The sequence below is a fragment of the Desmodus rotundus genome, chromosome X (genome assembly GCF_022682495.2).
Source record: "Desmodus rotundus isolate HL8 chromosome X, HLdesRot8A.1, whole genome shotgun sequence".
Classification (NCBI taxonomy): Eukaryota; Metazoa; Chordata; class Mammalia; order Chiroptera; family Phyllostomidae; genus Desmodus; species Desmodus rotundus.
The window spans coordinates 30,373,119-30,483,907 of record NC_071400.1 but is presented as its reverse complement, the minus strand read 5'-3'; the positions used below and the strand labels follow the sequence as shown (position 1 = coordinate 30,483,907).

At 41.7% G+C, this 110,789-nt stretch overlaps 2 protein-coding genes and 1 long non-coding RNA gene across 5 annotated transcripts; 2 read left to right on the top strand and 1 right to left on the bottom strand.

Moving 5' to 3' along the window:
- Positions 1-25,384: 25,384 nt before the first annotated feature.
- LOC123480401 (uncharacterized) lies at positions 25,385-80,476 on the bottom strand. Of its 2 annotated transcripts, XR_006656406.3 has the most exons (4): positions 80,112-80,476; positions 43,195-43,327; positions 26,784-26,852; positions 25,385-25,881 (listed from the first exon to the last, which is right to left on the bottom strand). It is a non-coding gene; the product is annotated as an uncharacterized lncRNA (long non-coding RNA). The 2 variants fall into 2 exon arrangements; XR_006656405.3 differs by lacking the exon at positions 43,195-43,327.
- On the top strand, positions 54,551-98,448 carry SLC25A43 (solute carrier family 25 member 43). 2 transcript variants are annotated; one of them, XM_053917237.1, is made up of 5 exons: positions 54,551-54,984; positions 60,632-60,873; positions 64,363-64,535; positions 86,555-86,689; positions 98,098-98,448. In XM_053917237.1, the coding sequence occupies exons 1-5, from the start codon at positions 54,710-54,712 to the stop codon at positions 98,446-98,448; spliced, it is 1,176 nt and encodes a 391-aa protein (XP_053773212.1). In that variant the 5' UTR covers positions 54,551-54,709. The 2 variants fall into 2 exon arrangements, with proteins under 2 accessions (XP_053773212.1, XP_053773213.1); XM_053917238.2 differs by lacking the exon at positions 98,098-98,448 and adding an exon at positions 87,596-88,430 and having other exon boundaries at positions 54,554-54,984.
- Positions 98,429-101,123, top strand: SLC25A5 (solute carrier family 25 member 5). The gene is made up of 4 exons (XM_024566770.4): positions 98,429-98,625; positions 99,610-100,096; positions 100,324-100,464; positions 100,701-101,123. The coding sequence occupies exons 1-4, from the start codon at positions 98,515-98,517 to the stop codon at positions 100,856-100,858; spliced, it is 897 nt and encodes a 298-aa protein (XP_024422538.2). The 5' UTR covers positions 98,429-98,514; the 3' UTR covers positions 100,859-101,123.
- The last annotated feature ends 9,666 nt before the right edge of the window (positions 101,124-110,789 follow it).

Sequence of the window (110,789 nt, the reverse complement as noted above, 5' to 3'; positions counted from 1 at the left end):
TAAAATAATACCATAAGTAGTTAAATATTTACTATTCCTTTGATATCAGATTTCTTAAGGTAAAACATTAAATTCAAAAATTAATGAGGAAAACAGCTGTTACTGAATATTCAAGCTCCTGGAGGAACACATTAATGAATCATTTTTAAAGCAGGACAACTTCACACTTAATCTGTTCAAAGAATAGGAACACACTCATTTCTCAATTATCACTTTATAAAATGAATATAAATTTTGGATTAGTCTGCTCCTAAAATGGAAATGGCCTTTTAACATTATAATAATAAATGTTTGCTATAAGAAATTCAGGCATTAACCTAGTATGTAAAGACAAAAGATGGTACAAAGTTTCAGTTTTGCAAGATGAAATGTGTTCTGTGGATGAATGGTGGTCATAGTTGCATAGCAATGTGAATGTGCTTAGTGCCAATCAACTGTACACTTAAAAAGAGGGGGTGAGGGGAGGTGGGAAAGGGTGAGGTATAAATGATGATAGAAGGAGACTTGACTTGGGGTGGTGAACACACAATACAATATAAAGATGATGTATCATTGAATTGTACACCTGAAACCTATAAAATGTTATTAACCAATGTCACCCCAATAAATTCAATATATATTTTAAATTGTATACTTAATAATGGTTAAAATGGTAAATTCTATGCTATGTATATTTTGGCCACAATTTTAAAAATAAACAAATTTTAAAACAAAAAAAGGGGGGTAATTACTCTCTAATCCCACTGCTTAAGTTAACGTACAGAATTTGTACTTCATTCATTCATTCAACAGGTATTTATTGAATGACCACTATATGCCAAGCACATGTCTAGGTGCTGAGAATGCATTTGTGAGCAAAACAATGTCCTTCACCATGTGGAGCTTACTTCTAATGGGGGAGAAATAAAATAAACAAATGAACAGGGAAGCGTGTACAAGGGTAGGTGAAAGTAGGTTTACAGTTATAAGTATACAAAAGAGAGCTTATTATTGTATTATTATTTATTAATCAATGTGTTATTTATTTCTATTATTTCCATATGAACAACTACAGACCTACTTTTGCCTACCCCTGTATTATGTCAGATGATTAGACATCATATAGAAAAAGAAGGTAGAGAAGAGAGATTATGTGTAATGGGGAGGTTGTAAATTTATAAAAGGAAGGCCTCACTGACAAAGTGACATATGAGCAGAGACCAAGAAAAAATGATAGAGTGGGCCATGTAGGTACCCGAAAGAAGAGCGTTCCAGGCAGGAGGAATAGCCAAGGCCAAGGTCCCAAGGCAGAAGCAGGTTTGGCATGTGCAAGGAACAAAAAAGCCAGAGTGGCTGAAATGGAATAAACGGGGGAAGTGGAGGAGAAAAGGAGGTCAGAGTAGTATAGAAGAACACAGATGTAGGTTTCTGAAGGCCGTAGAAAGGACTTTGGATTTTAATCTGAGTGAAGATGGGAACCATTGGAGAGTTTTGGTTTTGAGCACAGGAGGGACCTGATGTGATTTCAGTTTAAAAGGATCGCTTTGGCTGCTGAGTTGAGATTAGACTGAAAGAGGGCAAGGCAGGAAGCAGGGAGAAAAATTAGGAGGCTGTCACAATAATCCAGGTGGGAAATGATGGTGGCTGAGACCAGGGTGGTGGCAGTGAAGATGGTGAGAAGTGCTCAGACTCTGTACATATGTGGAAGGTAAAGGCAACAGCATTTGCTGAAGGACTGGGTGTGAGCAGGAGTAGATCTAGGCTTTGTGTGGCCTGGAGGTTATACAATTTGTGGTGTTGTCTGTTAGAAAAAAGGATACAAAATTAAGTACAAAAGTGAATATTTAAAATGAGAAAAGAAATCCCAATATATTACAAATATTTAATTTATTTTTCAATTACAGTTTACATTAGATATTATTTTTATTTAATTTCTGGTGTACAGCATAATAGTTACACAGTCATATACTTTACAAAGCATAGTCCTGGCTGGTGTGGCTCAGTGGATTGAGCACAGGCTGTGAACCAAAGAGTTGTCGGTTCAATTCCCAGTCAAGGCACATGCCTGGGTTGCAGGCCGGGTCCCCAGTGGGGGCCATGAGAGAGGCAACCACACATTGATGTTTCTCTCCCTCTCTTTCTCCTTCCCTTCCCCCTCTCTAAAAATAAATAAAACATTTAAAAAAATAAAAATAACAAAGTGTTCCCCGTGATATTTCCTACCCATCTCGCACTGTACACAGTTATTAAACTATTACTGACTGTATTCCCTATGCCGTAGTTTACATCCCCATGACTATTCTGTACCTACCAATTTGTACTTATGTATCCCTTAACCTTTTTCACCCAGTCCCCCAATCTCTCCATTCTGGCAACCATCAGTCTGTTCTCTGTATCTACAAGTCTGTTTCTGTTTTGTTTGTTCATTTATATTGTTCATTAGATTCCACATATGAGTGAGATCATATGGTATTTGTCTTTCTCTGACTGGCTTATTTCACTTAGCATAATACTCTCCAGTTCCATTCAAACTGTGGCAAAAGGTAAGATTTCCTTCTTTTTTATAGCTGAGTAGCATTCCATTCTGCAAACTGTAACACAGTTTTTAAAATATTTATCTTTTTACAAAGAGGGGAAGGGAGGGAGAAAGAGAAGGACAGAAACATTGAGGTGTAAGAGAATCATCAATTGGTTGCCTCTTGCACACACCCAGCTGGGGACCTGGCCCGCAACCCACACAAGTGCTCTGACTGGGAATCAAACCAGTGACATTTCAGTTCACAGGCTGGCACCCAATCCACTAAGCCACACCAGTCAGGATGTAACAGTTTTTATTTACTCATATACTGATGCGTACTTGGGCTACTTCCAAATCTTGGCTATTGCAAATAGCGCTGCAATAAACACAGGAGTGCTTTTTTTTTTTTTTTTAGATCAGTGTTTTGCATTTCTTCGGATATATTCCTAGAAGTAGAATCTCTGGGACATAAGGTAATTCTATGTTTAATTTTTTGAGGAAACTCCATCCTTTTTTTCCACAGTGCTGCATCAATCTGTGTTCCCACCGACAATGCACAAGGGTTTCTTTTTCTACATATCATTGCCAACATTTGTTGTTTGTTGATTTATTGATGATAACCATTCTGACAGGTGTGAGGTGATATCTCATTTTGGTTTTAATTTACATTTTTCTGATGATTAGTGACATCGAGAATGTTTCCATATGTCTATAGGCCATCTGTGTGTCCTCTTTAGAAAAGTATCTGTCTGGGTCCTTTGCTCAGTTATTAAAATTGGAATGTTTGGGTTTTTTGGTGTCGAGTTGTTTGAGTTCATTGTAAATTTTGGATATTAACCCCTTATCACGTGTATTATTGGTGAATATGTTCTCCCATTCAATGAGTTGTCATTTCATTTTGCTGATGGTTTCTTTTGCTGTGTAAACACTTTTTGGTTTGATGTGGTGCCATTTGTTTATTTATTTATTTATTTATTTATTGTTTCCCTTGCCTGAGGAGATATCTAAGAAAAAATATTGCTAAGAGAAATGTCAGAGATTTTACTGCCTACGTTTTCTTCTATAATTTTTATGGTTTCAAGTCTTAAATTAAGTCTTTAATCCATTTTGAATTTATTCTTGTATATGTTGTAAGAAGGTGGTCTAGTTTCATTTTTTGCACATATCTGTCCAACTTTCCCAACACCATTTATTGAATAGACTATCTTTGTCCCATTCTATGTTCTTGCTTAATTTGTCAAATGTTAATTGATCCATTAATTATAATTAGGCATGGGTTTATTTCTGGGCTCTCTATTCTGTTTCATTGACCTGTCTCTGTTTTTATGTCAGTACCATACTGTTTTGATTACTATGCTTTGTATAGTTTGGTATCAGGTGGTGTGACACCATCAACCTTGTTCCTCTTTCTCAAGACTGCTATAGCTATTTGGGGTTTGTTGTGGTTCCGTATATATTTTTTTGGATTATTTGTTCTAGTTCTATGAAATATGTCATTGGAATCTTGATAGGAATTGTGTTGAATCTATAGATTGCTTTGCATAGTATGGACATTTTAACAATGTTAATTCTTCTTATCCATTTATATGCTTCCACTTGTTTGTATCTTCTTCAATTTCTTTCTACAGTATCTTATAATTTTCCAATTACAGGTTTTTCACCTCCTTGGTTAAATTTATTCCTAGGTATTTTGTTGCTTTTGATGCAGTTGTAAATGGGATTGTTTTCTTAGTTTCCCTTTCTCATAGTTCATTATTGGGATATAATAATGCAACTGATTTCTGGATATTTGTATCCTGCTAATTTACTGAATTCCTTTATTGATTCTAGTAGTTTTTTTGGTGGCATGTTTAGAGTTCTCTATATACAGTGTCATCTCCAAATAATGACAGTTTTACTTCTTCCTTTACAATTTGGATGCTTTTTATTTCTTGTTCTTGTCTGATGGCTGTGGCTAGGACTTCCAGTACTTTGTTGAATAAGAGAGGTGAAAGTGGACATCCTTGTCTTGTTCCTGATGTTAAGGGAAATGTTTTTAGTTTTCCCCCATCAAGTCATATATGAGTTTGTCGTATATGGCCTTTATTATGTTGAAATATGTTCCCTCTATTCTCACTTTGCTGAGAGTTTTTATCATAAATGGGTGCTGGATTTTGTCAAAGCTTTTTCTGCCTCTATTGATATAATCATATGATTTTATCTTTCATTTTGCTTATGTGGTGGATCACATTTATTAATTTGTGGATATTGTACAAATCTTACATCCCCAGAATAAACCCCACTTGATAATGTTGTGTATTTTTTATGTAGTACTGTATTTGGTTTGCTAATTTTTTTTTGAGGATTTTAACACCTATATTCATCAAGGATATTGGCCTATAATTTTCTTAGTGTCTTTATCTGGTTTTGGAATTAGGATAATGCTGGCATTGTAAAATACGCAAGGGAGTCTTCCCTCCTCTTGAATTTTTTTGAACAGTTTGAGAATGAAAGGTACTGGTTCTTCTCAGAATGTTTGCTAAAATGCGTCTGTGAAGCCATTTGTTCCAGGATTTTTGCTTGTTGAAATTTTTTTTTGATGATTGCTTCAATTTCATTAGTTATAATTGGTCTGTTCAAATTTTCTGTTTCTTCTTGATTCTGTTTTTGGAGATTGTATGTTTACAGGGATTTCTCCATTTTGTCTAGATTGTCCAAGTTATTGGCATGTAGTTCTTTGTAATATTTTCTTAAAATACTTTATATTTTTGTGGTGTCAGTTGTTACTTCTCTTTCATTTCTGATTTTATTTATTTGGGTTCTCTCTCTCTCTTTTTAAAACATATTTTATTGATTATGCTATTACAGTTGTCCCAGTTTTTCCCCTTTGGCCTCCCTCCATGTGGTACCCCCCTTTGTTCCAACAATTTCCCCTCCCCCTTAGTTCATGTCTATGGATCGTGCATATAAGTTCTTTGGCTTCTCCATTTCCTATACTATTCTCAGCCTTCCCCTGTCTATTTTGTACCTACAAATTATGTTTCTTAATCCTTGCACCTTTTCTCCCATTCTTCCCCTTCCCCCTCCCAGCTGATAACACTCTGAATGATCTCCATAGCTATGATTCTGTTCTGTTTTGGTTGTTTGCTTCATTTGTTTTTTTTAGATTCAGTTGTTGATAGTTATGAGTTTGTTGCCATTTTAATGTTCATAGTTTTGATCTTCTTTTTCTTAAATAAGTCCCTTTAACATTTCATGTAATAATGGCTTGGTGATGATGAACTCCTTTAGCTTTACCTTGTCTGGGAAACACTTTATCTGCCCTTCTATTCTAAATGATAGCTTTGCTGGATATGGTAATCTAGGTTGTAGGTCCTTGCCTTTCATGACTTTGAATACTTCTTGCCAGTCCCTTCTTGACTGCAAAGTTTCTTTTGAGAAATTAGCTGATAGTCTTATGGGAACTCCTTTGTAGGTAACTGTATTTTCTCTTGCTGCTTTGAAGATTCTCTCTTTATTTTTTTACCTTTGGCATTTTAATTATGATGTGTCTTGGTGTAGCCCTCTTTGAGTCCAACTAGATTGGAACTCTCTGTGCTTCCTGGACTTGTGTGTCTAGTTCCTTCACCAAATTAAGGAAGTTTTCTTTAATTATTTTTCAAATAAGTTTTCAATTTCTTGCTCTTCCTCTTCTCCTTCTGCCACCCTTATGATTCCGATGTTGGCACATTTGGAGATGTCCCAGAGAGTCCTTACACTGTCCTCATTTTTTTAAATTGTTTTTCTTCTTGTTGTTCTGGTTGAATGCTTATTTCTTCCTTATGTTCCAAATCATTGATTTGAATCCTGGCTTGCTCCCCTCCACTGATGGTTTCCTGTGGATTTTTTTTCATTTCACTTAGTGTAACCTTTATTTCTTCCTTTATCTTGTTGTTGTACTCAATGAGTTCTTTGAGCATCTTGACCACCAGTATTTTGAACTCTACCTCTGATAGGTTGGTTATCTCTGTTTTGTTTAGTTCTTTTTCTAGGGTTTTGTTCTGTTCTTTCATTTGGGCCATATTTCTTTGTTTCCTCAATTTGGCAGTCCCCCTGTGTTTGTTTCTGTATATTAGGTAGAGCTGCTTAGACTCTCTGTCTTAGTAGCATGTCCTATTGTAGAAAAGGCACCTGTAAATTGTGTGGAGTGGATATTTAGGTAATCATCAGGGAAGGGCAACCTACTTCACCACTTTGTGGCTCTGTGTGGGGGGGAGGGCTTGGTAGGGGACAATGCTGCTGCCTGGATTCAGGAGGTTTTCCCAGCACTTGCCCCATTTCTAGTCACTTCACCCACTCCCCATATGCAAGTGGCTCCCTTCCAGCTGTTGCCTTGGTGGTGAATCCCAGGGTGGGTGTGTTTGTGTATGTTTTAAGATAATTCTGGCCCTTTCAGTGAAGTTTTCTGATAATCTGGCAGTTTCTTCAGCTGCCCCAAACCCCATTGGTTTCGAAAGCCGAAACCTGTGGGGATTTATTTTCCCAGTGCTGAAACCCTGGGCTGTGTGGTCTGGCCTGGGTCTGGGATCATTCACTCTTAACATATCCCTTCTGATTTTTATCCACCATACATGAATGAGGGATCATCCTCTGTGGCTGCTGCATCTTTGCGCCACACCACGTGTCTGCTGCAGCTCTGATCCTCGTACCTGTCTGGATGAATGTGGTTTCTTTAAATCCTTGATTGTCGGACTTCCATACAGCTCAATTTTCTGACAGTTCTGGGTTTTATTTGCTTTGAGGTCTAGTTGTAATTCTTTCTACAGTTACACGAAGAGGTGAATCATGTCTACCTAGGCCTCCATCTTGACAGGAAGTCCTTTCTGGTTTTTCTTTTATGAGTCTGATTAAAGGTTTACCAATCTTGTTTATGTTTTCAATGAACCAACTGTCAGTTTGATTGATAATTTGTATTTTTAGACGCTATATTACAAATTTATAAAAGTTGAGAAATACTACAAATATCAGTAAATCTAGAAAAATAACTTAATATTAACTTTCTAACACCCTGGTAAAACCTTTTATATGGTTTGTTGTGTATTATTTATGCACCTTCCCTTATGATGATTTTACAATATTTTCTGTAAAAGAATGGAAAGATAACTCACTCCTCTCATATAGTTAATCAAAATTTGTTTTGTTATTGATGTTTTTATTTCATTTTTATCATCGATAGAGTTTTTTAAATTGCCATTGTGATATTAAGTCAGGTTTTCACAGACTAATCCTTATTTCAATTTATATATTTTGCTACCTTCCTATCATATTTAAATTCTTGTCCATCAGCAATTCCAATAAGCAAACATGAAATTGATCTGAAAATAAGGCATTTATATGAGTAATTCAGATGTATTTAAAAAGTGATACTGTATGTATTGTTATGTAATTGTACAATCAAATCACTCTTATTATCCCATACACTGAGTTACTGATTAATGTATTTGGGCTTTTTGTAACTGCAACATTTGTTTGTTCAGGCTAGTTCACTATGTCTGTGTCACTTTTATGTGCCGTTTCATCTGAAACTGTCAGACTTCATCAGAACAAGATGAGTCAGTTACACTAAAACATGATCCAATATGCTAAGATATATAAAACATGGAAATTCATACCTAGACAAAATCACAATTTGTAGTACTGCTGAAGGTTTGTGCTCCACAAACATAGGATTTCTGATAAATTGTATTTCACAAGATTCTCATAAAAACAAGCTGTGGTCACTATAAAAAAATATGAAGTTTTCTCAAAAAAATTAAAAATAGAACTACCATATGATCCAGGAATTCTAGTTCTGGGAATATATCCAAAATAACTGAAATGAGAATCTTGAAGGATTTCTGCACTCCCACATTCATTGTAGCACTACTCACAATAGCCAAGTTATGGAAACAACGTAAATGTCCACTGACAAGTGAATGGATAAGCAAAATGTGGTATATACATATTATGGAAAAGAAAGAAACCCTTTTACATGCTACAGTATGGATGAACCTTGAGGACATTGTGGTAAGTAAAACAAGGCAGTCTCTAAAAGACTGATATTGCATGATTCCACATATATGACTATCTAAAGTAGACTCAGAAGCAAAGCATAGAATGATGGTTGGCAAGAGGTGAGGGTAGGTAGATAATGGGAAGTTACTATTCAATGAGTTTAAAGTTTCAGTTATGCAAATTGAATAACTTCTAGGGATCTGCTGTACAACATAGTTCCTATAGTCAACAGTAATGTACTGTATACTTAAAAATTTGTTAAGAGAGTAGCCCTGACTGAAACTTTCTTTCTCCCTCTCCCCCTCCAAAAATAAATAAATAAAATCTTTAAAAAATTTTTTGTTATGAATGTAGATCTTATGTTAAGTGTTCTTAACACAGTAAAATATGGATGGTGCATTTACAGTTGTCTATGTTGCATTATTGAGTATTTTAGTAACAGAAGAATATTTCCATTCTGACTAGGCAGTACTGAATCTTCCATATATAGTTTTTACATGTCTAGTGAATGGGAGAACTTTCCACAGGTTAGTTCCTGGCTCGGTACATTCTAAACCTTGTTTCTCTTCAATTTCACATATTTCCAATACTGGATACTGTAGGATGCATTAGTTCCAAGATATGATCTTTGGACTTACACCATTAGTCATCATAGTGTGAGGAAAAGTGTTCCTGGAAGCCATTTTATACCAGGATAATTAACAATGACATAGAAGTGACTGAAAGCCATGTAAATATATCTGATCACACCCAAAATAAATATAAATGAACTTGAACTTTCTCCCAAATGTCCACAGCCACCCAAAGCCTACTGCACCACAAGGGGAAAACTGACAGAGGGAAAGCTAGAGTGGAAAGAGAGCTATCTTAACTGATTGTAATTAAGATATTTTACTTCTGCAAATTTTACAAAAGCATATAACCATGTTGATTCCACTGTTAGGGCTTTGTAAGAAGCTTCTGCAAATGAGGGGTTCTGATGCTTAAGCTTCCTTAGCTTCATAGTAAATTTGATATTGGGCATGGAGTATAAAAGAAAGAGAGGAGTCAAGGGTGATACTCAGGTTTTTGGCCTGAGCAACTGAGTAAGTGAAGTTGCCATTTACTGAGATATAGAAGATTAAGAGAAGAGAATGTTTCAGGGTAAAAAATCAGAAGTTCAGTTTGGGACAGAAAAGGTTTAAGATGTCTACTAGACAGCTAAGAGAAGATGTCTGGTAGGCAGTTGGTTGTATGAGTCTGGAATTCACCAGGAAACGGTTGGCTGAAGAAGTAAATTAAGGAGAAAGTGGCACATGGAGTGTATTTGAAGTCATGAATTTGGATATGGAGTGAGGACAGAGAGAGAAAAGTGGTGGACCAGGATGAAGCCCTGAAAACTCTACTGTTGAGTAAGTTGGGGAAAGGAAGAGGGATAAATAAAGGAGCCAATGGGGCCAAAAGAAACCAGGAGAGTGTAGGAGCCTGGAAGCCATGTGAAAAAATTGTTTCAAAGAGGAAAAAGTGATCAACTATTTCAAGTAATAAGAATTGCACATGAGACCTGAGATTGAACTTTAGCATCACTGAGAACAATGGTAATGGAGAATTTGCCAAGAGTTGGTTGGAGTCAGAGAGCATGAAAGGGGTAGGATTAGAGACAGTAATCACACTTTGTGTTCTGGGACCTGCATTTCTCTGTAAAAGCTCTTGGAATTGTTCCCTTTTGGCACATATAGATCTACTTCATTATTTTTAAAAGTTATTTATTGTAAAGATTACTATAATTTTTTTTTCAGATCTTAACCTCTGTGAGGCTGTTTTATTTCTTTTTTTAAAATTTTTATTGTTATTCATAGATGTTTCTTGCTCATGTTGATGTTTCTCTTTCTCTCTTCCCCTTTCTCTCTCTCTAAAATCAATAAACATTTTTAAAAGGAACTTGATAAATATATTATGGAGGGATGGGGAGAAAAGGCATACAACTATAATATATTTATCAAGTTCCTTTTAAAATGTTTATTGATTTGAGAGAGAGAGAAAGAGAAACATCAACATGAGCAAGAAACATCTATTGGTTGCCTCCCATACATGCTCCAACTGGGGATCAAACCCTCAACCTACGTATGTGCCCTGACCAAGAATTGAGCCCCCAGCCTTTTGGTGCACAGGACAATGCTCAAACCAATTGAGCCACATTGGCCAGGGCTATATCTCATACAATTCCATTTTGATGAACATTTAGGCTGTTAATCTTGGCAATTATAAATAATGTTGTAATGAATATCTCTAAAGATATATTTTTGTGCACATGCAAAATATTCATTCCTCTAAGATAAATTTCTGAATTCTGAAATTGCTAAATAAAGAGTATGCACATTTTCAGTTTTGACACATATTGCCAAGTTCCCTTCAACTGACGTTCTCGACAGTAATATATATGATAACTGCCCTTTCCCCACATCTTGTTAAGCACTGGACACTAACAATTTTATTTATTTATTTTTAGAGAGAAGGAAAGGGAGGGAGAAGGAGAGGGAGAGAAATATTGACATGTGAGAGATACATGGATAGGTTGCCTCTTGCACACCTTCAACTGGGGACCTGGCTTGCAACCCAGGCATGTGTCCTGACTGGAAATCGAACCTGCGACCCTTTGGTTTGCAGGCCAGCACTCAATCCACTGAGCCACACCAGATTATCATGGTAATCTTTGTCACCATGATAAAATTTAAAAATAGCAATATTATTTTAATTTGCATGTCTCTGATCACCAGTAAAGCACAACAGCTTTTCATGTTTATTTCCATTTGTATTCCCTCTTTTGTATTACAACTGAGGACTTCGCCAATTTTCCTATTTGAGCATGTGTCTTCTTTTTATTTTAATCAATTTGTTAGAAACCTGTCATATATGTTACAAATATATTTTCCCCAAATGCTGTTTTACTTGCAACATAATTTATGGTGTTTTCAAAGCATTTGGTTGTTTTATTTAATGTGGTCTAAGCATTCATTGTTTTCTTTTAATGGCTTCTGCTTTCAACGTCACATCTGATTGTTTTTTAACAAGCGCCACAGAAATAGATTTTAAGATTATTAACCCAAAGCTTAGATAGAACACGTTCTCTTTTCATAGCTAATCAGACATCTGCAATGGGGACAAAATTGCGCCTCCTCACCTCCAACTTTAATCAAGACGTTTCTCTTTATATTATTGGCAAAGACTGCCTCACTGTGACGTCCATGTATTCAGTAAGTGCTTCTGTGTATTTACCTCACAATGCCCAGGGGCTAATGGGACCATGTGCCTTCTCTAACAAACAAGACAACAAACACGGGTAAGACAGCCCATTATGGGCTTTTTAAGCCCTTTTAAAAAATATAACATTTCTAGCATACAAATTACATAAAATGGTAGCAATGCATTTTTCTAGCTTTGAAGACATTTCAGTTCATTCCATTATAAAGCAGACTTAAAGTAATTGCATTCCAAAATATTTTTTTAATCATGAGCTTTTTTTTAAAGCTCTTAGGGTAAATGTTTTTGCCTTGCATGGGTTAGAAACCACTACTGGTCCATTAAATAAAGTAGCTTCCATAGCATTTGAACATTGCAAATTGAACTTTCTTTAAACCTAAAAGCCGACACAAAAGAGTTTCAATGTGAACTGAATTGGTAATTTTCTTTATGATCAACAAATCAAGCCCTGGCTGGTGTGGCTCAGTGAATTGAGTGCCAGCCTGCAAACCAAAGGGTCACCCATTCCATTCCTAGTCAGGGCACATGCCCGGGTTGTGGGCTGGGTCCCCGGTGGGAGACACGTGAGAGGCAACCACACATAGATGTTTCTCTCTCTCTCTTTTTCCCTCCTTTCCTCTCTCTCTAAAAATAAATAAATAAAATCTTTTAAAAAATACAAATCAATTTCACAAATTGCTGTCAACTACCCACAGAATACAGTCTCAATCTTCTTTCCCACAATAGTCCAGGTGTTATAGAGGTGAATTTTGAATTTAGTGAGTGTCCACATTAAGGAAAACAAATAGAGCATCCAAGTTGCAAAAAACATTTGCAAAATCTTTCACATTACAAAATAAGATATCTTGTTAAGCTATCAGAATGTAGAAACAGACACTTTAAGCATTCCTGTTAGGGAAGCAAAATGAGGGGAAAAATATTCTATATTTATTTTTCCCTCATACTTGTTTGAGTTGGCCAATTATGAGATTATCCTATTCACAACAGAAATAAATAAAACCCACGCAATATCTAAAACTGAACAAGAAATGAGCAGGAGGACCTATATAAAGAAAAGTATAAAAAATCTCTTGTGCAACATAAAATGAGACATCAATAAGTGGAAATATATTTTATTCTTAAATAGGAAGACTCAACATTATAACATTGTTAGTTCTCCATAAACTAATCTATAAATCTAACACACACCCCAACAAAATTCTAAAGCAGGGTGTCAAACTCATTTTCACTGGGGGCCACATCAGCCTCACGGTTGCCTTCAAGGGGCCGAATGTAATTTAGGACTCTATAAATGTAACTACTCCTTAACAGTTAAGTGAGAGCTCGGCACTGCCACCAGGTAGAAACAAGGTGTTGGGCCGGATAAAACCAGGTGGAGGGCCGGATTTGGCCTTGTGTTTGCCACCTGTGCTCTAGAAAGAAATTCTCTGAAGAGAGTGATGAGGAACTTGACAAAATTATAATAAAATACATTAAAATCTGAGGAAAAGGGGTTACAAAGTATATTATAAAGCCACAGTAATTAAAGTTATGATATAGGAATTGACAGTTTAATAGATCAGAATGGAATATAGAAACAGGCTCAAATATATGGGACAACATAATCTTATATGATAAAGTTAGCCATTCATTCATTCATCTAATAAATATTTATTGAGCCATATTGATGTAGACATGCAACACTCAAAATTTCTGCCTTAAGTGGAGTTTAAATTCTCATAGAGGAAAGAAATAAACAATGAATAAAACATATAGTGCATCAGAGAATGATCAGCACTTTTTAGAAAACTCAGGCAGGAAAGAGAGATGGGGGTTGGAGGGATTACAGTTTTAAATACGGCAGGCATCTCTGAGGTGACATTTCAGCAAAGACCAGGAGGTGAAGGCATGACTCATGTAGATATCTGGGCAAATAATAGACCACATACAGCAGGGTTTCTCAACCTGGGCACTATCAACAGTTTGAGTCATATCATTCGTTTTTGTAGGGGAGGCTTTCACGTGCAGTTTTAGCAGATTGGTGAGAGTGAAAGAATGGCTGTCATGGGTGCAAGAGAGAATGGGAGGAAAGGAACTAGAGGCAGCAAGAACACACAATTGTTTTGAGGAATTTTGTTTTAGGGGGGAGAAGAGAAAGATAAAGTACAGTAACTAGAGGAGGAATTAAAGAGAAAGAAAGTAGAAATAACGTGGTTTTAAATAATTTTTTTGGATTTTATTTACTTATCTTTAGAGAGAGGGGAAGGGAGGGAGAAAGAAAGGGAGAGAAACATTGATCGGTTGCCCCTCACATTCCTCCAACTGGAGACCTGGCCTGCAACCCTAGAATGTACTCTGACCGGGAACCGAACCGGTGACCTTTCCGTTCACAAGCTGGCACCCTATCCACTGAGTCACACCAGCCACAGTGAAATAACATCTTTGTATGCAGATAGGAAAGATACAATGGGGAGAGTTGAAAGAAACTGATTGAGTGAGGTCCTTGACTGGGAGAATGGGGATGGAATCTAGTGCACACAGAGAGGGCCAGCAGGGAATAAAGACAGCTGCAGGTAAGAGGGTAGGTTGTGAAGGTGAGAGCTTGTAGAAGTTCTCTTTTGCTTGCTCTTATTTTCCCAGTGAAATAGGAAACAAGGTTAGCAGATGAGAGCGAAGACTGGAGAGGGAGTACAGAGGCTCAAGAAGAGACTAAAAAGTGTGTGTGCTGTCAGGTAAATTCTAGTAGGTCTAGAATTAGCATGAGCTGTTTTACTGAAGTTCCCGCGTGGCACTGACCTCTCTCATTAACACCTGAAACATACTGGTTAATGGTGGTGCTTTGTTACCATGGGTCTGTGGAGATGCAAGGCAGTTGGTACCAGCTGGTCAACATTATATATTGTAACAGTGAGATTGATGGTTTACACCTGGTCTCACTTGCCCCTTCATCCCAGAGCTCTACTGTTGAGGAATATGCTGATGTAACAGGCAAAATGTAAAAAAAAATGCAACCAAGACTGCATTTTAGACTCCCTGGTTCTGAGGCGTTCCTTACATATGTAAGTGGTTCCTCATCTGAGTGAGAAAGTACCCTGCCATGGCCCTTAGAGAGGAAGAAAATAGGACCCCTCGTTATATTGTAATAACCTGTACATTTGTAAGCACTGCCATTTTGGTCATGTGAGTGTCCTTTAGCAATTGAACCCTGTTCACCTGCCACTGTAAATGTGGTGTGAAAGAATCATCTAGGAGAGTGGAAAAGACTACTCACAGTGAGGAGGAGAAGAGACATTGCTCGAATATGGTGCCGGGACAAATGGTGTAGTAGATGTGTCTGCCAGGTCACAGTGATTCCTCCTGGAGAACTTCTACCCTCTCTATCTTCTCCATTTCCAACCCACGAGTTTTCAGGATTGAGTTCACGAGAGCCATGTTTATATGAAGTGATCCATGTGCCCTAGCCATAAGTGATCGGATAAGAGGTGAACCCCTGACCCAAATTGGACTAATCAGAGTCTCTTCCAGTCTGAAGGGCTGGCATCTTCAAGGGAGGAGACCTGAAACCTTAGTTGTTCAGCTTTGGTATGGCCGGCCAGCCTCCACTAATATGACCAAGTAGCAGAGAAAGCCAAGAGCAGCAGAGATGAGAAATGGAAAGAAACTACTCTGTATTCTAATCACCTTCCTTTTCCTTCCCAGATTTCAGCCCTTTAGGAAATTAAACTCCATCCCAGACCTAGGGTTTCAGGGAAATAGTTCATATTCTCATAACAAGTTTCCTTTCCTCCCATTAAGCTAGTTTGTGTTAGCTCCTTTTCTAGCAGCTAAAAATCCCTAACATATCAGTCATAGACAAATACTTGTATATAAAGCCAGATCCCTACCTCACCTCCTACACAAAAACACATTCCAGACAGAGTTAAGATTCCAATTTATAAATAAAACAATACCAGCAGTAAAATATAAGAGAATATTTTGGTAATTTTGGAATCCAGAAACCAAAAAGGATAAAGATTTAAACATTTGTCTATATACAGTTTAGCCAAAATGCATCACAAACAAAGCCAAAGGATACAAAATTGAGAAAAAAATATTTGTAACAAATATGAAAAACAAATGACTAACAGTAGTAGTGTACAGAGGACTAGTAGAAATCAATAAGAAAAAACTAAATAAAAGTAGACAAATTGGTAAAAGACACAAACATGTCACAGAAGACAGATTACAAATGGCCAACAAACATGAAAACATGCTCAACCTGACCCGTAATTCAGAAATGGATGGAAACTATAGATCAGCAAATATTAAAAGATTAATCACCCTAGTGTTCACAAGGTTTTGAAAAACATACACTCTGTTTTACAGTTGGTACAAAAAATTTTCAGAGGGTGCAATTTGGAAATGTCAATTGAAATTTTTAATGTGCAATACATTTTGACGTGAGCAATTCCCCTAAGAATTCATTCTACAAAAATATTCACAAAATGTGTGTAACACTACATTAAATGGATGTTTTTATGGTAAAATTTAGAGACACCCAAGTATCTACCAGAGGATATTGTATTTTTAAAAAATATGATATGTCTACAGTGTGCATTGTAATGTGCTACAGTAATTTTAAAAGATTGAGGCAGCATTGTATCACAGAAAATTACTAAGATAGTTTAAGTGGAAAAAGGAAGTTGCAGATCACGCAAAAGACATGATCTTATTTTGTTGTTTTTAAGAAGGGGCTGGAGACTGAAACACCATGACCTGATAACAGCGGTCGCCTAAGAGTAGTGGAAATGGGGGAGGATTGGAGTCAGAAGGCTTTTATAGGATATTTATTTCTTTATTTTAATTTTATTTTTCAATTACAGTTGACATTCAGAAAGCTTTTATTTTTTATAATTTTAAAGATTTTTATTTATTGATTGTTAGAGCATGAGAGGAAAGGAGAGAGAGAGAAATATCAATTTGTTGTCCCACTTCCTTATGCATTCCTTGGTTGGTTCTTGTATGTGCCCTGACCGGGGATCAAATTGGGACAACACTGTAAGCATTTGAGTTACCCAGCCAGAGCCTAATTTTTACTTTATACAGTTCTAAGTCGTTTAAAATTTCTAAACAGACATCTATTAATTTTGTAATAACCTTTAAATAAAATATTTTTAGGAACTTCAGAGAAAAGCAAAGAGAAAGACTTTTTTGAATAAGAAGACACAACATCAATATATTTCAATTTATTCTAAGTTAACTTATAAATTTAACATGATCCCAGTAAATTGCCTATTTTGGGGGCTTGGGAAGCTCATATAATGTCATATGGAAAAACAAGTAAGGAAGATTAACCAGAAAACTGCTGAAAAGGGAAAATAAGGGGGCAGGGGGGCCAGTCTTACTAAATAATAAAACATAAGCAATATATACAGGGTGGGGCAAAAGTAGGCTTACAGTTTTGAGTATGCAAAACAGAATTTATTCTTATATTTATTAATTATTGTATTATTTTCCATATAAACAACTGTAAACCTACTCTTGCCCTACCCTGCATATATAAATAGCAGGGGTCTTTATTGCAGCAATGTTTATATTAGAGACAAACTGTAGACCACTGAAATACCTACCTGTATAGGACTAGTTAAATGAAAGATGGTATGTCTATGTTATAGAGTACTAAGCAGTCATTAAAAATAACGAAGTAGATGTACTGACAGAAAAATATTTTTTCTTCTTTTTTAAAAATTTTTATTCAGTTACAATTGTCTGCATTTTCTCCCCATCCCTCCACCCCACCCCAGCCAGTCCCACCTCCCTCCCCCACCTCTACCCTCCCCCTTGATTTTGTCCTTGTGTCCCTTATAGTAGCTCCTATAGACCCATCTCACCTTTAACTGGAACATAATCAACCAAAGAAAAAAGCAAACAAAATATAACCAGAGACATTGAAATTAAGAACAATGTAACAATAGAAAAATATTTTTTAAAGATTTTATTTATTTTTAGAGATAGAGGAAGGTAGGAAGAAAGAGAGGGAGAGAAAGAAACATCGATGCAAGAGAGAAACATTGACTGGGAAGCTCTCATACGAACCCCAATCATGGACGGAACCCACAACCCAGGCATGTACTCTGTCTGGGAAATCCAACCAACAACCCTTCACTTTGCAGGATGATGCCCAACCAACTGAGCCACACCAGTCTGGGTTGACATGGAAAGATATTCATGACATATTGCTAATTCAGAAAAAAATAATTTGCAAAACAGTAAGTATGCTGTAATCCCACTTATGGAGCAAATGCATATGCACACAGGAACACACATATATTCCATGTGTATGTAATGCATGGAAAGTAGATGAGAATTATGCCCCCTGAACTGTGGCTACCTCTGAGGAAGGGACTGGGATTCAGGTGGTGATAAGAAGGGTAATAACTTTATTTCTGTATACTTCCAGAATGTTTGAATCTTTTATGATGAGAATGTATTCAATATTAGCTGTGTAATTTTTAAAAGTATCTTATGAGGCCCAAATGACAGAACACTTCAAAGTTGAAATAATTCAACTAAGCAGCGAACAGACAGCCAACCTATCAGATGCACAGTTCAAAACGCTGGTAATAAGGACGCTCACAGAATTGGTTAAATTTGGTCAAAAACCAGATGAAAAAATGAAGGCTATGCTAAGAGAGACAAAGGAAAATGTACAGGGAACCAATAGTGATGCGAAGGAAACTGGGACTCAAATCAATGGTGTGGACCAGAAGGAAGATAGAAACATCCCACCAGAAAAGAATGAAGAAACAATAATTCGGAAAAATGAGGAGAGGCTTAGACACCTCCAGGACATCTTGAAACGTTCCAACATCCGAATTATAGGGGTGCCAGAAGGAGAAGAGGAAGAACAAAAAATTGAAAACTTATTTGAACAAATAATGAAGGAGAACTTCCCCAGTCTGGCAAAGGAAATAGACTTCCAGGAAGTCCAAGAAGCTCAGAGAGTCCCAAAGAAGCTGGACCCAAGGAGGAACACACGAAGGCACATCATAATTACATTACCCAAGATTGCACAGAAGGAGAGAATCTTAGAAGCAGCAAGAGAAAAGGACACAGTTACCTAAAAAGGACTTCCCATAAAACTGTCAGCTGATTTCTCCAAAGAGACCTTACAGGCAAGAAGGGGATGGCAAGAAGTGTTCAAAGTCATGAAAGGCAAGGGCCTACATCCAAGATTGCTCTCCCCAGCAAAGCTATCATTTAGAATGGTAGAGCAGATAAGGTGCTTCTCAGATAAGGTCAAGTTAAAGGAGTTCATCATCACCAAGCCATTATTATAGGAAATGTTAAAGGGATTTATCTAAGAAAAAGAAGATCAAAAATATGAACAGTAAAATGACAGCAAACTTACAGTTATTAACAACCACACCTAAAACAAAACAAAAGCAAACTAAGCAAACAACTAGAACAGGAGCAGAACCACAGAAATGGAGATCACATGGAGGGTTATCAACAGGGGAGTGGGAAGGGGAGAGGGGGGGAAAGGTACAGAGAATAAGTAGCATAAATGATAGGTAGAAAATAGACAGGGGGAGGGTAAGAATAGTGTAGGAAATGTAGAAGCCAAAGAACTTATAAGTATGACCCATGGACATGAACTATAGGGGGGGATGTGAGAGGGAGGGGGTGGGCAGGATGGAGTGGAGTGAGGGGGGGAATTTGCGACAACTGTAATAGCATAATCAATAAATATATTAAAACCTTTAGCAATTTAAAAAAAAGTATCTTATGATTTTGCTGCAAGAGTAGCTACAACCTGCTTTTTTCTAAATGTTTGGACAAACTGGACCACAAGCACAATTTACAAATGAGTCTTCTGTGATTCATTCAATCACATGCTTACTTCTTCCTCCCTTCAACAAATATTTCTTAAGTTCCTGCTTTTGCTGGGTACTTGGTGCCCTTGGGGATTAACCAACAGTGCTTTGATCCAAGGGAGCTCACTGACCTGAGTGATTGCTAAAGCTACCTGCCAGACGAGGTGACCGAACCACAGGATCAGTGGATATGACTCCGATTGATTATGTATGCTTAACATCTACTAATAAAATAAGAAGTTAATGCCTATCACAGGAATGTCCAAAAGCGGAAGAGAAATGACAGAGGTAGAAAATTTAAATCCAATAATGCAAAAAGAAAAAAGCAAGCCATGTAGAAAAATCCAACATGTCTTCTGTAAAACTTTTGCCTTACAGCCTCTCTAGCTCTTGGAAGCAACTATGGAGTTGACTATGGAATATTTTCTCACTTGTACATTTTGGGCCACCAAAGTGGAAACCCATGCCTGTAACTCTGTATTTTCCTTCTGCGTCACCACAGACTCAGGGAGTAGACAGGGCAGGGTATTGCTAAGGCAGTTGGTAGGGACCTCAGAAACCATACTTTTGTAGCTACATATCTGAATCCTTCCTTTCCAGGGAAGACTGGGTTTTATGGGGCCAGAGTCAGAATGTGAGGCTTCTACCAGAGGCAACATAGGCTGCCCAAAACCTGAGGATCAGGTCAAGTCAAAGCCCTTAGGAGAAAGCTGAGGTCTCATCACCAGGATGACCTTGTGCAGGCCCAAATCCAGAGGCAAGATCCCAACTGAGCCAAGAATTTGGTGCTACATCTCCTTTTAGCCCTCCTGTCCCTGTCTCTCTGGGCTAACAAATCCCCTCTTCATGGCCCTCTTTCTGTCCTCCCACATCCTTTGGATTCAATTCATGATGTTGCCTTTCCTGTTAGAACCTTGACTCTTCTCCACACAGTGCCTGGCTTTCTGTCTCAGGCTGCCAAAAAGTGCCAAAAGTCCCTCGGACTCTGCTATCCAAAAGTCAAGCCTGTGGCCAGCACTCCTGCTCCATCTGCCCTAGGCCCTATGGTGAGGGGAGACCAGGACCCAGATCATGGGCATGAGAATCTAACTAGAGGCCCCCTAGCAAGGTCCTGTCTGAGCAGCACTCCATTTTCTGTTTTGGCAATACTTGCAACACTTGGCAGGCATATTTCTCAGTGTGAATTCCTAAATTGGTATTCTGGATTAGCAATCAGCCATTTGTAATTTAGGTCGGGGGGATTCTTACCCTAGACCTGAACATTCCTGTGGAAGCCAACCAAAGTTTCTGAATCCTCAAATTTCAGAAACAGCCCCTAGACCCTTTCAGAAACAAATGCTATGCCCCTGGGTTGCCCTGTCCATACAGACAGTTGGTTATTTTCTGTACTACCTCATGATGGAAATAGGCAGAATCCAAGAGATGATTCTGAAATGTAGGACCCTCTCTGGCAAGGTGGGCTTAAGAAGGACCTCCAGATGGGTCCTTGCACAAAGTATAAAGGGTGTACAAACAGATGGTGGTGAGAGAGGTCGCATGGAGGAAGATTAGCATAACAAAGTCATTAAGAATATGGGCTCTGCCTGTGTTAGCATCTTAGTCCAGCCACTAACAAGCTGTGAGTCTCTGCATTAGTTAATTAACCTCTCTGAAGCTCAGTTTCCTCATTTGTAAAATGGGGTCATAATAGCACTTACTGCTATTAAGAGAATTAAATGAGATAGTGCCACAGGAGAGTTAGCACAATGCCCAGCTCATAGGAAGGCATTCAGTAAATGTCACCTGTTTCAGAGGAGAAAGTAAGGATAACGAGGTCCCAACAGGGAGTAAAAGAGGAGTAAAAGAGAGGTGAAAAACAGTCTTTTCCTAGGGCCAACTTTAAGTATTTCAGGTGTTTACCCAGAAACATATTTGCATGCTTTCTACATTTCCCTGTCAATATGGATTTCCAGTCCCAACTTCATCTTTGTCTAGCTGTGTGACCTTGGGCAAATCTCCTAATCCTTCTATGCCTCAGTTTTTCCAAATGTAAAACTAGGTGGTTATTGTAGAAAAATGTTAAGGTCATTCCTAATCTAATATTCTGGTTCTATCTAATATTCTTATCTTTTTCTTTGGGAAAGTGTTATGGTTGAATTATGTCCCCCCAAAAGATACGCGGAAGTCCTAACTCTCAGTACTTGTGAATGTGACCTCATTTGGAAATAATTGCAGATGTAATCCAATTAAGATGAGCTCCTTAGGGTGGGCCATAGTCCAATACAACTGACATCCTTATAAGAAGAATAGATGACATACAGAAACACACAGGACAACATTTAGCTTCGGGAAAATAGGTCAACAGGCACATAAATGATTCATTTCATTTTCACACTCATAATCATGCTATTACAGACAACTGTCTTAAGCATCAAATAAAGTTCACATACAGAGCAATGGTATCCAGAATACATTTTGTTGTTATTGTTGTTGAAATGTCCTTGAGAGTGCCTTCATTGGCAGGCAGAAAGTTCATTAGGCTTTGTGTACTAGTTTATTCAGTCTGGCTTCTTATAGAGTGCTTTCCATATAGCGATCTCCTAGAGTGGCTTGTGGTTGGACAGTAACTGCTGCAACTGCAGGTGGTTGAGTTGTTTCATCAGGTGCCACACTAGCAGAGAATGAACCTTTTGGAGGTGCCCCTTGGGTAGCCCGTGAATGCATGAATGAATCATCTCTTTGAAGTTTTCTATTTTTGTCTCAAGCAGGGTAACCTTTGTCTCCAATAGTTTAAGTTGTTTGGACTGGCTGTCCATCTTCATTTCAATGGTTTAAATTAGGTTACCCACCTTGTTTTCAAGTCTTAGAAGCACAGGCATTTGAGTGCTTAGAGTTGCACTTTTATCATCCCTAGACTGATAATACAAGGAAAGTCATTTCCTCAGTCTTTTCCTCAATGATGGAGGTACTTCTCCATCATTGGCTCAGCAACACCAAGAAAAGATGTCTGATCCTCAGATTCAGACTTCTCCTCTGGAAACCCTCCAGGGTGTCCATAGTACTTGAACTTTGGAGATGGCCAGAATATGTGTGGCTGAGGCTGCTTTCGGGGTGGAGATTGTTTCTTCATGCTGGACTACGTGGGGAACGAGTATGTAGTTCAGTTTTTTAATCCTGTGATCAAAAATACTTTAAAAAATTATTAAACAACTTGATATACCTTTTAAACTATGTATACCATGAATTAACATTTCTACACTGAAATTTTCATGAACTAAAATAACCTTTAACAAACTCTTTGTTCTTATTTTTCTGACTTTTTTGGCATTTGATACCAATTTAAAGTATTATGAAACATTCCTAAGTATTTTATAGCAGCCTACAAATTTTGAGTTTCACCCTGGCTGGTGTAGCTCAATGGATTGAGCACCTCCCTGCAAATTGAAAGGTCCCTGGTTCAATTCTGGGACAGGGCACGTGCCTGGGTTTTGTGCAGGCCAGGACCCCAGTTGGAGGTGTGTGAGAGGCAACCAATCAATGTTTTTCTCCCTCTCTTTCTCTCTCCCCTCCCCTCTCTCTGAAAATAAATAAAATTAAAAATTTTTTTCAGTTTCTACTGTTTATTCAAAAAGAAACTTTCTAATAGACTTTATTGAACTTTGTATTAATACAGTAGTACATAAAATCACACTGTTTCTTGAATTAGGTTACTAAGAAAAAAAGTAGAGCTATCAATTGTTTTAAATAGTGTATTTAATCTTTTCATGCAATATAGTACCCACATTAGGGTGACTGGAAGGTGGTCTTAGTTCATATTCCTTTTTTCTGAAATAGTACTAACAGTGGCCAAAAGTTGCAACCTCAGAGAAACTATAAAGTTGAGAGTGCTTTCCCTTTTAACCAACTTCCATTAAAATGGTTTAATACATGCTCTTATTTACTTAGAAAGAAAAGAAGGAAGGGAAGGAAGGAGGGAGGGAGGGAGGAAGGAAGGGAGGAAGGAAGGGAGGGAGGGAGGAAAGGAAAGAAAAGAAAGACACAAGGAGAAGACAGCCATGTGGTGACAAAGGCAGAGATTGGAGCAATGCTTCTACAAGCCAAGGAGCACCAAGGATTGCCAGCAAAATGCAGAGGCTAGGAGAGAGAGAAGGAAGGACTCTTCCCTACAGGAAGGGGTATGGCCCTGCTGACACACTGATTTTAGACTTCTAGCCTCCACAACTGTGAAGGAATAAATTTCTGTTGTTTTAAGCCACCTGATTTGTGGTACTTCATTACAGTAGCCCTAGAAAACTAATCCAGAAAGTTTTCTCCAAAGCATGTCTACCTGGGCAAACCACTGTTTCCAAGTGTTCTGCCTGCTTTCATATCTTCATTTCTAATTAAAGAAAGCTTACACACAGCATTCTAAATTCGTGATTTAGTAATTTCATTAAATGATAAAAATTAATGCATGATATACCAGATATTCAAGAAATGTAAATTACTACATGATTGTTATAGCAACATTCACGCTAATTAACATGTCTTAAGAAAGGCCATGCATGTGTATCAATTAATTAGAATCGTACAATCAAAAGAATAAAATTGCTTCTTTGGGGATGTAAAATAAATAAATAACTACAATATTGCTATTAGATAGCTGGCAATGTCCCTTTGAACCTATTTGAGTGTTAGAAATTGATGTATAATTTAAATACTTTTATAGTTTAGATTTGATATTTAGAAGAAACTTAGACCATTAGAGAAAATTGTTTTATTTTTTACTGGTCAACAAAATTCACTGTTTATTATTATTAAAATATCAATTTTTTTTAATTTTTATTGTCATTCAATTACAGTTGTATGCCTTTTCTCCCCATCCCTCCACCCCGCCCCAGGTGAACCCACCTCCCTCCCCCACCTCTACCCTCCCCCTTGGTTTTGTCCATGTGTCCTTTATAGTAGTTTCTGTAATCCCTCTTCCCACTGTCCCCGCCCGCCCCCCCCCCCCCGCCCTGGCTATTGTTAGATTGTTCTTAACTTCAATGTCTCTGGTTATATTTTGTTTGCTTTTTTCTTTTGTTGATTATGTTCCAGTTAAAGGTGAGATCATATGGTATTTGTCCCTCACCACCTGGCTTATTTCACTTAGCATAATGCTCTCCAGTTTCATCCATGCTGTTGCAAAGGGTATAAGCTCCTTCTTTCTCTCTGCTGCGTAGAATTCCATTGTGTAAATATACCATAGTTTTTGGATCCACTCGTTTGCTGATGGGCACTTCGGTTGCTTCCAGTACTTGGCTATTGTAAATTGTGCTGCTATGAACATTGGGGTGCACAGGTTCTTTTGGATTGGTGTTTCAGGGTTCTTAGGGTATAATCCCAGCAGCGGAATTGCTGGGTCAAAGGGCAGTTCCATTTTTAGTTTTCTGAGGAAATTCCATATTGTTTTCCACAGTGGCCTCACCAGTCTGCATTCCCACCAACAGTGCACTAGGGTTCCCTTTTCTCCGCATCCTCTCCAACATTTGTTTGTGGATTTGTTTATGTTGGCCACTCTGACTGGTGTGAGATGGTACCTCATTGTGGTTTTAATTTGCATCTCTCTGATGTCTAGTGATGCTGAGCATCTTTTCATATGTCTCTGGGCCCTCTGTATGTCTTCCTTGGAGAAGTGTCTGTTCAAGTCCTTGGCCCATTTTTTAATTGGGTTGTTTGTCTTCCTGGAGTGGAGTCGTGTGAGTTCTTTATATATTTTGGAGATCAGGCCCTTGTCTGAGGTATCATTAGCAAATATGTTTTCCCATACTGTTGTTTCTCTTTGTAATTTGGTGCTGTTTTATTTAGCCATGCAGAAGCTTTTTATTTTGATGAGGTCCCATTTGTTTATTCTTTCCTTTATGTCCCTTGCTTTAGGGGATGTGTCTGTGAGGATGTTGCTGCGTGGAATGTCTGAGATTTTCCTGCCAATGTTTTCCTCAAGGACTTTTATGGTGTTACGACTTATATTTAAGTCTTTTATCCATCTTGAGTTTATTTTCGTGTATGGCGTAAGTTGGTGATCTAAAATATCAATTTTAAAATAAAATTATGTAGCACTATTTTCACAAGAAGATAAGAAAAAAAGATGTGCAAGTACCAAGACAAAATAAATTTTCACAGTGAATGAGCTTATTTCTATTGTGTTACAGTTAGAGAAAACTGTTTTAAAATGTATTGTATATTTAAAAAATACTATGATGTTTATCATGCTATGTGAAGAAAAGGAGCTGTGACTTATTTCGTATCTTGAAGCAAAGACTGTGTTAGAGACTCATATCCATATTCTTATCAGACCTGAAAAATTCACAAAAGTTCAGAGGGTTTGATTAGAAAATGCATTAATTCCTAGACAAGGGGTTGTCAGCTATAACCTACATGCCTAAATCCATCCCTCCACACTGGGCTATGACAGGCCACAAAGAAAATCAAAAGAAGAATAATATTTTGTGACACATGAAAATTCAAATTTCAGCATCCATAATAAAGTTCTATTGGAACACAGCATTCTTTGCTCATTCATTTACATATTGCTTTTGCCTACTTGTATTAGTTTCCTATTGTTGTATAACAAATTACCACAGACTTTGTGTTTTGTTTTTTGTTTTTGTTTATTTTTGGGTTTTTTTTATTGTTATTCAATTACAGTTGTATGCCTTTTCTCCCCATCCCTCCACCCCACCCCAGCTGAACCCACCTCCCTCCCCCCTCTCCACCCTCCCCCTTGGTTTTGTCCATGTGTCCTTTATAGTAGTTCCTGTAATCCCCTCTACCCACTGTCCCCGCCCCCACCCCCCCACCGCCGGCTTAGTGTTTTGTTTTAAGATTTTATTAAATTTTAGAGAGAGGGGAAGGGAAGGAGAAAGAGAGGGGGAGAAACATCAATATGTGCCCACCCCCTACACACTCCCCACTGGGGACACAGACTTAGTGTTTTTTTAAAAAAAACCACGAATTTGCCCTGGCTGGTGTGGCTCAGTGGATTGAGTGTCAGCCTGCAAACTGAAAGGTCGCTGTTCAATTCCCAGTCAGGGCATGTGCCTGGCTTGCGGGCCAAGTCCCCAGTTGGGGATGTGCAAGAGGCAACCGATTGATGTATCTCTTGCACATCAATGTCTCTCTTCCTGTCTTTCTCCCTCCCTTCCCCTCTCTCTAAAAATATATAAATAAAATCTTTAAAAAAATCAAAAATTTATTACCTCATAGTTTCTGTAGGGCAGAAGTCTGTGCAGGACTTAGCTGGGTTCTCTCTTCAGGGTCTCACCAGCCTGAAATGAAGGTGAAGTTAGCTTGTAATTTTCCTTTATGATAATAGCCTTGCCCAGTTTGACATTGAAGTTATACTAGCCTTGTAGAATGAGTAGGAAGGGATTTACTGCAATCATTATGTAGTACTGAGCTCATCTATTTCTTGAATGTTGGATGGAACTCACGTGTATAACCAGCTATCCAGGGGGTGCATAGTAAGTTGTATATCGGCTTCTTGGTTGGTTGGTTAGTAGATTTACCCACTGCTTCAATTTCATTAATAATCATAAGTCTGCTCAGTTTTCCCATTTCTTCTTGAGTAAATTTTGGCAAATTGTAGTTTTATATGAAATGATCTGTTTCATCAAAATTTTCATATTATTGGCATAAAGGTGTTTATAAAGTTCTCTTATTATGGTTTAAGTAACTTATCTACTGTATCAGTTACTTTAAACGTATTCTCATTCTTATTGTTTATTTGTGCCTTCACTCCTTTTATTCCAGAGTGTCGTCTGCTTTATCTTTTTCAAACAACCAGGTTTTCATTGCATTTTTTGTTATTTGGGAATGCATTTACAAGATGAACTTACAAAGGCTATGTCACACTTAATTCTCTATTTAATCAATAATGTTTATTAGAAAGAATATAACTATATGAGAAGAAATACAAGCTTTAACAATAGTTTTCTGTTAACATAGCACCCAGGTATATGAGATCAAGCTTATCCTGGCATACCTAGAGTGTCTATTTGTCATCTTTATATTCATATAAAAACTAGCATTTTATTTTGTTGCTCTTTTTGATTTGGTTTTGTATTCTATTTTGTTAATTTCTGCTCTTAGCTTTTTGAAACTCTTTCCTTCTACTTTCCTGTTGTTTTATTTCTAACAATTTCTTAAGTTACTTTTTAGCCTTTCACCTTTCCCAATATAAAAAGTTAGAGGTATATATTCTCCCTAAGTATTATCTTAGTTGTACCCTCACAAACTCTGGTATTCAGTATTTTCAGTCGCTCAGTTCTAAATATTTTCTAGTTTTCAGTACAATTTTTCTCTGACCTGTGTGATATGTGATTATAAACATCCAAGTATATGTGGCTTTAAAATTATCCTCTTGGACAATCTTCCATCTGCTTTAAGGCACCCACTGTAAATTTCCTGTATGTTGTTTGCACCACTAAGACTTTAACAAATACATGTGGATATTTGTTGGAGTTCACAAATTGTCCTTCTGTTTCACTTTCTCATACTCATGAAAAGGCCTGGAAACAGGTATATATTCAAAACACAGCTCAATGTACCTAAAGCCCCAGGATCTTTGGGGGAGTTTTCATAGGGGGCTGACAAGATGGCAGCAGAGTAGGAGGATATTTCTCACACCTCCTCCCAGGACCAATCTGGAAATAAAACTAAAGAGGCAAACAGCTACCCAAAATAACCAAACAAGACTGACTACCTGAAGAGGAGAAATTTAAACAAGCATGGGCAGAAAATACCTCAAGACTGATAGGAAGGGCAAGGACACAAAAGGGGTCGGTCCTGCACGGCTGTGGGAACTTCCCCCTGAGAAGAGTGAAGCCTGGACCCCAGAAGGAGCTCCTAAGCACAGAGTGCCAGAGCTGAGGTCAGCCACCCATGTAGCACCTAGTAGTGAAAGGCAAGGGTGTTTCTATTTGCTGAGGAGAGACGGAGTCCACTGGAGACAAAACCACTATTTTTTAAGGGGCCAAAGCACAGGTGTCTTTGTTCATAGCCAGGCAGCTCTGGCTCTGGTGAAAAGGGGACAGTGTGGACTGGAGCTGCCTGAGGAGAGACTGGAGTGGGAGGTTTGGGGAGAAACATGGGGATATGGCTACTGGGATCCCTATGCCAAGATATCCCTTGATACCATAGCAGTCATTTTTCTTTTTTTAAATATATTTTATTGATTATGCTATTACAGTTGTCCCATTTGTTTCTTGATTTTATTCCCCTCTTCCCTGTACCCGCCACCATCATTCCTTCACCATAATTAATGCCCATGGGTTGTATATATAAATTCTTTGGCTTCTCCATTTCCCATACTATTCTTACCCTCCCCCTGTCTATTTTGTACCTACCATTTATGCTTCTTATTCCCTGTACCTTTCCCCCATCCTCTCCCCTTCCACTCTCCACTGATAACCCTCCGTGTGATCTCCATTTCTATGATTCTGTTCCTGTTCCAGTTGTTTCCTCAGTTTGTTTTGTTTTTAAGTTCGGTTGTTGATAGTTGTGAGTTTGTCGTCATTTTACTGTTCATAGTTGTGATCTTCTTTTGCTTAGATAAGTCCTTTTAACATTTCATAGAATAAGGGCTTATCCTCCTTTAACTTGACCTTATCTGGGAAGCACTTTATCTTCCCTTCCATTCTAAATGATAGCTTTGCTGGATAGAGTCATCTTGGATGTAGCTCCTTGCCTTTCATGACTTGGAATACTTCTTTACAGCCCCTTCTTGCCTGCAAGGTTTCTTTCAAGAAATCTGCTGATAGTCACTTATGGGCACTCCTTTGTAGGTAACTGTGTCCTTTTCTCTTGCTGCTTTGAAGATTCTCTCCTTATCTTTCATCTTGGGTAAAGTAATTATGATGTGCCTTGGTGTATTCCTCCTTGAGTCCACTTTCTTTGGGATTCACTGAGCTTCCTGGAAATCTATTTCCTTTGCCAAATTGGGGAAGATCTCTTTCATTATTTTTTCAAATAAATTTTCAATTTCTTGCTCTTCCTCTTCTCCTTCTGGCACCCCTATGATTTGGATGTTGGAGCGTTTAAAGTTGTCCTAGAGGTTCCTCAGCCTCTCCTCATATTTTGAATTCTTGTTTCTTCATTCTGTTCTGGTTTAATGTTTCTTTCTTCCTTCTGCCCCAAATCTCTGATTGAGTCCCAGTTTCCTTCCCATCATTGTTGGTTCCCTGTACATTTTCCTTTCTTTCACTTTGCATAGCCTTCACTTCTTCCTCCATTTTGCAACCATATTCAACTATTTCTGTGAGCATCCTGATTACCAGTGTTTCGAACTGTGCATCTGATAGGTTGACTGTCTCTTCATTGCTTAGTTCTATTTTTAGAGCTTTGATCTGTTCTTTCATTTGGGCCATATTTTTTGTCTCAGTGCACGTGTTATGTTACAAGGGGTGGAACGTTAGGTATTCACCAGGGTGGGGCAACCCACTTGGCTGCATTGTGGCATTGTATGTGGGGGAGGGGTCCAAGAGGGAACAATGCTGCTTGCTTGGCTCTCTGCCTGCTTTCAGTCAGTTCCCCTGCTACCCACAAGCAAATTGGGCTATTCTGGTGCTGATTCCTGGGCGGGTGGGTTTGTGTACATTCTAGAATTCCATGGGTCTCTCCAATGAACTCTCTTGTGAGGCTTGGAGTTTCTCCCACTGCCACAATCCCCATAGGTTTTTACAACCAGAGGTTTTGAGGATTTATTTCCCTGCACTGGAACCCTAGGTTGCATGGTCTGTCTCGCTCCCCAGTGGCTCCCCCTGGTTTATCCACACACAAATGTGGGACTTCCCAGTCCACCAGCTGCCACCTTGCCATGCATCCTCTCCACCCCAGCTGCCCATCTCTGCCCCTCCTACCAGTCTGAGTGAATATTTCTTCTTTAACTCCTTGTTTGTCAGACTTCCATACAGTTCAATTTTCTGGCAGTTCTGGTTATTTTTTGTTTTTCAATTGGTTGTTATCCTTCTTTTGGTTGTCTGAGGAAGCAAAGTGTATCTGCCTATGCCCCCATCTTGGCCAGAAGTCCCATTTTTCTTAAACTGAGCAAGCCCCTCCCAGGGGAAAAACAATTACCCTACTCTGTAGAATATTTCTCAACCTACCCTCTGGGATCCTGCTTGCCCCACCCTGCATCTTTTTCTCTTTTTCTTTTTTTCCTCCTGCCCTGCATCTTAACCCCTGGTGAGGAGAAACATAGTCAGATTCAGTGGGTGTCAGAGACTGGCTTTAGGGCACAGTCATTCCATACACTTTCCAGAGAACCAGATGGGCACTTCCCCCCACATGAAGCTGTAGAAACAGACTCCTGATTTCTGGCAGACCCAAACTCTGGGCTGTGGAGGTCCCACCAACTTTTCTACTAGGGCCTCCCCCCTGCCAAGTTCAGGGAAATAATCAGGGACAGACTCAGATGTGTGCCTTGGGGGTGGGGGAACACACCCACCATCTTACTTGAAGTCTGAACACCACCTTCCCCTATGAAGATCCAGGGGTCTCATCCTTCCAATTCTTCCAGAAGCCCTCTCAGAAACAGTTGGGTCAGTGATAAGACTGACAACAGGGAGCAGGCAGAGGCATGTGGAGACAGAAACTGCAGTGCCTTGGGACATTTGTTGACCCATCCCTGAGCCTTGTGCTGATAAAGCCATCTTTGCATAGCAGCTTGGCCTACCCTGGGAGGAGCCAAGCTCAGAGGAGACAGCCACAAACTGGGGATCTCTTATAGCTTTGAACAGGCTGCCTAGGGCTAGGCGTGAATAGCACCTAACATTGGCTTACTCCAGCTTCAGAACATCAGAGCTGTATCCAAAGGGAAACCCTAGCAGACAGGCACTAAGTCTGTTATTTTTTTCTTTTTCATCACCTGTTTATTATTTTTATTTTTCTTCTAATTTTCCCTCTATTTTTTTATTTCATATATCTTATTTTCTTATTTTACTCTTTCTTTTTATACCCTATTTTTCCTTTTCTTTTCTTATTTGTTTTTTTCTTTCTTTCATTCTTTTTCTTCTCCTTCTCCTTCTCCTCCTTCTCCTTCTCCTTCTTCTTCTTTTTCTTCTTCTTCTTCTTCTTCTTTGCCGTTTTCTTCCTCCTATTCCATATGCTTGTTTCTGTTCCTTCTCTACTCTGCTCTCAAAATGATTTTTCTTTCCTTTGGTCTTCTCGTATTTTTTCTTTTACTATTTTATTTCTCTTTCCTCTTTTTAAAAAGATTTTATTCATTTATTTTTAGACAGAGGGAAAGGGAGGGAGAGAAATATCAATGTGTGGTTGCCTCTCATGCACCCCTAATGGGAACCTGGCCCACAACTCAGGTATGTGCCCTGACTGGGAATTGAACTGGCAACCCTTTGGTTTGCAGGCCAGTGCTCAGTCTACTGAGCCACACCAGCCAGGGCTTCTCTTTTTTTAGTCTTTGCCTTTTTGTCATTTATTTTGCTATTTTGGGGGGGAAGAAGGACTTTGTTTGTTTTTATTTTGTTTTATATGTTGTTTTGTTTCATTCTGTCAGCACCTGTACAACAGCATACAGATGTGGTTGGGGTTCAGCCCCTCAGTCAGCTGGACAGAGGAGATCCCAACGACAAATGGTCCAACAACAATCAAGACCCAAATATAGCAGGAGAGCAACATAGCCCACAGAAGAGACATTCCTAGAACATTGAGCTCAGGAGAACAAGGAGACTGCACCACTGGATCCCACAGGACTCCTACCACATAAGGCCACCCAACAAAGATAGGAAGTCAAAGCAGATCTATCTAATACATAGAAACAAATAAAAAGAGACAGCTAAAATAGAGAGACAAAGAAACAATGCCCAAACAAAAGGAGAAATCCCCAGAAAATGAGCTAAATGAAATTGAGGTAAGCGATTTATCAGACGTAGAGTTCAAAGTAATGGTTATAAGGATGCTCAAGGAACTTATAACTACATCAGCATGAAAAAGGACATAGAAACTATAAATAAGAACCAGTTGGAAATGAAGAATGCAGTATCTGAAATGAAGAATACACTAGAAGGAATTGAAAGTAGGCTTGATGAAGCAGAGGATCAAATCAGCAGTTTAGAAGACAACGTAGGAAAAAAAAAACACCCAATCAGAGCAACAAAAAGAAAAAAAAAAGACTTAAAAAGAATGAGGATAGTTTAAGGGAACTTTGGGACAACATGAAACATAACAATAGCCACAGCATAGACATACCGGAAGGAGAAGAGAGTGAGCAAGGAATGGAAAACCTGTTTGAAGAAATGATGACAGAAAACTTCCCTAACCTGGTGAAGGAAAAAGTCACACAAGTTCAGGAAGCACAGAGAATCACAGTCAAGACAAACCCAAAGACTCTATCTACCCTCAACCACTAAAAAAGAAAATCGTTAAATCCCTAAATTTAGAGGAAAAAAACCCAGAATATTCTCACAGAAATAGCAGAGAGAGAGCCCTCTGGCAAACAAACAACTTAAAACAAAGCAACATGGTAACCACAAAGGAACTCCAATCAAAGAATCTAAGCTAATGCTGAGGTTTTCCTACTTGCCAGGCACTGTTGACTCATGTAACTCCTACTAAGCCAAAGTAAAGGACACTTCGTCAGGTGCAAATCCAAGAAGCTCTTATTGCAACAGTCAGAACTGGGTGTGTGGGCTGGAGGCAGGACCAAATATATCATGAAGTTTCAAGAAACTGAAGGCAGTGTTGAATAAGGAACCAGAGTCAAGGCCTACTGGCAACATTTTGCTGGTGAAGCAAAGAAAGACTGCAAATTGTGAGCCACCCTTCTAGTGATCTTTGTTGGTTTGGCTGAATTAAAGATTAAAAGAATTATTCACCACCACCACCCCCTAAAAAAGACCCATACCAAGACACATCATAATTAAAATGGCAAAGTTTAAAGACAAAAAGAGAAATAAAAACCTTAAATGTAAATGATTAAATGTTCCAATCAAAAGACGTAGGGTAGCTGAATGGATAAGAAAACGACCCACACATGTGCTGTCAACAAGAGACTCACCTCAGAACAAAAGACCTACACAGCCTGAACATGAATGGATAGAAAAATTTTACATGCAAAAGGAGATGAAAAGAAAAAAGAAAAAAGCTGAGGTAGCAATACTTATATCTGACAAAATATTTGTGCTTGCAGTATTAGTGTTATATTTATTCCCTGGCTGGGTTTGTGGGGAGGTTGAGCAGAAGGGTATTTGTTTGTTTTTACTGGAATCTATTTAATATACTTTTACATTTTGTAAGGGTTAGTTTAATTAAAACAAGATCATATTATCCATGAATTCACTTAACTTGGCATAGTAAATGGGAAAAAAACCTTGAAATACACTATGAGTATAGCACTACCACCAAACCATCTGTGCTGTGGAACTCCCACTCTTCTTTCAGGATACCCTGTGTCCTATTTCTGACACCAACTGTCAGACATAAGACTAAGTGAGCATACTCATGATGTCAATCCATATGTTGACTATTAATATCTTACTTCTTGGTTTAAAATATGAAAAGATGTTCTAATTTTTATACTACCCCCAAAAGATTGATGTTATGGTTCAAATTACACCCCCCAAAAAAGATATGTTGCGAGGCAGAAAACTGTACTTGAACAACAATAAAAAAATAAGAATAACAACAACAAAAAGATATGTTGAAGTACTGAACTCCAGTACTTCAGAATATGACCTTATTTGGAAATAGGGCCTTTACAGAGGTAATCATGTTAAAATGAGGTCAATAGGGTGGGCCCTAATCCAATATAACTAATGTGCTTTAAAGAGAGGAAATTTGGACACAGGCAGAGACACAGAGAGAATATCCTATGAGGATGAAGGCAGAGATTGCAGCAATTCATTAACAAACCAAAGAACACCAAAGATTACTAGCAAACCATCAGAAGATAGGAAAGAAGTATGGAAAAGAGTTTCTCTCACAGCCCTCACTAGAAATCAACATTGCTTACACATTGATCTCAGACTTCCAGCCCCCAGAACTGTGAGAGAATAAATGTTTGTACTCAGTCTGTGGTACTTTGTTACTGCTTCTATGTTAGTGATATTAATTAGTATTAGTATTAATGTTACTAATGCACTTGGGAAGCATTAATCTTCTTTACCATGTTAATGGAACTTGATGTCTTTAAAGATACTTCTTGACTTCTCTAATTCACAATTTTTAATGATTTTATTCAATAGTAGAAGACAATAAATGGTTGGAAATATTTTAAACTAATTTCTTCATTCAACAAATATTCATTGAACTGATACATAACACTTACTGAAAATACGGCAGAGAATAAAACAGACAAGCTCCTCCACTCATGGAACTTGTGTGCCATTGGGGGAGACATACATGAAACAAATAAAGTAATATGTAGGGACAGAGATTTTAAGTGATGTTAAGAAAATACAGTGCATTATGGGAGTATAAGAGAGTGTTCATAGAAGTCCGCTCTGAAGAGGTCATCTTTCATTGTCTTTTTAGAATTTTTTTTTAGAATTTTTAATTTTTTTCAATTACAGTAACATACATTATATTAATTTCAGGTGTACAACATAGTGGTTAGACACTTACGTAACTTACAAAGTGATCACCCCAAATACCTCTAGTATGGAGAGATAATGTGTAAGCTGAGATTTGAAGGAGAAGGATCCCCATGTAAAAGCAAGGGGAAGATCATTTCGGGCACAGGGAATTGCATGTGGAAATACCTTAGTGTGTTTGAAGAACAGGGGGGATATCAGAACTTGCTAATGCACTGTATATTGTGGGTAATGACAGATAGGAAACAACCAAAGATGACTAACTTGGAGACTTGGTTCCCTGCCTGGTGTGGCTCAATGGATTGAGCGCCAGCCTGCGAACCAAAGGGTCACTGGTTTGATTCTCAGTCAGGGGACATGCCTGGGTTGCAGGCCAGTTCCCCAGTAGGGGGCACTCAAGAGGCAACTGCACATTGATGTTTCTCTCCCTCTCTTTCTCCCTCCCTTCCTCTCTGTCTAAAAATAAAAATAAACAATTTTTTTAAAAAGAAAACAAATTAAAAAAAGAAACTTGGTGAACAGTGGCAGCTATTTACTGAGGTGAAAAAGACTGTAGGAAGCACAGATTGGGTCAGGGTTGAAATCAAGAGTTCAGTTTTAGACATATTGAATTGAAAATCTAGTAAATCTTCAAGTGGAGGTGTCAAGTGGACAATTGAATATATAAATTTGGAGCTCAGGGGAAAGGTCTGAGTTGGAGATATAAATTTGGGAGTCATTAGTATAGGTGGTATTTAAAGCCATGGGACTGGAAGGGATTATCACAAGAGTGGGTATAACTAGAGAAAAGAAGAAGGCCAAAGACTGAGTCCTGGAGCATTCTGACATTTTGAGATTAGACTTTGTCAGATATGTACTGTAGTCTGAAACTCTCCTTTCCCAATTCTGCTGCCTAATCCCTTTCTGTTCACAAGTATGAGGTCTGCATCATGGTCTGAGGCATTTCCTACCTAATCCTACTTCCTCCCACTTTGTCTTTCCCAGGCAGTACTTCCAGAAAACCTCTTGCCCTCCTAACTCTGTCTTAGTGTCTGCTTCCCAGAGGCCCTCAGTTGGCACAATTGGACCTAGGACTGGTCTGAGAAAGCAGAGGTAAGGTGGGATTTTAGGACTGGATTGCATACTACCTGAAATGAAACGAGGACTTCATCCTAGGTGGTATGTGGGCCATTGATGGTCCCTGGTAAAAGATGGTGGCCCAAGTGCTAAAATTTTCACTGGTAGTGAGTTGGGAGAATGTTCTGGTGAAAGATAATGCTCTTGCAAGTGCAGTGAAAAATAAATGTGGATAACATTGCTTCCAAGGAGAGTGGAATTGACTGGTCGTTAAGTTTCACTGACACCCTGTTGAAGGATTTTTTTTTAAACTGCTGAGGACAATTAACAATAGAAAACTAAGTGTAAATGCCAGAGTGTCTCTTTGGTAGCTCATGAAGAGGTCCTTATCTCCTTCAATGAGTGAGCAGAAAAACCTAAAGACCAAACTAAGAACTTAATAATCAGAGTCACCAAGCTTCAATGATGACTGAATGCTTATCCAAGACAGGTCTGTTATGCCAAGGTTAAGGCTGTAGTTGGGAAAACTGAGGATCATGTTGTGAGGCATGGGAACATCTAATTGGATGCCCCTAGAGATTTTTGGCTCCCCAGACTAAATCCACAGAGCCTGTAGAATTAACCCACCCTCTCTATTAAGGGCTACCATTCATGCTACCCCTTAAAAGAAGACAGTATAATGGTCACTCCCCTATAAGGCAACAAGACCTGCTTCCTCCTATTTTCCTGGCTATCAGGCCAGTAACTAAGGTTAAGTCAGGGTATAATCCAGCCAGAGATATGCTGGGCTTGTTAAGAAAGAAAAGGGTCTATATACCAAAGAAGATGTAACACCTAGCCAACATATATTGGAAGAAGTCAGAGAGAGATCCCATGGAGAGGACTTCAAGGGTATTTGATCAATTAGGCCAGAACATAAGCCTGGATAAGGGAGAGTTTATTGACTTGGGGCATTCTCTTGAGATGCAGGACTTAACACCTTGGCAAGGACCCTAGAGGTAGGTGCAAACCTGCTATTATGGTGGCTCCTAAAAGCCTGGAGAAAGTGATGACCTACACTGGATGAGGTTTAAATGCCCAAATTGCCACAGCAAATGGTAAAGGAAGGAATTAAAAGGCTTGGGGAAGTGTACATGCTGGAGCAGATATGTTACCTGATGCCACAAGACCCACCAGAGAATTATGTTGCATGGGAGGGCTCAGGAGACATACTACCCACCAAAGCCAAGAGGAATACACTGGTGAGAGGGATGCCAGCATCACCAATAAGTTCTGTGGTAGCTCTGCTCTGCAAGGCAGGGGAGATGGTAGGAGGGACAATCACAAAGTTGGGCTCATTAATAGAGGCTAACATAATAAGGACCAGGTGGCTGTGTTTAACTGCCCTAAGCGAGGCCACAATAACCACAGTGACTGGCAAATTCACAGGACCAACCAAGGGGACTTGACCATCAGGGAGTCAAGAGGATTAATAAACTATGGTGTCCCTAGGGGTAAATAAATAGACAGCCAATAAGGATGTTGTTTAATTATATAGTTTTTTAAAGCAGCAACAGAAAAGAGACCAAGGATTAATACCCCAATAAAAAGCCATGATCCTCTACCCAGTTCCTGGACCTGAATCAGTTTTCAGGCCTACAACCCATTGATTGAAGAGGTGGCTAGGTCCCCAGGAGGAAGAACCCTGTATCACCATGGCAATTACATACCTAAATGATATGTCCCAGTCCTTCTCTGAAGGGACCTATGGCCATTCACTTGGGTGACTGTATACTGGGGAAAGAGGAGACATTTAGAGGACTACTAGAGATTGATACCCAGAGACCCAAAGTGTTTAGCAAGGGGTTCGGGTAATAAATAGGGAGTTAGAACACAAATTTGGATAAGAGATATTTTCTAGATACAGAAGTCTCTCTTGGGATCCAGGATTTAACACCCTGGCAAGGACCCTGGAAGATGGTGCAAAGACATTGTTAAAATGGACCCTAGAAGCATAGAAAACATGTTGGCTGACACCTAGTTGGGTAGAAATGCCTGAATTGCCATGACAGACAGTGAGTGGAAGGCTCAGAGTGGAGCCTGCTGAGTGACTGTGGTATGTGAGGTCAGAAGATCCACTGGAGAAATATATTGTACAGAACAGCTCAGGAAATACACTGTTCACCAAGATCATGAGAAGTGTGCTGATGATAAAGCACCAGTATTATTAAGAAGTTCATACAGCACTGCTTTGTAGGCCAGAGCAGATAGTAGGAGGGGCAATCACACAGCTGGGCTCATAACTAGCAATGGGAATGACAGGGTGTCTTCCATCCTGGAAGGACCAGCAATGCATCCTCATAGAAATGATATTTATTCTGGGTGTGGTTTTGTCTTTACTGCACACAGAACCTCAGCCAGTACCACTCTCCAGGATTTTAAGGAATGCCTGATCTGCACTATAGCATCTGGCCAGGGGACTTATTTAAAAGCAAAGAAAATGTGGGAGTGTGATCATGACAATAGGATCCTCTGACCATGTCACATTCCACACCATTTAGAAGTAGCTGGCCTGAAAAAGTGGTGGAATAGCCTGCTGAAGGTACAGCTGAAGCACAAGCTCAGAAGCAATACTCTGCAGGGATGTGGTACCATCCTCCAGGATAAACTGTGAATGCTAAATCAGAGACCTGTCTATGGCACCATTTCCCCAAGAGGACAAATACATGGGTACAGGAACCAAGTGGTAGAAGCAGAAATAACCCCAAATATCATCATTCCAAATACCTACTAGTAGAAACACATTGTGCTTTTGATGATGGAAGGAGACTTAACTTGGGGTGGTGAATACACAATATAATGTATAGATGATGTATTATAGAATTATACACCTGAGAGCTATATAATTTTATTTACCAATGTCACCCCAATAAATAAATTTTTTTAAAAAGATATAAGGTTAAGAGACAAAAAGAGAGAATAAAGAGGAGTATTACATAATGATAAAGGGGCCAATTCTCAAGAAGACATAACGATCCTAAATATATATACACCCAACAACATAGCATCAAAATAAGTAAGGCAAAACTCAAAGCTTCAAGGAGAAATAAATACACCCACTATTATAACTGGAGACTTCAACACTCTTATGTAAGTAATAAATAAAACAGGCAGAAAATCAGTATGAATGGAGAAAGGATAGTGGAGAAAGGAAAAGATGGCTCTGAGAACAACTGCAGCAAGGTGGGCTGTAATTTTTCCCTCTAACCTCCTCTTCCATGTTTCTCCTTAGTAAGAAAGGCCCACAGGAACTTTGAACAGGTTTGGAGAAGTGAATCCATGCAGCACAAAGGGTGGACTGTGGCAGGCATGGAAGTGTACGTGGCTTAGACCTCCCTTTGAGAAAGACTTTGCCATCTATCTGTGAGGAGCATAATTAGCTGATAGCCTCCAGCTGCAGCACCTTCTAAGATCAGCCAGTGTTCTTGACAAGGCCATACCTTCCCTCGGAAGACTCCAGCCAATGGCTGAGCATGGTGGCAGTACTAGGGCCTGGTCATTTCTGCCTAATGTGAGACTCTTCTAACAGGCAGTCTTTCCTCCAGAACTCCCCATTGGGTTGATCAAGACTTTATCACACCTGACTCACAGTCTAAAGCCATTCTGCCCAATTCTTCTTCCTCCTCACCATCCTTTCACATGTGTCAGATTTGTATTATGGTCTAGGAGATTTCTCTGCCCAGTTTTGCTCCCTGCCATTTTATCTTTCACAGCCATTATTTCCAATCAACATCTTGCATTCCTAATTCCATATTAACATCTGCTACCTGGAGGAACCAAATCGGTACAATTAGCCACTCACCACAGCAGTCCACCTTGGAGAAATTTTACAGAAGACAATCAAGCATTTCAAGAGTCTCTTCATTATGATCAAAATGTTTTCAGCAACTTCACCAGTTGAATTCACAACTAGGTAATTCAGATAATGAAAACCATTTAATACCCCAAACTCACAATTTCCATGAAGTCACATGTGCTGCAGCTATAGTTTCTGTAAATATTGCATTCGGTTTCCCTTGCATGCTACAACACTGATGAAGCTTGTTGTAAAATCATAAATGTGGGTTGTTTCAAGCCAAGCCTAGTCATTCTTATGATCATTCAGAATGAAGGTTTTTCCAGAAAGATGCAAATTTTTCTTGAAAGTCAAATAGTCAAGTGATGACTTTTCCTTATGAAAGTCGGTGAGAAGATGATGGCATAGGCAGACATGGCTTGCCTCCTTGCGCAACCACATAAAAATTACAACTAAAATATAGAACAACCATCACTCAGAACCATCAGAAATTGAGGCGAATGGAACTCTGACAACTATGGAATTAAGGAAACCTCATCCATCCAGACTGGTAGGAGAAGCACAGATGTGGAACGGGCTGGTCCCATACCCACATTTGCGGATAAAAATTCAGGAGGGATATCTCAGGAGCGAGGAGTCCCAACACCACACCATTCTCCCAACCCAGGGTTCCAGTGCCAGGAAGATAAGTCCCCACAACTTTTGGCTGCAAAAGTCAGTGGGGATTGAGTTGGAAGAAGAAACTTCTGGAGCCCCAAGCAGTTCCTCTTAAAGAACTCACACACAGACTTAGACTCACTCCCTCTGAGCTCCAGCACTGGGGTAGCAGCTTGAAAGGCACCAGTGGCATACAGGGAGGAAGGGAAGTGTCTGACATCAAGGCAAGCAGAAGCCATTGTCCCTTTTCTAAACTCTCCCCCCACAGAGCCAGCAACCAGGTGCCATATCTGAGACTCCATCAACCTGGCTAACACTGTTTGACTCACCTTGGAGATCCCCAGAGACTCCACCCCACACAATCTATGGGCCCACCCAAGCTGCTTTTCCATATGAATGTCTGGCCTTGGATGCTGCACAACTTCCCAAATCCTCTCAAACAAGCAACAACTGGCCTCAGTGAGCCCCAGGCCAGGCACTAACAGCAGCCAGACTAGATTCACAGACTGACTTTGCTTGGAAATCTCCAAGCCCAACACAAACAGCAGCCATCTCAGATTGCTTTATAGCGCAGGCAGGGTTGCCTCAGGCAAAACACAGGTGGGGGCTGACCATGGCCTGCAGCACCTGGGAAACCCCAAAGCCTGTGCACCCAATGGACAGCTATAGACCATGTTGGAGCACCACCACCCTGCCCCTGCACAGTTAATCCTCCACAGAGGGTGGGGGTTGGTGGTCAGTGGTCATAGGCAGTCCTTGTAGCTGACTGGCCTGGGTAAATTCCTCCCATTGACTTGCCAACAGCAACCAAGGCTCAACTACAAGAAAATGGTGTACTCAGCCCACACACAGGTTATACCTGGAGTACCCAGTTTGGGTGATAGGGGAGACTGTGCTACTGGACCCTACAGGACACCTACTACATTAGGCCACACTACTAAGACATGAAGTCAAAGCAGCTCTAGCTAATACATACAAACAAACACAGGGAGGCAGCCAAAATGAGGAGACAAAGAAACATGACACAAAAGAAAAAAAAAACAAAAAACAAAAACAGATCGAAACTCCAGAAAAGGAGCTAAACAAAATGGAGATAAGCAATCTATCAGATGCAGAGTTCAAAACAATGGTTATAAGGATGCTCAAGGAACTTAGTGAGGACCTCAACAGCTTAAAAAAAAAATCCAGTCAGAAATGAAGGATACACTAGTGGAAATAAAGAACAATTTATAGGGAAACAACAGTAGAGTGGATGAAGCTGAGAATCAAATCAATGGTTTAGAATATAAGGAAGCAAAAAACAACCATGCAGAACAAGAAGAAGAAAAAAGAATCCAAAAAATGAGGGCAGTGTAAGCAGCCTCTGGGACAACTTCAAGCGTTCTGACATTCACATTATAGGGGTGCCAGAAGAACAGAAAGAGCAAGAAATTGGAAATCTATTTGAAAAAATAATGAAAGAAAACTTCCCCAATTTGGTAAAAGAAATAGACATGCTAGTCCAGGCAGCACAGAGAGTTCCAAACAAGAGACAAGCAAAAAGACCCACTCCAAGACACATCACATTAAAATGCCAAAGGTTAAAGATAAAGGGAGAGTGTTCAAAGCAGCAAGAGAAAAAAAGTTAGTTACCTACTTGGGAGTTCCCATAAGACTGTCAGCTGATTTCTCAAAAGAAACTTTGCAGGCTAGTAGGGATTGGCAAGAAATATTCAAAGTCATGAAAAGCAGGGACCTACAGCCAAGACTTCTGTACCCAGCAAAGCTATCATTTAGAATCGAAGGACAGATAAAGAGCTTCTCAGACAAGAATAGACTAGAGGAGTCCATCATCACCATACCATTATTATATGAAATGTTCAAGGGACTTATTAAAGAAAAAGAAGATCAAAACTATGAACAATGACAAAAATACATATCTATCAATAATTGAATCTAAAAAACAAACTAAACAAACAAGAAGAACTGAGACAGAATCATGGATATGGAGAGCGTTTTGATAGTTGCCAGATGGGAGGGGGTGTAGGGGAATGGGTGAAGAGGTGAGAGGATTAAGAAGTACAAATCGGTAGTTACAAAACAGCCATGGGGATGTAAAGTACAGTGTAGGAAATGGAGTAGTCAAATTATTTATATACGTGACCCATGGACATGAAGAATGGTGCAGGGATTGCCTGAGGGAATGGGAGGTGCTTGGTGGAGGGGGGCAAAGGGGGAAACATCAGGACAACTGTAATAGCATAATCAATAAAATATAATTTTTAAAATGTCAATGACTATCTTGGACAAAAGTAGTTATTTATAGTCATTGCCCACCTCTTCATAAAGCTGAAAAAATTCCTTAACATAACTGACAAGTATTAAATGCTTCTCTTAAATCTTCATGTTCAGGTGGAGAGGGCTTTCCTATGGACAACAGTGGGTGGCAGTGTTAGTTCGGGTAGATTAGACTCTGCTCTGATATCAAATAAACCCTGAAATTTAACTGGCTTAAGACAAAGGGTTATTTCTCACTCATGCAAAGTCCCATGAGATGGTTCCTGTCTGAACAACTCTCGTAGATAGGTTTGCTCTAAGTGGTGAACTCAGGGGTCCAGGTTCCTCGCATCGTGCTCTGCCATTTCAGAGTCCAGCAGAGAGATTCAGCCTGAAAAATTATGAGGGCAATTGTATGGGTTAGGCCTGGAAGTGACAGTTATCAATTTTACCGATGTTTCATTGGCCAGAACAAAACCACATGGCCTCACTTGGCTAAAAGGAAAGCTGAAAAATATAGAGGAGAACACAGATACTGGTGTACAGTCTCTGCCATAATAGACTCTACTTTTGGTCTAACAGCTTAAATACGTGAAACAAGCTCTCAAGTTGGATTTATCATAGCTTTAACAACTTTCCTACTTTACCTTTGTATATCACCTTCAGTCTAAATTATTCTCATGAAATCATCGATACACTTAAAGTCTTTCCCTATCTCAGTTAATTGCATCACCACCCAATCATTTACTCAAGTCCAAAATTTGGAAGTTATCCTACCTTCCTCTACATGGAAATTAGAAAAAAGAAAGAGTCAAAGAGCCCAATGCAGGGGTGACTCCAGAGCAGCTTCCATGAATATTATTACAGTCCAATAAGAAGGTACATTCCTACAATGAAAATGGGTTGATACCAATACCTGTAAAGAGTGTCCTAATATATTTCTCTAACTTCTCATTGTAGTATGTATTTCTCATAGGCAATTAAGATTTACCTAAAGGGAATGTGCGTACTCAGGTCTGCCTAGCTGTCACAATTGATAAACAGACATTCTAATTCATATATCAGTATATTATAAGTTAGATCATTCATTCATATATTCAACAAATGTTTATTGAGTGCATATCAGCCTACTATATGCCATGACACTGTTCTACATGCCTGAAATATGTAAGTATAAAAAACAGGCAAAACCCATGCCCTCAAGCTTATATTCTAGTAGGCTAAAGAAAGACAGTTTTTTGAAAGGAAAATATACAGGGTAGAGTTTCATAAGAGTCTCCCCAGAATGTGCCATGCTGGTAAGCAGATTATTTTAAGCTGAAGGCAATTAAAACTCAACAAACTAAAGAAGAGGTTTTTTGTTTGTTTTTTTTTTTTAATTTTCCCCTTTACCTGCCTAAAGAAATTCAGATAGAAAAACCTGCTTTAGGAAGGAAATCCTAGCATATCTACCTTAGCAAATATGGACTAAGTGTGGCAGACAGGGAGGGTCCAGACAAGTCTGTTTTTAAGACTCCCCTCTGTGTCCCATTGTTTGAGGGTGCCCAGGCAAAGATTTACTTACCACATGTTTTCTCTTTTGCATCTACCTGTGAATTGCCTACTTTCCCTTTGAAGTCCCAGACCCCTACTTCTCACTCTTCAGGACAGAATATACCTCATCTTGCCTCACTGTCTTTGTAACTTTCATGCTCATGTGAGTTCCTGGTGCACATGTATTAAAACTTTATTTTTTCCCATTAATCTGTTGTATGTTATTTTAATCATTTAACCAGCCTGAAGAACTAAGAGGGGAAGAGGAAAGTTTCTCCATCTCCCACCAATAGTATGTCAGACAGTGATAAGTTATATAAAGAAAAAGAAAGCAGGGGAAGGGACAATGGTGGAAGCAGAAAGACCTGTTGGGAGAAAATTCCAACCATGTAAGTGAGAAGTGAGAAGATTTAAAGAGAAAAATGAATGTCAGGCATGACTACAAGATTTTGGCCTGAGTTACCAAAAGAACCAAGTTTCCATTTACTGAGACAGGGAGGACGAGGGGAGGGGCAGATTTGGTGGGAAAGACCAGGGGTTTGGTTTGAGACACATTAGGCTTGAGACATCCATTAGCTGTCCAAGAGGAGCTATTAAGTAGGCGTCTAGGTATGAAAATCTAGAAGTCTAGGGCAGAATTCCAAGCTGGAGATACATATTTAAAAGTCATCAGGACACAGATGGTATTTCAAGACATGAGACTAGATGAAATCACCATGGAAATTAGTTTAAATAGAGAAGAGGCTCAAGGACTGAGCCTGGAGTACTCCAATATTTAGAGGTTGTGAAGATGCGGAAGAAGTAGCTAAAGAAACTGAGAAGGACTGACCAAGAGTCAGTCTCCTGAACCAGCTCATTGCAGGGTCCACTGATAAAGCTGAATTTCTGGGTCTACAAAGCTAAGAAATAAATAGCAAGGACCCCCATCAAGGTACTGCTGTCTTGTGAAGTCTGGCTAAGTAGTCAGTTTGCCTTCTTTTTGACATCTTTTAAATGCAACAAACCTCATGCAGTTTATATGCAAAATAGCAACTGAGACAGGCAGTAAGCCAGGACAAGTGGAATAAGAAAACTGAGACAGATGGCTAAACAAACTGGCCAAGGAATTTACAGCCAGATAGAGGTCACCTCCGCAGAGATAGAATCTAGGCCTCAGTTGTCTTTCAGCTGCAGGCCCAGAAAAGCAGCAAAAACAGGTGGGTGACGCCAGAACCCATTGCAAAGATTGATGACCTTCTGCCACTGCATGGACCAATCAGTGGAGGCCACGACCCTGAAAGGGCACACCTGGAGAACTGATGGATATTCTGCTGAAACCCTCCCCTAAGATTCCTGCCTTCAAGACAGAGATAAAAGCCTCAAGACAAGGGAACAGCTGGCGCCATTCCCTCCCCCCACTTCTTCCCTCTCTTCTTCCCCCACAGGCATGCATCTCCTAAACTCTAAGGGCCCCCAAGGGGAACAGCAGGCAGGGGTAGCTCATCCTGGGCTAACCCCTTGAAGCTGTCTCCAAGACCCCCTTATCTCTGACTTCCCAGGGAGCTAAGGCAGCCCAGCCTAGGCTCTCCTGTTGCTTCTTCTATGCTGAGCCCTTCCTTGTTTCACTGTCCCCAGCTTTAGTAAACATACCCCATAGTCACCTGGCTTGTGTTGTGAAATCTTTTGTGCAGTCAAAAACCCACACACTGCCGGCTGGCCCTAGGCAGTTCCAATCAGGGCCAGGCCTCTGTCCAGTAACAGCAACGACATGGCCATATTGTGGTAGATATGGTGAGTCTCTGGTTGGGGATGTCAAACACCAGAACTGTAGGTGCCACTTTTGTTGAAGGAGCTCAGCCCTATATCCTCAAACAGACCCTCAGGCCCAGTTTTGGAGAACACCCAGAACGCACACTGAACAAATTCCCAGGGCCCCAATAGCTCAGGGCTCCATGGCTCATTGTAGCTAGCTGCTGCTTGCTACCTTCACTGTTGCTGTCAACACCAGATGACCTAGAAGTAAAGGAATACTTTACACTAGAACACCTGGACCTTACTAGCAGGTTAGGGTCAGGATGAGTGTTAAGTTAGGGTTAGAGCTGGGTTAAGGTTAGAATTCCCAGTCCCTAATGGGCTAAGTTCTAATAGCCTCAAACATCTCCTCACGATGTTCCCTCCATATCCTGCTGTAACATCTTGGCTGTCTGCTGGCCCCTCTAAAGTTCAGGTTGTTTTTCCTCTCATTTCCCTGCAGCTAAATAGCTTAGAGTGCAAAAAGGTGGAACTGGAGGTCTCCTTGCTCCCCAAGGCCATTTTCTGACCTTTGCTCCTTCTCACTTTTGAGAAACCTCTGGCTCCTTCTCGGCTCATACCATCACATTATTTCACCCTCTGCCCATACTGGTGGTAGTCCTCTGGTCAATGACCCTCCTGGTCATTGCCCTCCATGAAGGCTTTAGTTCTTGACTCACTGTCTGTCCTCTTTGTCTCAACTTCTCCCATCATTCTCAGTGATTTCAACATTCACCTGACCAACCACCCAGTACCCCTGGCCTCTTGTTCCTTCCATCAGCATGTTGCCAATGATCACTGCCATTTTACAAAGCATTTCACAACCCAGAGCACCACCATGGGGCCTTGTATCTTGAAGGTCCCTGTACATCAGTGCATTTATATGGCATTCTCAAAAGGCAAAACTATAGGGACAGAGAACAGATCAGTGGTTGCCAAAGGCTGGGGGTAGGGGAGATCTTGATTACAAAAAGGCAGCACATGAAAATTCTGGGGGCTGATGGAGCAGTTTTGTATCCTGACTATGGTGGTAATAGTCACACAGATCTAGTGTTAAAACTCTTAGAACTCTATGCCAAAGATTACAAGGTAATTTTACCATACACAGATTGCAAAAAGCATACAAGTGAAGTGATTAAAATGTGAAGAGGTTAGTCCTAGGTCTTCAGCTAGGTATCAGAAATTTATCAGTCCTCACCTGGATCATCTCTTAGTGTTATAAAAATATCAAAGGCAAAGAAGCTAAAAGTATGTGAGTATCATGAAAAACCATCAGAATTTGTATGACCATAGCCTGGTAATAGGAGCAAATTAAATTCCATTAAGTGGTATATGTATCCCCAGCATACTTCCTGATATAGAGTAAATATGCAATAAATATTTTTGGAATGAATAAGTCAGTGAGTGAGTGAGTGAATGAATGAAAAGACACATTTTGATATGAAATCTTCTTGCTTTGAACATCAAAAAACTTTTGAAGCAGAGTAGAAGGACATTCAAGCATTGCCTAAAGTTAAATACAGTGTGCCAAGGATAAAAATGTAAAAGCCATGGAAACCACGTTTTGTAGTGTTGTATTTAACCGCAAAGGCTAGAGCCGTTGAAGGCATTGTTGACACACGTGCCAAGACTGCCACTAAAGGCATGGTCAAAATGATAATTGGGGACAAAGCAAATCTTCTGTTAAAAGTCACAGTTCACATCAGAATTACAGATGTGGCTGTAAACTTAAAATGGCAAATATTCAATTTATGACAAGGTTGATTTTATTCAGTGTGCATTGATGAATCCACCAGTCTTTTGAATTAGTTAATCTTTTGCTATTTATCATATATGAGCTAAATAAAATAATTTCATGAAGACATTATGCTCTACTAATCTTTTCTAACTTGTAGAACTGAAAAGAGATTTCCTTCCTTCCTTTCTTTCTTCCATCCTTCCTGCATTCACCTAACTAATGACTGCTGAGCACTAACTAGGTGCCAGCCAGTATTCAAGGCACAGGGGACACAGCTGTGAACAAGAGACAAGATTCCTTCCCTTATGAATCTTACACCCAGGTACGTGGAAAGAGACAATAAACCAAGAAAAGAAAGATAACAGGGATAAATGCTATACAGAGAATTGAAATGGGGTGATGTGGTAGGATGATGGAGGCTCCGTACATTGGGTGGTCAGGTCAGCCCTCTGAGAGAAGATAATTCAAGCTGACCTCTGAATTACAAGAAAGAACAAGCTCTGCAAACATCTGAGGAAAGAACTTTCCAAGCAGAGGGAGTGGTTAGAACACTGGTTCTTTAATGAATGGCACTTGCCTCCTAAGCGGCAATTTGGAAATGGGAGGGAGGGCAGTGCTAAAATGATGGGGCACTGTACTGGCATTTAATAGGCCAGGGATGCTGCACATTTTTAATGCACAAGACTGTTTTTTATGCTTCATAGCTTTCAAAGATCCCACCAGACATCTGCGTAGATGGAAAGGCTGTTTATGATTATCAGAGCTGAGAACTTAACTCTGCTTTACTCCTAAAGACAAAACACGTTTGCACAAACCATGGCTTAACTGTAGATGTTTAGCCTGGTGTCTCTGGAATATTTCACTTCTTTCCTGTTTTGTTAATGATATATAGCTTTGTAAATCTATCTTTGCTGTTTTGATTAATTTTATGAATAAAAATTGGAAATAGTTATTAATTCCAGTAAAACTATTTTTCACAGTGTTTATGTACATAGAATTCTCCAGAAATGCAAGTACCATGTAAATAGAAATCAGAATTTATTTTATTCCATTCAGAACTTCACCAAGAGTTGGTCAGCATTTCAAAACTAACACCTCCCCGATGGCAAGACCATGTCACAGAAAACACTGCACCTAATGGTAATGCTTCACAGAAAATCGGTGATAGTGGAGAGACTTTTTTTAAAGATTTTACTTATTTATTTTTAGAGAGAGGGGAAAGGATGGAGAAAGAGAGGGAGGGAAACATTGATTTGCGTGAGATAGATCGATTGGTTGCCTCTTTCAAGCCCCCAACTGGTGACCTGGCCTGCAACCCAGGCATGTGCCCTGACTGGGAATCGAACCAGTGACCCTTTGGTTTGCAGGCCAGCGCTCAATCCACTGAGCCACACCAGCTTTTTAATTGGAGAGATTTTTTTAATTGACAATACATACTCATGGTAAAAAGAAAAGAGGGAAGAAAGCAAACTACAAAAGGGCGCATAGTCAAAAGTCAATCTTCCTTCCACCTCTGTTCCCAAGTCTCCCAGTTTCCTTCCCTGGAGATAACCTGATTATCAGCCTTTTCAATATTCTCCCAGAGGGATTATCTCATTTTTTGTTTAAAAGAAAGGCAGGTATCTTAGCCAGTTTGCTCAGTTGGAGTGTCATCCCATACACGGAAAAAGGTTGTGCTTTCAATTCCCAGTCATACAGGGTTGTGGGTTCAATCCCTGGCATGGGCACATACAGGAGACAAGCAGTTAATATTTCTCTCTTCTCTCTCTCTCTCTCTCAATCTCTCTCTCTCTCATCAGTGAAAATATCCTTGGGTGAGGATTAAAAATAAATAAATAGCCCTGACTAGTCAGTCTGGTTCAGTTGGCTAGGCAGCCTTCTGGAAAGCAAATGGGCACTGGTTTGATTCCCGGGTAGGGCACATTACCTGGGTTGCAGATTCTTTCCCTGGCTGAGGTGTGTGCAAGAAGCAATGGATCGATGTTTCTCTCACACATCAATGTTTTTCTCCCTCTCTTTCTCCCTCCCTTCCCCTCTCTCTAAAAAATAAATTTAAAAAGTAAATAAATAAACAAACAAATAAATAAATGGCAATCAGAGAGGGAGGGAAGGAGGGAGAAAAGGGGGAACATACATATAAGTAAATATTTATTTGTCTGAACATTTTTTAAAAATGTGAGGAAGGACGTACACATACACACCAAACTCTTAACGTTGGTTACTTCAGAGTATGTGCAGGGGAACACCTTCAAAGATTGACTTCTATTTAAGATTGTGAATAAAATGTGGGTTCTATGGAAAGTAATCTCGTAGAATTATATGATCATAAATTCCTGACTGGGCAGGTCGTGGTAGGTAGTCACACTTCTTCAGTAAAAAGCTTGTCGGCCTTAAGCAAGCCCTGCCCATTCTTTCTGTGCAACTATGTCGCACACCTTTGAAATGCCTCTTTTCAGACGCCTCCTTCTAAGATGTGGCCACCCTCAAGAGAACAAATAAGCTTAACTATCCTGTAACCCGATCTCTACCTTGCTTTCCCCCATGTAATTTTTCTGTTTGGTTTTTAGTCTCAAATGCATAAAAGAAACTGGAAACTGTTATCCTCTGGAGTATTTGAGATTTTCCTCTGTGGCATATGTCCTCAGTTTGGTTCAAATTAACTCTTATATACAGGTTTGAACACTTCTTACATGGACATTTATTTAAGGGAGTGGGGCAAAATTCCAAAGGAGCCCACTCAGGACCATCCCTTGGACCTAGGCCCAGTGCTAGGTGCCAGCAGGGGCCCAGTGTGCTCCATCTGTTCCCCACTTCACATCAGGTGAACCTGAGTGAGTTTTTTCTTGGAATCCTGATCTTACCTATTTAGGTAGTGGTTTCCGACTTTGAGCAGTTCCTATGTGAATGTTTTTAATCAGCTTGTTTAAACTGGCTCAAAAAAATTAAAATCAAGATGGGAAATCGTGCCACTGAGGCCAACAAACTCCACAACAGTCGGGCTCTCTTTAGTACTCTGACATGTTTTATGTACAATACCTACAGGCCCTAAACTTGTGAGTGTCTACAGAAATGGGGACGCTTAACTAAAACTGATATCAGCTGATGATGGCCGAGACAGAGCTGTTTTGAGACCTCAAAATTATTTGTTCTGTTGTGCTCAGTTGGAAAAAGCAGGCTCTAAAATTGAGCAGAATAAATGGGAGGCTTCCCTTGACTGGAAAATAGAAGCCTCTAAAAGGAGCATAGATAAACTTTCTTCTTTTCAACAAGTTAATATGAAAATTTTAATGACTGTCTTTGAACTCTCAAATAAAATCTCTTCTCTTCCAGAAGTTAGTAAGAAACTTTTAGAAACTGTCTTCTGAACAAAAGAAGGCCCCTGAAACTGCTGAAGGCCAATACCCCACCTCCCTGCTTCTCCAACTGCCCACTACTTTCTGAGCTCCCTTTTCTGAACTTGCCCTCCTTTCTCCTCTTCCTCACCTCTCATCTCCACCACCACCCTCTACTGACTTAGGGGAAACTACGAATAGAAAGCCAAACCAGGAAAGGCTAGAAGAACCAGAAATTCTGGCAGCTGCCTTTTTAGAAAAACCAGTCCCAGGACAAGGGGAATCAGCAATAATTTACTCCCCTTGGACTAAAGCCGAATTAAGGAACCTAATTAAAAATTTTCCTGGTTTTCTCCAAGACCTTGATAGATTGGCAAAAGAATTTCATCTGTTAGAATATATGATCCTGGTTATTCTGACCTTTTCCAACTAATACACCTATTGGTTTCTGAGAGCAAAGAAGCAGAATGGCTAGGTAAGGTCTGCTAGAAAACTCCTTTAGAGGATTTATTTTAACAAAGAGAAATGGACCTAGAAAATGCAAGGAATTAGCCCGCCAGCTTCACCAAGCCATCCCTGGAAAATAGATTAGACAAAATCCCAGCAATGAAGACAAAAACCTGATGAAACCATACTTGCTTTCTTTGACCCTTTTGAAAAATCTTTGAAACAATATTCAGGATTTTCTCTAGACACTTTTAAGAATCATTAAAATGATTATAATGCTGCATTTAGCATTTCTGGAAGGAGTTGATGAGGAGTAATTCTGATTAAATAACATGAAATAAACTGGGGAACCACACATGCTGATAAACTAGTGACTCTGGTCAATCAACTATTTAAATCTATTCAAAACGAAGAAATGGAGAAAGCTACTTGAAGCATTTATCTCACTCTGCTGAGATCTTGCTTCCAGGTAGTATCCTCTGTTTGGCTCAAATAAGTGTTACAATTTTTTTCTACAGGTTTGGATGTTTCTTATGTCAACACCTCAATCGTTGAAAGCAGAGCAACACTTCTATAATTAGAGAAATTTCTCTCAATCTAAACCCTGAAATACTTTTTAGAAATTCCTTTATGACGTGTCATTGAATAGAGAACATAACCACAGAAGCCTAAAAGCAATTGTGTGCCTGAGATGTCTTATACTAACAGACTGCTGACTGCCCCTTTCCTTTTTATTTTTATATAGATTGGTTCTGCCCTGGTCTCTGCCCTGGTCTATACCATAAAAACCACAGCTTAGAGCATCTACCACTACCCCTCACACCACCAAGGATGAATACCACCCCCATACTCACATATGTGGCTTTAAAAAATTGGCATTTGGATATGTGATATATAAGGAAGACATTGGGCAAATGACCAATTCTAATTCTACTGGATGTCACACTCTTGGTGATGCTAAGTTTACACAAGTGTACCATGTTCTACCAAGCCAACATCACAAGATACCAATTTATGTAAAACACATTTGCAATCACATTTATTTGCTGTGTACTCCTATGAAACATGACGTATGTTTTAATTGATATATAAACACATTTTTAGAAATATATTCATACTCTGTTACCAAATCACCAACGAACCAACATTAAAATCTGTATTTATTTTTTCTCAAAAGGATAAAAACATAAAGAGACAGAGAAATTCAGAATTCTTTTTTTTGGATTCTATTTATTTATTTTTAGAGAGAGTAGAAGGGAGGCAGAAAGAGATGGAAAGAAACATCCATGCAAGAGAGGAACACTGATCAGTTGCCTCTTGCACACACCCCAACCACGGGATCAAACCTGCAACCCAGGCATGTGTCCTGACTGGGAATCAAACCAGAGACACTTCACCTTGTGGGATAACGCCCAACCAACTGAGCCACACAGGTCAGGCCAGAAATTCTTTTTTATCAAAATCCGTCTTGGATTCTTGCCAACTTACTCTTAGCCCCTCTTGGCCACTACTGTCCTTTTAGCTAAGAGGTCCATTAAAAATATCCTGACCCGAGTTACACTCTACAGTCAGGTAGACGTGTAGTGTAGCTGATAGTGGGTGTTGGCATAAAACTGACCTAAATTTTACTCCTGACTGCGTGGTAGTAGTAGCTGTGTGACCTGGAGCAAGTGAATCTTACCTCTATCAGTCATTATACATTTAATCTTTGTAACACCCCTAGAGGAAGAAACTATAGATGAAGCAACTGAGGCACTGGGAGGTTGAGTGACTTCCCCAAGGGCACACTGCTGATAAATAGCAGAGCCAAGACTGTAATGCAGGTTCCAGAGTCCAGGCTCTAACCATCACATCTACAGCCTCTCTAAATGAGGGCATACCTACTAAGGGCTGTTATGAGGACTAAATGAGATGATGTATATAAAGCCCAATACCTGTACTTGACAAGTGTCTGATAGGTAGCGGCTGTGTGTGTTATAGATTTTTCCTTTTGCACTGAGAAATCTGCAAGGGTTTGTCTTGGGGTAGAGAAAAAGAGGTTGGATGAAAGAGAACAGAAGCCAGGGGAGAAAACAGGTGAGGTGGAATGTGGAAGGGAAATAGTGGGGTTGTGGGGGAGAAAGAAACTTTCCACTATCTTTTAAGGTTGTTTTGGCTAGTTTAATAATCAAATCGACATAGACCAATTAACAAGAGAAAATAAATTTAATTACATACATATGTATGGGAAGTTCACATACACGAAAGAGACCCCCCCCCACATGAGAGGGTCAGAGACAGAAAGGGAAAATGAGGTGTGTATGACATTCTGAGCTAAGGATGAGGTAAGGCTCCTTGGGGCTTCAGAGGGGAGGAAGGTCATTCCAGGGACATTAAGAAGAGCAGGTAATTCAGTGATTAGATGTTTGCCCTGCCGTATAGATACGTCAAAAAAGTCATTTCTGATTAACTCAGTGTCCGCAAGGGCCCTAATTTAAATTCTTTAAGAGAGAGAGAAAAGTTTCTCATGAGCCTGCAGGATCAGGTTCAGCCTTTAGCTTAAAATAATCTGCACACCACAGAGGAACATTTTAGGGTGACTGGTTTTGAACCCTTACAGGGTAAACAACACGACAGGCAGGGGTGAATACTTAGGAAACAAGAAGTCTAGCTGCCTGGGCCTGGAGAGAGCACAGTGACTCTTTTTTCAACAGCAAACAGAAACTTGCCAGCTGCAGAGCAGACGGCAAATCCGGGAGGCCTTGGGCTGTGGCGGCCTCCTCCGCTCCACCCACCGCACCCCACCCCACCCCACCTAAGGCCGCCGGGGCGGGATAGGCTTCCCGGGTTGGCCGCACGTCCGTCCCCGGGCGGGAGGGCTGCGTCTGCCCCCTCTGCCGAGGGCCCGGGAGCCCCAAGCCCGAGACACTTCGTGTTCGGGTGTCCCGGGCCGGGGCTTGTCCGGCGGGGCGCGATGGCGACGTGGCGGCGTGACGGCCGGCTGACCGGCAGCCAGCGGCTGCTGTGCGCGGGGCTGGCGGGGGCTCTCAGCTTGAGTCTCACCGCACCGCTGGAGCTCGTGACCGTGCTAGCCCAGGTCGGCGTGGTGCGAGGCCGGCACCGGGGGCCATGGGCCACAGGGCTCGCCGTGTGGCGGGCCGAGGGGCCCCGGGCCCTGTGGAAGGGGAATACGGTGGCCTGCCTGCGCCTCTTCCCTTACAGCGCCTTGCAGCTCACTGCCTACCGCAAGTAAGGGCCGGGCCGTGCGGGCGGGTGGGCCGGGAGCCGGGACCGTCGGAGTTCCCGGGGTCATTTTCCTGATCGCGTGGGAGACCCTCGGGGCAGTTTGGCCCCGTCAGGAAACATCTACAGCCCCCAAAGCGCAGCCTCCAAATTTGTCACGTGCTCTTGGGATTTCTTCCCGGCCAGGTGCAGTTTTGTGGGGGTGAGGGGGTGGCACCTGCCAAAAGGGGATTTGGGGGATGGAGTGAAGAGCCCTCCAGAAAGATGGCCCCTAACCATTCCCACCGTCCATCAACTTGGAAACTACCTTGACTAGCATAGGAGAGGCAGACCCATTTGAAGTGTGTGTATGCAACTGTGCCTGTGTGACCAAAGCCCCCAGAAAAGTGTTTGGTAGGGCCACAGGACTCCCTCCATTGCCACAAAACAGGCTACAGGTTTCTACACACACGGACACACACACACCCGTAAATGAAGCTTGCCTTTAGGGTCCAACACCTCCCCATGCTGTACTGCTCACTCCAAACTCACTGCCCACCGGCTTTGGGCTTACTTCAACAGCTGCTTCTTAGGACTGGATAATGCCAGATGAGTTTTCAAGCTTCCTCAAAGCTCACAGATATTTGCATTTTAGCTGGAAACAAAGCCTAAAACAATGATGGAATTTCAAGAAGAGGAGATGTTTCTATGCTTGGAAGGATGGTCCCTGTGTTCCTCAGTGGGGATCACAGTACAAACTCTAAAGACTGGCCTTGGCTCTGAATTACATCAACAGCCCATAGCCTTGACCACATTGTTCAGCCTTGAAGGCTAACAGTCAAAGAATTTTGCCTTTGACTCTGGGAGGCCAAAGCTAGAAGGCTCACCTGGCAGCGGACAAGCAAGATGAAATCAACCTTATCACGAAGTCCTGCAGGCCAGGACTCATTCCACTTACTGCCTGGGAATAGTTTACCTTGCCTTCCTCTCAGAAGGGAAGATACTGAGATCACCAGGGATTTGTCAAGGCTCTCTTTCCTCCCCAGCACCCCCTTGCCCTCAGCAACTTCTGGCCTGAAGTCTGTAGACAGCTCTCTGAATTTTAATGACTCAACTTCTCCCCACTTCACTCTCTTCTCCAAGCCAGTATGGAAATCTTCCTTTGGAATGCATACCAGAGGAGGAAGACAACTTCAAAGGCTGGTTTAAGTATTGTGGCTTTTCTGGTAACCACCTACTATATACATTATTAGATTTTTAAAACACCTTTATTGAGATATAATTGACATAAAAATTGTATATATTTAAGGTGTACAACTGGATATTTTGATATACATTGTGAAATAATTATCTCAAGCTAATTAATGTATCTACCACCTCCATATACTCATTTTATGTGTGTGTACATCCTTGAATTTTTAAAACTCCTTCCTCCTACCCTGTAAGGTCCATAGGGTAGGAAATATGTCCATTTTACAGATGCAGAATGGGACAGACTGGCCATACCACTCATCAATGACAGAGCTGAGGGCTACTACCTGGCTTTCTGATATCAAATCTCATACTCTATTGCATCATCCTTCCTTTCTCTCTGCCTTTATTTGATTTTAATGTACTGAGTCTTCAATAAGTACCCACTGTATGCATGATGCTGTGGATGAGGTAAGGATGAAAGGCACATGGTCCCTGTGCCCCGAGCTTACAAAGTAATAGAAGAATAAGACCAGTGTGTCGATAGTGTGTGATTTCCATGGTTAAAGTGCTATAGAAATAAACATTTCTGATGAGGGATGAGGAGGAAGAGAAGTGAAGACTTCTCAAAGGAAAAAAAAAAACATCTGAGTTTGGCCTTAGGAGAATGAGTAGGAGTTTGCTGGACAAAGATGGAGAGGAAGATATTGCAGGTAACGTCAAGCGCAGGGGTGGATGGCATGCAGCATGACTGGAGCATCAGGCGTGTCTACAGCTGTAATGGGAAATACAGCCAGAAAAACAGGTTGGGATGTTGGAAGGCGGGGTTAAGGAGTTTGGACTTGACTCGGTATGCAAGGGTAGCTGTGGGAGATTTTTGGTGGGGGGCAGTGCTGTGATTAAAGCAATTCAACAGTAATAATTGTCACCTGGAAGCAGGGTAGGATGACTACAGAGGAAGAAGACTGGGGGGCAGATGGCAGGACCAGTTAGGAACCTATTGCACTAGTCTATGTGACAGCTGAAATAGACTGGTGACAATGGGAGTGAAGATTTGATGCATGGGAGAGGAAGAAGAGATAGTTACTCAGGCCAGGTTTGCTAATTTTTTTCCTGCAAGATTATTTTTTGTCTGGAAACTAAAAGGAATTATTTCAGTGAATGGCTAGGCATAGATAGAAAGCAAAGCAGTTATTAATCATGTATGTATGATTCCATACTTCCATAAGTATGGAAGGTGCTATCCTTCCATACGTATAGATGATACCTTTGGTCCATTCGTATACTGATTCACCTCTACTCTTTCCTGACCATCAATTTGCAAAATCATTGCCTGGGGGTAATGGTACAGCTTATAATCATGGATTTCAGCAAAGAATAAACATCTGAATGTTCAGACAACGGAATGCAGTGTTTAAATAACTTGTCTACAAACACAATTAATGACAGACCTGGAGCTTGAAACCAGATCTTCTAGCTCCACAGTCCAGGACTGTGCTCACCATTGTGATACTGAAATGTGTGCTTACTTGGGTTAACAATCAAAAGAGTACGCTTGGGAGAGTCTATTCAGAGCTAGGTACTTGTAATAAATAATACCTAACACAATGCATGGTTTTCAAATATATCAAATAGCCCTCACCGAGCTTTACGCCACAGCTGCTTGTCTAGCTGTATAAGCATTGGTTTGGGTCCTTGCAGCTCTGAAATTGTTCATAAGCAACACCAGCTCCTTATTGTGTAACTACTTCATGAGCTTGTGTTTGGCTGCTAACTTGTATTAGGTTGAAGTGTTGGCAGTTTTAACTACATATATCCAGGGTGTGTGCAATATTTGTGTGGTTGAAGAGAATGGGTCCCTGCTGTTCACAAGCTTATCCAGTCTCACTGGAAAAAAAACTACTGCGCATGTGTGTGGGGGTGGGAGGAAGAGCAGAAAGGGGAACACTGGTGCCCTGGCCAATCAAACAAGAACTTAAGATGTGGGGACCAGGGTGAGATCAATGGCCTATTAGGGTTGCCTGCCTTGACTCTGTGATTCTAAGGGGAATGATAAGTGGTCATTGTCTCTGTATCAGATGGTCAGTGTCTAAGAAGGGACTTCCTTTGGTTCTTTTTAAATTTTGTGTATTTGATAGGAAGACCTGACTTTGTAAGGCAATCAGATACAAGACAGTTCCTCTTCCTAGCTCATCAAGTCAACCAAAAGCGTATTTCCTCTCCCATTGCCCTGACCAGTCATTTCTTTAGCAGGACTGTTGAACTCTTTTTCTGATCTATGCTGAGTTTTAGCACAGTGTCTGGCACACTGTAGACATTCAATAAATGGATAATGAATTAATTAATGCCCCAGAAGTGGCCGTGTGGGATAGGGAATAAGGGTGAGGCAATGAGAATGAATGGTGTTTCCTTTGGCATTTCAAACTCCATGTTTTTCTAGATTGTTCTGCCTCACTGTGGACCATTCCTCCAGTCAAGCATTTTCATTTCCTCAATCTTCCCTTCCTCTTCTAAGGTCCTCCCCACCAACTTGACTGGCCGGAGGAGAGAGGAAGGAGAAACAAGGAGGTATGCAGGCAGTGAGACTGAGGCCAATGGCCCATTGGTGGTAGCCAGATTTAGCTTCCTGGATCTTTAAAAGGTAGATGGTTAACTTACACCACTGTTTCAGTCGGTGCAGTTAAGGTACATTAACAAAATGAAGTCAAGATTTTCCTACAGCTTGAAGGAGATGCTTTTTTTTTTTTTTTTAACAAGAAATCATTGAGTTTACTTGAGAGCAAGGAGACATCCTAGAACCCCTTAAATAACTGCACCTGCACCCCCACTCATCTTATTTAGGGCCCTGGTTTGCTGCCAAACGGAAGGAGCAGGAAAGACCCCTCTTCACTGGAGGTTTGAAAGTCAAAGCACTAGGGATATTCTCCGTTTTTAAAAGATACAATACTTTTATTTTGGCCTAGTTCTGTTCACCTTCCTTGTATTCAAACCCTTGCTATCCCTCTCCCTCTCTGCCTCCTCACTCTCTGGCACAAAATTTTTATTTCCTGGTTGCCAAGTCATTTTTGATCTTAGCCTCATCAGCAAGATGGAGTAAAATTCCTTTGCTTCCTGGTCCTGACCAGGGAATGTATGTCATGTATAAGTCCCCTTATAACAATTTCTGCCCAGGTAGGCCCTCACGCATGGGGATGTGCTGCTCCCCAAAAGAAGGATTGTAACAGAAAAACTTTCTGTTTGCAATTGGAAAAGTCCACCCAAAGCCATTTTTGACTACATTGTAAAAATGCAAAGAAACACAAAAAATAATATAGTAAACACCCACCATCCAGAATTGACAGCAAGATAATTAGTATAAAAGATACTTCAATATCTTTTTAATACAAGAAATGAAATATCAGATCAAACTGCAGTCCACTTCATTCTCTTTCCCAGTCTACCTCCTCTTCCACCTTCCAGGAGGTCTATTTTATACTTTTTTAAATACGTATCTGTAACTATCCATGAGTAATATAAGGTATGATTTTGTGGGTGTGTTTCTTAATTTAAATAGATCAATGTCATAGAGTATATGTCACTCTGCAACTTGCTTTTTTCACTCAACTTTATGATTCATTTGTGTTAATACATAGTTCTAAGCTCATTCATTTAAACTACATAGTGTCCATTGTATGGCTATACTGTCATTTATCCATTTCCGTGCCAATGGTCATTTAAGTGGTTTGACTTTTTCACACTTACAGATGCTGTTTGTGTCTTCATATGTACATGTGCAAGAATTTCTCTAGGTTATGCATCTAGAAAGGGGATTGCTGAGGTAAAAGTACGCATGCTTTCAATTTTACTAGATACTACAAAATGGCCATACCAATGTGCACTTCTACAAGCAGTGGGTGAGAGATCCTGTTTCCAGTCATCCTCACCATCACTTAATATTATCCAACTTTTTAATCCTCGTCAATCTGCTAGGTGAGAAATGGTGTCTTGTGATGGGTTTTATTTGTCATTTCCCTGACAACTAGTGGGGTAGCACATCTTCTAATTGACACAATATATTTTTAAAACTCAATTTCTGGGGATGCTCGAAGTCATCATTTCAAGCAATTTCATTTCTTTTAAGTTTCAACAGAAGCAAAGGAGTACACTACACTTTAGTATTTACCAAGTACTTCTGTGAATTTACACCACACAGGCAAGCCAGAGTTGACAGTTACGTGGATAAAAGAGGGAAATACTTAAAGTGAAGTGGGAAGGACATAAGAGTAGCTATAAATAAGAGGGCTGGGCATCTCTTCCTTATAGCTAACTAGAATTACACAAATATAGTGGAGTTGATGTGTTATTCATTAATCCTAATTCATTAGTATGGTAGTTCTGATTTTGTAAATCGTTTGCAAATGCTGGAAGATGTTTCAAGTAGTGTAGGGCACTCTTGCACAATCCATAGCTGACTCCCTTGGGCTTTCCCCCTGTTTTCTCCCAGGTTTGTTGTACTCTTCATGGATGACCTGGGCCATATTTCCCAGTGGAGTGCCATCGTGGCTGGAAGTCTTGCTGGCATGGTTTCCACCATTGTGACGTATCCTACAGACCTCATCAAAACGCGCTTGATTGTGCAGAATATGCTGGAACCATCTTATAGGGGGATCCTCCATGCTTTTTCTACTGTTTACCGACAGGAAGGATTCCTGGCTCTTTATCGAGGGGTTTCCCTTACAGTTTTAGGTAAGAGGAATTTTCACCTTGTTCAAGGAAAGGCTGCATTCTTTGACATATATGAATGTACTGTGTACCTTTATAGCCAGTTAAATCCATTTTAGTGAGGTCAAGGTCATATGGATTTAGTCCATATACAGCCACTTAGCTTCATTCTATTCCATAGCTATACAGCCCACTCCTAACTTTGGCTTGTCACATCCCAGAGAGGGGTGGAGGATAGAGTGTAGAGGTGGCTATACCCAAACTGATCGGAAGACAATACCATACACTCCTCATCCGACTGTGGGACGGAGTCTCAGTATGCATACGTGCGTGTATGAGCACAACCAAGGTAGCAGTTGTAGCTTCTGTGGACCTTGGAGCCTGTGCCAAGGCTATACACACACAGGTCACCCGGGACCTCCAATGGCCAATCCAGTAGACTTTTGCCCTTTATCTGACCTTTGTTGCAAGATATGATGACATTGATCACCCCTTCTTCTGGAAGCTTGGCTTCTAGGACCCCACTGCCTCCTGGGTAGCTTTCCCATCTCTCTGGCAGCTCTTTCTTATCTAACTCATCTGGCTCATCTGACACTGCCAGCCCCCACATATTGCCGTTCCCCCAGCTCCTTCCTTAACTCTTCTCTCACTCTCCATCCCCTCCCTAGGTGGCCTCATCTAAGCTGTGGCTTAAACAAGAATCATTGTACTCTAATGAACTCCATAATAATTTCTTTGTTTTAAAGATTTTATTTATTTTTAGAGAGAGGAAAATGAAGGAAGAAAGAGAGGGACAGAAACAGTGATGTGAGAGAGGAACACTCATCAGTTGCCTCTCCTATGCGTTGCCTCTCATACATGTCCCGGCTGGGGACAGAACCCGCAGCCCAGGCATATGCCCTGACTGGAAATCAAATCAGTGACATTTTTTCTTTGTGGAACAATGCCCAGCCAACCTAAGCCATGCCAGTCAGGGCCCAATATCATTTCTATAGTAACATTTATAGGCACTTACTATGTGCCAGACAGTGTGCTAAATGCTTTCTGTACAAGTTTTCATTTAAGCCTTATTTTACAGATGAGGGAATAGATGCTTACGGAAGCTAAGTGACTTCCCCATGGCCACATGGATAGAAAGTGGAAGAATCTAGCAATATAACACCAGAACCCTCTTTCTTAACCACTGACTGCTACCAATTCCCGGTGGCAGTACGAATACCTACTATTGGACACCCTCACCTGATGCTCCCTTGGCTCATAAAACTCAAGATTAAACCCGATGTCCTCATTAATCTCACACCTGCTCTCCTCTTGTGCTCCCAAATGAATGAGACACCTTTCTTTCACCCCCTGGCCCAAGCCAGAAGAAACCTAGGCTCACTTCAACTCTTCCTCTCATTCCACTCTCACTTTAGTCAGCAACTGCTTTCAAGTTGACCTCTTTGAACTCACCAGTCTATCCCCCTTCTCCATCTCCTCTGCCCTAGGTCATGCTCGCATCACCATTTTCCCCATAGACTTTTACAAGAGGCTCCTCCTACCTGTTCCCAGTCTTGGGTCTCTCCTGCCCCTGTCTGCCGTGTGCACTGCAGCCAGGGTGTGGTGATCTCTCTAAACACAAGATGATTGTTTCACCACCCTCACGCCACTGCCCTGCTCAAAAACCTTCACCGCCTCTTGAGCTACAGGGAAAAGCCCCAATTCTTTATAGCCTACCAGACCCTTCAGAATAGCCTGTCCTACCTCCTCTCCTGTCACACCTCCACCTGCACTGATGCTCCAGCCATACAGAAATATTTGCATTTCCTGGAAATACTACTTACTCCCTTTGTTCATGCTGTTCCCTCTGCCTGGACTGCCTGTCCACTCTATGTTTGATGAACTCCTACTCATTCCTCAAGACTCAGTTGAGAAGTTCTCTCTTCCTATGAAGTCCTTCCTAATTCTCCCTCTGGCAAAATTAACCCCTCTGATCCTAGCGTACCTAAAGCACTTTGTATAGCGCCCCCCACCCCACCCTTATGGCACCTATCAGGGGCCTCACCACACTAGCCGGTGAGCTTTTTTTGTATTCCTTCACCTGGCCTAGGTCTCAGCACATAGCATAAGCTGCACGAATGTTTTCTGAATGAAGGTAAATGGTTCATCATTTTTAATGTGTTTATTAAATATAAATACTATATTATTTTAAGGACAAGCAAACCCTCTGTGTTATCCCCTCTTTTAAATCCCTTTTTGAGGGAGACAGTCCCTCTGTAAGATTAGGATGATTCCCAAAGTTTCTGGAAGTTTGTGAAAGTGCTCCTTGCTCACCATATTTTCCTAGAAAGCTGAGGATGCCATACAGTGCACGGTGCCCACTGGACCCTGATATGGCCACATCATTTCCAAAAACAAGGTCCAGTGACCTCCCTTACCACTACAGTCTCACTCTCCAGTTTTCACAGAATGTTTCCTTCTCAGCTACAGACCAGTCCCTCTTTGTCTCCAGAAGCTGATTAAGTGCAGCCCACTTTTTCTTATGAGATTGATTTTCTTCCAACATTTTATTTTTTTACAATTTCAAACACCCAGAAAAGTTTAATGAAATAGGAAACACCCAGCCCTGGCTGGTGTGGCTCAGTGGATTGAGCGCCAGCCTGCGGACCCAAGGTCACCAGTTCGCTTCCCAATTGGGGCATAGGCCTGGATTGCAGACCGGGTCCCTGGCTGGGGGTGTGTGAGAAGCAACCAATTGATGTATCTCTTACATATTGATGTTTCTCTCCCTCTCTTTCTGTCTAAAATAAATTTTAAAAAAATTGGAAACACACATATAGCCACCACCTAGATGCTACAATTAATATTTGGCTTTATCATGTATATGTGCACCTATCCATCCCTCCAGCATTCATCAATCCATCATATATATATACATATATATACATTCTATATATATTATATATATAGAATAATTTTAGAGAGAGGGGAAGGGAGAGAGAAAGAGAGGGAGAGAAACATCAATGTGTGGTTGCCTCTTGCACGCCCCCAACTGGGGACCTGGCCTACAACCCAGGCATGTGCCCTGACTGGGGATCAAACCAGTGACTTTTTGGTTTGTGGGTCAACAATCAACCCACTGGGCCAAACCAGTCAAGGCTATTTTTGGTGATTTCCATATAACTTGCAAACGTCAATATACTTCACCCCTCAACTCTTAAACATGTATATCATGAACAAGGTTAGAGTTCAATATTTGTTTATGGTTCTTTTTAAAGTAAAATTTACATAGAGTAAAAGTACACAAACCTTTTGCAAATCATTTGATGCATTTTGGGAAATGACACAACCACTATCAAAACAAAGCACATTATCATTACCCAAGAAGGTTTATTCCTGCTGCTTCAGCTGGAGTGATTTTAACAAGCCCAGAGAGGGTCTTGTTTACTTGCCCTGGATTCCCCATAGGCATTTATGTTCTCAAGCCAGTGTTTCCCTAGACCTCAGCAGCCTCTTCCTGATCTTGTTTTGCAGGTGCTCTCCCTTTCTCTGCCGGCTCCCTTCTAGTTTACGTGAACCTGGAGAAAATCTGGAATGAACCCCGAGATCGCTTCTCTCTCCTCCAGAACTTTGCCAATGTCTGCCTGGCTGCTGCGGTGACTCAGACCCTCTCCTTTCCCTTTGACACGGTGAAGAGGAAGATGCAGGTGAGGAGTGATTTTGGAGGGAGTAGTGGGTAGGGGGTAGTGCCTTGCAGTGTTGGTGGGTGGGTAACGACAGTAGAGAACACTGACCCTGAGCAATGTGAGGTTTCCAAGGAGATTGTGACTGCTCACACAGGTACTGTGCAAATCCCCACTCCGGGCCATTTCCGCTGCTAACCTCAGGGCTATTGGCTCCAGCCCAAGCTGCTATTTCATTCCCATGCTCTGCTTTTTTTAGGGCTTTTATTACTCCTCCAGATGGGGCCCAATTTTCTTTTCTCTCTTCCTCTTAGCTGCTATCTCCTGTGACATCATTGAAACCCCCTGGCTCCCTCTCCCTGGGGCCTCCACAGTGAGGAGGAGAGGGCACTGTTTTGTAACCACGCCTTTCCTCAGTGAAACAGACTGGAAAGAATGAAAATAAGCCAGGAGCTATTCAATGACCGGGCTCTAATAGTACCTGAGTCCCTTGCTAAAGAAGTAACTACATTTGAAAAGGATAGGTTTCTTAGTGGGATTGGCCCTGCATTTTTCTCATTGTTACCTGGGAAACTCACGTTTGCTCTATAGGCTACAGAGGCAACAGCCTGGTATCTGAGGGCCCAAAGTGAGTAACTGGCTTAGCCTAGAATCAGCCAATTTTGATTTTAAAAAAATCAGTGGGCCAAGTAAGGTTGGGGGTTACAAACAGGTCTGCACAGTGAGGTTGGGCTCAGAATGGACAACTCTGAGGCTTTGCATCTGCCTTTAACCCTATTTGCTCTCTGATAGCCTCCCTAAAACTCCAGTCCACAGACTTGCCTGACTCCCTGGCCTCTTCTGGGCAAATCTTGATTTCTACGATTAATATATGTTCCTGAAGAGCTGCTTGGATATTAATGTGGGGTCAGTTGAGTCCAGTTTTAAATGATTGATCCCAGCTGAGTTCATTTTTCCATACATCTGTAACTTGTTCCTCCGCAATCTCAGTGGCCCCCAGCTTCCTTTCGGTGGCTTTCTTGGCTGGGCTGGGCCCCACTTACCTCAGCACTAAACAGCCTGAAGGGCCCTGACTGGGTAGCTCAGCTGGTCGGAGTATCAATCTGACACACCAACGTTGCCGGTTCCATCCCCGGTCAGGGCACGTACAAGAGGCCACCAGTGAATGCATCAATAGGTAGAGCTACAAATCAATGTTTCTGTCTCTCTCTCCCCCTTCCTCTCTCTCTCTAAAATCAATAAATGAAAAAACATGTACTCTAAAAAGCGTGAAGGTACTTATCTCACCCTATAGAGAAAAGCTGCCTTCAGAATGACACACATCGTGATGACGTTCACTCCGTCAAACTCTTCCTGTGTCTGGGCTGTGTTCCTTTCCTGTCCTTCGTCAAAACAAATAAATCACTGTCACACTATTGTAATTGTAATATAGATGCAAGTTCAGAGCCTTCTCAGTGCATGCTTATTTGTAATTCATTATTCCTAATTTTAAAAGGACTGTACATAAGCTTAAAAATGGTTAAAATGGTCAGTTTTATGCTATGTCTTGCACAGATTATAGAAAGGTATGAAAAAGAAAACAATAATTACTTATAAGCCCAACATGTATGCACTATAATGATTAATCATTTTTCTTTTATGTATATTTATGTGTGTGTGCTTGTGCACACATGTGGGTGTGCATAAGTGTAAATATATGTAGTACATGTATATGGAAGGTTTTTTTCCCAACACTGCGTTCCTACTGTATATCCTGTATCCTGCTCGGTTCACCTCTTACATAACAGATATTGCCCTAGGCTATCGAGTGTTGAGAATTTCTTTTTAAATCATCACATAATTTTCCACCCTCTAGATGTGCCACAAATATTTTTTAAAACAACAAATATTTATTCTCAAAGTTCTGGAGGCTGGAAGTTTAATATCAAGGTGTTGGTGAGGCCATGCCCCTTTTGAATGCTTTAGTGGAGGATCCTTCCGGTCTTTTCCAGCCTCTGGTAGCCCTCACGGTGCCTTGGTTTGTGGCAACATAACTTCCATCTCTGCCTCCATCATGCCATAAATAACAATTTCTCAGTTTTTTTAATATCTAGGCTCTTTCTGATTCTTCAGTAAAAACCCTTGTATTTTTTCACATTTGTGATGACACCTTTCAGCTGTATTCCTAGAAATCAACTTACAGATCACAAGATAAAAATAATTCTAGTTATTTTCTTAATGAAGTTTGCACCCTAGCAAGGTTGTAAGTTTACACTTGCACCAGCAGTAAGGGTGGTTCACCTCAACTCTCATCAACAGTAATTACTATCACTTTCTAAAGCCTTGGGAACCTAATAGCTGACAAATGCCATTACATTGTTTTAATTTCAATTTCATTGATTATACAAGCAAATCGCACTTTTTCATATATAAATAGGCCCTTTGTATTTTTTTTTTGAAATATTCTCTTTATGTCCATCACTTATTTGTCTAGGATATTCAGCTTTTTCTACTGATTGGTAAGAAGTCTTTATATGTTAAAGATATTAACCCTTTGCCATACATTACCCGTATTTTTCCCTCTTACACATTTGGCTTCTGATGCTATTTATGCACTATTGTTGTTATACATGTTTTTTAGATTTTTATGCAATTATATCTATTACTGGTTTTTGTTTCTATCTTTGCTTTTCTGCATAAAAGGCCTACCCCATCCCACAATGATACGATTATTCATTGATTTAGTTCTTTTTTTTTTTAATATATTTATTGATTATGCTATTACAGTTGTCCCATTTCCCCCCCCACTCCACTCCATCCTGCCCACCCCCCTCCCTCCCACATTCCCCCCCCATAGTTCATGTCCATGGGTCATACTTATAAGTTCTTTGGCTTCTACATTTCCTACACTATTTTTACCCTCCCCCTGTCTATTTTCCACCTATCATCTATGCTACTTATTCTCTGTACCTTTACCCCCCTCTCCCCCTCCCACTCCCTTATTGACAACCCTCATGTTCTAGTTGTTTGCCTAGTTTGCTCTCGTTTTTGTTTTATGTGTGGTCGTTAATAACTGTGAGTTTGCTGTCATTTTTACTGTTCCTATTTTTGATCTTTTTCTTAGGTAACTCCCTTTAACATTTCATATAATAAGGGCTTGGTGATGATGAGCCTCTTCAACTTGACCTTATCTGAGAAGCACTTTATCCTCCCTTCCATTCTAAATGATAGCTTTGCTGGATACAGTAATCTTGGACGTAGGTCCTTGCGTTTAATCTTGGGTAATGTAATTATGATGTGTCTTGTTGTGTTCCTCCTTGGGTCCAGCTTCTTTGGGACTCTCTGCGCTTCCTGGACTTCCCGGAAGTCTATTTCCTTTGCCAGATCGGGGAAGTTCTCCATTCTTTGTTCAAATAAGTTTTCAATTTTTTGTTCTTCCTCTTCTCCTTCTGGCACCCCTATAATTCGGATGTTGGAACGTTTCAAGGTGTCCTGGAGGTTCCTAAGCCTCTCCTCATTTTTCCAAGTTCTTGTTTCTTCATTCTTTTCTGGTTGAATGTTTGTTTCTTCCTTCTGGTCCATACCATTGATTTGAGTCCCAGTTTCCTTCTCATCACTATTGGTTCCCTGTACATTTTCCTTTGTTTCTCTTAGCATAGGCTTCATTTTTTCATCTGTTTTTCGAATAGATTCAACCAAGTCTGTGAGCATATTGATAACCAGTGCTTTGAACTGTGCATCCGATAGGTTGGCTATCTCTTCGTCCCTTAGTTGTATTTTTTCTGGAGCTTTGAAGTGTTCTGTCATTTGGGCCATTTTTTTTGTTTGTCTTGGCGCGTCTGTTACTTTAAGGGGCGGAGCCTTAGGTGTTCACCGGGGCGGGGTAATGCTGGTCGCTGCGCTGTGATGCTGTACGTGGGGGCGGGGCCGAGAGGGAGCAATGGCGCCCGCTTCACTCTCCTCCGGATCTCAGTCTTTCACTCCGCTACCCACAATCAAACTGGGCCCCTCCGGTGCTGGTTCCCGAGTAAGTGGGCCCGTGCACACCCTAGGCCCCTGTGGGTCTCTCCAACAACCTCTCCCGTGAGGCTGGGAGTCTCTCCTGCCGCCCCAACCCCCAGGGGCGCTTTCAATCAGAGGTTTGAGGCTTTATTTCCCCGAGCTGGAGCCCTGGGTTGCGCAGCGGTCTGCTTCTCTGCCCGCAGTTCGTCCGGTTTATCTGTGGGCGAATGTGGTGCCGCAATGTGCTATCCGCCACTCTGCCTGCCCCACTCTCCGCCACTCTGAGTCCGGCCCTCTGGGTTTATCTGTGCAAATGTGGGGCCGCAGGGTCTGCTAGTGCTCGGACTGCCTGCGCCATTTGTCCCACACTCCGCCAGTCTCAGTCCCGCCACAGCCACGCGAGTCCTCTCCACCCCGGTGCCCGTCTCCGCCCCTCCTACCAGTCTGGATGAATGATTATTTTCTGTTTCCTTGGTGTTGGTCCCCCTTGCTGTTCGATTCTCTGTCGGTTCTGGTTGTGCGAGGAGGCGCAGTGTGTCTACCTACGCCGCCATCTTGGTTCTTCCGATTTAGTTCTTTTTAAACAAAGATTTTAGTTATTTACTTTTAGAGAGAGGGGAAGGAAGGGAGAAAGAGAGGGAAACAGCAATGTGCTAGAGATACATTGATCAGCTGGTCTCGTGCGCCCCCTACTGGGGACCTGGCCCAGAACCCAGGCATGTGCCCTGACTGGGAATCGAACTGGTGACCCTTTGGTTCACAGGCCGGTGCTTGATCCACTGAGCCACACCAGCCAGGGCTATATAGTTCTTTAAATACATTTTTATTATAATTTTTACACTTAACAGTTTAACATATTTTAAATTAACCTGGGATATGACATGCGAGAATCATCTGACTTTTATAAAAAATAGTTTACCAATTGTTTAAGGATATGTTAACTTAAAAATAAAAATGCCTTTCACAGTGAAAGACAAGAGGCACTTATTTGAGATCAAACAAGTCATTTGGGATGCACTGATTCAGGCAGAAGACAGAGTAGCATTCTGCTTAGGAGACAAAGGTAGTGGTTATTTGTCAGAAATGGAAGGGGGACAGTTACATCAATAGAAGGAAGGTATTTCTATTTGTTACAACATAATGATATTAATTCGAAACAATGCTTAATTTTCAACGTGGTAGTCATCAGTCCTGTAGTCATAATATGTGCTATCTTGTTATCTTTGAAGACAGTCCTTTGGGGCATAAGGTTGCTTAGGCCCAGCCCAAAGGTTATTTTTTCCCTGTGGAAACATTCCAAAGCTTGAGGGATAAGATGTGCAAAGCAATTTTCCTGGAATGACAGCTCTGGCTCCATTTTAAAGTGGCTCCGTTTATGTCAGTTTTCTTAACATACCATTTTTGAAATAATGTTTCTTTTCCCCTCTATTCTGTGACGCAACTTTTACCACATCCTAGGTGTTTACATATTCTGGGGTCTGTCTTCGGCTGTGTATCATGTTCTGTTGATCTGTCAGTCTGTTCCTGTGCTGGTACCACACTGTTTCAATTCCTCTAGCTCCGTAATATCTGTTTTTATTAAAAATTTTATTTATTTATTTTCAGAGAGAGGGGAAAGAAGGGAGAAAGAGAGGGAGAGAAACACTGATGTGTGAGAAAAGCATCAATCAGCTGCCTCTCACATGTCCCCATTGGGGGACCTGGCCTGCAATCCAGGCACGTGCCCTGACCGGGAATTGAACTGGTAAATTTTCATTCTGGGGGATGATGCCCAACCCAATGAGCCACACCAGCCAGGGCTGTAATACCTTTCAATAGGTGGCAAAACACCTCCCTTCTCATTGCTCTTCTTTTCAGCATTTCCTTGATTATTCTCAGTCATTTGTTTCTCCTGATGAACTTTAGAATTACCTTGTGATTATGAATGGAGTTATGTTAAACCTACAAACTTGGAATGATCCATGCAAGATATTTTGTCTTTTACTTAGGAATGCCATATATTTCTTTTAGTTTCAGTCATCTTTCTTTAGATTGAACTATATATAATTGCCAATATTCTACCATTTTTAAATGATTTTTCAAAACTTGTTGATTTAAGAGAGAGAGATTTGTTTCACTCATTTATGCACTCATTTGTTGATGCTTGTATGTGCCCTGAGTGGGGACAGAACCTACATCCTTGGCATATTGGGACAATGCTCTAGCCAACTAAATTACCCAGCCAGGGCTAATATTCTACCTTTACCTTTTTACATACTCAAATGGTAATTTCATATGGTTCAATCCTTAGAAAAATTGATTTCTTCATGTGGTAATTATGTTTTTTCTTTAGAAAAAGATAGCTTTTTAAAAACAATGTCAAGGAAAGGTTTAGTAGGAAAGATTTACGATATACTAGAAGCTTTTTATTCATTTTTTAAAAACTCTCCCCTAAGAATTTCTTTTACCGTCAGGAGTGAGAATAGGCTCTCACTGGTTGAACATCAGAAGGTGGATGAAACAAAGGCTGCTGATGGCACTGGCGTCCGTGCTACAACCAACCCACCCTGAATGTGCCCGATCTCGTCTGAAATAGTAGAGCCAGAGGCATCTCTCCAATACTTTCTGCCACCTCTTAGAATTTAGTGTTCCTTATGCATAGTTTAAGGCCTTCAGGCTAGTGGTAGGGGTAATCAATGGAAAAGGTAAAATTCTGGGACCAGTTCCAATGTGTGAGGTTCTTTCCCCACACCAAGCAGTTCTCCAACACCAGCTGGGTGTCCTAAAATGGAACTCAGTTCTTTTTTTTTTTTTTAAGATCTTTCATTTATTTCCAGAGAGAAGGGAAGGGAGGGAGAAAAAACATCAATGTGGAGAGAAACATTGATCTGTCTCTCTCGCACCCCTCAACCAGGGACCCGGCCTGCAATCCAGGCATGTGCCCTAACCGAGAATCAATCGGTGACCTTTCAGTTCTCAGGATGACACCCCATCCACTGAGCCACACCAGTCAGGGCTCAACTCAATTCTGACACTATCTACCTGGAGATAGCATCAGATCACAGGGTAAGAGCTTAATTCCACTAGACAACCACCCCCCGTTCAGATACCAATCTCAAGTCCAGGTGCTTCTGACTGACTGGCTATAAATCAGAGGTTCCCAGGACCCCATCCTTAAGTTGACTTAATTTGCTAGAGCAGCTAGTAGAACTCAGGAAACCAGATTACTCACTAGATTACCAGTTTATTACAAAGGATATTAAAGGGTATGAATCAACAGTCAGGTGAAGAGATTCACAGGGCACAGTCCCAAACAAAGGAGCTTCTGTTCCCATGGAATTTGGGACTTGGCACTGTGGCACCTGGATGTGTTCTGCTTCACCATCCTGGAGTCTCTCTGAGCCCTGTGCTTTGGGGGTTTTATGGAGGCTTCATTACATAGGCATGACTGACTAAATCATTGGCCAGTTGTGACTGATCCATGCTCCAGCCCCTCATCCCTCCCAAGAGGCCAGGGAAGCGGGACTGAAAGTTCAGCCTTCAATCACACAGTTGGTTCCCCTGGCAACCAGCCTCCATCCTTCGGTGCACTCCAAAAGTCACCTCATTCACACAAGCTTAGGTGTGGTTGAAAGGATATTGTTATGAATATCAAGACATCTTTATCACTTTCATCACTTAGGAAATTGCAAGGGCTTCAGGAGCTCTGTGCCAGAAATGGGGATGAAGGCCAAATATATATATATATTTCTTATTATAAATCATAGTATCACAGAGGGTTTTAGATAAAATTCAATGACATCTAAACGTGGGAGTGGGGTTTCAGTCTTCCCTATAACCTTTTAGTTTTCCTTTATCCCCCTGAGAGCTAGAACAATGATCTCTTCTGGGGGAATCTAGACACTACTACATTCTACTGTGGAATATTTATATACATACAACAATGTCCTGTAAACCAGGGTAAGGTATATGAGAAGTGGGTATTTGGGGGTAAACTTGCTAATCTTTCCCCTTGTATAGAAACCCTCTAAATAATGCATGCACGGAGTTTCAACAAGAAGCTTTGAAATAAATGCAAAGTCATAATGATTGTGTAAAAAAATCCAAAGAGGCAATTGCTGTTTTCAAAAAGTATGATCAGCATCCAGTTATGAATAACATCATAAATGGCATCCAAAGATATAGGAAATGAATTCCTAGGATTTTGGTCAAAGTGTTATTTAACAGGGGTGAACAAACATCATAATACCTTGTCCGCTCTACTTTTTAAAAAAAGTAATTCCCAAGGCAGAATCAGAGGCTCTTAAATGTAAACATGCATTGCTTTCCCTGGCCATTAGATGTCGCTGCAGTAAATGGAGCGTACCTGAGCACTATCTGAGGGTATTAGAGCCAGGGCGCTTAAAACCTCCTAATCCCTGCTTGAAATTCATATTCAGTTTGGAGGATAAGGGGCCTAGAAACAACAGTCGAACTCTAAATTCTGCTGTAGTTGTTGTTTCTTCCTGCAAAGCACACAATCCAAATTCTCCAAGAAGAGAGAACTTTAATAACAATCTCCCCTCAGGGGAGTAGGCAGAGTTTGCCAGCAGAATTTGTAAGGAGGGAGCTTTGTAGGCAACCATGTGCTCTAACCAAGCACACTTAGTGATAACATTTAAATTCCATTGGGTGTCCTTGTTGCACTGCTGGTCAGGAAGCAAGTCCACATCAAGTGTCTTACCCCACACTGACTGGCTGCTTTGCCCAAATGTCTCCTTCTAATACATTTTCCTGCACACACACACACAGATACACACTGCCTGTTTAATGCCACATCAGGTTGAAACTCTCTGGAACATTAATGACAATCAGAAGTCTTGTTTAACCAGCTGGGCCCTTCCTTCACTGTGCTTACTCTCATTTTATTCCTTTTTCTTTTTCTTGCCCTGGCTCCTGGCTGGCATGCTAGAGAATGGAGAGGTAAATAAATTATGCATGTGCATGTTTTGATGGCATGGTTTCTGGCGGGAAGGGGGTGGATATGCCCTCTGTTCAAATGGAATGAGGTACCCCCCCATCTGGCGTGCTTTCACAGACGCCAAGACCACCCTGCCTAAAATCTCTGTGGCCACACTTCAGTGCCTTTCAGTTCAAATTCTTCCAGGTATGGCTTGGCCTTTCCACCTTCATATCTCCCACACCTGGCCCAGAGCCTGGGCCTGAAGAGGTTAGTGACATTATTGTATTGAGAGAGTAGAAAGGGTAAAAATTGATGAAGATTAATTAATCTCACTAATCTGTGGGCTCCTAATAAGGATTTAGAATTCTTGAGCAAATAATTCTCTGGACAGGCACCTGTGGAGGAGAGGGGGTGACAGGCTGCCCTGAACATCCAAGGAGCAGCTGAGAATATGACACCTCCTGGGAGGAGCAGGAAGGAGGCACCAGGCATTAGCTTGATTCCCCCATAGCTCTACCTGCCACCCTCCCGTGTTGCCCATATTAGGTGTGTCCATTTCATCAAATATAAAACTGAGTGTCAGCCTGTTGCTTTACACCCCGGGGGACTTTGACCCCATCAAGCTCACAAGGTAAGCAGGATTGGGCCAGGTCAGCATTTGAACTGAAAACACATAAGATGAAGGACAAAGGTAGTGTCCAAGTGGCACAGCTGACAAAGCAAAATACACACGGTACCTGAGTGAAGGGAGGCCCTGGCCTATTCAAACAGAGATGCTGAGCCTGACCGAGATGCTTAACACCTCGGCTGCTTTTAGTCAACCGGACACTGTTGCTTCACCAGTCCCTACCAGAGTCTCCCTCCCCTACACACGGTTTCTCATGCTCAAATCCACATCTTCATCCCCGGTCCCACATTGCAGACATTACCATTTAGCTATCACCTCTCCACTGACACCTCTAACTGAATACGTATTAAACGGACTTCTTCCTCCGAAACGTTCTTCCCAAGAGTTTTCCATTTCAGTGCCACCATTCCCCCAGTTACCCGGGCTGGAAACCCACAAGTTATCTTTGAGTGTCCTCTTCCCCTACCCCCAATCAACCTTGAGGCCAGTTGGTTCTTCATTCCCAACATTCCCAACGCTCCCACACTGGTCTTTCTTTTTGTCACTGTCCCTGTCCTAACCTGGGACCTTAACAGGTCATACCTAGGCTATTGCAGCAATCCTATGATCGGCCTCCAGGATTAATTCTAAAAATGACCCTGGAGCACCGATGTACCTGGCACTGTGCAAAGTGCTTTAACTCGTTATCTTATTTAATCCATACAACAGCCCTATAAGGTGGGTACTGTGCCTATCAAGCCCATTTTACAGATGAGAAAACCAAGGCACTGGAAGGTTCTGTAGCCTGCCCGAGTTCACCCACCCAGTAATAGCTGGAATTTGAGAGCAGATAGCGTGTCTCTGGCAGCAATACTCATTTAAGTCCCTCCAGCCCGCCTCATAGCTTCTTCCAGACTAACTTTCTTAAGATCTGCCTGGTTTTGTCCTTCTTTGTCGCCCCTAGAGAGTAAAGGCTGAGCCTCTTGGCCTGCCATACTGCCCTTACCAATTTTGCCACCCTCGTTGGCATAGAGGCCCTCTATAGCAGGAGTTGCAAAATCAAACAGCAGGAACTTGGAAGTAACATGAAAGAGAGTAAATAGGAAAATGCAGATAATGTACAGTTGCCCCCTAAAGAATAAGCTTTCGAATGTGTTCTGAGCCATCAAGGTCTTTGGCTTTCAAAAGCATTCTGGGGAACTAACCGCACTGTGCTCACCACATGTGATTAGCATCCAAATGTGAATAGCAGAGAAGAACAAAGTGAGCCAGCGGAGGCGGAGGCAAGCAAGCTCCCCCTTCCCAAAGGATGGATGCCATTTAGAAATGTGGGCCCAGTTTTTCAAGGGAGCCTAAAATCCAGATTTTTATGTAAAATCTCCCCATTTGTCAATGTTGGCAAATAAAGTTAGGTAAATACTGCCGGGGCTAAACAAAACACCCCTTTTTATAACCTCTGCTCTGTTCAAGCCTCCACTTCAATCAAAATGATCTTAGTCCACCTCCCTCATCCCCCTGAAGAACAAGCACATGTCGCATATGAAGCACCGCTGCCTGGAGCATCTATCTCCACCTCCTTAAAGCTCAACTGAGGTTTGCCTCAGTGATGGCTGTGTCTTCTGACCTAAAATAGCACATACCTGTTCCTTTTGTTTGACAAACGAGTTGGCTTTTCCCACCCCCTAAAGAGCATCCCATCCTGATGGAGAAAGGCAGGTGTTTCGCCTTTGTAGAGCCACAATGGGGTGTTCCACATCACCGAGGAGGGGATTGTGGAGCAAGAAAAGCCAGTTAACTAACAATGTGCTCTAGCAATAATTAAAGATGCTATGTTTTCACTGTCACCCCACCCCACCCCCAAGGGCACTGCTATTTTGTGGCAGTTTTGTGGGTGAATAAACCCTTTGAAATGATGCTGTTAGTCTGTGCGTGCCCTCTGACCCAGCCGATTGAATTTCCAAAGCATTTTCCTACATGCCTCCACTTCTCCCATCTCTACACCATTGCTCTGTCTCTCTATCCTGTCAAAGCCACATCCTGAGGTCTTCTGTCACCTCCTGCAGCAGCAGGAGTTTGCTTCTGAATGCACGTAGCGCACACTCACTATGGCTCTCTTAGGCCCGTGTAACATGCTTCCCTGTGCTATAATCATCTGTGTCATTATTCCTCCAGACTATGAGCTCTTTGCCCATGGGATATATATCTTACTCATTTGTACATCCCCACAGTACATAGCCTCGTGTAGCAGGCACTTGATACTTGTTTAAAAATGAATGAAGTTCAGGCCTGGCTTATGGTATCTCACTGTGTGTGAGTACAGAATCGAACCTTAGCTGCCACTGGGTGAGCTCCAACTCTGTGTGTTTGTCCCCGTGCAGAACGTAAGAACAGCCTGCTCTAAGAAAACCCCTGTTTTGTCCCCTGCCTGTAATAATCCTCACTCTGATAAGGCACTAGCTTCTTCCTGCCTTAACAGTCAGGTTTTATTTAATCTCAGCCCAAACAGCTGTTAACATTTCAAGATAGGTAAATATGCTGACAGGACAGAGTAAAATAATCATAACACCGTTTGGATGTATACCCCGCTTCAGCGCAACCTCCCACCGCTGTGTATGGTGCCTGGAAATGCTTGACAAATCAGAGCATCATAGAACTTATATTTGTTAGTTTCTCAATTTCACTAAATGTGACCTGATGTAAATGAATGTGTCTAAATCTATGCTATCCTTTGGTAGGGCGCTTTTGTCAGGGGTAAGGTTGGGGACAAAATATGTCAGGAGGAGGTAATGAAAGGAGAGTGTTCCCTGGGATTAAAAAATCATAATAATATACCTATCATTTATTGTTCATGTAATATGGACAAGGCCATTTAACATCCCATTCTACTCTTTTTATAGACCCTATGAAATAAGTGCCAATATGATTCCTATTTTCTTTTTTTGTAACTTTTTAAAAAGATTTTCATTTATTTATTTTTAGACAGAGGGGAAGGGAGGGAGAAAGGGAGAGAAACATCAATGTGTGGTTGCCTCTCGCACGCCTCCTACTGGGGACCTGGCCTGCAACCCAGGCATGTGCCCTGACTGGGAGTTGAACCGGTGACCCTTTGGTTCACAGGCCCGCAATCAAGCCCCGGAGGCACACTAGCCAGGGCTGATTCCTATTTTCTAGACGAGGAAATGAGACACAGAGAGGGTCAATAATTTGCCTAACAGTCACATAGCTAACAAGTGGTGGGGGTGGGATGGAACCCAGGTCTCTCCTTCTTCAGGCCCATGCTTCATCCACCAGAAGTACAGGGGCTTGTTCCTAGGTGCTAGGCAATCAGTTCATTTTTTTTTAAGTTCCTTTGCCCCAGGCTTGGCAGTAGTGGAAGAGGGCAAAGAAAACCTAACCTTGAGAACTGGGTGCTCACAGTGTGGGGCAGAAAAATAACTTTCCTTGTACTCTCCTAAGTTCTTCTGATTGGACCAATAATAAAATTAGCACAAGGCAGAGTAACAGGAGAACATTTATTACATAGGTACAAGTAATAAATGTAGGTACATGTAGTAAGTGAAGTCCCAGGGGTCTGGGACTTCAAAGGGAAAGTAGGCAGTTCACAGGTAGATGAGAAGGAACAAATATGTGGTGAACAAGTTATTGCCTGGTCATCCAGAAACAATGGGATCTCGTGGGCAGTCTGACAGACTTTATCAGATTGCTGGGGTCCCACTGTTGGAACATGTAGCTCCTATTATGATGCTAAGGTAATAACTCCCTTCCTTTAAGCAGCTTTTTCTATCTGAATTCCTTTAGGCACGTAAGGGGGAAGGGTCAAAATTTCCTTCTGAGTCTTTCATTTCTTAATAACCAGCTTAAAATAATCAAATCCAAAAAAGCATATTTTGGGGTAGCAAACTCTGCTTCCCCTCCCAGTTGCAAGAGCAGTTGAAAAACAAAACAAAACAAAACACAATAGTGTACAAGCTCAGAAACAGGCAAGAGCCTGGCTTTGGCCAGGGAGTGGTTAACTCAAGCTGGAGGGGAGGGGAAATCTTTGGAAAAGCAGGCTGGCCAGGGCTTGCTTTAGTCCCTGGCAGCCTGACAATGGAAGGCTTGAAGCTGGCAGACAGAATGAGGAGCATCGATCATTCAGCAGCCATGGACCTTTGGCCAGTTACAAACTGATTAAGCTGCTCAGAGGGACTGGGGAGAAAGCCCCACTGGCTCTCCGAGCTCCTGGGAGAGCAGACGCAAAGCCTCCCGAGGGGAAAGGAAGTTGTGATCATCACACCTGCTAGGAGCTGCTAACAGTTTTCAAGTTTTTGGCCTGGTTCAAGGTTTCTTGGTTGACATAGCATCCATTCTCAGTAGGAACAGAGCTCTGTTTTCCCAACAGAGCCAGTTTACCTGTCCTGAAGTACAAACACTGCTGGGCTCTAGGCTGTTGGGGTAGTGGAAGAAGATAGGAACATTACCTTTAGTTTGCTGCATTTTCAATTCCTTGTTTTTGTCTCACTTTGGGGCCTGGCCCCTTTGGGGACTGACTACTTCTCCCTAAGTCAGTGGCATTGCCTTGGCAGTCTGGCATAAAAGGCCAGTTTTGGGCTCCAGGTAGATGTCTGGATATCACCTTAGGCATGGTGGATTTGAGCATCATTGTTAAGGTCTAGGGAAAGGAAAACACTCCCCTTTGGGTTTTTTCCCCCAAAAGGTATAGAGTGCAGTAAATACGTCACGTGTGGCAGTTGTTGACCATGGAAACAACTGTCCCTAGAGGTCAGGCAAGGAAGGCGTATGGAGGAACCTTCTTCATTCCATTCTTTGTGAAATCACTCTGCCCTTTTCTCCTGACCTGAGCTGGCTAACTCCTTTGAAGAGATAAAGTCTGGGAATCAAAATGCCCTAAGCAGACTTCTTTGCACTCCTCTAAACAGTAATAGCAACTAAGATGGGAGTTGATCCCCCTCTCCACGCTCACCCCACCTCCAGAGTGTGGGTGAAGGGAGAGGTAGGGGAAAAGGAAACAAACCTCCCAGAAAAGGACGCTGTCAGCTAAGACCCGCAGCTGGGAGCAGTCATCTGCCCCTCCTGCTGTCAGGAGACGCCGAGAGCTTGCTGGCCTTGCGGGCACTGGCCCCTCCCCCACTGGCCTCAAACCACTTCTATAAATGGGATGGAGGGTACCTTGTAGGTGGGCCATGCCGACAAATCGGCCTACACCTACTTTTGTGGAATCCCCGCTGGGCCTTTAGAAGCCAGTTTTCACCTCTTTTTCCCATGTAGCTGTCGCTTGTTTGTTTTTGATGGCTGTGTTCATCTTAAAGCTTTAATGGGCAGAGTGGCTCCATGGTCAGGAGTGTGGACTTTGGACGCCAGTTCTCCCCTTAGTCCAGCATGAACTTGGGTAAGCCATGAGCCCTCTCTGAGCCTCATCTTCCTCACCTGTAAAACATGGGCAGAAGCATAGTGCCTCGCTCATATACGGAGAGAGGAGATTGAATTGGGTTAATGCAGATACAGAGCCAGGCACGTGACAAATATTCAGTAAAGCCGACGTGCTATTTTTATTGTTCTTGAAGCATCTCTTCAGAATCTACGTAGGGCACCGAAGGCCTGATTACAACTATAAAAGCTGGTCCAGGTGTGTTTTTATGTTTCCTGTGATTGCTGTAAATACACAATGAGTTAGCATCACAAAACCCCCAAGACCCTCTGTAAATAATGACAAGCAGGGGTGGTCGGAGCATTAATTATTCCTTTGTTCAGTTCCTTTAATGGGCATTTACCTAGATCCTAGGGGCTACCATGTGCAAGTAATGCATATGTCTGTTTGTTCCCAGACTTCTGAAAACTCATCTTCCAAATCCTTTCCCTCACCCTTCCTACCGGATCTCACTCCCAATCAAGGTGACACTAAAAGTTGGCGCTTCCAGCTGCTGCTGCGTGCGCTCCCCTGGCCCCATCCTGGGCAGCCTAGCAGCTCTGCTCACTTGCATCTCAATTGCTTTCTCTAGCCTGACCCAGCTGCACTTTTGGTTTCCCCACCCCATCCCCCACCACCACCCAGGAACTGTGTCTCTTCTCTCTTTCCAAGCGGAATACTAACCTGCTGTGTATTTGCTCTCTCCCCCGTCTGTTGTCTTGTTATCCTGGGCTTTCTGAGCAGCTGGTTAGTCCTCCAGCCTGCTGCTGAACCATGAGGTGCGCACGTCAGCCACAATGGAGGGTATCTTCTAGGTGGGCCATGCTAGGGTCAGCTATCTGCACCCGCTTTTGTGGACACCCCTACTGCAGAGCCACAGTGTGTCCCAGTTCTGGGGACCTGGCTCTGCCAAGAGAAACTTGGGCCATGTGGTTCACAGGACAGAAAGGTCTTTTTACTTCAATACGATTGGCTTCCTTTGTTTGTTTGATTACCGGGGATTTGCCAGATGACAAAAGCCTCCCACCACAACTGCCTTCCAGGCAGGTGTGCCCTCCGATGGTTTGGAAATGGGACAGCTTGGTCTCCAGCTTGTGTCCCATACGTCCAAAGAAGACAGAGTCGTTTCCAACCAACAGGAAAAGGGTTCTAATCTCCTGTTTGCTCTAACTAGCAGGCTCTTCTTTTCTTTGTTTTGTCTCTCCTTTTAAATGCCTCTTTAAAATTGACTTTATGTTTTTAGAAAAGTTTTAGGTTCACAACAAAATTGACAGGAAAGGGTGGAGGATGGGTGAGAGGCAAAAGCGAGTAAGAGGGACAAACTTCCAGTTATAAAATAAACAAGCCACAGAGAGGTGGTGTGCAGACAGGGAATGTAGTCAGTAATAGTGTAATGACTTTGCGCAGTGATAGAGGGTTACCAGACTTACCATGGTGGTCACCTCATAAGGTATATAAATGTCAAGTCACTAGGTTGTACACCTGAAACTAATACAATATTGTATTCCAACTTACTTTAATTAAAAGAAAATTAATTGAAAGGAAGGTAGAGAGACTTTTCATGCATTACCAACTTCCCCACCAGAATGGGTACATGTTGTAATTCAGGAACCTACACTGACACGTCATCATCACCCGGAGTCCAGTTTATCTCAGAGCTCACTCTTGGTGGTGTACATTCTGTGGGGATGAACAAATGCACCCATCATTGTAGCATTATACAGAGTATTTCCAATGCCCTAAAAATCCTCTGCGCTGCCTATTCACCCCTCCTTTCTCCCCCAAACCCTGGCAACCACTGACCTTTTTACTGTTTTCATAGTTTTCTAGAATGTCAGATAGTTGGAATCACACAGTATGTAGTCTTCCTTCCTCCCTCCCTCCCTTCCTTCCTTCATCACTCTTTTTACATAGAATTTATCGTGGTGACATTGGTTAATAAAACTATATAGGTTTCAGGTGCACAATTCTATAATACACCATCTGTGTATTTTACTGTGTGTTTGCCAGCCCGAGTCAAGTCTCCTCCCATCACCATTTATCCCCCCTTTTCTATTTTCTACCTTCCCCATCCCCCTTTCCCTCTGGCAATTACCATACTGTTGTCTGTGTCTGTGAGGGTTCTTTTTTCCTTAATCCCTTCACCTTTTTCACCCAGCGTCCTAACGCCCCTCCTCTCTGGCAGCTGCCAGTCTGTTTCTATTTTGCTTATTAGTTCAGTTTGTTCATTAGATTCCACATATAAGTGAAATCACGTGGTGCTTGTCTTTCTCTGACTGCCTTATTTCACCTAGAATAATGTTCTCCAAGCCCATCTATGCTGTCTTAAAAGGTAAGATTTCCTTCTTTTTACAGCCAAGTAGGATTCCATTGTGTAAATGTCCCATAGCTGCGTTATCCACTCATCTACTGATGGACACTTGGGCTGCTTCCATGTCTTGGTGATTGTAAATAACACTGCAATGAAATAGGGGAGCTTATATTCTTTCAAATTAGTGTTTGAGGTTTCTTTGGTTATATTCCCAGAAGTGGGATTGCTGGGTCACAAGGCAGACCCATTTTAAATTTTTTGACGTAACTCCATACTGCTCTCCACAGTGGCTGCACTCTGATTGGTTTGGGGTTTTGGGGTCTTTTTTATAGTAATGTGCATTTAAGTTCTCCCTCTGTGTTTTCATGGCTTGACAGCTCATTTCTTTTTCATGCTGAGTAATGTTCCATTGTCTGGATGTACCACAGTTTATTTATCCATTTACCTAAGGACACCTTGATTGTCTCCAAGCTTTGGCAATTAGGAACAAAACTGTTGTAAAAAACATCCATGTGCAGGTTTCGTGTGGATATAAGTTTCCCACTTATTTGGGTAAATACCAAGATCTAGCCTAATCTAATCATCAGAATTGCTGGATCGTATGTTAAGAATGTATTTAGTTGTGTAAGAAACCAGCCAACCGTCTTCCAAAATAACCACACCATTTTGCATTCGCACCAGCAATGAATGAGAGCTCCTGTTGCTCCACATGCTGCAGCATTTGGTGGTGTCAGTGCTCTGGATATTGGCCATTGTGATAGGTGTGCAGTGATATCTCATGGTTGTTTTCATTTGCATTTCCCTGATGACATATGATGTGCAGCACCTGTTCATATGCTCACTTACCATCTGTAGATATTATTTGGTGAGGTGTCTGTTAAAGTCTTTGGCCCAATTTTTAGTTATTCTCTTATTGTTAAGTTTCAGGTAGTTTTGTATATTTTGGATAACAGTCATTCATCAGTTGTGTCTTTTGCAAGTACTATCTCCCAGTCTGTGGTTTGTCTTCTCATCTTCTTGATTAATGCTCTTTTAAAATTATGTACTGTACCTTTTACATCGCTAACATATACATTTGATACAATATTATATCAGTTTCGGGTGTACAGCCCTGTGATCAGACATTTATATAACTTAGGAAGCGATCACCCTGATAAATCTAGTGCCCACCTGGCTCCACACATAGTTTATCGTATTATTGACTATATTCCCTACGCTGTACTTTACATCCCCGGAACTATTCGGTAACTACCCATTTGTGCTTCTTAAATCCTCCCCCTTTTCCACCCACCCCCCGAATCTCCTCCCATCTGGCAACCATCAAAATGTTCTCTGTATCTATGAGTTTGTTTCTGTTTTGTTTGTTCATTTATTTTGATTTTTTAGATTCCACACATAAGTGAAACCACATGGTATTTGTCTTTCTCTGTCTGACTTATTTCACTCAGCATAATAGATGTAGCATTTCTTTAACTACCCTCTGTTGGTGGACATTTAAATTATTTCCAATTTTCTGCTATTACTAACAATACTGCAACAGAAGTCCTTATAAAATACATCAGTTCCCACATGGGCAAATATATCTGTAGAATAAATTCCTAGAAGTAGGATTGCTTTGGTCAAAGGGTGTGACTTTTACATGTTTATACAATATTGTTTATTTCAGTACTCATGGAAAGAATGAACAACCTGAAATGTTGCCTTTGCAACATTTTGGCCTCTTTGGAGTTTTATCACAGAAACCATCAAGTGCTTGGCTTTGACACATTTGTCTTTTATCTTGATCTACTGCAAGTTTGTTTCTTCTTTCCCCCAGATCCAGCTAGGCGGAGGAAATGGTAGGTTTGAAGGCTTGGAGTCAGAAAGGATGTATAGTAGGGTCAGCAGCATGGATTATAGGATCAAGAAAGGGCTTTCAAGGTCATTTAACTCCAATCTCCTCACTAGACATGTGAACAAACTTAGGTTCAAACGACTTGGTCAAGGTGATACAGATAGCAGCAGGGCCAGGACTAGCACTTGGCTGCTCTGGTGTTTTTCAGATGGCGCTGTGCTGCAAAACGCAGCGTGCCCACCCTGGGGTCTAGACGCCTATGGGATAATTGCCTAGGTTCATGTGGAGGGAGTGTTTAAGTTCAGGTCCTATGACTAGCAGCCTGACATGTTTGTTTCTCTTTACTAGTAAGATACTGTTTGGGCAAACGGCAGTGTAGCATTCCAGTCTAGTGGGTTGGTTTAGTCCTTAGCATCCTTATCTCTTCTCCAAGTTTAGATAATAATAATGATAGTAATAATGGTAGTTATTTATATAGTGTTTGCTATATGTCAAATGCTATTCTAAGCATTTTATATGTATTTCATTTAATCTTGACAATAATCCTACAAGGTAAGTATTATTATCACCCCATTTTACAGATGAAGAAATTGAAGCTCTGAAGGTCAAGGCATTTGCTCAAGGTCACAGAGCTAGTGAGCGGCAAAGCATGGACTCGGTCCAAGCAGTCTGGCTTTAGGGCCCACATACTTTTCCCAATCACTCTCAGTGTCAGCAGCAAGGTAGTAGACTCAGGGCTGGACCCTGAGTGGCTTTGTGCTTTAGGGGCCTACACAACCCTAGCTGCTCATCAGAACCACTTGAGGAGCTTGCCAAAAATGCTTATGTCCAGGCCTCACCCTAGGTCAGTTAAATCACAGTCTCTAGGGGTGGATTCCAATCATTGATGGTTTTGAAAAGCTTCCCTAGTTAAGCCAATATGCAGCTAAGGTTGAGAAGCACTGGAATATAGCCTTACCATTCCTTCTTCCTTTGGATGTGTTTTAGTTCAAGCTGGTACAACAAAATACTATAGGCTGGGAGGCTTAAACAACACTACTCACAGTTCTGTAGGCTGGGAAGTCCAAGGTCAAGGTGGCAGTACATGCAGTGTCTGGTGAGAACCCACTTCCTGGTTTGCAGACAGCCACCTTCTTGCTGTGTCCTCACATGGTGGAGTGAGAGAGATCATCTGTCTAAATATTATCATTATAAGGGCACTAATCCCATTCATGAGGGCCCCACCTTCATGACCTGATCACTTCCCAAAGGCCCCATCTCCACATACCATCACACTGGGGATCAGGCCTTCAACGTATGAATTGTGGGGGCACACAAACATTCAGTCCCTAGCAGGAGGCAACCAGCAATACATGTTTTCCTTTGTGTTCTGAATATCAGTTTAGTATGACACTTGTAGAGGTAAAGATTCATACCACATCATGTGCTCCAGTCATAGCATAAAGAACTCATTCAGCCCTGGCTGGTGTGGCTCAGTGGATTGAGCACCAGCCTGCGAACCAAAGGGTCACCGGTTCGATTCCCAGTCAGTACACATGCCTGGGTTGCAGGCCAGGTCCCTGGTTGGGGGTGTGTGAGAGGCAACCAGTTGATGTATCTCTCACACACCAATGTTTCTCTCCCTCCCTTCCCATCTTTCTAAAAATAAATAAATAAAATTTCTTTTTTTTAAAAAAAGAATTCCTGACTGGTGTTGCTCAGTCGGTTGGAGCATAGTCCCATACACTGAAAGGTCGTGGGTTTGATTCCTGGTCAGGGCACATGCCTAGGTTGCGGGTTTGGTCCTCTGTCTGGATGCATAGAAAAACTGTCTGCATACAAGAACAGTACCCAGTCAGGGCATGTATGGGAGGTAACTAATGTTTCTCTCTCATATCGAGGTTTCTCTTCTCTCTCCCTCCCTTCCCCTCTCTCTAAAATCAATGAACATATTCTTGGGTGAGGATTTAAAAAAACAGAATTCATTCAGTGCACATGCTGTGGCAGCCACATTCAACGTTGATGTGCTGGTAACAAGCGTATCAAGGGCTAAGACAGCATTCTCAGTGCTGGGCATCAGGAGACAGTGTAGCTCAGTGGTATAGAGCTTCGTTCTGCATCAGACATACCCAAATTCATATGGATGCTTTGTCTCTTATGTTCTGTAATTTTGGGATTTATCCTTTCACCAACTCCATTTTGTCATCTATAAAATCTGGCTAATAAGATAATATTACCCATTTCGTGAGGGTTTTGTGAAAATTAATGAGCCAGAACAAGTAAATGACTCAGTGTAATGGCTGGCACCTAACACATGGTAAATATTGGCCTTTCTTTCTTTTTTTCTTTCTTTTTTTTTTTTTTTTTTTTTTTTACTTCATGACCATTCATGTAGCTTATTTGAGCCTGGTCACAAGCAAACAGTTGTATTTGAGAAAAGCTACTAGTGACACTGATATTGAAGGAAAATGGTTTGACATTTCCTGAGTGTCTGATACATGCAATGGAGGGTGCTAGGCCCTGAAGAGCTAGAACAGGGAGGAAGGCCCAGTACCTGCTCCCCTAAGCTGGCTGGCCGCCAGCCCCGATATGGTACCCAGATAACTCTTACCAGATAGACTGTGCCATAGCAGAAGTCTAAACGAGAGGGGGAATCAGTTAAGACAAGGAGATGGGGGCACTTAAACAAGGTTAAGGACTTGGGAGTGTGTGTTGATCATGTCCAGAGGACATAGACTGAGAAAGAATGTTAAGTGTGAGGTTGAGGCTGTCCCAAATGGCTGCTTCCTTCCAGGCAAAATAAGCCACACATTTGTGAGCAATGTCATGACTTTACTGCATGTTAATATTCATTTTAGGCCCATGGAACAAGAAAAGCCATTCTTTGCCATCATCTTGGCCAGGAGCATGGCATCCAGAGTCCAGACTTGAGAGCCTGCCTACTTTGACTGGAACATTTATTTCCTGGCCATTAAATCACCTCATCCCACCTTCTATTTTCAGGCTCAGAGCCCCTACCTTCCCCACTGTGGAGGCGTAGACGTCCATTTCTCAGGAGCCACGGACTGCTTCCGGCAGATAGTGAAGGCCCAAGGGGTACTGGGGCTCTGGAATGGATTGGCAGCCAACTTACTGAAGGTGAGAAGAGTGGTCAGTCTCTACTGTTTCTCTACCTCTTCCCGTTCCTTTGCCACTTCCCCTATAGTTTGGATGGAAATGCCCCCCTCTAGTATTGATGATAACCAGAGGCCCATGAGTACAGCCTGGCTGTCGACCCTAAAGAGAGAAGACCTTGTGCAATGTTGGGGCATCTGATACCCCATCCCAGAGGAGCTGATCATTTAATGCAGAGGTTCCTACCATGGGAGTTCATGGACTCCCAAGGGGAACTTAACCCCCATCCTAAAATTGTATGCAAAACGTGGATGTGTGTGCATGTGTGCCCCTCTCTGGGGAAAGGATCCATAGATTTCATCACATTCCCAAGAAACTCCATGACCAAAAAAAAAAAAAAGAAAGGTTAAGAACCCTGGATTGCCCTGACTGGTGTGGCTCAGTTAGTTGGGCATCGTCCTGCAAAGCAGAAGGTCAGTGGTTCAATCCCTGCTCAGGGCACATGCCTGGGTTTTGGATTTGGTCCTGGTTGGGGCACATACGAGAAGCAACCAATCAATGTTTCTCTCCCTCTCTTTCTCCCTCCCTTCCCTTCTCTCTAAAAATAAATAAATAAAATCTTTTTTTAAAAAAGAACTCTGGATTAACCTTACATTAGTTGACACATAAATGGTTCCAATCAAGACAGGCATATGTTGATAGGAAGTATCATATTGTCTATGTGTGTATTAATCCAGACCTGAGCTTCCCCAGAGACATTCAACTGCTCTGCCATTCCTCACCCCACACCTGCTATCTTCCCTGATTCCAAAAAGAATTACCACATTGTATTATCCACAGCCTTTAACTCAGTTTACCCTGACTCAAGTTGATGGCAGACATATTGACACTTTAAGACTTTAACATGATTTTTATTTTATTTTTAAACAGATAGTTCCATATTTTGGAGTTATGTTTGGTACCTTTGAGTTCTGCAAGAGAATCTGTCTTTACCAAAATGGTTACATTGTGTCACCTTTGAGCTATAAACTGACCCCAGGGGTGGATCAGAGTTTGAAGCCCCAGGAATTACGAGAATTAAAGAAGTTCTTCAAAACTGGAAAACTAAACTCTAGAAAACCGACTCTTTAAAACTGAATGGAACTAGAAGTGCACTGACTGAAGGCGCGGTGCAATCACAGATAAATGTAGCCTCTTCATTGCACACGTGTGGAGTGATAAGAGGGTACTCTGGTCTGCTGCCCTTGGACATGAGAAGATTCAGCCATACACAGCCTCTGAGCTCCAAACGGATGTTCCTGGGAACACCTGCACCATGGGAAGGTTTCCCAACATGACCTTCTCCTGATGGCGTTCCACCAGATTTTATAACAAAAGCTAGTAGTAATGATATGTGCTATTTACACAATACCAAAGAAAGGGCATTGCCGTGACACCTCAAAGCACCATGTAGTTGAAGTGGCTGAGCAGAGACCACGTCATGCACTCAGTCACAAGGTCACAGCTTTACACTAACCCATATTGGCCTAGTTTTGCTCAATTTGACCTGAGACTTCCTACCATAATGATTCTGGAATTCATAATCTTTGCTGACTTCTGAGTGCACACATCACAGTGTAAACTATGCCTTATCAGAAGCTAAGTGAAAGTGTTTAACATTTGAAAGTTATGACTATCATCGTAGGATCATCCTTTATTTAAATTTGAAGCATCCCAGGCTTAGAATCTGTTGTCTCGGGAAGGCAGTTTTTATCATGACTGCTTATTCATGCCCCGAAAGACCCTCTTCCAGTTGAAGTCATGTACAGTTTAAGTGGCCTGAATTCTCTGCCCTTTTAACTTGCTTTGCAAGCCTACCTTGAGAATAAATTACTTAGTCAACTTACGTTATTCTCACAAGACATCCCAGTTGCCTTGAAAGGATCAAATAGAGCATTTTACACACATACCAAAAAAAAAAAAAAAACCCCAAAAAACAAACAAACCCAACTTGACAACAGTTTAGGCTAATCATCTCTATTAGATTTTTAAAAAGTCAAATTTTGGATTGTTCACCTTGGGGATTTTTTTTTAAATTAAACTCACCTTGGGGATTTTGTGTCAAGTTTATATAACTGTACTTTCAAATAGTGTCTATCCATGCATTAAACAATATCTAATATTATGATACTAATTTATACACACACAAGCTTTCAGTATGTTGAAAATATTTTCCCTATTAAATTTATTTTCCAAATAAAAATGATGTGTTGGTCATTTCTTACTAATCAGAATTACAAAACTATGGTTAAATATATATTGGCCAAAATCTTTAAATTCTTAGAATCTTGTCCTATTGAAATATACTAATACAACTCATTTTTCCAATTGTCATGGCCGATTGTGTTTTATGAGGAATGGCAGTTAATACATACATGAAACTCTCATCTGTAGCCCAATCCGTTAGAGTCTGGAGGATGGTAGACTCTTTACCCAGAGTGAATAGTTCACATTTGTTACTATATTTCCCTTCAGGTGAACAATTTTTTAAATTCTGAAAACTGCAAAAATTTTGTTTTACTAAATCTAAAATCATAATGGTTACTTACCTCATATCAGTATCTTTAAATTTTTTTAATTTATTGATTTTTAGAGAGAGGAAAAAAGAGAGAGAGAAAAAAAAAACAACATCGAGTTGCTGTTCCACTTATTTATGCATTTACTGGTTGCTTCTTGTATATGCCCTGACCGGAGATTGAACCCGCAACCTTGACATATTGGGAAGATGTTCTAACCAACTGAACTATGGGGCCAGGGCCTCATATCAATATCTTCTGTGTATTCTTCCACAGGTATGATGAAACAGATAGCTAAGCTCTTGCTACTGCCATGGATAGGAATGTTTTCTGAGCTGCTGTTTTGATTTTTTTTTTAATTACGGAGAGAAAAGCATATGCTTCATTTTTCTAATTTGAAAAGAACTCTTTAAAACTCTAGCTCTGGCCCTGGTCAGAAAGCTCAGTTGGTTGGAGTGTGGTCCTGATGTGCCAAGGTTGTGGGTTTGAGCCCCATCAGGACACATACAAGCAGCAACTAGTGAATGCATAGATGAGTGGAGCAACAAATCAACGTTTCTCTCCCTCTGTCTCTCCTCTCTCTCCACCCCTTCCCTCCCTTCCTCTATCTAAACAAAGAAAACAAAAAACCTCTAGCTCTGTTTCTAAAACGAACTTAGAGCTACTTCCATTTTCTCAGTGTTATAAAGGGAATGTTCAACTTTATGGTTGGCAGTGTGCACCAAACTGGACTAAGTACTTTAGGAGAATTATATAAAGTGTGATGCAGTGTTGATCCAGGAGTAACCTACAGTCTTCGGGAACAAAACTTACCTACATATGTGAAATGACTATGATTACAAAACAAATGCAAGCAAAGGCATGATAATGTGGTAACAGCTGTTTGCAAGATGGCCAAGGGGTTCTGTGTATACCTACTGAATCAATGATTAACAGGGCCATCAGGTAAGAGGGGCCAGTAATGGGCAGGAGGGTTTGGAGGTAATGAGTCTTGAACTAAGTTTTGAAGGAAGTGACAGGATATTAGTTGGTTAAGAATAAGCTGGAGGGCATTGCAGGTTGAAGGCAGGTCATGTGCAGTGTCACAGAGATGGAAGCAAGCAAAAGATGTTTGGGAGAGAGTAAGAAGACTGGCTTTATCCAGCTGCTGGGTACTCTGGACCCAATGGTACATAAGTCAGATAAGGTCCTTGCCCTCCTAGAGCTTGCATTCTAGTAAAAGCAGCAGTCAATGAAGACATAAACAAATCAACAAGATTGCAATGGTATGACGGAAATGCACAGGGCTCTTTATTAGAGAAATATGTGGAAGTGAGGGAAATGTTTTAAATCAGGGAGCCAGGGAAGGCCACTCTGAGATGTGACATTTGAGATGAGACCTGGAGGGTGAGAATGAGCTAACCATGCAAAGAGTTAGGGAGAACATTGCTGGCTGAGAAAGCAGAAGGTGCCAAAGTGGTGCTGTAGTGGGGAAAGACTTAGTGAACAGAAAAGAGATGAGTCTAGCCAGCGTGGCGCGTGAGTCAGTGTGTAAGAGGAGGTTGGATAGAGAGCCAGATCATATGTGGCCGTTTGGGTCACAGTAAGAAGTTAGATTTTACTCTAAATGCAGTGGTGAATCATTGAAGGTTTTTAAAAAATATGTTGTGGTTAATTTTTTAAAAGATTTTATTTATTTTTAGAGAGAGGGGAAGGGGAGGACAAAGAGAGGGAGAGAAACATTAATGTGTGGTTGCCTCTCACATGCCCCCTACTGGGGTCCTGGCCCACAACCCAGGCATGTGCTTTGATTGGGAATTGAACCAGCGACCCTTCAGTTTGCAGGCCCCCACTCAATCCCCTGAGCTACAGCAGCCAGGACTCATTGAAGGTTTTTGTGCTGAGAAGATACAATCTGATTTTCATTTTTAAAATTTCCTTCTGCTTGCTGTGTGGATAATAGATTGGAGGGAAGCGAGGCTGTGAGTGGGAAGACTAGTGAAGAGACTATTACAAAGTCCGAGTAAGACATGATGGCTTGTCTTACTGACTAGTCATGATGACTAGAATAGTAGCAATAAACATGGAGAGGAGTGAATGGGTTCAAGACCTACTTTGGAGTTGGACTCAGCAGGATTTGCTGGACAATTGAATGTAGGAAATAAAAGGAAGGAATCAAAATGGCACCTAGAGTTTTGGCTTTTGACTTGACTAACAAGGTAGATAATGTTGCCATTTGCTAATGTGGGAAAGACTGGTGAGGGCCAGAGTTTTGGTGGAGAAGAAATTCAAAGGTCTCTTTTGGCCCTGGCTGGTGTGGCCTAGTGGTTGAGTGCCATCCTGCAAACCAAAGGGTCGCAGGGTCGATTCCCGGCCAGGGCACATGCCTGGGTTGTGGGCCAGGTCCCCTGTAGGGGGTGCACTCCAGAGGCAACCACACATTGATGTTTCTCTCCCTCTCTTTCTCTCTCCCTCCCCCTCTCTAAAAATAAATAAATTCATTTAAAAAAAAGAAAAGAATTGACTATTGATTCACAAAAAGGATGGATGAATCTCAAAATATATGGAAAGAAGCTAGACACCTCCCCAAGGGTACATACTTTATGATTCCATTCATATGAAATTCTAGGAAAGATTAACTTGTGGTGACAGAAAGCAGAACAGTGATTGTTTAGGGAGAAAAAGAGGGATTTCAATGGGGCACAAGAAAATTTAGGTTGGTGATGGATACGTTCACTACCTTAATTGTGATGGTTTCATGGGTGTATACATATGTTAAAGAACTTAGCAATTGTACACTTTAAATATTGGGTACAGTTTTGCCCTAGCTGGTGTGGCTCAGTGGATTGAGTGCCAACCTGCAAAACAAAGGGTCATCGATTCAATTCCCAGTCAGGGCACATGCCTGAGTTTCAGTCCAGGTCCCCAGTAGGGGGTGTGTCAGAGGCAACCTCACATTGATGTTTCTCTCCCTCTCTTTCTCCCTCCCTTCCCCTCTGTCTAAAAATAAATATTTTTTAAAATCTGTTTAACAAATATGTACAGTTTTATTGTGTGATACTTCAAAAAGACTGTTTTTTTTAATTTTATTTATTTTTAGACAGAGGGGAAGGGAGGGACAAAGTGAGGGAGAGAAACATCAATGTGTTGACCAGCTGCCTCTTGCACACCCCCAACTGGGGACCTGGCCCACAACCCAGGCATGTGCCCTGACTGGGAATTGTGAATCCAACCAGCGACCTTTTGTTTCACAGGCCACACTCAATCCATTGAGCCACATCAGCCAGGGCTGTTGTTTTGCTGTAGGCAGTGACCCCAGGGCTGGAATTTCAAAGTGTGCCCAGAAGGGCCAGAAATGAAATCCTTAGGGAAGGAGAGAGAAAAGGGCCTCAAATGCTAAGCTGAGGAATTCAGGTTTGACCCGGTAAGCAAAGAGGAATCACTGGTTTCTTGACTATTATAGGTGATGTGATAAAAACTGGATGTAAGCAGATTGTTTCAGAAACTAAAGTGAGAGACTAGAGACAGCAACATTGGCCCAGAAACGATGAGCATTGTTTTCTCCTCAGTAATTACACTGCCAACACGAGTGTGATGTTATATTCTTCCATATTGCGAAGGCAAGCCAGGTCTGAAAACGGAGAGTGCCTAATTTGGGTACTTCTTAGAGACTCAAATCCTGCTTGTATGGGCTCTGATATGGTTACCATCCCTTCTCAGGGATGGAGAACTGGCTGACCACCCTTCTTAAGCGAGGGTGGAGTGATTTGGTCATTAAAACTCAGAGTTAGTCAACCTAAGTATTTCTCTTAGTATTAATGAAATTAACATGTATTGAACGTTTACTATGTACCAGACTTTGTTTATACATGTGAAGATACTGGAGTTCAGAGAGATTAAGTAACTTACCCCAGGCCTGACAGCAAGTGGCCGAGCCGATATTTGAACTCGAGCTGCATGGCTACAGAGCCTACCCTGTTGACCACTGGGCTAAGTTACCTCTCTTCTTATTTTGTCCCAGATTCCCAAACTCAGATGCTCAAATGCAATTCAGTCTTATAAATATAAAAGCAGATCGCCATAGAATCTTAGAATTGGAAGGGTGTAGAACTTTCTTTCCAGCCAACAGAGCAATCTCCTCCGCAGTGTTCCTAAGAAGTGACCAGTTCCACGCTCCTAACATTTCCAGCGACAAGAAGTTCCCCACATTCCACGTTTAATTAGCTGACATTTTAGAAAGTTATTTCTTGTTCAGCTGACGTCTACTTCCGTGAAACTTCTACCCACTGGTGTTGAGTCCATATAGAATGTCTAATTCTCTTCTGCCTGACAGTCCTGCTTTAATTTTGAAATAGGATGTCCCTTCTTCACCCAAAGCTCTTTCCCAGTTAAATATCTCTCAGTCAGTCAGCCATTTCTCATATGACATGACTTATACGCACTTCCCTTCCTGACTGCCTTCTTTCAATGTTCCAGTTTGTTAATGTCCCCTTAAATGTGGCATCCAAAAGTAAGCACAAAACTCTATGCGCCGACCAGCAGAGAAAGCCCCCCTGATCAGTTCACCTCCATCCTCTTGTCCCAGCCCAGTACTCATTAGCATTTTTTGGCATGGCCACTTCACAGTCAACTAAGACCCCCAGTTTTCACAATGCTACGTTAGGCTCTAGCCCCTCATCTTTAAATGTCTTGCACCACATGCACTGCATTTTACGTGGTCCCTCGCGTCTTGTGAGCCTGGGTTTATTCGGGCCTTAGCCTTTCTGACTCAGTTCCTAGAGGTCTGGGATACCTTTTGGTCTTTGCTGTTGAAAGCCTAGCCCTCCTTCTGTCATCTACATACTCATATGTACTTTTAAAATCCAAGCTCATCAGAGAATAATCTGTAACGACACTTTAGTTTATTAGATCTCTCTCCCTTTTTAATTTCTAATTGTGTCACAGGTGGGCACAGGTAACCACATTCTTGGTGATCGCGGGCAAAGAATTGAACCAAACACACAGAGAGTTTATAGCAGAAAGAGAGACAGTTATTAAGCGATAGTACACTCCATAGAACATGGAGCAGGCCAACTCCGAGCAGAGACTGACCTCAGGGGCTGGAGGGATTCTATTCTTATAGGGTAGATAATCCTGGCTAGTTTTGATGGAGATTTTAAGAAGAGATTTTATTTATTTATTCATTTATTTTAGAGATGGGAAGGGAGGGAGAAAGACAGGGAGAGAAACATCAATGTGTGGTTGTCTTTCATGTGCCCCACACTGGGGACCTGGCCCACAACCCAGGCGTGCACTGTAGACTAGGAATTGAAGCAGGGGCCCTTTGATTTGCAGGCCAGCACTCAACCACTGAGCCACACGAGCCCTTTTAGGGGGTTTTTATTGCACATGTACAAGTGGTTATACTACTTTAAAGCTACTGTACATGTGGTCTCCTATGATTTTCCTTTATTGGCCACCAGGGAAGGGGGTCCCACAATGTTAATTCATTATAATGCTATTATAATGAAGCCGGGGTCATGTAGCATGTTCTGCGCAGGTGCATTCATGATTCACCGTGATTCAGTGCTTTCCCAGAAAGTGGGAACAACCGGTCTTAGAACAGGGTCTCTGTCCTATATTGATGTCCTTTGTCTTAGCCCTGAGACACCTCTGGAATTTCCTCCTTGCTGACTATCTCCTGCCTCAATTGGACTTTTTCCAAAGTATAGAGGTCTGAATTTTATCTCTGGAATCTACTGACCTCTTGAGCTGTCTTTCTCTTTAGGCCTTTGGCTAGGAGATCGTATCTATCTTTTCTCTGATCCTTTAGACATTTCTCTCTCTCTTTCTGTTTCTCTCTCTCTCTCTCTCTCTCTCTCTCTCTCCCACACACACACGTTAACCTACCTGACCATGCCCAGCATTCTTTTGTTTAACAGATCCAAACAGCATGGTCAGTTTCCCCAAGATTCTTTGTAATGTTTACTTTGCTAACCAGATCTTTCTTATTTATTGTGAGGATTAAGCCCAGTTTAGCAATTTACCTCTCTCTGCTTCTTCAGTCTTCTGAGAACTACACTTAACCAACAAGTGAATCAAGAATTTATCCAACGTGTTGCCATCAGAATAATGAAACTTCCAGCAGATATTGGATGCCTTATGGCTCTGATCACCATTTCTCCCCATGCGATGGTTTTATGAAGTGCTATTCAGAACTTTTATATTTCTAGGCATTCTCTTATATACTCCCACAACTACAATCACTTTCATTTCTCCCTTTCATTTTCACTGAATGCTTTTCACCCTCCAGCCAATGAATTACTGGTTATACCCTCTTGATATATTACTGCTCTGCTCTCCTTTTATATGGTATTTCCCTGAATAGGTTTACCCTTCCTTTTCCAGATGCCAGTCAGAAGTCCCATTCTACCAAGTTTGTACAATACCTATAAAATTGTTTTCCTGCTTGTTTTTCCATTTTATATTCACTTTATTACCCACATTCTGAGTGTTGGTACATAAATAACTAATGGGGGGGCTTAAGTATTATTTCTGACCCTCTTCCTTGTTTTTTCTTGAGAATTACGAGGCACTGCCTTAGATTTAGTTCCTCTTTCTAAATTACACTTGTAGTCTACGCAGTTTCCAGTAACACAGTAGTTACTAACACAGAACCCCCACGATGCCTCACTGGAAGAATCCATTTTTAATGAATTGACCAGCCACATATCATTATCACTAATATTAATCTCTATTTTAGTGGGGTCTTGCTACTGGTTTCCTTTTTTTCTTTTTACTTTTAAATTTTCTTTAACCTTCAGACAGAGAAAAATGTTACCCAAAAACCCAGTATAAAGAATTTCCATATATCCTTCACACAGCTTCTCCAAATGTTAACATCTTACATAACCACTGTAACTAAGAATAGTACTGGTAGAATACTATTAACTAATCCGCAGATATTTGAATGTCACCAATAGTACCACCAGTGTCCACTTTCTGTTTAGGATCCAATCCAGGATCACACATTGCTTTAAACTGTCTTTCTCCTTAGTCTCCTTTCATCTGTGACACTTCCTCAGCTTTTGTTTTCCATGACCTTGACACTTTTGACATCTGACACCTTGAAGTATACTTGGCCTAGGCAACCAGGAGAGCTCCAGCTTATGGTGGATTTGGAAGAATACCAAGCCAGGCATGAAGTTGCTTTTATATGACTCATCTTGTATTTTATCTTCAGTAAAAGGACACTTAGGTACCCAAAGACTGAGAAAGGACAAATTCTACGTAACTATTTGATCATCTTTTTTCGTGGAGAGATAGAAATCTGACAGAGCAATAAATGTGGAAGTGCTTGAAACTGTAAAAGGTCTCTGGGATGGAATACAATAGGGACTTAATGCTCAAAGGGAGTAGCAGATGTGGCCTTGAGAGGTAGAAAAGAGGTAGATAAGTGATAGCCCTGCATTTCAAAGAGTAATTAACATTTGAATAAAATGCATTAACCAGAATGTCAAGGGTTCAAACTAGAAAGGTTTTGAATTTTATTTTGAAATGTGTTCTTAAAACCACCTCCGTCTAAATAAAATACTCTGTAGATTTTTGCTTTAGCTGTTAATTCTGGCCCTAGTAGAAGAGTGACTATCACTTTCAAAGAATATGCTCCATCATTCTCTGAAACTGTAGGGCAAGGTTGTTTTTGGTCCAGATGCATCACTAACTAGAATCAGCTAATGAGAAAACTAGCAGCCTCTCATGAGTGCAGGTCAAAGATACCCCCCAAGATCAACAAAGCTGGATTCAAACTTGCTCTTCTTTAACACATGATATGTGCTCTTCACGTCGGGTTGCTGGAGTTCTTGGGAGGGCTAACCAACTGTAAAGTATACTTAAAGGACCTGAAAATCTTGGAGGAACCCTAGAATTAGGTCCTTTGATGGGCATATGCCCCCTATGTCTTCAGCATGCTGGGCATTTACGGTTTGGCTGCAATTGATGTTTTCAAGAGTTATTCTTACTTTTATAGACGTTGTGATCACTTAGAGATAGGATTTGTGATTAACTCTTGGCCCCTGTTATGAACCTGAAAGTGCATTCAAACTAATAAGTAGGTTTTTAAGGACATGTGTGGCAAATGCTTACCTAGTGCACGGATTAAGGGGTTCAGTAAGCACTTGTCCATTGACACAACAGCTCTCAATCTAATTCTATTGATTCCTCTAAACTCTTCTGGAATTCAGGAATCTACTCAATCCAAGAGCACTTTACCTGGAGTCCAGAAAGCCATAGGCCAACCTGGTTCACACAGCCTCTTAATTGGTCCTGTACAAAACTCTGAATTTGGCTTCTGGCTGCAATTTCCCAACCCCCAAGGGAGTTCTCTGGACTCTCCTCTGCCAATTCCCAGCAACATCTTTGTTAAACTGCGTTTGCAAACCCGGGTCTGGAGCACACTGACAGTATCCCAGCTTTGCTGTTCCCTGAAAGTCCTCTGGCTTCACTGGCAGAACTTCAGGGCAGTGCCAGGTCTAGAGGGAGGAGGCAGTTACCTTGTTACAAAATTTAAGGAGGCACCAAGTTAACTTAGTAACCAAAGTAACCGATTTTTAATGCACTATTTCATGAATTCAAAAGTAATGCAGAAATTCGATTCATGAACATGAAAAAAGATTCATGAACAAATTATCAAAATTTAAAGACAGGATACCCCCCACACACACGTGCATGACCCTTCCTCATTTGCCTCACCCGAATCCCAGGCCTGGGGGCTCCAATTAAAGTTATTTACTAAAACAGGTGACCAGCCAGCGGGCCATAGTTTGCCTGTATGAAAATTTTAAGATGTTGCATTAAATATCATTTATCTTGATTACTGGATTTTTCTTTCCTTTCATTTTTTTAATGCTGTCCCCTTAGATTCTGCGCCTCACACTTGTTCCAGCCCTGCTCCAGAGGTTTTTGTACAAGCACATGGTGACCTTAAGCGTCCCTCCCCGCTCCCAGGCCTCTCCCAGGGTCAAGCATCCGAATCCTGGTTATTCGCTGGTGCCTCCCCTGCTTCCAATCAGGTCAGCTCCCGGGGACCAGCCACGGGATGAGGAGGGCGGCGGTGGCCCGGACTCCGCGGCTCCTCCCCCGCGGAGCCGCGCGGAACCACTCAGCAGTCCCCAGGCTCAGCGCACCGCCCGCCAGACCCGCCTCCAACCCCGGCCTCCGGAGCGCCGGCTCCGCGTATATATACCGGCCATTTGCTTTGCTCCGCCCTAGAGCCCCGGAGTCCCGGCTGGTTACGATTCTAGTTCTGCGTTCTCTCGCTCCTTCTTTCGTTTCAACATGACAGATGCTGCTGTGTCCTTTGCCAAGGACTTCCTGGCAGGTGGAGTGGCCGCGGCCATCTCCAAAACAGCGGTAGCGCCCATCGAGCGGGTCAAGCTGCTGCTGCAGGTACATCCTGGGATCGGGGAGCCCGACCAGGAAGTGGGGGAGGGGACAGGAAGGGGGTCGCGCGGCAAGCGGGACCCCAGGTTTGGAGGGGTGAACTCTTTAGATAGGTCTGTGGAAGGGGCAGCGTGGGGGCCAGGATGGCCGCAGAGGAGGTCGAAAAGGCTACCTGAGGGAGGTGCTCTGTGATCTGAAGTTATAGATCTAAGAAGGGGTCGGGAGTGGAGGGAGGTGATGAAGGCCGGGGCTTTGGCACCCCAGAGGCCGCGAACTTGGACGGGGCAGTCCGGAGTGGTTAGCAGACTCCCTGGGACTTAGGGTCAAGGGCAAAGCCTGAAAGACGGCGAACACCTGGCCTTACCGGAGCCACCAAGGTCGCGGCAAGGATATCACAGCCTTGGGGAAGCCACGCGGCCGGTAGAGCGGCCGCGTTCCAACCCGGCCGGGCCGGAAGCCTGCACCGGATAGCGTGTGCCTGCTGCGTCCGCCTCCGCGCCGCCGCCGGCGCGTCCCCGCGGCCGGCCTGCGCCGCGTGTTCACACGCTCTGTCTCTAGGGGGCGCACTCGGACGGGCGAAGGGGAGCGGTGGCCCGCGGGTCACCTCTAGGAGAGGAGTCAGGGCGGAGCGAGAGAGAAGCATCTCTGGGAAGCTGAGGCGTAGGGCCTGGTCACCAAGGTGACCGCGCCCTACGGGGAACTCGCCTTAATGCCTCTGAACCTTTCTCTCAGATCTAAAGGTCACCGGTCCGCTTGAGCATGCCCTCTCCGCACCCTAAAGGGTGGAGGCTTAAAGCCTCTAATAATGCAGATCACCTCTTCCACCTGTGCCAGCTGTCTCCGGGTTAGGAGGGCCTAGCTTGTGATACAGAAGACTAGATGGAGGGAGGGACTAACCTTAAATCGAGTTGATTGAGATAATATATTATCTTCCCTTTCCCCTTCTCCATGGTTATAACTGTCCCTGTTGGCCTCCTCCTTGTCCGTCAGGTGCAGCATGCCAGCAAGCAAATCACCGCAGATAAGCAATACAAGGGCATTATAGACTGCGTGGTTCGTATCCCCAAGGAGCAGGGAGTCCTGTCCTTCTGGCGTGGTAACCTGGCCAATGTCATCAGATACTTCCCCACCCAGGCTCTCAACTTTGCCTTCAAAGATAAATATAAGCAGATCTTCCTGGGTGGTGTGGACAAGAGAACCCAGTTTTGGCGCTACTTTGCAGGAAATCTGGCATCAGGTGGTGCTGCTGGGGCCACCTCTTTGTGTTTTGTGTATCCTCTTGATTTTGCCCGTACCCGTCTAGCAGCCGACGTGGGCAAAGCTGGAGCTGAAAGGGAATTCAAAGGCCTCGGTGACTGCCTGGTTAAGATCTACAAATCTGATGGGATCAAGGGCCTGTACCAAGGCTTTAATGTGTCTGTGCAGGGTATCATCATCTACCGAGCTGCCTACTTCGGTATCTATGACACTGCAAAGGGTAAGTTTGCTATGTGCTTTGAAGCTGTGTTCTTATGAGACAATTTAGAAGATCGTTATGCCATCCTAGTTCGCCAGGAGCCAGAGATTTTTTTTTTTTTGTAATTGCTAAAGGCAGCTAAGGTCATCGAGTACAACCCTTGTGACCAGATCAGAGGTTGGGGGTATGTGGGAAACAAGCCAGTAAAACTCTGCTTTCTGGTTAAAGTGTCTCTTTCCTATTCTCAGGAATGCTCCCAGATCCCAAGAATACGCACATCTTCATCAGCTGGATGATCGCACAGTCCGTCACAGCGGTGGCTGGGTTGACTTCTTACCCATTTGACACTGTTCGCCGCCGCATGATGATGCAGTCAGGGCGCAAAGGAAGTAAGTTTCCCTTAAGCAGAAGACGGCATGGGTGTGGCGCATGGCATAATCTACATATTGCTCACTGTTCTCTAGTGGCAGCATTAATATTTCAGGATTGGCCATACTAATGTACTGATGTTGGATTTTTAAAAACTGACAGTAGCTCTTAGAGGCGGGGCTCGGGTTTAGTCCAGTAAGTCCTAGGAGTTTTCATCAGCATTTTGTCACCGACTCCATGTCTGTCTTCTTTGCAGCTGATATCATGTACACGGGCACACTCGACTGCTGGAGGAAGATTGCTCGTGATGAAGGAGGCAAAGCTTTTTTCAAGGGTGCATGGTCCAATGTTCTCAGAGGCATGGGCGGTGCTTTTGTGCTTGTCTTGTATGATGAAATCAAGAAGTTCACATAAATTATTTCATAGTCTTCCTCCCCCCCACCCCGTGAACAGGCATGTTGTATTATGTAACATATCTTGAGCATTCTTGACAGACTTGTTGGCTGTCTATTTATCAATGGCAACTATGTACTGGTTGAAAATGGGAAGCAATAATATTCATCTGACCAGGTTTCTCTTAAAGCCATTTCCATGGTGATGGTGGGACTCAATTATATTTTTTATTTCAGTCACTCCTGATAAACAACAAATTTGAAGAAATAAAAAATATCAAATACAACTTGTTGTTTGTGGTTTATTTGCCTATAAAAATATATTTAATTTAGTAGTGTGCTATCTTTGAGTAAATGCTTCATGTTTAATAAATACAACAGTATCTCCTGAGACGAAGAGCTTTATTTTAAAACCAGTCTTGCTCCGGCTGGGGAGTTCAGTTCGTTGGAGCACTGTCCCATGCGCCAAGGTTGTGAGTTTGATCTCTGGTCAGGGCTCATACAGGAAGCAGGTGGTATGTGCATGGATGGGTGGGATGGCGGTTTTTCTCCCTCTGAAATCAGTAAGTAAAACTTAAAAAATAATAGCGCTGGCTGGAGTGGCTCAGTGGATTGAGCACCAGCCTGAGAACCAAAGGGTCACTGGTTTGATTCCCCGTCGGCACATGCCTGGGTTGTGGGCCAGGTCCACAGTGGGGGCCAAGTGAGAGACAACAACACATTGATGTTTCCATCTCTTCCTCCCCCTCTCTAAAAATAAATAAAGCCTTTAAAGATAAGTCAATGTTCAGCCAACCACTTACCAAAGAACAGCTTGGTTGTGTGACCCATTGATGTTCCTAGTACATTAGTAAAATAAATTTCAGGTCCACTGCATCCAAAACCCTTTGATCCATGGCCTGTGGAAGGTAATAGCTAAATGAGCTTTCTCCAGAAAGTGAAATGTATCCACCTTACCTAGTCGTGTGGTTATTAATTCAGAAATATAAACTGAACCCTGACTGGTGTGTCTCGGTTGGGCAGGGTCCTGCAAAGCAAAAGGTCAAGATTGATTCCTGGTCGCACATTCCTAGGTTGCAGGCTGAGATGTTGACTTCTAAATGGTTGCTAGTTCTGTGAATTTCATCTAAAAGAGAATCATAAAATGTAATAATAGAAATTTTCATCCAGTTGCCTTTCCTCACCCATCTTCACCTGGCTCAAGCCATTTTAACCTAATCCCATTCAAAGCAGAGGATTAGAGCTGGCACCGATAGTGCTGAGATTGCAGTGCTGTTAAAGATTACCTGGGGATCCAGATAACGGCCACGGCCTCAACATTTCACAAAAAGGAAACGTGCCTGCTGCATGTTGTCTTAACGTGCTAATATTAATAAGCCCAGTCAATGGAGGACATTGGTGTTTATTTTGGGTAAGCCCTTATTTGGGATCCACATGAAAATATGTTTGCAATTTCTGTAGCTCTTAAGCCTCAGAAATCCAGTGGTTTTTTTTTCCTGTAACAAGATTTGTGAATAAAACACCATGGTGGTCATGCCACAACATTAATAGTAGAAAATGATAGGTGATTCATGTGCACAGGTAAAACTCATTCCTGAGGAACATCACACATGCCGGCTGGCATGGTTAAGTGCAGATCACTAGGACTTTGCATGGCACACGTTAATGCCCAGGAGACCCTAGACATTGCAATCACCTGTATGGTATAGCCTCGTTGAGAACTGCCCGGGCCAGGTTGCTCAGTTGGAGCATTGTCCTATGCATGGAGGGATTGTGGGTTTGATCCCCAGTCAGGGCATGAACCTAGGTTGCAGGTTCAACCCATGAGGGTGCATTTGGGAGGCGACTGATTGATGTTTCTCTCTCACATCTCTCTCTCTCTCTCTCTCTCAAAATCAATAAACATATCCTCAGGTGAGGATTTAAAAAAAACTCACAATGTATACATATATCAAAAAAAAGTTGCACATGTTGCCCTGGCTGGTGTAGCTCAGTGGATTGAGCATGGGTCTGAGAAGCAAAGGGTCGCTGGTTCGATTCCCAGTCAGGGCACATGCCCGGGTTGCAGGCCAGGTCCCCGGTGGGGGGCATGCGAGAGGTAACTACACATTGATGTTTCTCTCACTCTCTTTCTCTCTCTCTTCCCCTCTGTCTAAAAATAAAGAAAGAAAATCCTACATTAAAAAAAAAGGGTTCAACTATTAATACATGAAATAACTTGGATGAATGTCCAGCAAATTATGCTCAGTGAAAAAAACTACCCTCATGATTACATATTGTATGATTACATTTATATAACATTCTCAAATGACCAAATTATAGAAATCAATTGGCAGTCGCCAGTGGTTAGTATAGTGGGTTATAGCTATAAAAGGGCAAAGTCAGGGATTTAAAAAAAAAGAAAAGGAAGAAAGTTGTACACCTTAAATATGTACAATTTTTCTAAGTTAAAGATCTTAAAGTTGTTTTTAAAAACCCAAAACTCTTGTTCTAGTATAAGAGAGGCCTGGATACTGCCTCTTAATTGCACTGTTAGGCAAGTTACCTAATTTCTCTAGGCCTCAGTTTTCCTCATCTATAAAATGAGGATACTACTTCCTGCCTCAGAGGGCTGTTACAAGAATTAAATAATTTATGCAAAGCATCTGCCAGAGAACATACATAAGGAGCACTCTATAAATGGTAACTATGATAATTATTAAGAAGCAGTTAAGATTGCAGGGACTCCAGGATCAGAAGTACCTGAATTTGAATCCTGGCTCTGCTGCTTACCTAGCTGTATGACCTTGGGCAAGTCACTTAATCTCCCTGAGTCTGTTTCCTCATCTGTAAAAGCGGGATATAACAGTGCCATCCATATTTCCTACCAGTGTTTTGAGTGAGGGTTAAGGACCATGAAGTGTGTAGAGCAGCTAAGTATGGCACCTGGCATGTAGTACGCACACCAATGGGAGTTTTTCATATTAAGCACCCATTTTGTTGAATGAAGATTTGGCCAAGCAGAGTGCTACTGAAGAATGAATTCAAGCTCACTTTTCTTTTTCTGCAACAACCTAGACATACTATATTGTGTAGAATTTCTATAAAATAAACTTCGGCTTAGGTCTTTTTCAGTTGTAGATTTTGACCCTGAAAGGGGCTAAGAGGCTCTCCAGTTAGGGCTGCAAACCACAATACAAGAGAACCCAAGCCCCCTTAATGGTTATTATAATAGATGTACACTCACTGAGCTGCAGCTATTAAAATAAACCTAGGATCAGGCATTAATGATCAGAAAGCAAGAAGTGGTGCCTCCTACAATTGGGTGGCTGATATAAATGAGGTGGTTGTTTTTTTTTCTGTTGTTTCTATTCTTGTTGTTCAATGATTTTTGAAATTTAATTTAAAGACAAAGTGGTTTTAATCTCTCCAAGCTGTGCAGGATAGTGCTATAGAATTCATTACGTCCATTATGCTCATGCGAACATTGATGGTACACAATCTTAGCAACACCCTAATTTATTCTGTTGTTTTGTTACTATTCAACGCATAACAGAATCCGTGAAGCCTGATTCCAGGTGAGAGAGCCAGAATACAGGTCAGCTTGTGCACAGCCGAGCTTCCCATTCCAGAGGCCTCTCCAGTCACTGGAGGCAGTGTGCTGCGGGTGCTCCAGACTGCCGGAGAAAGAAACCAGGGGTGTCTCCCCACAGGGGCAGTTGTCGTGGATGGTAAGTCATTTAAGCCATTATTTTCATATTAAAAGACTTGCGGATATGTTAGAAAGTCTATTGCACAATTTGAATGCATTTTAAAACCAGAAGCTGCAAAGAGAGTTCTTGTGTACAGAGGACCATTTCTGGCACTGCCCCCAGATCCCTACGAGGACTCATTCAGCCTCCTCTGCTATTACGGATACTTCGGTAGTAGAAATTTTTTTAAAGTACTGCTGTAGTGGATGATAGATTTTTTCCAGCACCAGTCTCACTGAGGTAAATTTTATTTCTCCTGTGAAGTTTGTGAGCATAGTATTTCTATTTTGTTTTTAGGGTCTTTAACACAGCTAATATCTGTACATGGTAATCAAATAGTAAAGGAAAGCTATAAAATGAAAAGCAGATATCCCCCGCCCTGCCTTTCCCATCCCTAGTCCCCCTCCTCAAAAGTAACCATTATGAACAGCTTCTTGTATATCTGTCCAAAAAAATTAATGCATGTTGTTGTAATAGCATCTGACTTGTTTGTATCTGAATCGTATTCGCACTGCTTGCGTTCAAAATGGCATGGTTCTTTTAGACCAGTGTCAGCCGTGGGGTACCAGGACTCACAGATGCTGTCGGAGGCAGGAGGGCGGCGAGGAAGGGATAGCTTCTGGACTCTGAGCAACCGACTTCTAAGTGTAACCCTTTATGAAACCTTAAACCGGTACTTTTCTTCCTTTTTGAGTTTTAGCTTTGGTCACTGAGTGGGGCCCATCACTTCTAACACCAGAGCCTTAGTTTCTCCTCTAAAGTCTCTTACAGTTTTAACGTTCTCTGGCTCCCATCATTTTTACATAAAGCAGAACCTGTGAAAGGACTGGGGTTAGGTGATTTCATCCTTCCACAGAACAGTTTTTTTCCAGAGAACATATTAAAATATCTAACAGAGTCGTAAGTGAATAGTCTCTGACTCAGAGCAGTCATTTGCAGACTGTGTGGGTGGGTTGACGTTGCAAGTAAAATTATGAATGTAAAGATTTACATTAATTTCGGGATGAAGAAGCCGAGCAACAAAATTACAGCTTGGAGTTGGGGTTAAAGGTGATCTGATTTACCTCAAAATAATTAACATCTGTCTTGTCAAAGCCTCATCTTATTATGTGTAATGTGCACTTGACTATGCAGGTGGAGATTTATTTGCACGATAAATATTGGACACTGCAATTTCTGGACGGAAAAATGCCTTGTGTTCCACTCAAAATGTTTGGAGGAGCTTTCCCATCATTTCAGCCATTATTTGCTTTATGTGCAGGTGAACAAGTTCAGATGCATGGTGCTTTTCTTAGCCAAAGGCTTAAAAGAGCCTTGGTATCCTAGCAACAAATGTAAACAATATTCAAGAGACAGATTGGGCAGTTGTTTCCAATGGACCCACTTCGGAGACAAAACTGAGTTTGGTTAAAGGAGTCTATTTACCCGTGTCTTTTTCAATATTGTCACGGTGGGAGACAGTGGAAGAGAGGTCTCGTTTGGATGGTGAGCATCCAACCTGGGATTTCATTTCTTTGGGCCACTTTTGTAAGGCAGGAAGGAAATTTAGCACTGTTGAGATTTAAGAAAATGTGTAGATTATCATCACATGACACATTTTACCATCCCTGATGTTTTCACTCCCAGAATGGAGAGATTTGTCACTGAAAAGACATAACCAGAACAAAGTCTGTGCTAAATTGCTGTTGACAGATCAACTTCCAAGAACTTCATGTTTGGAAGTGAAACAGAAAACTCTCCTGTCTAACTGAGCTTCCAATGCCCTGCTCTGTGATGAGCAGAGATATCGCATGGACAGAGGCAAAGGGACTGTGAAGCTAACCATGCTTCAGCTTCAGAGCCACCCCTGGTCAGACCCCTTCCCAGCCCTAGGAGGTACCATAGCAATGTATTCATTTGCTCAGTTTTGTTAAATTTTCAAAAAGATCTATTTGTGTTTTTAATAAGAGGGCACCAAAATTAGATAAGGTGATCCCCGCCCCCAACCATGGGGCTGCAGTAGGTGAAGGAATATGCAGCCTGCTGTGTACATCAGGGCAGAGGTGGGACCTAGCCTGGGACATGCTCATCACCTGATCTCACTGCTGCTCTCCGTCTTCCCACTCACATTGCACTCACGAGAATCTTTTGGGCTAGAGGTCTCATTCTCAAATACCAAACTTTGTCACTTGCCAGCTACCCAGCTTTAACTGCTTTGTGCCTGTAACTGACATATGTGGATAACAATAGTACCTACCTCGAAGGAGTAGTGTGAAGATTAAAGGGGTTAATATCTGTACAGAACTTAAAATAATGCTGGGGACCTGCTTTACACAACTTTGCTATTATTATGACTTATTATTTCATTGGAATACTTTCAATTATTTTAAAATATTTTATTTATTTATTTTTAGAGAGAGGGGAAGAGTGGGAGAGAGACAGGGAGAGAAACATCAATGTGTGGTGGCCTCTCTCATGCCCCCAACCGGGGACCTGGCCCGCAACCCAGGCAAGTGCCCTCACTGGGAATCAAACTGGCGACCCTTTGATTCGCAGGCCAGTGCTCAAGCCACTGAGCCACACCAGCCAGGGCAGAACACTTGCAATTATTTTTATTTCATTCATGAGAGACTGATGCAATGGATTAATCTCTGACCTACAGATTTCCTAAAACAGTCTCAAGAAAATATCACGTGTACTATAGAAAATGAATCAGAGAGAAAGAAAGAGAGAAGGTTGTAAAGAAAGAAAGGAACCCTTTTTGAATGGAATGAATATGAACACGGTTACAGTGATAATCCTAAACTCTAACTCAGAGCACATATTTTACAACACTGATTATGAAAGAGAGCAAAGGCCAAAAATAAAACCGTCCTGCCTCACACCAAACCCCACTGCCCTGCTGGCCCAGGAGCCACTATGTGATCACTCGGATTCCCTTTGCTCTTGTAGTATTTCAAGGGATCCACGAAGTCCCAGCCTGACCACCCAACCCTTTGATTTCACTCCCTAGGGGAAGAAGCTGCTAGGAAGAAGCAACATACCTAGACCTTTGGAAGCAAAAGATCGCCGTTCACTTATGCAATTAAGTTCAGAGCCCGCGAGTCCATTTATTATAAAAATTGAGCCTTGTCGTGGGTTTATCCTAGAAGTGAAAGTCAGGGGGTAAAGGTGCTTGGGATTCTGGGTAAATCAGCATGCTGCTTGCCAATTAGGGTAGAAAGCTGGGAGTTTGGCCAGGGAATTTGTAATCCCTCTTGAACTCCATACTTCTCTGTCTTGGGTAACATCACACCTCATCATGGGTTAGTGCCTCAGTTTGCCCACCAGGAAAACTGGAAATCAATTTTTCTTGAATTACAATATCATTTCTTAAATCTTCTATTAGGGGCTGTGGCATTTTTTCAGAATGTCTGGGGCTAGACAGATTGGATTAAGTTAAGACTACTTCTCTTGATCAAAGAATCAATACAAGGAAGTACCAGTGATTTCTCTAAAACTACAGAAGCAGCTTCCCTGGCTGGTGTAGCTCAGTGGATTGAGCGCCTGCCTGTGACCCAAAGGGCCATGGGTTCGGTTCCTGGTTCGAGCACATGCCTGGGTTGCTGACCAGTCCTGGTTGGGGCGTGTGGGCTGGGTCCCCAGTAGGGGGAGTGTGGGAGCGGACTGATCGATGTTTCCCTCCCTCCCTTTCCCTCACTCTGAAAATAGATAAATAAAGTCTTAAAGAAATAAAACTACAGAAGCAGGATCATAGCTAATTATTGCGACCTCTTATGTTGTCCTAAGCACATAACATGGATTAACTCTCCTAATCCTCTCAACAACCCTGAGAGGTAAGTATTATTATTGACTCCATTTTACAGCTGATGAAACCGAGGCTTACAGAGATGGGGTAACATATTCTGAGCTCTCTCACCTGACAGAAGGATTCAAAGACAACTTCAAGGTGATCCTGTTCAACTATTTATTTTGGGTCATGAAATATATTAAAATATTAAAGCCAACTAGTTTTAATACCAACAGACAAAATCCACATGACAAACATTAAACAGAAATTTTAATAACCAAAGCTCAGTCTTCAGAATCCATTTTTAGAGTATGTATCGTTTTGTATTTTCACCCAATTTAAAAATTATTGTTGAAAAAAATTCCTTGAGTTAAATTTGACTTAAACCAAGTTTTGTTTGTTTTTTTCAGGATAGACCTTCTTTTTATATTGTATTTATTTACTTTTAGAGAGACGGGAAGGAGGGGAGAAAGAGAGGGAGGGAAACATCAATGTGTGGTTGCCTCTCATGCGCCCCCTACCGGGGACCTGGCCTATAACCCAGGCATGTGCCCTGACTGGGAATTGAACCAGCGACCTTTTGGTTCGCAGGCCTGTGCTCAATGCACTGAGCCACACCAGCCAAGGCAGGATAGACCTTCTTTTTAAATAAAGGCTCTTAGCAAAGAATGCTGAGCGTCCTCTAAGGTTACATCTCAGCCTATTGAGATACTGAGTAAGGCCCCACTTGACAAACACAGCCACATGATTAAGTAGTATTTGGCATCCCCTGACCTGTCACCAGGGTGTCAGAAAAATGCTGAGACCTGGGCTTTTGTCTCTTTTATCTGATTGCACATTAAATGGAGAGACAGTACAAGCACCTCTTCTTGTTCTGCTACTTCTGCGCATGCTCTCCAGTCCCAAACCAAGCCAGCTGCTATTCCCTAGCCATGCCATTCATTTGCATTTTTCCTAGTGTTAATCTAAAAATAAAAGGCCTTTCAAAGTAAGAGGCAACATGCATTTATTTGATTTTTTTTTTAAAAAGATAGCTATTCATGATGAACTGATTCAGGCAGAAGCCCAATTAGGAAACAAAGACAGTGGGTATTTATGGGAAAGGGAAGAAGAACAATTACATCAATAGAAGGAAGGAATTTCCATTGGTCATAACGTAATGATATTTATTCTAAACGATGTTTTTAATTTTCAGTGCTGTATTCATCAGTCCTCTTGTTATAATATCTGCTGTCTTGTTATTTTTGCAAACAGTTCTTTGGGGTACAGTGTTACTTTAGGCCCAGTCCAAAGGTTATTTTGCCCTGGTCGAGCATTCCAAGGCTTGAGTCATAAGACATGCAAGACAGTTAGTTCCTCTGGCTCCATTTTAAAGTGGCTCCGTTTATTAGTTTTTATACTAGCTTTGCGGTACTATTACTTTTCCCAGGCCTGCCCTTCCCTGCCTCTCTGCCAAGGCGTGGGCCTGCAAGGCCCAGCTGAGATCACACCCCCTCTTCGTGCTTTTCCAGAACACACCAGCCAGCACTCTCTGCCCTCTTCTTTGAACTGCTAGTCTATTTGCGTCAGCTCCATAAGGGCAGGAATTTTGTCAGTTTAACTCTTGGTTGTAGCCCCAGTGCCTAGAACAGTGCATGGCACATAATAGGGATTCAAGAAATCATTGTTAAGTGAATGCATTGTAATGTTTAGTTCATGGTATAGTAACTAAATGTTTACTTGTTTGTCTCCGTTGGAGTCTACGTCTTGTTCGTTACATTCCTAACATGGAACATAGCCCATGACGCATAGTGTATATCTGGTAAATGTCCACTGGAGGGAGAAGTGAGTGAGGGAATGAATAAATGAACAACATGTGGAATTTGTTCTTGTGTTCAGCAGAAATGAATTTTGTCTGGATTCAGCCCCTTGCTATCTGACAGCAATTTCACAGTAATAAATTTCACAGTGCAGGGCCTCCCTAACTTGCATCTATTGTTTGCCCAGCCCCTGGGCTGAATGGGAGGATCTGAATAGAGCAGGGGTTTGGAAATCCCCGGGTTCCTGGACTGCTGCTATATTGTCCCCTCTAAAGAATAGGAGATCCAGGGCCTTGCACCACCTCCCTCCCCAAATCTGCTGCCTATTTGATCATGAACCCCTAACATGAAGCCTTCCACATAGTAAGTACTTGATGGCTATCTGGTTGTGATGGTGACAAATGCCGAACACCGACTGTTATACAAGATGACTCAGGCCACTCCAAGGGGAGAGGAGCAGGCATATAGTGGGGCACCCGAGGACACTGCCATCAGAGATGTACCAAGTGCACACCCATGTGACTTATCAGGGCTGATTACTCCAGAGGCGTACTCCTGCGCCTGGGCTTGATGTGCCAAGCTCTTAAGACGGCCCCAGCTGCTGAGAGCCAGTAAGTGCCCTACGGTGAACATGTCCCTCTTTGACTTGCTCTG

Excerpts from the sequence above, each read along its gene's own strand:
- SLC25A43 (XM_053917237.1), top strand. The coding sequence starts at position 54,710 with ATGGCGACGTGGCGGCGTGACGGCCGGCTGACCGGCAGCCAGCGGCTG. Across the intron at positions 54,985-60,631 it reads CAGCTCACTGCCTACCGCAA|GTTTGTTGTACTCTTCATGG; the intron begins GTAAGGGCCGGG and ends GTTTTCTCCCAG. Across the intron at positions 64,536-86,554 it reads CGGTGAAGAGGAAGATGCAG|GCTCAGAGCCCCTACCTTCC; the intron begins GTGAGGAGTGAT and ends TTCTATTTTCAG.
- SLC25A5 (XM_024566770.4), top strand. The coding sequence starts at position 98,515 with ATGACAGATGCTGCTGTGTCCTTTGCCAAGGACTTCCTGGCAGGTGGA. Across the intron at positions 98,626-99,609 it reads GGGTCAAGCTGCTGCTGCAG|GTGCAGCATGCCAGCAAGCA; the intron begins GTACATCCTGGG and ends CTTGTCCGTCAG. Across the intron at positions 100,097-100,323 it reads TATCTATGACACTGCAAAGG|GAATGCTCCCAGATCCCAAG; the intron begins GTAAGTTTGCTA and ends TCCTATTCTCAG.